Here is a 144,179-nt window from a genome sequence, read left to right as displayed (position 1 = left end):
TATGTGTCATTCTGAAGAACTTGGGCACTAAATAAAACTGATAACATTTACTCATCATCATTACGCTGTCTTCCAAAGGTTTTACAGTGTCAGCATAACTCATGATCATATTCTTGAATCTTATAATCATGTTTACATATCAATTACTCAAGGGTTTATGTGCGTATTTTGTTCCTTTTCCAAGTTGACACAAATACTTTCAATCCATTGTGAAGTTCTTTCAAAGCAACCTCAATTTACACAATGGTTTTTCATTCAGTTTGAGCCAAGTGTTTGTGAACGCCCTGAGCAAAGACCAGTTTTAGACCTGTCCTGACCTTTTTTAAAACACTGAAGCACTCATGGCTGTGATATCTATAGGTTTCCATTATGTCATCAAAATTAATTGGATAACACATACATCTATGGTAAATAGAGACATAAGAGAGACCTTGACAGTTCTCAGTTTGTTTGGATTTACAACTTATAGTTATGAGTTTAAGTAAAATGTAATATTTGTATTATTTATTGTATTTGTCTTTGTATTTTATTATAAAATTTGCATTATTTTTAACTACTAATCATATTTCTTCCCAATTTAAAATATAAATCTTATCATTTAAAGCAGTGGTTCCCAACCTTTTTTTGTCTGAGACCCCCTTTTCTCCTGAAAAATATTGTAAGGCCCCCCTCTACATTTAATAATATTATCGCTCATATAAATTTGCAGTAGGTATAACAAAAAAAAGAGTGTTTTCAAACAAACGGTGTGTTTATTACTTTATCTAGATATGCTTATGCAGAAATAATCGCCTAATGTAAAGCCAAATATCAGTAGGCCATTTGTGTTGGGTGCACCTTGCGGTATTGGGGAGTCATCTGCAAATGTCTTATTAATTTGGACAGCCTCATGCATTCATTAACAAGAGCTTTGTCGCAGATAATGCACTGTGGCTGGGTCAGGGACTTTTTGGTTCAAGAAAATAGAATAAAACCATAGTTCAGGTAACTATCTTAGTATTTCCTGCATTTTGTGTTTCCAGTTTTGCTAGTGCTGTGATCTGAAATGTTTGGAGCTTCCTCACCTGGGTCCAGTATGGTTGGGTCATTAGCTTACTATTCGCTGCTGAAGGCGAATCAGAGACTTTTTCTGTGGAGGACAAATTACAAAATTGTCTATTTTTTGTCAGCCAGGGGATGAAATAAACTAAGGCAAGATGATCGTTCTCTTAATTGCTCACTGCTAAACTTTTTTTAAATATGACGCAACCCCCCACAGAGCTCGCTGAGGCCCCCTTGTGGGCATTTTGTATTTGCATAGAATAACAAAAAAGACATTAGACATTAATATTAATTTTTAGACAACAAAAATAATCATAATTTTCAATCACATCAAATGAAAACACTTGTTATTTGTCTTTTACTGAATCTAACTTAAATACTGTATGGTTATGTGTATATAGTTGTTTTCAGCAAGAGCAAGGTTGCATAAAATTTAACACAAGTGAGAGTAAAGATTTTATATTGATACAATTAAGAAGTGCAAACATTTTTAACATTGATAATAATAATAATAATAGCGTTTCTTGATCGTCATATTATTATGATTTATGAAAGATCATGTGACACTGAAAACAGGAGTATATTAATGCAAAAAAATCTGCTTACAGGAATAGATAACAGTTTAACATATATTAAAGAGGACCTATTATGCCCTTTTTATAAGATGTAAAATAACTCTGTGGTGTCTCAAAAGTGTGTGTAAAGTTTTAGCTCAAAATACCACACAAATTATTATTTATAACTCTGAAACTGACCCTTTTAGGCTTTGATCCTAATTGTGCGGTTTTGATGACTGTCGCTTTAAATTCTAATGAGATTGTGCTCTTTTCAGAAGAGGGTGGAGCTACAAATGCCTGTGTGTCAGCATAGTGGCAGATTCAAAACAGGACTAATGTTATCCCTCTGAAAACTCTAATGGGGGATGGCTGCTTCTCACTCAGGGCTGTCTATGCTAGGGAGAGGGAGAGATGGGCTAGTGTGCGGGGCTTTCCACCTAAAAAGGGAGATTGTCAATCAAAGTGTTTCTGCAGACTGTTTTTATTAAGAAGTGATTATAAAAAAATACAATCTATCTCTATATTTCCGGCATTTAACATATGCATTTGCAGTTCAACAGATGCCGCTGACGAGCCTCATGGACGTGCCGGGCCGCATTACCTGTCCTCACTGCCTGACTGAAGTGATCACAGAGACTGAACACGTCAGCGGTTTGCTGGCCTGGTTGATCTGTGGAACCCTTGCGCTCTTCGTGTGAGTGTTTTACCAGCATTAGATCTATCATCAAGCTTACCACTGTCAATTCACTACCAATATCATCTCTCTCTTTGTTTAAATCTAAGCTTAAGAAAAACATCAGTGTGCGCATATCTAGGGAAATTATAAAGGCAGCTGCTCGAAGCCAAACACAGTCGAAAAAGTTTTAGAAAATCAACACACTGCAACTTAGCTCTCAAAAGACAAATTTAATTGGACAACATTTCAACCTACAAGGTCTTCATCAAGCCATTATGCTGACACACAGGCATTTATATAGCTCTATCTATCCATCCATCCATCCATCCATCTACATATCTGTCTGTCTGTCCGTCCGTCCGTCCGTCCGTCGATTTATCTATCTATCTATCTATCTATCTATCTATCTATCTATCTATCTATCTATCTATCTATCTATCTATCTATCTATCCGTCTATCCATCTATCCGTCCATCCATCCGTCCGTCCATCCGTCCGTCCGTCTATCCGTCTATCTATCTATCTATCTATCTATCTATCTATCTATCTATCTATCTATCTATCTATCTATCTATCTATCTATCTATCTATCTATCTATCTATCTATCTATCTATCTATCTATCTATCTATCTATCTATCTATCTATCTGTCTGTCTATCCATCTATCCATCTGTCCGTCCGTCCATCCATCCATCCATCCGTCCGTCCGTCCGTCCGTCCATCCATCCATCCATCCATCCATCCATCCATCCATCCATCCATCCATCCATCCATCCATCCATCCATCCATCCATCCATCTATCTATCTATCTATCCGTCTATCCATCTATCCGTCCATCCATCCGTCCGTCCATCCGTCTATCTATCTATCTATCTATCTATCTATCTATCTATCTATCTATCTATCTATCTATCTATCTATCTATCTATCTATCTATCTATCTGTCTGTCTATCCATCTATCCATCTATCCATCTGTCCGTCCGTCCGTCCATCCATCCATCCATCCATCCGTCCGTCTATCTATCCATCCATCCATCCATCCTTCTATCTATCTATCTATCTATCTATCTATCTATCTATCTATCTATCTATCTATCTATCTATCTGTCTGTCTATCCATCTATCCATCTATCCATCTGTCCGTCCGTCCGTCCATCCATCCATCCATCCGTCCGTCTATCTATCCATCCATCCATCCATCCTTCTATCTATCTATCTATCTATCTATCTATCTATCTATCTATCTATCTATCCATCTATCTATCCATCTATCTACCAATTTAGGGCCTTCCTTACTAAAATAAGTACACTTTAGGTTTATTTTATAAACTTAACATAAGTAATTTCAAACTTTATATAAGTATACTTCAAGTATTCAAACATTTATGTACTAGTTGTATACTTTTAAGAGTACTTCAATGCCTTTTTCTTGTGTTTTCATTTGTAAGTGTACTTAGTAAATTTTTTCACTAGGAATTTTTTGAAGAAAGTGTGCAAATTGTAGTATCCAATTTGGAATAAAATTGATAAATACGTTATATACATAAATCAAAATATTATATATGCACAACTAAATAAGTTATATACATTTATTTATATGTATTTTTGTATTATACTGTATATACAACTATATATATATATTAAAAAAAACATTTTTTAACCTAAAGGCTGTGTATTATTACATGAAAAAGATGCCACTCAATGAAAAGAGAAAAAATTAATACAAGCCAATTATACTTACAATTTGTAATTGTACTTTTAAGTGTATGTCTATAAACAAGTAGGCTTACAGGCCAAATATATCAACACTTTTTGGGCAGCATGATTCAAGTACACTTAAGTACAATTTTTAAGTATATTTCTGAAATGCATAGGTCAAGTACACTTAAGTGCATTTTTTAAGTATATTTCTCACAAGCATAGGTCAAGTACACTTAAGTGCATTTTTTAAGTATATTTCTCACAAGCATAGGTCAAGTACACTTAAGTACATTTTTTAAGTATATTTCTCACAAGCATAGGTCAAGTACACTTAAGTGCATTTTTGAAGTATATTTCTGACAAGCATAGGTCAAGTACACTTAAGTGCATTTTTTAAGTATATTTCTCACAAGCATAGGTCAAGTACACTTAAGTACATTTTTTAAGTATATTTCTCACAAGCATAGGTCAAGTACACTTAAGTGCATTTTTTAAGTATATTTCTGACAAGCATAGGTCAAGTACACTTAAGTGCATTTTTTAAGTATATTTCTCACAAGCATAGGTCAAGTACACTTAAGTACATTTTTTAAGTATATTTCTGACAAGCATAGGTCAAGTACACTTAAGTACAATTTTAGGTATATTTCTGATATGCATAAGTCATGTACGTTTAAGTGCAATTTTAAGTCTATTTCTGATATGCATAAGTCAAGTACACTTAAGTACAATTTTAGGTATATTTCTGACGAGCATAAGTCAAGTATACTTAAGTACAATTATAAGTATATTTCTGACGAGCATAAGTCAAGTACACTTAAGTGCATTTTTTAATTATATTTCTGACAAGCATAGGTCAAGTACACTTAAGTAGAATTTTAGGTATATTTCTGATATGCATAAGTCATGTACGTTTAAGTGCAATTTTAAGTCTATTTCTGATATGCATAAGTCATGTACGTTTAAGTGCAATTTTAAGTCTATTTCTGATATGCATAAGTCAAGTACACTTAAGTACAATTTTAGGTATATTTCTGACGAGCATAAGTCAAGTATACTTAAGTACAATTATAAGTATATTTCTGACGAGCATAAGTCAAGTACACTTAAGTGCATTTTTTAATTATATTTCTGACAAGCATAGGTCAAGTACACTTAAGTAGAATTTTAGGTATATTTCTGATATGCATAAGTCATGTACGTTTAAGTGCAATTTTAAGTCTATTTCTGATATGCATAAGTCAAGTACACTTAAGTACAATTTTAGGTATATTTCTGACGAGCATAAGTCAAGTATACTTAAGTACAATTATAAGTATATTTCTGACGAGCATAAGTCAAGTACACTTAAGTGCATTTTTTAAGTATATTTCTGACAAGCATAGGTCAAGTACACCTAAGTGCAATTATAAGTATATTTCTGACGAGCATAAGTCAAGTACACTTAAGTGCAATTATAAGTATATTTCTGACGAGCATAAGTCAAGTACACTTAAGTGCAATTATAAGTATATTTCTGACGAGCATAAGTCAGGTACACTTAAGTGCAATTATAAGTATATTTCTGACGAGCATAAGTCAAGTATACTTAAGTGCAATTATAAGTATATTTCTGACGAGCATAAGTCAAGTACACTTAAGTGCAATTATAAGTATATTTCTGACGAGCATAAGTCAAGTACACTTAAGTGCAATTTTAAGTATATTTCTGACGAGCTTAAGTCAAGTACACTTAAGTGCAATTATAAGTATATTTCTGACGAGCATAAGTCAAGTACACTTAAGTGCAATTATAAGTATATTTCTGACGAGCATAAGTCAAGTACACTTAAGTGCAATTATAAGTATATTTCTGACGAGCATAAGTCAAGTACACTTAAGTGCAATTTTAAGTATATTTCAGAAAAGTACATAAAGTACATTTGAGAAAAGTTATTAAAAAGTAAACTTTCTTATTTCTTAGTATCCTAAAGGCATACTTGAATATGCTTCTCTTCTGATGTAAGTTTGTTTTTTCTGCTGTGTTTTTCAGATGCTGGTTATGCTGTTGCATCCCCTTCTGCATGGACGCATGCAAAGATGTGAAGCACACCTGTCCCAACTGCAGAAACATCATTCGGATCTACAAGCGAATTCAGTGAAGAGTGATTGAACAAAAGTCTATTAATTTACCTGTCAATGCACTGCAATATCTCCATCCGTTTCTACACTCCACCGAGGAGATTGAGTTGAGCATTGTGAAGTCCTGTAAAACAGATTGATTTCATTAATTAATCAGAGACTCTCAGATGGAGAACAATCCTTTATACAAATGTTATTTATAATAAACTCGTCAATGTTCTGTTGAAATAAAGCATTGTCAATGTTGTGTTCCTGGAGATTTTAAATGATCAGTATTACATCTTATCTTCAGGCATTTCACTACTAAGGTATGAGGAATTTTTTCCAGAAACACTAGAGGGCAGAAATGTTCAGTTTAATAATAATATGAATTTATTTAGTCAAAAAGTGTTGGAGATAAAATCATCTTATAAGAATGTTTCACATTGTGCAATCACGTGACTGTGAATATATCAAAATATAGAGAATAATTAGCATATTATGCAAATAGAGGATTTATTTATAGTAATGATTAGCCAATTTAAGTCTGCTTTCCATAATATCCACATTACACTATGCATATTTACAGTTATACTGCAATAAAAATGTACTTCATCATTTATAAAACATGCTTCTAATGACTGTGCATGTAAATATGCGCTTTGAACAAAAAAAAACAATGATGTTATGCTAGCTAATAAAGTTTAGCAGCCACAGCAGCAATCATTTTCCCTTCCACTGTGTTTAATGACCACATTTTTCCATTTATGAAAACAATGTACTACACATGGAATCTACTACTAATAATAATAATTTAGACGCGGCCATGTCCTTCACGTCACTTTATGACTAGTAAATTCCTATTTACGATTCCGACATGGAGTAAACATACATATTCGTAATAACTTAATACATGGATAAATTAAAATGAAGTTACCTCATAAATACACACAAGGCCTAATTAATTAACATGTCACATTCCATGTTGTCCAGTAGCGCCGCCATCTTTAAACAGTCAACAGAGTAGAATCGGAAGTGAAGCGGAGAATATCTGAGCACTAAATAAATAGCAGTTTTTCTGTAAGGGAAGTGAAAGCTAAAAAGTTTATCTACATTCAATTGATAACCGTTTTAAGCAAGGAAGTAATTACTTAAAATGTTTAAAAGTGTTATTTACAACACTGTCAATGGCGATGTTACTGTTTATATTCATTTGTGCAGTCATGATAGTTATGATGCTGCCGAGTGTACAAGTGTACTACAATTACTTGAAAAAAAATCATGTAACAATTTCAGCAAGTCTTAGTTGACGACTGGTGGAATTACACATTCAAAGAAATAAACTAAATACAAAAAGATATGTATTTAGATATAGTGTTAGAAAGACTCAGGTGATTCACAGGGCAACCTTATGAAAAATTTGCATTGGGCAATATTGACTCAGAAAGAGAGAGAGAGAGAGAGAGAGAGAGAGAGAGAGAGAGAGAGAGAGCGAGAGAGAGAGAGAGAGAGAGAGAGAGAGAGAGAGAGAGAGAGAGAGAGAGAGAGAGAGAGAATTAGGAGATCCAGGAGGAAACCGGATCCAGATACAATATTTGTTGCACATTCTCAATAGGAATGCATAATCGGCATAACTTTGCTCAAAATGTTGCCTCGTGTTATCATAACCTTTATATTATCAAGAACATAATATATTTTGTTAATATATATTAATATACACGTAATAAATGTTTGTGTGTGTGCGTGTGCGTGCGTGTGTGTGTGTAAACAGACAGATATTCAACCCTCCACTCTCACTCTCTCTCTCTCTCTCTCTCTCTCTCTCTCTCTCTCTCTCTCTCTCTCAGTCAGTTTTTGTTTTCTGTCTCTACACAAGTGACTGACGTTTTTCCACTGCTCTCTCCAGTGAACGGGTATGTATTCTGTGTTTAGTATCTGTTAAATTGATTAATATTATCAGATGTTTTACTGTGGTTGACATGTAAACCTGAAGATCTGCACAGAAGTTTCTCTAAAATATCAAGAATGAATGTGTTGTGTCTTTGTTTCTGTTTACCATCACTTAACAATGTTGGCTGATGATCAATTGTAGAGCGATTCATAAATTAAGGGATATAAAATAACGTGTAAAGGATGCTGGCATTCTTATACATATATAAGTGTAAATATTGTCCTTAAGAGATAATTTTGTTATAAGGACAGAAATTTTCTACTTATCCGTTTAAATGCATGAAAAATTCCTGGGTGGGGCAGACCTGCTGGACAAGTCCAGCTCACTTCTTTGGTCCTTTGTCTTTAGTCACATCTTTAGTCAACATCAGATTATTTTGATGAATGGTGTGTGTACGTCAGAAATATGAAAATGCAATATTTTATATTTGTTCTGATGTTGCAGATCTTTAATAATGGAGAAAGGACCCGCTCTCCCTCCATATTCTGGTCCTCAGGTCAACCACACTCAGTTCACACCTTACCCAGTACAATACCAACCTCAGCCAGGTAAAATATTTAAAATTATTTGTTGAGTCAACTTAAAAACTTTGACTTTTATGTTGTTTTGCTGTTATCTTGACAAAAACTCTCTTGTTGAAATAACTTACCATTTTTTAAGTCGTGGGAATCAATTTGCTCAACAATTATTTCCTAGTTTAGTCAACTTAAGTCAAATTGTCAACTGGGAAAAATATTTTAACTTTAATTGACACCGAAATAATCGTTCTTTTATTTATTTAACATATTTAACAAGCAATTTGTTGTCAACACAAACAATTGAAAAAAAATACAAAGCTTTATTTACTTTTCAAAGGGTGCTGTATATTGGATGACTTTGGCAAGACCCTGAGAATAAAAGACAATTGTCTAATCCAAACCACAGAGACTTTTTCTTATATTTCATACATGAATCTGAGAGAAATGTGATGATTTTGAGTTTTCTTCATGACTTTATTTCAATCCCTCCATCTTCAGTTTATCCACCTCAACCCAAAGATGGTTTTGCTCCAGTGGTCCAGTCTTCACCAGCCCCTGTCATAGGTGAGTCTCTTTCACTTCATATCCATTACAAAGCATGCTGGTGTCAAACTATAATGGGTGAATATTAACATTTGTGCAAACACCTTAAGTCAGCAAACGCTCTGTTTACTGAAGTGACTGTAAACCAGCTGATAAACACAACACAACACTTTTAATCATGATTTTATCATAACGCCAACAACACAAGGCAAAACATTACCAGCAGAGACCCATATGTCTAAAAGAGTTTCCATTAAAACAATACAATTACATTATAAACATTATAATCAGTACATTTGAATGGGTTCTAGTGTGGTTTGAGACATAATCCATTGGGATTCATTGGATTTAACACAGCACTGATTGGAGACAAAAAATACCAGTAGATTTTCAACATTATAACCATTAAAACCAGCACATTTGAATGGTTTTTAGTGTGTTTTGAGACATACTCCATTGTGATTAAATGGTTTTAACATGGCACCAATGAGAGGCAAACAATTACCAGTGGGGTTTCATTAAAACCAATATAATATCCATTATAAGCATTATAATTAGTACATTTTAATGGTTTCTATTGAGTTTTGAGACAAACTTCATTGGAGTTCATTGGTTTTAACATGCCACCATTAAAAGGCATATAATTACCAGTCGAGTTTCCATTGAAACCAATATAATTCCCATTATAACCATTAAAACTAGCAAATTTTATTGGTTTCTGTAGTACTATTTTGACATCTACTACAATAGGATTAGCTGGATTTAACATGCCACTAACACAAGGCAAAACATTACCAGCAGGGACCCAAATGACCAATAGGGTTTCCATTAAAACCAATATAATTCCCATTATAACCATGAAAATTCAGTACATTTTAATGGTCTCTAGTGAGTTTGAAGACAAACTTCATTGCGATTCAATGGTTTTAACATGCCACCAATAAAGGTTGTACAATTGCAGTAGAGTTATAATATAATTCCCATTATAACCATTTAAAACTAATACATTTCAATGGTTTCTAGTGTTTTTGGGACATTTTGGAGCATACTACAATAGGTTAATTGAATTTAACATGCCACCAATAACACAACAACACCAATGAAAACCAATATAATTCCCATTATAACCATTAAAACTAGTACATTCTATTGGTTTCTATAGTACTATTTTGAAATCTACTACAATAGGATTAATTGGATTTAACATGCCACTAACAACACAAGGCAAAACATTACCAGCAGGGACCCAAATGACCAATAGGGTGTCCATTAAAACCAATATAATTCCCATTATAACCATTAAAATTCAGTACATTTTAATGGTCTCTAGTGAGTTTTGATACAAACTTCATTGCGATTCAATGGTTTTAACATGCCACCAATTAAGGTTATGGAATTGCGAGTAGAGTTATAATACAATTCCCATTATAACCATTTAAAAACGAATACATTTCTATGGTTTCTAGTGTTTTTGGGACATTTTGAAGCATACTACAATAAGTTAATTGAATTTAACATGCCACCAACAACACAACTACACCAATGAAAACCAATATAATTCCATTATAAACATTGAAACCAGTACATTTTAATGGTTTTGTGTGTGTTTTGGCACATACTTCATTAGTGTTTATTGGTTTAACATGACACAAATAAAAGGCAAAAAATTATCAGTTCCAATAAAACCAATATAATTCCCATTAACCATTAAATTAATTACATTGTAATGGCTTCTAGTGTTTTCGGAGAGACTCCATTGGGATTAACTGAAAGCAAATAATTACCAGAATTATCTGATTTTAATACACCATCAAGAGAAAGCAAGAAAATACCTCTAGAGTTTCCATTAAACATATTTTCAATTATAACCAAATAAAACCAGTACATTTAATGGTTTTGAGTGTGTTTTGGGACATACTCCATTAGGGTTAATTGGCAAATGCAAATAAAAAAAAACACCAATAGAGTTTCCATTAAAACCATTATAATTCCCATAATTACCATTATAATCGGTACATTTTAACTGTTTATAGAGTGTTTTCAGACATACTCCATTGGGATTAATTGATTTTAACATGCCACCAATAAAAGGCATAGAATTACCAGTAGAGTTTCCATTAAAACCAATATAATTCCCATTATAACCATTAAAATACAGTACATTTTAATGGTTTCTAGTGAGTTTTGTGACAAACGCCATTGGGATTCATTACTTTTAACATGCCACCAATAAAGGGTATGGAATTTCCAGTATAGTCCCTATTGAAACCAATATAATTCCCATTATAACCATTAAATTAATACATTTTATTAGTTTCTAGTGTGTTTTGGGACATTTTGGAACATACTACAATAGATTAATTGAATTTAACGTGCCACCAACAACACAAGGTGACACATTACCAGCAGAGACACATACGACCAATAGAGTTTCAATGAAAACCAATATAATTCCATTACAGTACATTTTAATGGTTTTGTGAGTGTGTTGGGACAAACTTCATTTGAGTTTATTTGTTTAACATGCCACCAATAAAAGGCAAAAAATTATCAGTAGAGTTCCATTAAAACCAATATAATTCCCATTATAACCATTATATTAAGAACATTTTAATGGTTTCTAGTGTGTTTTCAGACAAACTCCATTGGGATTAACTGAAAGCAAAGAATTACCAGTATAGGGTTTCATTAAAACCAACAAATGTTCAACTTTACCCATTAAAACCAGTACATTTAATGGGTTTGACTGTGTTTTGGGACATACTCCATTAGGGTAATTGGCAAATGCAAAATAAAAACACCAATAAAGTTTCCATTAAAACAGATTTTTCAGTCTGGAAGTTATTCTACTGTAAATAAAGGAATTAAGTATTAATAAAGCTAATATTCACACAACACGTCAATGTTGTTGTAGTTTATTTGAGATCATGTATTATTCTGTGCAGTCACGCAGGTGGTAATGGTGCCACCGAGTCTGAGCGATGTCCCGGGACAGATGAAATGTCCTCACTGCCAGCAGCAGATCATCACAGAGACACGACACGTCAACGGTCTGCTCACCTGGCTCATCTGCGGAGGTCTCGGCATTCTGCTGTAAGAAACAAACAACCGCAAAACATTATTACATACGCAAACACTCACACACTGTACATTTCCAAACATGTGAGCAAGGATCTTTTTAAAGGTGCTGTATGCACGTTTTTGACTCTTCAAAAGCATAAAAACACCATGTGTTTGGAGATATTTAAGAAACATGCTAAGTGAACATGCTGGTTTATCTGAAAAACAATGCTGAAGTCAGATATTCTGCTCTGAAAATGTGCATTCAGTGTCAGAATGTCTGTCTTTGTTCTCTATAACCAGCCCACTGCCAGTTTAGCCAATTATGTTTCCTTACCCTGGGTTGCCTTGGTGGAAAACACAGTGTGTTTTATTTCACTCATGAAGGCTGCCTCAGTAGATTGTTGTTACTGAAAATGTGGCCTCTGGAGGACAATAGCAGCCTCCAAAATAAAAGAGTAGTAAAAGTTCACATGAGGTATTTTTTAATTGGCAAATAATGCACATATTACAAATGTAAACATTAGCTCAGGGGTGTCCAAACTCGCTCCTGGAGGGCCGGTGTCCTGCTGAGTTTAGCTCTAACTTGCTTCAACACAGCTGCCAGGAAGTTTCTAGTATATCTAGTAATGCTGCGGTCACACTAGATTTTGAGCGCTGCGAAAAGGGGCGGGATTAAACAAGATAATTAGACATTTAAAAAGCAAGCGATTGGTGCATATAATATATTTCTGTCCAGAGAGGTCATGTTTTGATCTTTGATTGGTCTTACGCAGTCACGTGATGCGATTTCGCAGGTCAGAGTTCACCAAGCTTGAACTTTGCAATGCATCGAACTGCGAAACTTGAAGCACGAACTTGCGTTTTAGGTCTGACGCATTCACATGCAAATGAATGGAAGTCTATGGGGAGAAAAGTCCAGTTTGACCGCTTAATTAGCTGGTTCAGGTGTGTTTGATTAAGGTTGGAGCTAAACTCTCCAGGACACCAGCCCTTCAGGACCGAGTATGGACACCCCTGCATTAGCTGATCAGTTTAACAGTGTAATCTTCAGGCATTATGTCGTCAATCTGGCAACCTGCATTTACATCATGTCATTGGGAGAGGGACCAGTGAAAAAAAAGGTGAATTTGGTTTGCAATACTTAGTTCAACCACTAGATGTCAATCCTACATACTGCACCTTTAAATACACCTGAGGAAGTGGTAGAATTCAGGTCTTTACATGACTAGCTTGTTTCTTTTGATCAAGGGTACATTTCCCAAATACACTGAACTACAGTACGGTACATTGTTGGAGAAAAAAAACTAAAGAGCTATGACTGTTTCCTGAACTGTATTGCAGATACACAGTTTGATAATACCAATGTACGCTAATGTCTCCACCTTCTGAAGCAGTTGACTAAAAGGCAGTCATTAGACATATTCACAGTCTTTTCTCTTATCCTTGCCACTGGGAATGCAGTGTAGACATCCATCACGTCTATTTTTGAGTGTTGTTTGTCTAAAAATGACAAGCAAAAGCTGCACAAAATGGCATTTGAGCAACTTTTACAATAGAAGCAGGTGGGGCTCTAGAGGCGGAGCCCCCAAATTACATAATCTAAAACAATGGCAGCACCCATGGTCCAAAGTAAATCTGGATTTCTGGAATAACGTAAACATGTTGTGTGTTTAATCTCTATGTATTTCACAAAGAGGCATCATTTACCGCAGTGTTTCTCAACCATGTTTCTGTAAGAGCACCGGCTCTGCACATTCTATATCTATTTAACCAAACACACCTAATTCAGATCATCAGCTTATTAGCTGAAAGAGCTGTAATGGGTTTGACAGACAGAGACATCCAAAACAGTGTTGCAGTGTTGGTGGTTTTCCAGGAACGTGGTTGAGAAACACTGATTTATATTATTAGGGCATACTTATATAGATACTCAGGGTTCCCTTTAAAGGGGTAGTTCACCAAAGCACTTTGAGGTTTGTTTGTGTTGTTCTGTCGAGCACAAAAGAAGATATTTGGTAGAATGTTGGAAAACCTGCAACCAATGACTTCCATAGTATTTATTTTCCTACCATGGATGCCAATGGTTACAGATTTCAAAAAACATTCTTCAAAATGTCTTCTTTTGTGTTCAACAGAACAAAAATAACATCAAACTGCTTTGGAACAAATCAAGGGTGAGTAAATGATGGCAGAATGTTCGTTTTTTGGGTGAACTACTCCTGTAATGATGCACAAAACTGAACTGAACTAAACCATCACTTCTTGTACCCCAGTAAATGTGGTAAACTGACACTTGTTTTTTGTTTTTCTTTCTAGGATCTGGCCGTGTTGTCTGATTCCCTTCTGTGTGAGTTCCTGCAAGGATGTAGAGCATCGCTGTCCAAACTGCAAGCATGTCGTCTTCATGTACAAACGGATGTAGCTCGCAGGTCTGGGATGATCTTCAGACATAACACTGAACGAATGTGACAGAATTGTGTTGTATTAGTCTTTTTTCTGTGCATACAGTTGAAGGCAAAGTATTAGCCCTGCGCTGTGCAATGTTTGTTATTTTGCATTATTTCCCAAGTGCACATTTTTATACATAATAGTTTTAATAACTAATATCTATTAACTATTTCTTATTATAATAATAATAATATTGCGACTTCCTGATTTGTCCTTAAGTCGCTGGAGAGGCAGTGGGGGTCCTTTTGATTTGTGACACGCTGATGGTTGAGACAGACACGCTGACCCCAAGATTTTATTAACAAAACTTTATATATTGTTGAAACGTGACAAACAAAACATCAATTTGTGGGTTAAATACCTGTTGTCTATGGAGCTGATTATTGCGTTGTATAGAGTTGTTGCGGCTGCTGTGGCGTGTGCTGTGCCGTTGTTGCGTGTGCTGTGGCGGTCAACAAAAAATACAGCTACCCCACTCTCCTTCTCTCCTCCTAACACCTGTGTGATTGTGCACAAGCTTTATTTGGTCTAGCAGGTGCCAGGTAGGCCCACGTGACTAAAAACATTAAACGTCACTGTGAAACCCAAACTAATCAGTATACAAATAAACATTATAATTAAGTGAAAAGTAACATGGCTCCTATAAATAATAATAACAGGAAAATATTTGAAAAATAATTTAAATTTCTCAGCAGGTATTATAATTTTGCCTTCAACTGCATAAAGGACAAAGATGACACTGAACTGAAGCAATGTAAATTTAATACAGCTTTACTGTTTTCCAGGGGCGTAGCGGACATTTTAAATCTGGGGGGGAGAGGGGATTGGGGGGCAGCTGAATGAGATCCAAAATTTTATGTTCATTTATTATTAATCACCTGTTTCTAAATGGTCTGTCTCTAAAAGTGAGGGGGACATATCCCCCCCCAACCACCAACAAATCCCCCCCCCCCACCCCCGGTTGCTACGCCCCTGGAGTTTTCATTACATTATATCCACTTTCATTTTGTACTTTCTGACCATGATGCTCTATGTAAATCAGTGTAAGAATAAATTATAAGCCAAAATCTTGCAAAAAAACTGTTTTTATAGCTATTAACCTTCAAATCTATGAAAAGTTGACACTTGAACTTGTATTTTATATGTATAAAATCCCTTTTGTCAATTTATTTATCATTTTATGTGGTGGGCAAGAAAACAGCTGCCCCGTATTTTTAGTTTTTTGTAAATTGTGTTTAGATATTGCATTTAAGCAATCGTTTAATAACATTTTGCTGTCATTTTGCTGATTTATACTAATAAAAAACTTGCCATTTTAAAAAAAATGACCTTATAGACTGCTTTTTTATCAAAGATTTGCATCTGCTGCTCACAACTGGCCTAAAGTGCCTTCTCTTGTTCACCACCATTTTCATTCATTTATTCATTTTCTTTCCGGATTAGTCCCTTTATTAATCTGGGGTCGCCACAGCGGAATGAACCGCCAGCTTATCCAGCATATGTTTTACGCAGCGGATGCCCTTGCAGCTGCAACCCATCTCTGGGAAACATCCATACACACACATTCACACAGCTTCCCCATTCACCTGTACCGCATGTCTTTAGACTGTAAGGGAAACCGGAGCACCCGGAGGAAACCCACGCGAATGCAGGCAGAACATTCAAACTCCAGACCGAAACGCCAAATGACCCAGCCGAGGCTCGAACCAGCGACCTTCTTGCTGTGAGGCGAAAGCACTATCTACTGCACCACTGTGTTGCTCACCACTATTTTTTTTAGTATAAAATGTTTAGGTGGTAAATGTAAGCTAATCTTATTTAACTTTTTGCTGTTGTTTTTCTCATTAATTTGAATAAATACCTTTCAATTTAAACGTCTCATTCATTCATTTTCTTTTTGGCTTAGTCCCTTTATTAAGCAAGGGTCACCACAGCAGAATGAACCGCCAACTTATCCAGCACGTGTTTTACACAGAGGATGCCAGCTGCAGCCCATCACTGGGAAACATCCAAACACACTCATCCACAACGGACAATTTTAGCTTACCCAATTCACCAATAGCACAAGTGTTTGGACTTGTGGAGGAAACCCACGCCAACACGGGGAGAACATGCAAACTCCATAGAGACAAGCCAACTGACCCAGCCGAGGATCAAACCAGCGACCTTTTTGATGTGAGGCAACAGCGCTACCCACTGCGCCACCTCGCCGAGTCTCTACAGACGGACTTTTAAAGGTTTTATTTAGGTATTATTTCTAAATTTTTTCTCCCAAATTCATATTAATAAATTCATTCATTTATTCCCTTTTTCAAAAAAATGCCCGCGAAATTTTAAACAATAATGTGAGTAACGTCTGTTCGTATAGTGTGGTTCCCTGCTTGAACATTAGATGGCGTAACTACCTGAAACATTGAGAAACATTCTTGACTCCTCCGTGCGAAATGGTGAGGAACCACTGCTCAGTGAGGGTTGGGTTAAGGGTTTTAGTCAGGGTAGACGTTAATAAAATCTAATTGAATGGGTAATTTAATAAATAATATAAATAATACTCTGTATAATTACTGTTTTTACATTATTCTGATGGTTGGGGTAGAGGTCGACGTTAATAAAATACAATGGATAAAATGGATACTTTAATAAACACTCAATTATCGTTAACTTCTAGCTGTATCCCTTCTAGCAACAACGGAAGGCCACGTTTGTTTTGTTGTTGCTATGTACTCGCAAACATCTTAACAATTCAAAGCTCACGAAAAACTGAACATCTTTCCCTTTTGAAAACAACACAGAAATGGAGTTAATCGTTGGTTTATTTACACTCACAACATTGTTGCTGTGCTAAGCACTTTAGAAAATCTGAACGTATTTAAACAGAAGCAAAAATAGCCTCCTTGACGTGACACTGTACAGTTTCAGCACTGTAAATAAAGATGTTTTGAGGACATGTTTCTCAACCAGTACTTACGTCAAGTTTATTCGAGATATGAGGAACATCTGAATTCACTATCTGCACTCATTCATAGGATTCCAGCTCCACCTGTCTTTGCCATTTCATTGTCTTTCTTCGTCTTTGTTATCTCGTTGTCTTGAGGAACGCATCAGTTTCCACAGCTCTCAGTTGACTTCTGAAACACACAGGTAGGCATATATGTCTATATACATACATATATTGTATACATATATTATAATGTGTTTAGGTGATTTAAATGGGGATCATATTCTTTTCTTTTGGACTTTATGCTTCCATTTTACTTAGTTTCAATGAAGATAATTGTTAAAATAATGATACATTACATGTAATATGTATACGTTTAAGTCATTTAGATAAGGGATCTTATTTGTTTACTTTTAGACTATCAGAATCAGTTTTATTGTCAAGTGTGCTTCACACACAAGGAATTTGTTTTGGCTACAGAAGCTTCCAGTGTACATAAAGTGACAAGTGACAACACAAAATAAGTATGAAAAAAGACGATAAACATTAAACATATGCAGTTAGTCAAAAAATCTGGATGTTGAATTGTATGCACAGATTTGTTATAAATATACAGGTTATAAGGTGCTGTGTACAATTGCGTATGGAGAAAGTATTGCATTGTATATTGTTATAAGGTGCTGTGTACAAGTGCGTATGAGAAAGTATTGCACATGTTTATTGCACAGTAGGGGAATATTTAACTGTTCATAAGGTAGACAGCCTGAGGAAAGAAACTTTTACTGTGTCTGGCTGTTTTTGGGCTTGGTGCTCTGAAGCGCCGACCAGATGGTAACAGTTCGAACAGGTAGTGTGCTGGGTGCGAGGCGTCCAGAGTGATTTTGCGAGCCCTTTTACTCACTCTGGAAGAGTACAGTTCTTGAAGTGTAAGAAGGGTAGTGCCAGTCATTCGTTCAGCAATCCGTATACAGGCTATACGCTGTAGTCTACGGAGGTCGGTTTTGGCAGCTGAGCCGAATCACATGGTGATTGAAGTGCAGAGGATGGATTGGATGACAGCTGAGTAGAACTGTACGAGCAGCTCCTGTGGCAGGTTGAACTTCCTCAGCTGACGAAGGAAGTACAGTCTCTGCTGGGCTTTCTTCACAATAGAGTCTATGTGATGTCCCACTTCATATCCTGAGAGATGGTGGTGCCCAGGAACCTGAATGGTGAATGATGGTGAGTGCAGGGGGTTTCGCCTGGGTGCTCCGGTTTCCCCCACAGTCCAAAGACATGCGGTACAGGTGAATTGGGCTGAATTGTCCGTAGTGTATGGGTGTGTATGGATGTTTCCCGGAAATGGGTTGCAGCTCTAAGGACATCCGCTGCGTAAAAACACGTGCTGGATAAGTTGGCGGTTCATTCCGCTGTGGCGACCCCAGATTGGTGAAGGGACTAAGCCAAAAAGAAAATGAATGAATGAATGAGTTTCTCCACACACATGTTCCACCGACTCATCTGTCACCAAGAACATAAACTCCTGACAGGGGAAATGTTGTCAAACTGGCTGCTCGGGCTCTGTTGTCAGGATATCAAAACTAACTAACTAATTGTGGGACAATTACGTCTCACTGAAAAAACCCACATGAAAAAATACAATAATATTTATAGCACAGTGTTTTTTAACCATACTATAGTCAAGTGTATTATACTATAATATATATATATATATATATATATATATATATATATATATATATATATATATATATATATATATATATATATATATATAATTATTATTATTATTAATTGAATGCTCCAGCATACTGTAGTATCAGCTATAAATTTATAAACTGTAATAAATACTTTAGTATAGTTTTCACTACAGTAAACTGTGGTGTAATATAAAATGGGTGTTGGGTAAATTGTTTATATTAATATAGTTGTTGTGTTGTCTTTACTATAGTATGGCTCAAAAACACTGTAGTATTTACTAAATTCTACTATAGTATTTCTTTCATGGAAAGAAAATAGCAAAATCAATCATTGCATCTAAAATACAAATATCTTAATAAATAAAACAGACAGATACACATGTTTACTTTATAGCAAAATCATATTAAAGCAGGTTTAAATTATACATTAAAAATTAAAATGGATATATTCTGTGCTGGACTGTGATTGGTTGTTGTAAATTACTCTACAAATGTACATCTGTGACTGTCATCAGTACCGAGCCAAGGAAACATGTTGTTTTATTTGCATTATTTTGTGAATCCTTGATAATTACATGGAAGAACCATCTAATAAAACCAATAATCCACACAAAGCCATGGTTTATAGTGAATTTATGACATCTAAAGTGGTATCTTAACAAATAAATCACAGTTTAGTGGGGCTTATTGCTTTTATTTAATGTTTATTTCATTGTAACAAGGTTTCACAAAGTAATACGAAGCAATTTCATTGGCTCAGTATTGATAACAGTCACAGATGTATGTCTGTAGAGTATTTTTGAGCATTTTCTATAGTAACAGCTCTGATTATATAGTGATAAATAAGGCAATAGTGATAAACAAGGCCATTTCTTTTGTTCAGTATTGATAACAGTGACAGATGTATGCTTGTAGAGTATTTTACAGTGTTTTATAGAGTAACAGCTTTGATATATAGTGATACATAAGGCAATAGTGATAAACAAGGCCATTTCTTTGGCTCAGTTTTGATAAAAGTGACAGATGTATGCTTGTGGAGTATTTTTAGAGTATTTTACAGTGTTTTTAGAGTAACAGCTTCAAATGTATAGTGGTAAATAAGACAATAGTGATAAATAAGGCCATTTCTTTGGCTCAGTATTGATAAAAGTCACAGAAGTATGCTTGTAGATTATTTTAGAGTATTTTATAATGTTTTTTAGAGTAACAGCTTTGAATGAATAGTAATAAATAAGGCAATAGTGATAAATAAGGTAATTTCTTTGGCTCAGTATTGATAACAGTCACAGATGTTTGTTTGTTGAGTAATTTAGAGTATTTTAGAGCATTTTCTAGAGTAAAAGCTTTGAATGTTTAGTATTAAATAAGGCAATAGTGATGAATAAGGCTATTTCTTTGGCTCAGTATTGATAACAGTCACAGATGTTTGTTTGTAGAGTAATTTAGAGTATTTAAGAGCATTTTCTAGAGTAAAATCTTTGAATGTTTGGTATTAAATAAGGCAATAGTGATGAATAAGGCCATTTCTTTGGCTCATGATTGATAACAGTCATAGATGGATGTTTGTAGAGTATTTTTAGAGCGTTTTCTAGAGTAAAAGCTTTGAATGTATAGTAAAAAATAAGGCAATAGTGATGAATAAGGCAATTTCTTTGGCTCAGTATTGATAACAGTCACAGATGTTTGCTTGTAGAGTATTTTAAAGTGTTTTTTAGAGTAACAGCTCCGAATGTATAGAGATAAATAAGTCAATAGTGATAAATAAGGCCATTTCTTTAGCTCAGTATTGATAACAATCACAGAAGTGTGTTTGTAGAGTATTTTACAATGTTTGGAGTGACGGCTTTGAATGTATGGTGATATTTCTATGTAAAGCATTAACAAAACTAAATATCTCCTAAAAAACAAAATATAAGCAAGTTATTCTGTGTAGAAAGATCTGTCTAACACCTAACCAACCACCGCTTTACAACTTTCAAAGTTGTAAAATTTCACATGTGTTGAAAGTTATGATGACATTCATGTCCAGTCTCAATAGCTCAGGTTATGTGAGATGATGTATTTTTAGAGCAATAGCATGTGACTGTGACTCAGCACAGACAATAATGACTGACATCAGCATAGTGTGAATTCTTAATTATGGCAAATATCCCAATTTGTGACGTCAAAGTAGGCTTATGACAGTATCAATTTTTTTTTGTTGTGATCAATTGGTGAAGCTTTTATACAGTTTGGCAAAAGCTGCAAAAAAGGTCACTTTAAACAGGTATGATAACAAAAATATATAGTTTAATGCTTTATTTTCAGACTAAACAAATGTTTAAACTAAATTAAATAGCAAAATGGTGAGGAAATGGCAGATTTTTTACAATTAGAAAAAAATACAACTTAAGTTTATTAGCTTTTTACTCCATTTAGTAAACGAATTATGAGTTGTAATGAGATTACAACTGTCATTTTTACACATTATTAGGCGTTGACTAAAAAATTAACAGCTTCTAAGATAAATAAAACCTTTTGTGCATATAGTTTTCATTGTGAGTTTAGTTAAATTAACTATTGGAGCTTTATTGCACAGTGTTAACCTAAAATATCCTTATACACTGTAAAAAAAATACTTGTTGCCTAAATTTTTAATCTGAATCAAATTGGTTTGATTTGAACTTATATTATGTTAAAGCAGCTTAAAGCAGCTTGTGTAACTTATAAAATTAAGTTAGAAATAAATTAACTTAGCTTATAGTTACAATTAACTAAAAACATATGTTGTCATGACTAATTGATCATTTAATTTTTGACAGTGTATAAATAGTCACATCATTTTCAGCCAATATTTAGCATGCGGAAATCTTCATGTTTGAACTATTAAGCTAATTAACCAATTTAGTCTCCAAGCGTTTGGCGCTATAATGAACTCTTCAAATAAGATGTAAATATTATTAAAAATGCAGTTTAAATAATAATTAGTTATTAATGTTATTTTGAAGCGCCCATGATGTCAACGTTGTTCATGTTCATTATCACGATACATTAAATTACCAAATATCGACTCAGCCGTTTGCATTTATTATTATTTTAACATTTTAGAATAATGGTGCATTAGTTGATGTTAGTTAATGTATTTACTATCAGTAACTAAGTATGAATAATCTTGTAAAGCATTTATTAATCATAGTTTATCATTTACTAATGTATTATTAACATCCAAATTCATGCTGGTTAACATTAATGCACCATGAGTTATCATGAACTAACATTATTAAAATTTAAATAACACGAACTAACGTAAACAAAGATGTAATAAATGTATTACTAATTGTCTGTTCATGTCATTTAAGTTAAATAACGTAAGCTCATGTTAACTTACAGTGCATTAGCTAATGTAATCCAAACATTAGTAAATGTCAGTAACAGTAAATGTCGAACTGGTTAATAAATGCTTTACAATATTATTCATATAGTTCAACATTAACTAATGCATTATTAACATCCAAATTCATGCTTGTTTACATTAGTTAATTAACATGAACTAACGTTATTTAACCTTATTAACTAATGTTAATGAAGATGTAATAAATGTATTACTAATTGTTTGTTCCTGTTAGTAAATACATTAACTAATGGCCCATTATTTTAAAGTGTCATCCGGTTTGCCAGTGTTGTACTCAGAACAGTCAATAAAGCCAGTTCAATTCTCATCTGCAGTTTGCCGAACATGGAAAAAGGAATGTCACCTCCGCCATATCCTGGTCCTCCACTGGTCCAGAACAACATTACCTACCAGCAGCCGCCGGTTACTTATCAACCTCAGCCAGGTCAGCTGAACAAAGCCCTAAAATTCAGTTTATTGATTAATTGGTCATTGATTATTACAGTGCTTCCATTATAACCTTGTTGTTTTTCAGTTCCAATGGCTGCTGTGTACAATCCACAAATGGCTCAGCAGTCAATCATGTCATCCACTGTAACCCAATCATCTGGCATGGGTGAGAGCTGACGTCTTATTAAACTATAGAGTTGAACACACTTGAAGTATTATAGCATTCCCAAACCCTGTCGCCACGTTCTAAATATAGAGAATAGAAAAAAAATCTGCACTGTAATGGTGACAGGACATATTTTTGCATCGTACTGCATTGTTTGCATTGTAAAAGATGTTAGAGACAAAAGCAAGAGGGTTTTAACAAAAATATTTAGAAAAAATGTAGAAGTGGCATATTATGATAATAATTTATTGTAATTAACATTGAATTAATAACAGAAATACAAATTCCGACAAAATAAGTCAAGAGTGGGATAAAAAAGTCAGAAAAATTCCGATATAGTAGGTCGTGAGATGTCAAAATAATGACAAAACTAAACTATGAGATACGACATACTAAATTGTAATTATGAGATAAACAGACAAAATCTACGTAATCATAATAATAAGATAAAATGTCAAAGCTATGATGAAACTATACATTAAATCATGATGGAGTTAAGTAATAGATATGAGCTAAATGTCAAAAATGTACATATTAGATCATAATTATGAAACAAAATTGCAAGCATGATGAAATCATAGTTATGAGATGTCTGAACTTACATATTATAAGATAAACATTAAAGATTATAACAATTTAAAAATGATCAAATATAAGTCAAAATTGACTTTTATGTCTAAATTGTAAAATAAAAAGTCAGATATATGACACTAAATCATAATTATGACAATTGACATAACTATGAGATAATTCTAAATTACCTTATAAGTCTATTATAGAATACACAGAGATAAAATACGAAACTGATAGTCATAAATTTCAAAACTAACACATTAAGTCAGAAAAAGTTAGATATTTGACATACTAAATCATAATTATGATAACTGACAGTCATAACTATGAGATAATTCTAAATTACCTTACAAAGTATATTATAAAATACAAAGAGTTAAAATACAAAAGTGATAAAGAGTCATAAATGTCAAAACTGACACATTAAGTCAGAAAAAGTCAGATATTTGACATACTACATCATAATTATGATAACTGACAGTCATAACTATGAGATAATTCTAAATTACCTTATAAGTCTATTATAGAATACACAGAGATAAAATACGAAACTGATAAATAGTCATAAATGTCAAAACTGACACATTAAGTCAGAAAAAGTTAGATATTTGACATACTACATCATAATTATGATAACTGACAGTCATAGCTATGAGATAAGTCTAAATTACCTTACAAAGTCTATTATAAAATACAGAGATAAAATACAAAAGTGATAAACAGTCATAAATGTCAGAATTGACACATTAAGCCATAAAAAGTCAGATATATGACATATATGACGTATGATAACTGACAGTCATAACTATGAGATAATTCTAAATTAAGTCATATTTAATGACATAGCCATAATTATGAGATTATATTAACAGTTATAATTGTGAGATAACAGTCAAATTGACATAGTGTGTCTTAATGAGATACAGTTCTAAACTGAAAGTAAACATCTTAGAATGGAAATAACCTCAAGAATGATGAAAATGGTGCAAAACCAACTTAAGTTTTATAGTGAATTTGTAGAAAAGGCCTTTTTTTTACCTCATGTTGTGTCACATTTTGAGATCGTCGTCTGTTTTCCAGGTCAAATGGCACCAGTTTACCCAGGAGTAGTTTCACCAGGCATGTCTACATCCACAGTAACTCAGACAATGCAGTCTACAGCCATGCCTGGCATTGGTGAGTGCTGATAAAACCCTCTGTGTAAATAACATCCACAACGCTTCAGTGTTAGACTGCAATATTACAAGCAGAATCAAGATTTCAGTTGTGTCAAGTGTATAAAAGAGTCAAACAATATATAAAAGGAAGCAACCCAGGCTCATTCTGAACACATACCCCTATATACATTTCTGGAGAGCGCCAAATACATCACAGGAGCTAAAATGTTTTTGCAGTTTTTGTTTTCGCGAATCCACCATAGGCTGCTGTGTATGTTTTTGAGATCTAAAATTTCTCTGACGAGTGCCATTCACACCTGCTGTTCTCGTGTAAATCCACCAGAGGCCACTGTTGACTGACTGATAGACTGACCCACAATCCGCCATCCCTAAACCCAACCAATAGTGTTTTTAAAAGCATCGATTGACCAGAAATGGACAAGGCTACGTTTTCAGAATGAGACTATGTTGCGAAAGGCACATAAGAAGTCAGATTTGTGTTGTTGGTTTTCATTATGGCATTTTTCCTCTTTTGTTTTCAGCTCCGATGGCTGTGTACAGCCCACAGCCCGCCGTCATGTCGTCCTCAGTAATTCAGACGGTTCAGACCACTGCGCCTCCTGCCCAGCGTGAGCTATAAAGTCCTAGTCTATGTTTACACAACATTCATTCATTCATTTTCTTTTAGCGTAGTCCCTTATTTATCAGGGGTCACCACAGCGGAATGAACCACCAACTATTTCAGCATATGTTTTACGCGTTTATGTTTATTCAATAGGTGAATTGAATAAACTAAATTGGCCGTTGTGTATGAGTGTGTATGGGATGTTTCCTAGTACTGGGTTGCAGCTGGAAGGGCATCTGCTGTGTAAAGCGTATGCTGGAATAGTTAGCGGTTCATTCCACTGTAGTGACCCCTGGTAAATAAAGAAACTAAGCCAAAGAAAATTGAATGAATGGATTTCAATTTACGCATGGATGTTTGGATGTTATTGTGGTGCAAATGTGGTTATTATTAGAATGAATACTAAAAGTATGGCCCAACCCACACCCAGTGTTCAATTTCTGCCTTGATGTTAAATGTATTTTTCCTCAATATTTCTTCTTTTTTTCTGTATAGCCACAGTCTTGATTGTGCCCTCACGACTGGGTGAGTGTCCGGGACAGATGAGATGTCCTCACTGCCAGCAGCAGGTGGTGACCGAGATTACATATGTCAACGGACTGATGGTGTGGGGCATCTGTGCAGGTCTCGGCATTTTCGGGTAAGCAACAACATTCACCAGATTCTCACTAGTGAAACTATGGGATGCATTTATGTACATTTGTATTTACAAGTTTGTAGTCAGGGTAGGGGCTACATCTTGTGATTGAATAATGCGCAGGTTAGTGTATACTCCATTCAGCCGTTTCCCTTTCTGACGTTTCTGACGTTACTTGCAGGTTTTAATGACGTGCCTAATTACTCTAACTTGCCTAGTTAAGCCTTTAAGTGTCACTTTAAGCTGAATACTAGTATCTTGAAAAATATTTAGTCTAATTATGCTGTCATTATGGCCAGTGTTTGGGGTTTGTAATAATATTACTTTTCTAAGTAACGAGTGAGGTAAGGCATTACTTTAAAATAATAAGTAACAATATTTGAGTTACTTTTTTTGAAAATGTAATGTGAGTTACTTTTTAGTTTAATTAATTTGCTTTTCAAAATTAATTGCTGAATTAAAACGAAAATTAGTCACAATGAATCATTATCATTATTTTGAGTGCATCGAAGAAAAGAATAAGGGGATTATAGTCTCAAACTTTGCTTTAAACGTTCAGTAATCTGTATATACGGCATGTATTGCTCTGAGTTCATATAAATATCAAATATAAATTATTTAAAATAGAATTTTTTTATGTGTTTTTAAAGGTTAATTAAAGTGTAGGTTATACAGTGCGATGTTAATTACCAAACTCCTCTATTTAAAAAGTTCTGAAAGAGATCAAACCGTTACTCAAAAGTAACGTAACGCATAACTTACTATAAAAAGTAACTAACTAATGTAACTAGTTGGGGGAGTAATTCAATATTGTAATACACTACTTTCAAAAGTAACTGATCTTTCAACACTCATCATGGCAAAGATAAAAGAATTCAGTTATTAGAAATGAGTTATTAAAACTATTATGATTAGAAATGTGTTGTTAAATCTGCTCTCAGTTAAACAGAAATTACGCGGAAAAATATTTAGGGGGCTAATAATTCAGAAAGGCTAATGATTCTGACTTAAACTGTTTAAAATGATCAATTGTAACGATCATTGTTTCTGTCTAGGATTTGGCCGTGTTGTTTGATTCCCTTCTGTGTGGATTCCTGCAAAGACGTCCAGCATCGCTGTCCAAACTGCAAATCTCTTGTGTATGTTTACAAACGTAGTTAAGCTTGTTCTGGAACAAGAACGAAAGGGGGGGGAGGGGGGGATCTTTACGTGACTGTACTTTCTAATTCATTGACAAATAATGCTCTACACCTTATGGGTTTCTCTTTGTTGCAAAACAGGCTCATTCTGAAAATGTACCTCTATATACATTTCTGGAGATCGCAAATTATGTAGCTAGAGGAAAGTAAGGCTGAATTTCTTCTTTAAAACGAACGCTACAGGGTGGTATGACGCTGTTCCTTTTCGCGCTTACCCGCTGACTACTTACCTCCGTGGCTTTTCCACTGTTACCAGTTTGCCCAGGGGCTCGTCATGTTCGGTGGCGGATGTTGATGTGAAGCGGAGTTGGCTGTGACGATTAGGTTTGAGTCAGGTCAATCGGTGCTTTTGAAAACACTATCGGTTGGGTTTAGGGAAGTGGGTGGGCGGGTCAGTTGGTGCTTTTGAAAAAAATATCGGTTAGGTTTAGACAAGGTGGTGAGCGAGTCAATCAGTCCTTTTGAAAACACTATTGATTGGGTAGGGAAGTGGGTGGGCAGGTCAATTGGGTTAGGGAAGTGGGTGGGCGGGTCAGTCGGCGCTTTTGAAAACACTATCGGTTGGGTAAGGGAAGTGGGTGTGCGGGTCAATCGGTGCTTTTGAAAACACTATCGGTTGGGTTTAGGGAAGTAGGAGGTGGGGCAGTCAATCGTTCAGTCAGTCAGTCAGTCAGTCAGTCAGTCAACAGCGACCTCTGGTGGATTTACGTTAGAGCAGCAGGCGCAGATGACACTCGCGAGAGAAATTTGAGATCTGAAAAAGCATACACAGCGGCCTCTGGTGGATTTATGAAAACAAAAACTGCAAAAAAAACTTACCTCATGGGACGTAATTGGCACTCTCCAGAAATGTATATAGGGGTATGTATTCAGAACGAGCTTGGGTTGCTTTCTTTCCTTATGGATGGAATATGATTTATACTTTTCTTATTTACTGTAAACAGGGTTCTTATAGGTCATGGAGTTACTGGCTTTTTTTCAAAGACAGGAAGATTTTATATATTTTGTCCAAGTTATTGAATATCAGGGATTTTTATTTGTCACCATTCATCACAATGCAATTTTATATACCATATTTTACTATTGCGTTGTTTCACACATGTTGTTGTGGTTTGGCTATTTTTCAACTTCTTTTAATTCCTTTTATTCCAGACCTGTTAACTAAGACTAACATGTCAGGATAATATAATTTTTTTTAATTTTGGCTTCAAAATAACCAAAAAGTAAAAAGTAAACAACTGAAAAATTTAATGTAAAGTTGGTAAAACTGCTATCAAGCTACCACAGCCACACAAACAGTAAGTACCTCATGCGTAAATCATGTAAATCATGCGTTGTTCTCACAGTGGCTATTAAAGTCCTGCAAAATTATATTAAAGCTAAAACCACTTTAATATTGTGTAAACCACAACAGCTGCCTGTTTTTATTCATAATAGGTCTTGGAAATTCAGCTTTTTAGTCAGTAAAAATCAGGAAATTTAACTTAAAGTGGGAACCCTGGGTAAACTATTAAATGAACATAGCAGGATGTACTGTAATGATCATGTAAGTATTGTCGGGCAATCTAGTAAAATATAAATGTATATTTCACTCCTACACTTCACTATTTATTTATGACATGTTTATTTTAAGTGTTTGTCTGATTAAGTTGTTCTTGAAGGAATAGTTCACCCAAAACATGGAAACTTTTAAGATTTTTTTTTCAGTTGAACACGAAACAAGATATTTTGAGGAATGTTGGGGGTGAAATCGACATCTATATAGGAACAAAAAAAAACAATATAAGCCAATGGCTGTTTGTAACACGTGAAGGATCAGTATTGGTGACCGAATTTTCATTTTTGAGTGGTGAACTATCCCTTTAAATGTCTTATAAAGCCTTATTGTTTCCCAACAATTACAGATTTGCTGTATCCAATGTTGTTTATTAAAAAATATAACCTGGTATTTCAGATCTAAATAATAGACAATGTAAATGACTCTTTTAACCTGAATGCAATTATTAACAATAAAAAGTATATTTCTCAATGCTGCCTTCTCTTAAAGAAACAGTTCACCAAAATGTAAATTTACTTCTTTCAAACCTTTATGAGTTTCTTTCTTCTGCTCAAGACTAGAGAAGATAGTTTGAACGATACTGGAAAATGGTGACCATTGACTTCCATAGTATTTGTTTTTTCCACTATGGTAGTCAATGGTTACAGGTTTTCAGCTTTCTTCAGAATATCTTTGGTGTTCAAACACTAAAGTAAAAAGTAATCTATATCTTGGATGATCTTATGTTAAGTAAGTTAACCACAAAATTCCTCCTAAAGGAGAAAAAATGGCGACTTAGTCTTTTTCCCTAAACTACAGACTTTAATTATCAATCAACCAATTAATCAATCAACCAACAAACAAATCAATCAATCAGCCAACCAACTAATCAACCAATCAACAAACCAACCAATCAATCAACCATCCAATCAATCAACAAACCAACCAACCATTTAAACAGTCAATCAACCAACCAATCAATCAATCCATCCATCAACCAACCAACCAACCAACCAACCAACCAACCAACAAACCAGCCAACCAACCAATCAATCAACCCATCAACCAACCAACCAACCAACCAATCAACCAACCAACCAACAAACCAGCCAACCAACAAACCAGCCAACCAACCAATCAATCAATCCATCAACCAACCAACCAACAAACCAACCAACCAACCAACCAACCAACCAACCAACCAACCAATCAACCCATCAACCAACCAACCAATCAATCCATCCATCAACCAACCAACAAACCAGCCAACCAACCAATCAATCCATCCATCAACCAACCAATCAATCAATCAACTTACCAACCATCAAAACGATCAACCAATCAATCAATCAATCAATCAAGCAAGCAATCATTCAATCAATCAATTAACGAACCAACCAATCAACCAACCAACCAACCAACAACCAATCAATTAATCAACCGATCAATCAACCAACCAATTCAATCAAAACATCAACTAACCAATCAATTAACCTACCAACCAATCAATCAATCAATCAAGCAAGCAATCATTCAATCAATCAATTAACGAACCAACCAATCAACCAACCAACCAATCAATCAATCAAGCAAGCACGTAAGCAAGCAAGCAAGCAATCATTCAATCAATCAATTAACGAACCAACCAATCAACCAACCAACCAACCAACCAACCAACCAACTAACCAACCAACCAACCAACCAACAAGAAATCAATTAATCAACCGATCAACCAACCAATTCAATCAATCAATCCATCAACCAACCAATCAATCAACCTACCAACCAAACAACCGACCAACCAATAAACAAACCAACCAACAAACCAACCAACCAATCAACTAATCAATCAATCAACCAATCAATCAACTAATCAGTCAATTAGTCAATTAACCAAGCAATCAATCAACCAACCAACCAATTAACCAACCAACAACCAACCAATCAATCAATTAATCAACCGATCAATCAACCAACCAATCCAATCAATTAATTTAACTAATCAAACTCTATTTATAAATTAAAATACCCAAAATGCTGTGCAAAGAACCTAAAAACAGGACATAAAATACAATTACAAAATGCTTAAAAACCCATAAATCAATCCTATAAATAAGCAACATGTCAACAGGTGTCAAAGGCTGAAGAGAAAACTCGGGTTTAAAGATATGATTTAAAAGCAGACAGGTCTAGTAACCAGAGGCAAAGCATTCCTCAATTTAGCAACTGCTACAGCAAAAGACATGGTCCCCTGTGAGCTTACGCTGTGTTTCATGCACATTCAGAAACAACTGTGATCAGCTGAGAGAGCAATAATAAAGAAATGATCTCTCTCTTTATCCTGATCCATCTAAAACCAGTTACAAAGCAGCTGAACAGACCCTGAAACTTTCATATTAGCTGATCTGGTTCTGTTGGTTGTTATCATGATTTCGGATGTCGTTCCACCCATACATTAGTATTAGAATGACTTTAGCCACTGCCCTACTTATACTCAATATAAACTATTGTCCTTAAAACGTGCTAGAGACCAAGTATGCTAAGTCTAAATATGTTTACATAAAGATTCATGCATCATTGAACACACTGAAAGCCGTCGTCAACCATTTTAAATTTGATCCATTATCTAGTTTCATTGTCCTTACTGTTCATGCACATTCATTTGTTATAGTTCAGTAACACATTCAGGAACAATTGTGATCAGCCGAGAGAACATTACAAAAAAAACAAGCACATTACAAGCTGAAACTAAAACTTCTTTCTCAAATATGGGGTTTCATCCTGGAATTATGGCATTTATCCTGGGTTTTTGTTTTTGTATACGCATACACTCTTGCTAGTGTGCTCATGTCAGGCATTTTTGCTAATATGAAGGTCTGAAGTCTGATTAAAAATGAATAAGTTGACCGATGTAAGTTTGTATGGTGGGACAATGAAAATCTAGGTGCTTTAAATAACAAGACCTCAGTTTTTATTCGTGCGAAATAAGAGGATGTTCTGAGTCCTCATTTGACATTAGCGATCATACTAGTATTTCCAGTTTCACCCTTATCATGTTAGTTTCGTTTCACTATAGAGTTTTTATTTGATACACTTCATTAACCCCTTTTACCTTTTAATAACTGAAGTTATTTTGTATATTTTTACATGGGCAAATCCTTTTTATAGCTAAGCCCTAAGTCGTTTTTGTTGTCAATTTTTTTAATTAACATTTTGCGCAGATATTACATCATTTAAAAATAAGTAAAACACTGCTTGGCTTCTTTATCCCCCCAAATAAGGGTGATTAATAAAAATAATAATAATAAATAATATAATAAATAAATTTGCAATTTCTTTAATGAAAAGTTCTACTGCAGAGTCTTTTGTTGAATTATATGTTGCTTGTTTTGAATGCATCGACTTCCTCTATTAAATAAGACTTACAGTAAGTGTTTAAAGGTCATCTGATGATCTGCTGGTAACTGAGCAGCCAGTTGGACAACACTTGGAGTAACAGATGAGTCAGTGAACATGTGTGGAAAAAGTGAAAGGACGTGTCATTTTTGGAACTTGGACATTCAAGTTTCCACAGTTTCCATGGTAACAATTACAGACATGCATTACATACTGAATCAAATTGGCCCACATTTGATATCTGACAACTGATGCTAAGACTAACCCACATTATCGGATAATAAACGAAACCTACATGTAAAAATCACACCTCAAACATGTTTTAGGTTTAGTTCATGTCTCAATTATTCACATTAAAACATCACAGTGTATATGTCACGATCGCCAGGAGAACAACACATGCGCCTCTCATATAAACTTCAACTCCCTGTAGTCTTTGCACTCATCACTCCTGCCACAGCTGATAATCATTCAGACACTGACAAACACAAATACACAGCTGAAGCTCATCATTGACACATTACTTGGACTATTTATACGTCTCACATTCTCACACACACGTTGCTGAGTCTTTATTGACTACGATCTTGGATTTTCTTTATGCTCCTGTTTGCTGCCTGTTTGACCGTTGCCTGCCTGACTACTCCTTTTAATAAACCGCACCCCTGTTGACCCTTACAGTATACACAAAAAAAAGACTTTATGTAGATTTATGTATTTAAATTGTAATCAAATGTTCAAATCTATTTGGATTACGTTGTTTTTACGCCAAAAATTTCCATCGCAACGCCAGAAATAAGGTTTTTGCACTCAAATAAATTCATAAATAAAACATAGAGAGTTATGTTGTATAGTTTATTAACAATTTTACTTAACCCATCTTGTTTTAAGATGCATCTATTTACGTAGTAAAGCTGTTCATTTTCAAAACAATTATTATTGCAGTTTTGATTAATGCGTTACTCACAAATATGCATCACAATACCAGTTCATATTAAAACTTACATATTATATGTAAAGCTCCACACAGGCTCATTCTGAAAATGTAGCTCTATATACATTTCTGGAGATTGGGAATTATGTAGCCAGAGGTACATATGGCTGCATATCATCTTTAAAACGAAAGCTATGGGGCAGTGTGTCACCATTCCTTTTTCGTGCTTACCACCTGACCAATTACCCCTGTATGGACAGCTTTCCCAATATTACCTGTTTGTTTACTGGCTCGCCTCGTATATCGACAGACTTGTGGCATAAAGCGGAGTTGACCGCAAAGACGGGGTTCGAGTCCATTGAAGAATGGTTCCCAAAAGCAGGTAAGACAAAAACAAAAGCCAAAACATAAAGTAACAAGTAAATAACAGGGTGAGAATGTGGTAAAATCTGAAAATGTGGTAAAAAATCAGGCTGCAGCAAGGGTTTTACTTTTTTTGGATTGATTTTGAGAACACTGTCGTTGGGTTTAAGGAAGGAGGAGGGTGTGTCAGTCGATCGGTCAGTCAATCGGTCAGTCAGTCAACAGCAGCCTCTCTTTGATTTACACGAGAACAGCAGGTGCGAATGACACTCGTGAGAGAAATGTGAGATCAGAAAAAAACTCACACAACGGCCTCTGCTGGATTTACGCGAGAACAGCTGGAGCAAATGGCCCTCATGAGAGAAATTTGAGATCTGAAAAAGTGTACAGAGCGGCCAACATTCCTCATGAAAACAAAAACTGCAAAAATATGTAACGCCTGGGACGTATTTGGCACTCTCCAGAAATGTATACATGGGTACATTTACAGAATGAGCTTGGGTTATTTTTTACTTCTGCCTTTTCTTTATGGAAATGCACAATCCAAATGTAGAAAAATATACTTTAAAATCTAAAACATCCAAACAATTGTAATGTGATGGCAGTCAGAGCTGTGAAAACTAAATGTTTTATTAGCAGGTTAAAGGGATAGTTCACAAAAAAATCAGAAAGATATTTTGCTAAATGTTGTAAACCTGTAGCCATTAAAAACTGTCGGTTCTCAAAACAATTGACTGCCATAGTATTTATTTCAGGATGTCAATTTCTACCAGTTGTTTCAAAATATCTTCTTTTGTGTTCAACATAAACTCATAAAGGTTAAGGTTCATTTCAGTCTGAGTAAATGGTGAGAATAGTTAAATTTGCACTTACTATGCCTTTAAGTACTTATTGTCTAAAATAAATCACTGCTTTGATTTCCACATTTATAAAAGAGCCTCTTAATAAGTGTTTAACGTCATCAGCTCACATGATCAATAGCTAATGCCATGTAACTCATCTCTGAATCAAATGACAACAGTTAGTAAGACTGTTACAGTATTTTGCTTTGCCATTGTTTTGTGTAGAACTGTCAATCCATCAAAGAACTTATGTTTTTCTTAAATGCATTTTTTAAATTAATATATAAATTTTAATAAATAATATTAATAATATTAATAATAATAATAATTGTTATTATTATTATTATTGTTATTATTGTTATTATTATTATATATTTAATAAAGAAATGTTTCCTCCATAGGACATCATTTGGTCTAAAATAATGTGTTTGTTACTACCAGATTTCGCAAGTCACCTAAACAAGCCTAACCAGAAATATTAATCATTCATTCTCCAGCAGAGTTTTTATTGTGATCATGTTGTGTCGAGACTGTGTGGTGTTGAAGGAAAATGGATTCATTCAGCATTCCAAAATGTTACAGGAAAGTTCTACAGCATTCCAAACCTGCTGCCACATTCTAAATGGACAAGGGGAACTATAATCTATGATGACATGACATACTTTTGTTGTTGTTGTTGTTGAAGGTACATAATAGGAAGGTTATAGGAAAATTTACTCCCCCAGAGTGAACTGTCTCTTTAAGGCAAGAAAGTAATATAAACAAATGACCCTAAACTGCCGTTTTCAATAACTAATACACCAAAGGATAATACAGTATTTATTACAGTTTATCAGTTAGCTGTATAGCATTCGTTAACAAAGCGATGTAAATATATTATACATGTGTTGTACAGTGTCAGTGTGGTTTAAAAATAACGTGGTATTAACTATAAAGTACTAGTATTTCGGTAAACACCTAATAGGAATTATTAAACTACACTTTTCGTAAACATACGTTATAGTACAACTGGTTGTAGATCAGGTATAACTTTAGCATCGGATTCATGGGTTCAGTGTGCCCTGTTTACTAAAATCGTTATTACTTTCAATTTGATATGAAATTTCAACCAAACTCATTCAAAACAATTAGCCAGGTCAAGAAATTACTCGAAAGCGATTTCACAAACAAGCACATAGATATCTAACTGTGCTTGCTTCACAATAATAACTTTTAATTTGACTTATTATTAGCCTAATTTCACAAGTGTCAAACTTCGAAAGTATAATTTGTCTAGTGTAAGTCAATGGTGTGCTACGAGTTGTCAACAAAATAATGACTCACGCAATCACAATCAATGCTAGCGTCGAAGTCAAGACTGAAAACTGAACATAAATTAAAGAGATAGTTCTATGGAATAAAATCACTGTCATTAATATTTCGTGCGTAAATAAAATTCACGCATCCGTAATTATAAAATCATAAAGGAAAACGGAGCGTACTCGTAATTTTACGAGGCTACAATTTCAAAATCTGCGATTAGAACAGACACAGATACGACATTTTGTTTTTCTGTTTGTTTATGACTGATACATTTACGATGGGTGTACTTTACAAACACGAATTACAGTTTCTCCACGGACACGAAGTCCTGATTACGAGTACGAATCAAACAGCGAGACTTCACTGTCAAAATTACGTCACCGCTGTCACAGGCATTAATAAACAAGCGAGAGTCATCGATCATAACGGCGCGCCTGCTGGACGTTCGAGCTTACACACACCGTCTCAGATAAGATTTCTGTTATTCCCTCTTTGAGAAATGTCCGTCATGAGCTGTAATAAAGGTTGAGACTCAATGAGGTCCTATTTCGCTGTGTTTTTTGGACATTTTACTGAATCAAAATTAAGAACGGGCAGAGGATAGAGAACTAGCATAATGTCAGTTAACGTTACAGGCAGCGAGCGCAGAGTTTCTCAGTGAATCACTGAACGGTGTTCAACTATAACAGGACATCTGTTGATTAAGTCACCTTTTTTAAAGCCAGATCGAATATTGATCTATTATGTAATGAAGATATCAGCAAAAGGCAGTTTAAATATTTGAGGGTTTGTGCTCACCAGAAGTTTGTAATGTTAAACATTTATGAGACTATGAATCAAAATAAATAAATGTTAAATATGTGACCCCGGACCACAAAACCAGACATGAGGGGCAATCATCTGAAACAGACCTGTATGTCATCTGAAAGCTGAATAATTAAGCCCCTCATTGATGAATGGAGAGGAGATGATATGATCAGATATATATATATATATATATATATATATATATATATATATATATATATATATATATATATATATATATTATCTTTAAATTTGTACAAAGTAAGGTATTAGTAACTATTGATATAAATGTTTGTTATGTTATTTGTTATTATCTGTTTGTTATATTACTTGATTAAACTATTAGTTACATTATATTGTATTACTATAATTAATAAACTATTACCATAAACATTTATATTACCATTTAGCCGTATACTATTCGTTGTGTTTCTCTCTTTCTGTGTGTGTTTGTTCTATATTGGTGATTGTTTAATTACCACATTATATTTAGCTTATTCTGGTTTATTTAAAGTTAATTAATTGATAAGAGTAAAACTTTTCTTTGTTTTATCTACTGGATAAATCTGTCTAATTTAATTTGTGTTCTCTGGTGATCTTAGAGTATTTGAGAGTTATTTAAACAGTTAAAATAGGTGACTTAATCAACATATGTCATGTTATAGTTAATGATTCACTGAGAAACTCTGCGCTCGCTGCCTGTAACGTTAACTGACATTATGCTAGCTCTCTATCCTCTGCCCGTTCTTAATTTTGATTCAGTAAAATGTCCAAGAAACACAGCGAAATTGGACCTCATTGAGTCTCAACCTTTATTACAGCTCATGACGGACATTTCTCAAAGAGGGAATAACAGAAATCTTATCTGAGACGGTGTGTGTAAGCTCGAACGTCCAGCAGGCGCGCCGTTGTGATCGATGACTCTCGCTTGTTTATTAATGCCTGTGGAAGCGGTGACGTAATTTTGACAGTGAAGTCTCGCTGTTTGATTCGTACTCGTAATCAGGACTTCGTGTCCGTAGAGAAACTGTAATTCGTGTTTGTAAAGTACACCCATCGTAAATGTATCAGTCATAAACAAACAGAAAAACAAAATGTCGTATCTGTGTCTGTTCTAATCGCAGATTTTGAAATTGTAGCCTCGTAAAATTACGAGTACGCTTCGTTTTCCTTTACGATTTTATAATTACGGATGCGTGAATTTTATTTACGCACGAAATATTAATGACAGTGATTTTATTCCATATAGTTCGCCCTAAATTTTCTCATCCTCAAGTGGTTACACACCTATGAGTTTCTGGTCACACTTTATTTAATGTACAATTCATTGCTATAAATAAACTATTAACTAAGACTTTTAACCCCAAATACACTATTAATTAGCTGCTTATTAATAGTTAGTAAGGTAGTTTGGTTTAGGTATTAAGCAGGATTAAAATTAAGATCATACTTTATAAATACTAATAAACAGTTAATATAAGAATATTCAGGTAAAAAGCCACTGGTAAATGGTGTGAATTGTTAATTAAACTTAAGTGTTACCGAGTTTCTTTCCTCTGTTGAACACAAAAGAAAACATACTAAAGAAAGCTGAAAACCTGTAACCGTTTATTTGCATATAGGAAAACAAAATACTATAGAAGTCAACGATTACAGTTTCCCAGCATTCTTCTTTTGCATTTAACAGAAGAAAGAATCTGATAAAGGTTTCAAATAACTAAAGAGGGAGAGTAAATGATGACAGAATTTTCATTTTTGGGTGAACTGTGCCTTTAAATGAGTGAGTGGAACAACCAGAGACAAAGCCAAAAATCAATGATAATTCTAAATAGTACTAGGACGCTCTCTGGTGGCTAACAAACAAAACAGCAACAAGTAAAATAATATTAAAAACTGTTTAGTACTAAGTAGACTAAGGATAAAATCTAAAAAAATCTGCTCATCTCATTGTCTATATCACAGGTGTCAAATCCTGTTCCTGGAGGGCCGCAGCTCTGCACAGTTCCAACTCTGCTTCAACACTTACTTTACACTTACCTGTAGGTTTCAACAGGGGCGTAGTGGACATTTTAAAGTAGAGGGTTTGGGGGAAGGAGGGGTGGGGTGGGGATGGAGCTGTATGAAATCCAAAAGTTTACATTCTTAATTACCTGCTTCTAAATAGTCTGTCTCTAAAAGTGAGGGGAACATATCCCCCCGTCCCCCCAGTTGCTACGCCTCTGGGTTTCAAACAAGCCTGAAGAACTTCATTAGTTTGATCAGGTGTGTTTAATTACGTTTGAAGCTAAACTGTGCAGAGCTGCGGCCCTCCAGGAACTGGATTTGATACCTGAATGATTTAGGAACAGCCTTGCAATGCTCTTAGCACTTGTATTTTTTAAAGGGGACCTATTAAAGAAGAATAACTGTTTTGAGGGTTCTGTGAATTCAGTCTGTGAATATAAGCAGCTTCTAATGGTAAAAAATTATTAATTTTATTTTTTATAATCACTCTTTATTAAAACCGTCTGCAGAAACACTTTGAATGACATTCTCCCTTTGTACGTGTCATCAGAGGGGGAAAGCCCCACCCACTAGTGACCATCTCTCCCTCATTAACATAGGACAGTAGTCTTGCTTTTGAATCTGCCACTATGCTGACACATAGGCATTTGTAGCTCCGCCTACTTTTAAAAAGAGCACAATTTCATTTGCATTTAAAGTGACAGTGACAAAAACAGCACAATTAGGATCAAAGACCAAAAGGGTCAGTTTCAGAGAGTTATTAAACATTATCTGTGTGCTATTTTGAGCTGGAACTTCACATACACACTCCAGGGACATCAGAGACGTCATTGAAATCTTGCAAAAGGGGGCATAATAGGTCACCTTTAATTTCAGATTCATATCTTTCCAACTGGTGATGTGTGTTTGTGTGTGTGTGTGTGTGTGTGTGTGTGTGTGTGTGTGTGTGTGTGTGTGTGTGTGTGTGTGTGTGTGTGTGTGTGTGTGTGTGTGTGTGTGCAGTGGAGCGCTCGGTCACAACACTGCTCAGTCAGAGCCTCAGGGCTGCTCACTGACTCTACATCAGAATAAAAACTCTACATCAGTCCATTTTCAGCTGTGCTGGAGAATGACGCATCTAGAGCTTGACTTGACTGGACCTGACAGGACATTTACTGAGAGAGAACAAATCAAATGAAAATGTTTTAGAGTTTTCTGACTTGCATTATGTATGTATATATCACTGTGGCAATATAACTTACATTACGGACCATTTTGAAAGATGTAAACGATAACAATCGACATATTTCCTGAGTTACATTTTTCATTTCTATAGCTTCCGGGAATCCAAAAAGGGCCACATATTGCTAAATAATGTTATGACAGCTGCTTTAATGTTAATTTATCATTAAATTGCTTCTTGCTACGGTTATAAAATAGTTTGACAACAAGCATGTTCATAGGCCAATCCAATGACATGACTGCATTGAAATGGTCTCTATATATATTCAGATCAGAAGCCATGGCTTCCGTGTCCTAATAACCCCTGAGGTATGAAGGACAGCAGTGAGGATAATCCGTAAGGTTAAGTCAGTACAGGCTTTACCTGCTCAGCATCTCCACTGCTGCATTCATGCGAAGCGCCAACGCTAATTCCGAACAGCCTAAAAAAGAACATTTCAACAAAACTTTAAACACACACACACACACACGCACACACACACACACACACACACACACACACACACACACACACACACACACGTTATGTATAAGTAATTATTTAGTGCAAATATTTCTATAAGTGAAGTTTTACAAAGTAATTTCGAGAGGAGCACATGATATGATTGACTGATTGATTGATTAATTGATTAATTGATTGATTGATTGATTGCTGGTCTCTCATCTATATTCATTAGTTAGCCAATCAGATTAATCCAAACTCACTATAAGTAGCCTGGCTAAAACTACTCCCTTATCTTCGTTTTCTGAAGAAACCCTCCATCCACCCCATTTCCTCCTTTACTATGGGGAGCTCTCGAGAACTATCTGATCTTGTACTCCCCTGACATGCTCATTGACCAGGCAAGAGCCCTGGGCTCAATTATCTCTGAGCTCTGGGTTCTCTCCCGGGCAGCATGCCAAACCTGCTATATTATCAAGCAATATCTAAGTGCCAACTCTTGAATATCATTAAAGATCACAATTAACTTTCTGGTACTCTTACTGGAACGATTAAACTTTATAAAAAAATACCATAATAACACACCGGGTGCTACTCCTGTCAGCTAGGAACAGGAAACTGGGGCTAAAATTTGCAAAGGCTGTCCAAAATTGGACAATAGAAGATTGGAAAAACGTTGCCTGGTCTGATGAGTCTCCATTTCTGCTGCGACGTTCAGATGATAGGGTCAGAATTTGGAATCAACACCATGAAAGCATGTATCCATCCTGCCTTGTATCATGTACTTTGGGTCCATTAGTACCAATTGAGCATCATTTCAACGCCACAGCCTACCTGAGTATTGTTGCTGATCATGTCCATTCCTTTATGACCACAGTGTGCACATCTTCTGATGGCTACTTCCAGCAGGATAACACACCATGTCATAAAGCACGAATCATCTCAGACTGGTTTCTTGAACATGACAATGAGTACACTGCACTCAAATGGCCTCCAGCCACCATATCTCAATCCAACAGAGCACCTGTGGGATGTGGTGGAACGGGAGATTCGCATCGTGGATGTGCCAAAATATTGAGGAATATTTCCAGTACCTTGTAGAATCTATACCACGAAGGATTAAGGCAGTTATGAAAGCAAAAGGGGGTCCATCCTGGTACTAGTAAGGTGTAGTGGCCTTAACTTTCACCCTATTAAAAAGTTTAGATTGTGCTGCATGAAATAATACCATAGTAACATAGAGTAAATACTACAGGGTTGGTGGTTGAGAAGAAGCATTTTAAGTCCTTAGAAAAGCACTAAAGATATTTTAATTAATTTTATATTAACTGTACCATAGTAAAGTGTATTATACTGTGTATACTGTATTATAGTATTTCCAACTGTTTGTTAATTAATGCTACAGCATATAGTAGTATTGACTTCTATAATATATACTGTGATTTAATTTAGTTTTTACTACAGTAACCTGTGGTGCATTACAGTAGTATACATTTGTTTGTATTCCCTACTGAAAAAAACAGCTAAAACCAGCTTGACCAGCCAAGACAGGCTGGGAGCCCAGCCAAAACCAGCTATGTCCAGCTTAAACCAGGCTGGTTAAGCTGGTTTTAGATGGTTTTAGCTGGTCATTTTCCAGCCAGACCAGCTAAAACCAGGCTGGAAATGGCTGGAAACCAGCCTGGAAATGGCCCAAACCTCTCTAAAACTAGGCTGGTCAACCAGCTAAAACCAGCCAACCAGCCTAGGCTGGTTTAAGCTGGATTTTTCAGCAGGGTTACTATAGTTGTTGTGTTACCATTGAACAATAGATCAATAGATTTACTACATCAGATTTAAAAACACTACAGTATTTACTATAAGTTACTATAGTATTGTCTTAATGTGGGATGAGCGCAATTTAGCAAGTCATCTGAATGCAGCTTAACCTAATCGTCAACAAGCACTAATCTGGACAGTCCTATGTTCCTGTGTGCTGACGCATATCTCTCTCTGTGTGTGTGTGTGTGTGTGTGTGTGTGTGTGTGTGTGTGTGTGTGTGTGTGTGTGTGTGTGTGTGTGCGTGCGTGTGTGTGTGCGTGCGTGTGCGTGTGTGTGCGTGTGTGTGTGTGTGTGTGTGTGTGTGTGTGTGTGTGTGGTTTCAAGACAATATAGTTTTTTATTTTTATTTTTATTTTCTTATGTACGTCAATGTTATGTACAAAATTCTCCTCTCAGCTTCCAACTGATAACCACTGGTAACTGTTTAGCTTAGCTAACCAAAATAGCACCACAAAACAATAACGAAAGGAAAGACTCTGATGGCTCACTGCACCACTGGACAGGATTATCTGAAGGCTACTTAAAGCGACACGATCACACACACACACACACACACACACACACACTAGGCTACTCTAATGTGTATGACCTGAAGCACTGGTGTCTTTATTACATAAGACTCCTTCAAGACAACGCACGTGGACACACACACACCTGGCTCTTTGTACATTGTCAGTTGTCAATGGAAACTAATTAGAAATCTTCAACCAGAAGTGTGTTTGAGTGTGTGCTTGTGTTTGTATGCTGCTGATAATGACGAGAGAGTGTGCGGCATGATCGCCAGTGAGTTTTGCTGTGGTTTATTTATAGTGTGTGTGCATCAGCAGCGGTCACAATGCTGCAAATGAAGCCCTTCAGAGAGAGAGATGCGTGTGACGGCTGAGGATGGACGACACTGCGCTTCACATCCACTCAGACGGAGATTTCACCCTCGACTGCACCATGATCTGTGGAGGAAAGTAAACCAGCATCTCTCATCCTCAAAAGGAGCTTTAACACTCTTAAAAGGACGTTTAAAGAAAGAAGAGTCGAATTAAAGACAGATATATACGCTCGGCTGCAGATGCTGTGTGTAGGTGTGAATCTGTCTGTCGCACAGTTTCCGGATTTTCTGTCACTGATTTTCGATTACTGACTGACTGGAGGAGAGGGAGAGGGGGAAAGCGCGATGCAAGAGCTCGAGTTTGTGTTTTTCAGGATAATTCCCACTCGTTAAGAAGAGATTTGAGCTGTGGGAATGTGTAGAAACTCTCCTGTACTACATAAACACACATCAACATAACTATCGAGGTGTATTTTCAACTCTTTAAGGTGAGTAACGGCTATTGTCGTCGCGTTTATGTAACTGTTTTTTGTCTGCTAATCCATTTTGGCTCCTCGTGATTCTGTTGGTAATCAACTCAAGTCAAATTCAATCTTGAAGTTGTGTGTGTCTGAACGTGTGTGTGTGTTTGTGTGTGTGTGTGTGTGTGTGTTTCTTTTATATAAATTGATGTGCGACTCCATCTAGGCCAGCCCACGCGCGCCGCTGGTTGCCATGGCAACTGTCGGGGTTTTAAAAAGGGTTGAGGATGCGAGACAAAGTGAACGCGCATCTTTAGTTTACAATGATGAGCAAAAGTTAGCAGCCTATCTATTATTTAAACCAGTGTTTCCCAACCCTGTTCCTTAAGGCACACCAACAGTACACATTTTCAACCTCTCCCTAATCAAACACACCTGAATCAACTTATCATAACATCAGAAGAGACTCCAACACCTGAAGTTAATGGGTCAGAAAAGGGAGACATCCAAAATATGTACTGTTGGTGTGCCTCCAGGAACAGGGTTGGGAAACACTGATTTAAACAAGCAAATACCTGGTTAAAAGCAGCTCCTAAACAAAAGTGACAAGCAGCAATCTTAACAGTTAACTGAAATTAGCAAAAGTGACTATGGACATCAGTTGTGACTATTGTGACGCTCCAGGAACAGACGAGTCTTTGCTGAGGCCAACTTCCAGCCTGAATTGAATTGAATATGACCATAAGTGGCAAATGTTTGCATTTGTGGCATAATAAATACATTTTCCATTGTTAAAACATGACTATTTTTGGCTGAGATACAACAGTTTGAATATCTGGAATCTGAGGGTTCAGAAAAAGGTAAATATTGAGAAAATCACATTTACAGTTGTGCAAATTAAGCGCTTAGAGATGCACAATACTAATCAAAAATAAAGTTTTGACATATTTACAGAAGGATATTTATCGTTTTTAATTTGTCTTCATGGAAGATAGATAATCATTACTTAATATTCTAATGATTTTTGGCTATTGAGTTGCAACATAGGTTCATTATGAAAATGTAGCCCTAGATACATTTCTGGAGATCGTGAATTATGTAGCCTGAAGTAAATATGGCTGCATTTCATCTTTAAAACGAATGCTACAGAGCAGTATGACACCGTTCCTTTTTACGCTTACCAGCTGACCGCTTACCTCCATATGAATGGCTTTCCCGCTGTTACCAGTTTGTCCAGTAGTTCACCATGTATGTCAGCAGACTTGAGACGCAGAGAGGAGTTGACAAAGATGATGGAGTTTGAGTGCAGCAAAGATCGGTTCCAGAAAGCGGGTAAAACAAAAGCCAGAAAAAAATAAACAAGTAAATAAAAGAGTGAGAATGTGGTAAAATCTGAAAACGTGGTAAAAATCAGGGGGCCTTTCTTTTTCTGGATTGCTTTTTAAAACTTTTTAGAGAAGGGAAGTTGGTAGGGGTCAATCTGTGCTTTTGATCCAACCCAGGCTCTTTCTGAATACATACCCCTATATAAATTTCTGGAGAGCACCAAATATGTCCCAGGGGCTACTTTTTTGCAGTTTTTGTTTTCGCGAATCGACCAGAGGCTGCTGTGTATGCTTTTTAAGATCTCAAATTTCTATTTTGAGTGCCATTTGTTCCTGCTCTTCTCATGTAAATACACCAGAGGCCGCTGTCGACTGACTGACTGACCGATCGACTGACCCACCCTCCTCCTTCGCTAAACCCAACCAATTGGATTGATTGACACACCCACCCACTATCCTAAACCCACCCAACAATTTTCAAAAGCAATTCAGAAAAAGAAAAGTCCTCGCCTGATTTGTATCATGTTTTCAGATTTTACCACATTCTCACCCTGATATTTACTTGTTTATTTTATTTTTTGGATTCTGTGTTTGCATTCTGGAACCATTCTTCTCCAGACTCAAAGCCTGTTGTAGTGGTCAACTACGTCTCAAGCCCGCCGAGCTAACGGGACAAACTGGTAACAGCGGGAAAGCCGTTCATATGGAGGCAAGCGGTCAGCTGATAAGCATGAAAAGGAAAGGCGTCATACCGCCTTGTATCGTTCATTTAAAAAAATGAAATGCACCTATATGTACTTCTGCGATCTCCATAAACGTGTACAGGGCTACATTTTTAGAATGAGACTACTGTATGTTGACACTATCGGTTGGATTTAGGGAAGGGGGTGGGTGGGTAAGTCGATCGGTCAGTCAGACAGTCGACTACAGCCTCTGGTGGATTTACATGAGAAGAACAGGTACGAATGGCACTCATGAAAGAAATTTGAGATCTCAAAAACATACACAGCGGCCTCAAGTGGATTCGCGAAAACAAAAACTGCAAAAAAAATATCTCCTGGGACTTATTTGGCGCTCTCCAGGAATGTATATAGGGGTATGTGTTCAGAGTGAGTCTGGGTTGCAAAAATATACTTGTGCAAGACAAAACTGCTTTTGTGGTCCAGGGTCACAAATGGAAAAACACATTTTATATGATCTGCTTTAGTGCATAAAATGCAGTATTAAAATAAAATTAATTCCATTAATTTTTAAAAATAATTTTGCATTTAAAAGGCAAATTCCCAGGGAAGATTTACACTGCCCTCAATGCAGAGAGGCTGCTGTTTCTATGGGAATAGAGATTACAAAGATGAGCTCTCTTCCTGTTCACTTTACTGCTGTACTCATTTGTAAAATAGACTTAAACCGTTTTATATGCTACTAATATTCAGTGGCAGCAATTTTATGTGGTTTACTGCATTTTGAAAATTAGTGTGCAATGCTTTATACCGTGATTAGTTTCCTCCATGCAAAATACAAAAAAAATGTATATATATATATATATATATATATATATATATATATATATATATATATATATATATATATTATAAATATATTATAATAATAAATGTATATATATATATATTACGTAAATGCCATTTTCTATATTGGATAATCATTAATCAGTGTGAAAATGTAATCAATTTGGATTTCATAGTGAATTTCATAGTGCATTTGTGAGTCAACTCGGAGATAGTTTATGCTGATTCACAAAAATGAATGTAAGAAATACCCACAGTTATACTCTTTTTTTGGTCACTTTTTATTTTAAGGTACAATTATCACTATTAGTAAGCCATTAACTATGAATTTTGGCTCACTAAACGCCTAATTTGCTGCTTATTAAAGAGGACCTATTCTGCTAAAATCACCTTTATAAGGTGTTTAAACTAGTTGTGTGGCAATAGTGTGTGAATATAGCCAACCTCTTATGGTAAAAATTTATTAATTCAATTTTTTATAATCACTCTTTATTAAAACAGTCTGCAGAAACACTTTGATTGACATTCCCCCTTTGTACGTGTCATCAGAGAAGGAAGGCCCTGCCCACTATTGACCATCTCTCCCTCATTAGCATAAGCAGCCCTGAGTGAGATCAGTCATTTTGAATCTGCTGCTATGTTAACGCATTGGCATTTGTAGCTCCGCCCTCTTTTGAAAAGGGCACAATCTCATTAGAATTTAAAGCGACAGTCACCAAAATGGCACAATTAAGATCAAAGCTTAAAAGGGTCCTTTTCAGAGTTATAAATCATTATTTATGTGGTAATTTTAGCTGAAACTTCACACACACTCTAGGCACATTATTTTGCATCTTGTAATAGGGGCATAATAGGTTCCTCTTAATAGTCGTTAAGGAAATTGTTGGGTTTAAAATAAGATTAAGCATTATAAACACTAATAAACCACCAATATATTAATAATAATCAGGTAATAAGCCACTAATTAATAGTGAGTATTGGTACTTAAACTACAGTGTTTCCTCTTTCTCTTACAGCTATGGCTGTGAGGCCCACCCTCATCTTCATTCTCTCTCTGATTGGCTGCTGTGCTCTTGAAGACCCGCCCCAGGCCTCAGCCCCACCCCCTCCTCGTGGGTGTGGCACCGCGGTGGACCCGCCGTACAGAGTTCTGTGTGACCTGGAGTCAGTGTGGGGCATCGTGCTGGAGGCCATAGCATGTGGCGGCACCGTATCCGCACTGATTCTGGCCATCATTCTTCTGGCTAAGCTAAAAACGGTGACAGAACCAGAAAAAAGATGCGGCGTTGGTCCGCTCCTCCTGCTATTGGCTGGAACGATGGGTCTGTTCAGCCTATCGCTGGTGTTTATGGTGGGGCGTGGCGAGGTGCTCTGCATGGTGCGCCGCGGGCTCTGGGGGGCGCTGTTTGCTATGTGTTTCTCCTGTTTGCTGGTACAGGGAGTGCGACTGAAGAAGCTAGCCGGAGGGAGGCGGAGCCCTGCAGGAAGTTCTCTCGCCGGATTGGCTGTCGCACTCACTGTCGTTCAAGGCATTATCGCTGGTGAGTGGCTGCTGCTTACGGTGGTCCGTGAGGGACATGCCGCCTGTGAATACCTGCCTTTGGACTTTGTGCTGGTCTGCAGCTATGCTCTAGCATTGTTGCTAGCTGCCAGCGTGTTGTCGCTAGCTGTGGTGTTGTGCGGCGGGAATAACAGAGAGGAGTCCAGCAGAAAGAGGATGAAGTGGAGGTGTAACGCCGTCTGGCTTTTCCTCTCATGTCTTTCATCACTTCTCCTATGGGTCGCCTGGCTTGGGCTTTACCTCTATGGTGATGTCGGCATCTCAACTGTGGCGAAGGATTGGGATGAGCCGGCGTTGGCGGTTGCCTTGGTGACCGAGGGTTGGGTGCTGTTGTTGTTTCACGCTATCCCAGAAACACACCTCTGTTTGCGTCCGTCCAGTCAGAGGAGCACAGATACCGCACAGAACTACTACGACACCCCTCAGCCTCCGGCTGCACAGGGTTACCATGACGATGAGCGGCCGACCAATCCCAGAGCTCCATTCACTGAGAGTCAGGCGTACACTGTAGAGGAGCACAGCGCAGGTGGGTTGCCAGTTAGATAAAAAGCACGCAGCTTTCTGGATATGTTTGTTTATGGTGATTAAATATAATAATAATCATGAGAGAAATTAAAAATGGGCTAACATATTGTATAGAAATGGTCTAGTGGGGCGGGGGGGCTCTGTTAAAGCAAAGATAATTTGTCTCTGTTTTGACCAAAATGTTAATAAAAAGATCTGAAAAATAATAATAATAATAATCATTACAGAATGATCCTAAATGTATTTAAAACTAACCTTTAAAGTCTGGATGAACCCGAAACTGCGACCGTTTTTTTTTTCTGTATTGTAACGCAGTTATTGAAACAGATTATTAAATAAGAAAACAGGGGGCGTGGCTTGTTTTTTCTACTGCAAGCTGATTGGATGTAATAAGGTATGCATTTTATTCAGAAAGATGGGGAAAGGGGTTTGGGGAGAGTTAATACCATCAGGTTGATCTAAACCCATGGTTTGGGCTCTAACTTACAGATATCCAGAAGTTAGTTATTAAGGGTGTGAACCTACACTGGTCTCACGGTTCGGTTCGGTTACGATTTTCAGGCCATCGATTCAGTTCAATTCGATATCTCGGTGCATCACGGTGCATTGACGATGCTTTCCATACACAATTATATAATATTTTCTCCACAACATTAGAATTTTTTTAAATTCAAATCTATAATTATATTAATATTTATAGATTATTTGTTATACACTTTTGTCCTTTAATACAAGCAGTCCGATATATGAACTGTATCTTTAACTTTACCTGCTCAAAGAAAACACTCTTTTTGAATGTTTTAAACAAAACTCAAATACATGCATAAAAGACAACATGAGCATTTATAGCAAATAAACTAATGTAAAAATTATTCTGCTTGTTTTTTGAGCGCTGTCAAGCGAGTTCTTACACCCCTATGATTGGTCATTGTGTTCACATGCTCAATAGAAAGGGCTGCGAATGACTCTAAAACATCTTTCATTTGATCCTTAGTTGTGAAATAGTGGCTCGTGTGCTGTACCACCTTCAGTGTCAGTGAAAGACTGTCCAGCAAAGACTCCAAAAAAAAAAAGTAGTAGGGGTGTTTTATTTACTCGCCCTCACCTCCTTCGCCATAGTATTTTACTGCGACTTGGCGCATATGAAATAAATGACGTCAGTACGTAATAACCTGTTATGATCTATTACTGAACCGATATCGAATTGTCTACGTCTGCATCACGGTGCATTGAAGACACAATTAATTTTGACACCCCTATAGTTATCCAGAAAAACTGTCCCTTCATATTTTATAAATATTTTTGTGTAATTCCCTTTTGGATGTGCTGTGAAAATAGCCTTAATCTGCTAGTTAAATTGTGATGTACGAAATATTGTTTTCAGGTCCGAGCCGCTAGTCATTTGAATTGAGAAAATATTTGTTTATAGCCACTTTTTAGTCATGTCACACATTAAAGCGAATTTCATATAAAAGCATGGTGTACATGACAGTCTCTGGACTTGCTGCATCACAGAGACCAATATTTGAACAATTTATAAAGAATTAATGCCTTTCTGGCCATCGGATATTAGTCATGGATATACAGTTGAAGTCAGAGTTATTAGCCCCCCTTTGAATTTTTTATCTTTTTTAAATATTTCCTAAATTATGTTTAACAGAGCAAGGAAACTTTCACAGTATGTCTGGTAATATTATTTCTTCTGGAGAAAGTCTTATTTGTTTTATTTCGGCTAGAATAAAAGCAGATTTTAATTTTTTAATCCATTTTAAGGTCAATATTATTAGCCCCTTTAAGCTTTATTTTTTTCAATAGTCTACAGAACAAACCATCGTAATACAATAACTTGCCTAATTACCCTAACCTGCCTAGTTAACCTAATTAACCTAGTTAAGCCTTTAAATGTCACTTTAAGCTGTATAGAAGTGTCTTGAAAAATATCAAGGCAAATATTATTTACTGTCATCATGGCAAAGAGAAAATAAATCAGTTATTAGAAATGAGTTATTAAAGCTATTATGATTAGAAATGTGTTGAAGAAATCTGCTCTCCGTTAAACAGAAATTGGGGAAAAAATAAACAAGGGGGGGTAATAATTCAGTGAGGCTTCAACTGTATATACTTATTGAGATCGTGATTTTCGAAAGTATCACATCGCTTTGTAAACGTTTATTATTACCATTTGTTGAGTTTCCCCATACAGTTCTATAGAGCACTTGGAAACCGGAAGCCGCTTCGCATGTTGTCACACTTAACAAGCAGAAAGTATGTTCTGTATAGTTTATTTATGTTGTTAAAAAAACTTCCTGTAACATTATGATAATGCCAGTGTTCTGTGAAGGTTAGATTTAGGTTATAACATAAAGCTAAAAAGTGTTTCTAAAGCATTATTATTGGGTTTCCAAAAAATGTGCAAAATCAAACATCTGAGTCTGTTCATAATGATGTCATATTTTACATATTTTAATTCTTCTTTATTCTATAAAACCCAATTATGTTTTGCTATTTCGGTTTCCTGACATTCTATCCTACCCATCAGATTATGCTACCAACACTGTTATTTGAATGGATCTGAGGTCGGAGTTAGGGATTAGGTGGGTTAGGGCGATATTACAGCCTCATACCACAGTAAAATTTACACTGGTAGCAAAATCTGATGGGTACCATATTGTGTCATCAAAATGTGCTACCTACTTTTTGAATGGGAGGTAGGACAATCTGACAAAGGTTAGATTTTGGTTATAACATATTATTATTCGGTTTCCAAAAAATGTGCAAAATCAAACATCTGAGTCTGTTCACAATGATGTCATATTTTACATATTTGTAATTCTTCTTTATTCTATAAAGCCCAATTATGTTTTGCTATTTCATATGTTCCTCTTCATTTGTTTTATATCATATAATATATATATATATATATATATATATATATATATATATATATATATATATATATATATATATATATATATATATATATATATATATATATATATATATATATATATATATATATATTATGTCTTTTTTTAGCAGTTCTGCAGGCTGGAGGTTACCATAACGGATTAATACGACCCGCTCTGCCTTTCCGGAGTCACGTTTACCAGCCTACTGAAATGGCTCTGCTCATGAATGCAGGACCGGTAACATCATAATAACATTATTTCTACACTCAAAAAATGACTTTTGCTGCTTGTTCAAACTACTTATGTAAAATGAGTTGAAATGACACAATTAAAGTATTTTTGGGGGGGACAACTTAACTGTTTTATGTTCAATCCACTTAAATTTGTTAAAGCTTTTTTAATTGTGAATGTAAATACTGGATATATCTCAGCTCAGTCTCTGTGTTTCAGATCCCCACAGCTCCTCCAAACTTCACAGGCAGGCATCTGTGGTGAGAGCAATAACATCCTCGTCTGCCCCGGGACGGCTCACAGGGTCAAACGGCACTTTATTACAGTTCCATAATAATCATTTGGAAATGCTCCTCTAATTAAAGTCCACAAGTCGAAGCTAAATGCACACTTTTAACACAGGAGCCAGCTAATTTTGCACAAGTTCTCGAATAAGTGCTTACTTTAAAGTACAGGACGCATATTTGATATCGCCATGGTGATGTTTAGATGATGCGATTGGACAAATCACGCAGATGAAGACCTGCGATAATTTACATAAACAGAGATGTGTGAAGGAGAAAGCAGAGGGAGTGTTAAAGTCAACACGAAATGCTGCTCACAGACTCATTTACTTGCATAATATCAGTGTTTAAGAATTATTTTAGGGCTTGATTAAAATTTTATCAAAAATTCAGGTTATTTTGGAAACCTGATTACAATGAATTTATGAGGGAAACATTCTCTCAGTGTTCTGGTAACGTTCTTTCAAAGTTATGAACAAACATTTATCATAGTGACTATTAAAATGGTCGTTCAAAGTCTGATCTTCAATAATGTTAGCATAAAAACATTACCTTCATGAAATTATTGTTTACATTTTTTTTTATGTTACTTCATGTTTTAGAATGTTTCGAGAACATTGAAAAGTAATGTTCCTATCATGTTCGAGGTAATTAAATCAAGGTAATTAAAATGGAATATTCTCTTAACGTTCATATTACCAAGAAAAACATAAAAAAACATTTAGGAAACGTTCTGACAACACTTTAAGCATTGTTTCGTTTGCTGAGAACATTCATTTATTCATTTTCCTTCGGCTTAGTCCCTTTATTAATCAGGGGACGTCACAGCGGAATGAACCGCCAACTTATGCAGCACATGTTTTACGCAGCGGATGCCCTTCCAGCCACAACCCAACACTGGGAAACACCCATAAACTCTCATTCACACATGTACACTACGCCCAATTTAGCTTAAACATTCAACTGTATGAGTGTGAACTGTGGGGGAAACTAAAGCCGGTGTCCTGACATTTTATCCTACCCATCAGATTATGCTACCAACACTGTATTTGAATGGATGTGAGGTCGGGGTTAGGAACTAGGTGGCTTAGGGCGATATTACAGCCTCATATCACAGTAAAATTTACACTGGTCTGATGGGTACCATATTGTGTCATCAAAATGTGCTACCTACATTTTGAATGGGAGGTAGGACAATCTGACAAAGTAGGACAGAAAAAGGTATCGACAGAACACCAGGCCTCGAACCAGTGACGTTGTGAGGCAACAGCGCTAACCACTGAGCCACCGTGTCACCCCAGCTGAGAACATAAACTCATTAATTATTCCAAATGTAAGCAGAAATCTGTTTAAAGTTCCCTGCTGAAAAAACAGCTTAAACCAGCCTAAGCTGGTTGGTTGGCTTTAGCTGGTCTACCAGCCTGGTTTTAGAGGGGTTTGTCCATTTCCAGGCTGGTTTCCAGCCATTACCAGCCTGGTCTGGAAAATGACCAGTCTAAACCAACTAAAACAAGCTGGTTTTGGCTCAGCTGGCTCATCGCCCAGCCTGACCAGCTAAAACCAGGCTGGAAATGGCTGAAAACCAGCCTGGAATGGCCAAAACCCATCTAAAACCAGCCAATCTGCATAGGCTGGTTTAAACTGCTTTTTTTCAGCAGGGTTGGCTTTGGTTTCGTGTTGACTTTAAAGGATTGATCGTGTGAGAGGGATTACTTCGTTATTTTTCTTGCCTTAGCAAATCTTCTCCCTGCATTCCACTTTAAATATCCAATCAAAACTCTTTTAAATTGATTAAAACATATTTAATTTATTTAAAATGTTTTGTATTCTATTGTTAAATCAGTATCCTGTTTTTAAACCTTTCTCTCTTTTTTAAATAACTCATTTGTTTTGATATCACGTTCGATGTTATTTTTCCAAACTTTGCACGCTTGATTGTCAGTCTTCATGATGCAGTCGATGGTAAACATTTATAAATGTTCTGCCGTGTTTGGTATCTTGTAAGGCAATACTGTGTGTTTGTTTGGTGAAATGAATGTGACGGTGCTGCGAACTCACAAAATGAGACACTCTCAACAGGGTCGTACAAGGCTCTTTACTTTGCTCGTGATGTTCAGATCTATTGCACAGAACTGTGGTATTTTCCCTATATTTGATGTCTATATTTGAAATAAATTATAATAAACATTCCTACAGTGTTTTCAAAGCATCTCTTGTCGGTGTTTTGTTTACGGCGTCACGCACATGCGCACACTGACGCTAGCGGACATGTTGAGTGAATAACTGTTGACAAGGGCGCTTGGAGACGTTACCAAGGAAGTAGACGAGCGATTTCTTCCGGATTCAAGACTAAAGGAAAGCTTTTCCACGTGTGGCAAATAAGTAAGTAGTAAAACACACATAAATAACTCAAATAATACGTTTTAAACGCCAAATATAAACCCGCTATAGTGAAGAGCGTGTGTATGTAACGTTACTTATGCATGTGTTAAGTTACATGTAAATGTGTGTTTCATCAACCCAATTTGTTTGAACAATATTGTTTTGACAAAATGTCAAATGAGACAAAGACGAAAATATGTTTAAGCATTAAGAAGAATAAATGCATTTACCTACACTACTAAATGACCTATATATGTTTATTTGCCGTTTGTTTACCGTGTACATTTTAGTACGATAAACAAAAGATAGTAACCAAAATATAATTCGGTGTAACGATGGTTTATATAGCCAAAAATAAACATTGGTTGTGTTTTAAAACCTATTTTAATGCTTGTTCTAACATTAGGTTTAGCAAATTTCCCTGCTAGACTTTTTTAAACACTTAGAAATGTGATTAAATATCATATGACCACCACTTATGTTATTGTTTTAGTACTAATCTAAAACCGTATGTTGTGTATTTTTACAAATAATATATCTGTTACAGTCAAAAGATTTTGACAATAGGTATCAGTTTAACCCATAATTTGTCATTTTGTTTATATAAAGCTTATTTTAAATGTTAAAGGAGTCTATTAACATGCATTTATTGTGCTTATATGCATATAAAAGGTATTATGAGTTTAATTTGATTATAAAAAATAAGTAGGTAATAAAACAATCACATTTGACTTAATATGATTTAAATGCCAAATATAAACCCGCTGCAGTGAAGCGCGTGTGTATGTAATGTTACATGTAAATGTGTGTTTTATCAACCCAGGTTGTTTGAACAATATTGTTTTGATAAAATGTCAAATGAGAGAAAAACGATCGTATGTTTAAGCATTAGGACAATAAGCATTGTTTTAGTACTAATCTAAAATCATATGTTGTGTATTTTTACAAATAATATATCTGTTACAGTCAAAAGATATTGACAATAGGCATCAGTTTAACCCATAAATTGCCATTTTGTTTATATTAAGCTTATTTTAAATGATAAAGGAGTCTATTTACCTGCATTTATTGTGCTTTTATGTGTATAAAAGGTATTATTAAATTAATTTGATAATAAATAAGTAGGTAAAAAAAACATACACGTTTGACTGAAAGAATACCATTTAAAAGCCAAGTTACATGTGAATGTGTGTTATATTGTTTTGATAAAATGTCAAACTAGACAAAGACGAACATATGTTTAAGCATTAAGAAGAATAAATGTATTTACCTACATTAGAACCTGACCTGTATATGTTTATTTATTGTAACTTATTTTAGTAAGATAAACAAAAGGTAGCAACCAAAATGTAGTTCGGTGTAACGATGGTTTATATAGCCGATAAACAGATAGGATAAGATAAACATTGGTTGTGTTTTAAAACTATTTTAATGCTTTTTCTAACTCTAAAATTTGCTTGCAAGACGTTTTTAACCACTTAAAATGTAATTTAATATGTCGATGCGATAGCCTAGTGGTTAGCGCACCGACATATGGTGCAGTAGCACGTCAGGGTATCCCGAGTTCGAATCCCGGCTCGAGGACATTTCCCTACCATACCCCCCCATTCTCTCTCTCTCTCTCTCCAACTTTGCTTCCTGTCTCAATACTGTCCGATCTAATAAAGGCAAAAAAGCCAAAAATAAATCTTTAAAAAAAAGTAATTAAATATAAATATGATCACTTATTGTTATAATTTCTGATCTGAAATTGTATGTTGTTCATTTTTACAAATAATATATCTGTTACAGTCAGTAGGTATTGACAGTAGGTGCCAATGTAACCCATAATTTGACATTGTTCATATAAAGCTTACTTGAGATTATAAAGGAGTCTGTTTACCTGCCTTTATTGTGCTTTTATTTGTGTATAAAAGGTTTTCTGAAATTAATTTGAGCAAATACGATGTCTCCTATTTGGATCCAAATGCATATGTGTGTTTAAAAAAAGTCCAAAATGCCCTTAAACCAGCTTATTTTGTATTAACTTATCTTTTAGAAATAACAATGCACTTCTGTGTTTTTCAGATGGTGAAGAAATGATTAAAGAAAACCAATGAAAAGGATGATAAAAGCAAAAAGGACAATGACAAGATCGTCAGATTGCTTTTGATTGACAGTTTAATTTAATTTAATTCAGAAGAACATGGCAGTCGGTAGGTTGACTAAAGAGAAGAAGAAAATAAGGGTGAAGGAAGAAGAAGAAGAAAACACAGATGCTATAAAGTGTCATGATGTTTCCGTCCAGACTGCTATCAAACAGGAGCCGCTCAATGTAAACGAGAAGAAGAAGAAAAAGAAGAAGAAATTAAAAGAAGAGTTGGATACAAACAATCCTGCGGTGGAGAGTTGCGACGCATCCGTTCAGACGACTGTAAAAACAGAACAAATAGACACTAATAATACTGACGCTCCTGAAAAGACTAAGAGGAAGAAAAAGAAGATAAAGGAGGAGGAACAGATCCAAGAGGAAGATCATTTAGTGTCCAAGAAGAAGAAGAAGAAGAAAGTAAAAAAAGACGAGGGAGTGGAAGGTAAGCTTATTTAGTTTCTGTTTTCAGTTTAAATATTGAAGCTTTTATCACTGTATTTTATCAAGATATTCACCTAACTGCAAAATAAAGATGACTTTTATCGGTATAATAACCAAAAAAATACTTGTAATGGAAGGTGTAATGGGACAAAATAAACAAATGTTTAACAAATGAACAAACAAACAAATAAAATTTGCAATTATAAATTACAGTACAGAACATTTTACAATGAAGTCTCATTAGTGAACACTGGTTAGTGCATTAAAATCGACAGTAAAAAATAGACACATTTTTTAATTTGCTAAATTTAGTAAAAAAAAAAAACCAACAATGTTTACGTAATATAAAATTAATAAAACAGTTATTATTTTTGATCTTAGTGCCTGTTATGGTTATGTGTACCATAACATTTGGTTATGTGATGAACAATCACTAATACAACAATCTGAATATTCTTTAAAAAACACTCCAGAAGTTTAAATATTAAATAATTATTCACAGTATTTTGAAGTGGATTGTTGTGGCTTTTTATTATCACTTTATATTGAATTAATAAATATCACCTATGTCTTGTGAAAGGTATAAAAAAGAAGAAGAAAAGGGAGACTGAGGTGAAAGAAGAAGAAGACTTTGATTTAGCAGTAGCTGTGGAGACTGTAAACAACAAAAAGAAGAAAAAGAAGAGAAAACTAGAGGAGGACATCAAAAAACAAGAACTAAACGCAGATGTGGAGGATGGAGTGATTAAGAAAAAGAAAAGGAAGAAAGAAGCAAATGAATGTGTAGAGGTTGAGCAAAAGGTGAAGAAAAAGAAGAAGAAAAAGTCTGTAGAAGAAGAAGAGCCGGAAAACATCAGCTCTAATGAAAAGCCTGAGAAAAAAAAGAAAAAGAAGAAGAAACTAGACAGAGAGAGTCTTCCTCATGCCAATGGAGATAACTCATCGGATAAAAAGATGAAGAAGAAGAAGAAGAAAAATAAAGGCAAGACAGAGGCTGGTGATGTTGAGGAGAAACCGGAGAGGACAGACAACAATAACAAGAGCACAGGGAAAAATACAAATAAAATTCTTAAAGCAGATCCTGAGGAATACTTCAGGAAAACCGCAAGCAGAGCGGTGAGTTTTCTTCTGATGGAGAGAAAGCGAGGCGTCTGATTGGCCCTTGAGAGTGTGACATCACTGTGATGATGATTAATTTGAGTGTCAATGTCGATATTTGAGTTCGTCACATTATTAGTGTCATTTTCAGATTTTATTCCAATTAAATTCAGGTTTTAATAATATTTTTATGTGCATGTAGTTTCAGTCATTTTTAGTTCTTTATAATTCAATATTTTAACCTTTATACAGTGCAAAATCGAAGAGTTATTCAACAGAAAACCTTTTGGCATTATTTAACAAGCTGCTGAATGTGATAAATTTTTTTGTATGTGAGGCGTAAATTAAGTTTAAATAAGTTTCTTATATAAAATATGCATTATTTTGAATATTGTTTTTCTGTATCTATTTTTTTATTGTGACATGTTTAAGGTTGTCTAAATGAATTAGCAAAAAAGGGATTCTAAGCTTTGTAAATACCATATATACGATGTAAAAATGATATGATAGAAAGTCATGACAACAAATGCTTAAAATACTTTACTTTATTTAATAAGTTAATCAGGTTTTAACTAATTTTTTTAGCTAAACAAACTTAACGTAAACTAACGTAATATTTTTATTTATTATTTTTATTTTTGTTTAGATGACAAGAAAAGTTAATTTGATTCAAATATAAAAATATGCAGTGCAAGAATTTTATTTTTACAGCGAAGGGCTATTGGCTGCTGATTTTGACTGTTTGGTGCCATCTTGTGACTGAATAATATGTAGGTTCAAGAGTTCACACTTAGATAATGCTCGACTATGATAGCAGGTTTGGCATGCTGTCCCGGGAGAGAACCATGAGCTCGGAGATAGATGAGCCCAAGGTTCCCGCCTGGTCAGTGAGCATTAGGAGGGATACGAGATCAGGAGTTTCTCGAATGCCCCCCCTTGCTATGTATTAGTTAAGTGCTTGTGACTGTATCACGATTCACTTATGTACATGTTTTTAGACTGTGGGAGGAAACCGGAGGACCCGGAGAAAACCCACGCAAACACAGAACATGCAAACTCCACGCAGGGAGTGCCGACTGGCTCAATTAGAACTTGAACCTGTGGCCTTCTTACTGCGAGGCAGCAGTGCTAACCACTGAGCCACTGTGTTGCCCGATCATGAAAGAGGAGGAGCGAGAAGGGAAGGATGGGGGGGGGTTTCCAAAAACGAAGATAAGGAATGAAGTTTAGGCAGGATATTTATAGTAGTTTTAGAATGATCTGATAGGCTAGCTAATGATTAGCAATGAGGATCAGCTGTGGTCAATCATATCACGTGCTCCTCTCGAAATTAATTTGTGAAACTTCACTTAGTGTATGCTCCATTTTCATTTCTTTCAGCTTTGGGCTTAATTAATTAAAGAGTTAATAAACTATTACAGCTCAGAACAGTATTTGTGTGCAATTCTTCGCCTGTAATAAGCGGGATAAAGTACATCCAAGCAGTTGCTTTCATAGAATAAACCCTTCAGCTGCTGTTAAACCTGTCTGACTTTATTCTGCACTTAGATTTACTTTAATTAATGGAAGCTTATTGTAAAGTGTGTCAGTATTCACTAGTAGTTTGTTTGACGTTAAAAATGTACCACATGTTTATTTTGCTGTGTTTTTTGTCTCTGTGCTCAGAATGATGTTGTGTTTCTTTCTGCCAAACCTGGCAACCAGGACGAGATTTCTATTGACCAGGTAAAGCACCAGATAAATGATGATTATTTTACAGAAACAAGACATGCAATGACAGGACTCTTTTACTCCACAGGCTCGTCGTCTCGCTCTTCAGAAGGAAATAGACCAAGAGTCGCAACCTAAACCGGTCAGTTTACACATTTGCTTTGAGTATATTGTGGTCTTAAAGGAAGAGTTCACCCAAAAATGAACATTTCCTGTTCATTTAGTCACCCTCAGGTCATTTAAAATAAAGGTGACATTTTTTTCTTCAGTTAAACATTAAAGCGGAGCTTATTATGCAAAAATCACTTTTTAAAAGGAGTGTAAGAACAGTTGTGTGGCAGCAGTGTGTGAAAATAACCAACTTTTAATGATAAAAATGTATTAATAATATTATTTTATAGTCACATTTGATAAAAACCGTCTGCAGAAACACTTTGATTGACATTCTCTCTTTGTATGCGTCATCAGAGGGGGAAAGCCCCACCCACTAGTGACCATCTCTCCCTCATTAGCATAGGATGCTAGTCTTGTTTTTGAATCTGCCACAATGCTGACACACAGGCATTTGTAGCTCCGCCCTCTTTTGAAAAGAGCACAATCTCATTTGAATTTAAAGCGACAGTCACCAAAACAGCACAATTAGGATCAAAGCCTATAAGGGTCAGTTTCAGAGAGTTATTAAACATTATTTGTGTGGGATTTTGAGCTGAAACACTCTAGGGACATCAGAGACTTATTTTACATCTTGTAAAAAGGGGAATAATAACAAAGTTCAATTTAGCAAGTTTGAAACAGCTCAGCAAAGCGAACTTTTGGTCCGTTTTGGTTAAGGATTATAATCTAATTAACACATAATAAACCTCTTTAACATTATTAATAGGCTACTGAGTGGCTGATGTTGAGTCACAGTTCAGACTTTCATTCTCAAACTGTCTGCTAGTTATTTTATGAAAGATCTGAGGCTGCTGCAATCAGTAGTATGGCAGCAAATGTCATGTAAAATGGTATTTAAACTCACATTGGGAGCATTTAGCACTGAATAAAGCACGAGGTTTACCTGTGGTGATCATTGTTTATAGTAGTGTATGCTATTGATCTGTCACCGGAAATAAAAAGCATTTCTATGGACAAAAACTTCTTTTAACATGGAAAAGATGTTAGTTTAGTTTTTGCAGGATGGGAGGTCTATATATATATATTCAAGTTGACTTTAATGATGGTTTATTAGTTCAAATTGTAGACTAACTTGTAGTCTATTTGTCACGTTGGTTGGCTCATTTTTCTTCTATTTTGTCCTTGATTTGTGCTTGTATGTATGTGTTTATTTGTAATGTTTCCACCCATATTTTCAGCCAAAGATGCAAATTATTCATTGGAATATCGCGAATAAAGCAGCGATTCTGTTAAATGAGTGAAAAAGTACAAAATCGTTACTTCCTGATAGACTGACGCCAAAATCCAATACAAAAATGAGAAAATGAGCTTAACAATGTGACAAATAAACTACAAATCAGTCCACAATTTGCCACTGTGGGCCTTTTTCTGATATAGTAAATGAGTTGCACCTCAGAAGATGAAATGTAATGAACATGCTGTGGCTTTTGGAGGCGCGAGAAGCTCTTTAAGAGCGCAGACAGATGCTCAAGACAGTTCTTGAGGGAGTAATAACAATACTGAATTTTGATTTTGGAAATGAGCAAAGCAACATTTCAGATGTTTTACAATGAGCTGGGAACGCTGGTTTGTCACTTAATACTGTCCAAAACACCAATTTTTATCATCACTTGATCTCTTATAACAAAATGACATGACTTTTCTTAATGTGCATACTGTAATTTATTCAGTAAATGTGTTGCTATGTCCATTGTGCGCATTCTTTCTTATCGAATAAAAGTTTATCCTACTCAGTTATGCGCATACATTATTTTATGTACATTCTTTAAAATTTATACTCTTGCCATTTCCATTAAGCATTTTTTTTAATGTGATAATCTAAAATGAGCATAACAATAGATGGATGGAAACACAGCTATTGACTAGCATTACACCAAACACCACAAGTTCAGCTAAAAAAATGTAACTGCAAAGGTTAAACTTTATGTAATTCATTTAGATGTCAATTTTCCATCCAATTCAATCACTTAAATTCAATGTAAAAATTAACATTAGTTTAAGCTTAAACTTGGCTAGTTTAAACTCCTTTATGTTCAGTTTACATGAATGAATTAAATACATTTTATACTCTTTACTGCAAAATGTCGCTCTTTAATGCAACAAATTCGGTATAGTTTATATAATTTGATCAGGTTTGTTTCGAGTCCAGTAAATTCCTGTTTAGACAGTATAATTCGTAACAATAATACTTATTTGATCAAATATCCGTCAAATATTCGTCCCACAGCAGTCCCTCAGGAGTCGCGGGCTTCTTCAGCGGCAAGAGAAACTGTACAGCGTAAATACGGTAATGTTAGGCCATGTGATGAATTCGTATAGTATACTGTATTCGGTCTTGTGTGGTAATGTAACGATTCACCGTGAGCCGATTGAAAATGTATTAAATTATGTGACGTTTCAAACCGGTTAAATGAATCGCGATACATGTTTTGAACAGAGGGGGCGCTGTGATTACAGTTTCAGATTACAGTGATACAGTTTCTCTTGCCGCTGAAGAAGCCCGCGACTCCTGAGGGACTGCTGTGGGACGAATATTTGACGGTTGTGTTTCCTGTGTCCGTCGTTCCTCCTGCTGTTCCAATGCAGCAGCTGCTTCTCTTAAAAGCTGGCTTACCGTTTTTTCCATTTTATTCCTTTTAATAAACGTAACAGTAACGTTAGTAACTCTCGCTGTCAAAACCCGGCTTTGCGGCTTCTCCCCTCGAGCTGTGGAAACACTCGACGTCACTTAAATACGCCCCTCCCACTAATTACCATAGGCTTTGCATACTGGTTGATGTTGAAAATGAAATCGTAAATGAAAACTGAAATGAAAAAGTGTCAATAAAAGGAAAGCTTAAATTTACATTTTAATTAGAATTTTGTGACTATTATAGCGTGAACATTAATAACATGCTTTGTAAAAATTGTGTTTGCATTTTATTTTTCAGTTTGGCTTTTCGTTTTAATATTAGCAGTCTTGACGCCGAAATGCAGTGAAAATTAAATCTTAAATTGGAAACTTTATTTTAATAATCAATTTGACAGGGACGATGTGTTGTCAAAGTGAAAATGAAAATTAAATAATTTCATTTCGATTTCAATTTTGGCAGATATTTTGCGAACAGTGTTTTAAAATGAAATTGTTAATCTGATTTTCATTTTCATTTCAAATGTTTATTTGATTTATTTAAAATTGGCAGGATTTACCTTCCATAATTTTATACGTTTTAAACAAAGTTTATTTAAATAGTTTGCTTTATTTGAATTACAGGCATGAATAATTTTTTTTGAGTGTACTCAATAGTACATCTTGTATAACCTGATGGTGAACAAAGTAACTGCAAATTGTCATTTTGGGGCTAAACTATCCCTTTAATGTGACTGAATGAGTGTTAATCTAATCTAATCGCTGTTTGAAGGCTTTTGGCCAGTGGGGAACGGCAAACTTCGACAGCTCGGACAGACAAGCCAAGTTCCTGCGCTTGATGGGAGGCTTTAAGAAGAGCACTCAGACAGGGGTCGAGTCCGCCGGCCGCCTCAACATGGCCATGGGCAAAGAAGGACAGCAGACGTTACAGCAAGGCCTTCTGGGAGAGTTTGAGCGCGCACAAAACCGCCACATGGACTTCAGGAATAAAGGAGCCGGGTTGGGCTTCAGTGCGCCATCCAATAAGAAGTTTGCGATTGATACTAATGCACGAAACTCCATACGATTTGATGACTGAATAATAAATTATTCACAAACCCAAATTATTTTTAAGGACTCATTTAAAGGGAGAGTTCACCCAAAAATACAAATTCTGTCATCATTTGCTCGTCTTTAACTTGGTTCAAACCTTTATGAGTGTCTTTCTTCTGTTGGACACAAATGAAGATATTTTGAAGAATGTTGGAATCTGTAACCTTTGACTTCCATTTGTTTTTCCTACTATAGAAGTCAATGGTTACAGGTTTTCAGCTTTCTTCAAAATAGACATATGATAATATTTTAATAAGTCAATATATTATGATAATGAATATGAACAATATTAATATAAAATACTGTGAATAAGTATTAATTATTTAAACTTTTAGAGTGTTTTGTAGGAATATTCAGATTGTGCAGTGGTGTTCTTTACGCTTTGAGATTAGGCGTTGGCCGGTGTAAGATTCTGACAGTATGATAACCTTGGATAAAAATATCACTGTTTTGTGATTACTGCTCTAAAATATATATTTTTAACTGTCTGGGTAAAAAACAACCTTTTTCCTCTTTTTAAACACAATATATTTTATATTATGAAACATTTATAATATTTTGGAGCAGTAAACATGTCAGGCTGGTTAATTCAAATGAATGTTTGACTTCTGCTGTCTTCATTAGTTTCACAAACAGATATTTTTTTACAATTAAAAACGGCATCTTTAGATATATTTTCTGCTGGCGCTACTGTTGTCCTAAAAAAAAAAAAAAGTCAATAAAAAAATCGTGCACATACCATAGGAACGGTTCTGCAAAAAATTTTGATTGCTTTAAAACCTTGACTTTTCCAAACCGCAGTATACCTTGAAAACAGTTATCATCCCATGCCTATTGGAGATTTAATTGGTTAATTAGCTTAATAGTTTAAACATGAATATATCCGCATGTTAATCTGGCCTAATACAAGCTGACATTGATTTAAACTTTGGTAACTGATTGGTCGGTGCCAATAACCTAGTGTTTAAGTGTGCCAACATCTAAGTTCCACTCTTGTCTTGAGGTCCTTTGCCGACCCTTCCCCTTTTTCTGCTCCCAATACTTTGCTGTCTGTAACCTCCACTGTCCTATCCAATTTAAAGGTGAAAAACCCTGAAAAAACAGTTATATAAAATTCTGTGACCGTTTATAGGGCTGTTGTAGATTAACACCATAATCCGGCTCCAATAGTAAACAAGTAAGTTGAACTAAACTGATGGAAACTATAAAAACTTTATTAATATTAGCTGATGTTAAGGCCGACAGCGGCTCAGTGGTTAGCACTGTCGCCTCACAGCAAGACGGTTGCTGGTTCGAGTCCCAGCTAGGCTAGTTGGCATTTCTGTGTGGAGTTTGCATGTTCTGCCCGTGTTGCTGTGGGTTTCCTCTGGGTGCTCCAGTTTTCCCCACAGTCCAAACACATGCGCTATAGGGGAACTGGATAAACTAAATTGGCTGTAGTGTGTGTGAATGTGTATGGATGTTTCCCAGTACTGGGTTGCAGCTGGAAGGGCATCTGCGTAAAACAGATGCTGGATATGTTGGTGGTTCATTCTACTGTGGCAAATAAAGTAAATAAGCTAAAAGAAAATGAATGAATGAGCTGATTTTAATGCTTTATAACGCATTAAAATCAAAGTTGTAATCTGATTACAAGTTGTAAACACTTTATTAAATGCAGTTAATAACTAAACTAATACATTTCAGTTGATTTTAATCCATTATCTAATATTAACTACTGAGAGTTTATCATGAAGTGTTACCTGTGGTGCTTTATAATGCTTTTACAATTGAAACATTTGTTTACTCTGAACATACATCAATACACTAAATATTGTTGGGTTATTATACATGCTATAGTAACCCATTTTTTTGTATTTAAGGTCAATATTGTGATAGTACTGTATATCATGATAAAAGCTAAAAATAATGACGCCATCAAGAGCCTGTATTAAAATGTCTTCTTTTGTGTTTTCAGCAGAAGAAAGAAAGGTTTATAACCACTTCAGAGAGAGTAAATGGCACAGTTAGATTTTTGGGTGAACTATCCCTTTTAGGGCACATCTGTTAAGCGCCAAAAAGGCAACAAAAGTTGACAAAAAAAGTAGATTTTAAGGAGATCAGTTTCTTTTTAATGCTTAAATGGGTTTTTGAAATACTGGTGTATATTTTTGAGGAATCTGAATCAGTATCATTTTTTGGGGTTTTGTTTTCCTCAGGGATGTTGTACAGAAAATGTCTGAAATGTTTCAATTATTCATGAATTTTCCAAATGAAACAAAAGAGGAGGCTACGAAACTGAACAGGCTGAATAAAGACACTGAATTAAGAGTCTATGTGGGTTATACCTGTAATTGTTGTATTAATTGAATGTTTTGCTAGTCGAGATTATAATTTGCTCAGACTTTACAATAAGGTTTTATTAGTTAAAGGGCACCTATGGTAAAAAATCTACTTTTCAAGCTGTTTGGACAGACATTTGTGCATGTATGGTGTATAGACCGTCATATTGGGGTGATATAAGCACACCCAGTGCTTTTTTTTTTCAATTTAACAACATAAAACCGGTGGACCAATTGGAGCTGTTTTCAGACCGACCGCAACTTTACGTAGGAGAGCGGTCCCCCCACCCACCAATATTGATTGACAGGCGCGTCATCATATCCTCAGTTTGTTGATTCACGTCCGCCATTTTCAGCGTGAGTCGAAGCGATATCACTAAAGGAACACGCTAGCTCTATTTTTAGATGTAGGGCTCATTGAGCTCAACACAAGATCAATATTCTCCACATTATCGCTCTAATCAGAATTATTGGTTGTATCTTTAGGTCAGTTTGCAAACATGTGTACTTCTCATTGAGTCTACCTTATACTTCAGCCGTTTGCATTTCTCGCGATCCCAGAAGCTCCCTGTGATCTTAACTAGGTGCTGCTGTACCTGATGCAACGCCATGCGTTTTAGAATTCTAAACATAGGTTTCTATCAGGGTACACACAACAGCACTTCAAGTCGACGGCTGGGCGCCGCGGACCGCTGCCGACTTGAAGCGCTGTTGTGTGTACCCTGATAGAAACCTATGTTTAGAATTCTAAAATGCGTGGGGGGACGATTCGGGACACTTCATGTTTCTGCCGCGCCACAGAGAGTGTCTGGTGTGCCGTGTCGCAGCTTCGAGCGGGGCATCCGGTGCCTCAGTCAAAGTTAATTCAGTGTGCGTGGTTATTAGTTTCTGTGTTCAAGCTCGGCACTTGAAACTAGCACACAGTTGGCTGTAAAACTGTACAAAGACACAAATGATTTTGTACTCTCTGCTTGGTCTGTGTCAGAGTCGTACATGTACGACTGAATGGTGATCCTCTCACTCCTCTCCGTCTGCCTGTCAGACTCTGTTACAAACACAGAGTGGGTGAGCTCATGGCTCCGCCCCCTTGTTACGTTGGGCGGGAAGCCGAAACTAATTTAAATGTGAAGCAACACACCCCTAAATCAGCGAGCTGTGGACACGCCCCCAACATGACACTTTTTAACATATTAAAATAAAAAAATCTGAATTGTGTTTTAAACTGAACCTAAACTGGCACACTCAGAAGAACCATAATATTAATATTACATCATAAAAAAAGAGGTAAACTATGTGCCCTTTAATGTATTAACTAACATGACCTAATAATGAACAAAACTTGTGAAGCATTTATTAATCATCATTTAACACTAAAGCCGCCTTTCCATTGCACATGACAAGCGACAGACTGAAAGTCATTCATTTTCAATGAAGAGTAGTCCACGAGCTGCGTGGAGTACCGATCATCTCTGTATGCGGAAAATTCGGATCCGTAAAAGTATTTGAACTCATACGACTAGACCGTATTTGACCCGATGTGATGTATTGACCTTATTCTTCAATGCGGAAGTGCGCTCATTTTTGCGATTGTTTTAGAACTTCCGATTCAGCTGTCTATGGGAGAAATGAATAGGAATAATAAACGGCAGAAAACAGTCAAACTACTTACTCTACAAACAAGTGTTTGCATGACAATACAGACAAAGTAGAATAATATAATAAGAAAATATCACTTTGCAGCATCAAGCAGCAAAACAAGCTGTTTTTAACGTCTAAAATTGAATGGAAGCGAATGAGACCGGAAGTCTCAAGCCAAAATGATTCAAATGGCTGCGCCCGCTCGTACGCGGAGAATAAGGTGAATTCCAGTGTTGTCCAAGCGCACAAGATGAAAAATACCTTTTTTTTTTTATTAAGAAAGAAAGTCTTTATTAAAAAAATATTTCTATTCATAAATGAGTAGTAAAATATATTTTAATGTTGTCTCCATATTCCCTCCGAAAGTTTTAGCTATCATTGAGTTTCTAGTATTCATTGATTCAATGATGGTGAACGCACGGAGAATAAAGGCTCTTGCTTTTGGCCCTCCTTTATTTCGGACACCGCGAGAATCCATCTTCTCTCCCATGGAGCACAACACAAAATTCCGTGCGGCTGCCACAAGGGGGCGTACTCCGACAGTTGTATACGAATGTCGTGTGCAGTGGAAAGGCGGCTACACTGCTGCACTATTAAAACCCAAATTTATTCGTTAACATTAGTTAAAGGGGACCTATTATGCAAAAATCACTTACATAAGGGATTCAAGCAGTTTTATGGCAGCAGTGTGCGAATATAAGCAGCTTCTAATAGTAAAAAGTGATTAATTTTATTATTTATAATCACACTTTGATTGACATTCAACCATTGTATGTGTCAGCAGAAGGGGAAAGCCCCACCCACTAGTGACCATCTCTCCCTTATTAGCATACAAAGTTAGTTTTGTTTTTGAATGTGCCACTATGCAGACACACAGGCATCTGTAGCTCCGCCCTCTTTTAAAAAGAGCACAATCTCATTTGCATTTAAAGCGACAGTCGCCAAAACGACACATCCTAAAAGGATCAGTTTCAAAGAGTTAAAGGGCCACAATAGGTCTCCTTTAAGAACACACAAACAAAACTTGCGTTAATAAACACTTTATTTTTACTCTCGTAAACACATGACCTCTCAAAACAGTTACAGACACAAGGACAGAATGAGGAAAAGATATCAACGTAAGACATATTTCCAAAAGTTCTGAATAAAAGCAGCAAGAGGTAAACAAATTCATCTCTTAAGTGACTATTTGTGCGGATCATGTGCTTTAAAGAGTTAGAAAACTGCGCCGCCGGATGTTATTGCTCTATACACTTCAAATCCCGTGACAAAAACTGCACAAAAGTCTACCAGTTGGCTTCTTAAGCTCCGTTTACGTACATCTTTATCAAATGCAGACTATAATACACGAGTCAATCTCACGAAAGCTTGTCGGTATGTCATATTTCACTCATTTGCATATTTAATGATATTTTCAAGCACATTTTATAACCCAATTCTCCTGTAATTTAGTACTAGTGCTTACTGTATACCTACAAGCATGTAGTACTTCAACTATATCATTCATCAGTGAGAATAATATATATATGACTGCAAAAGCAACCCTTTGTGGTGCATTACAGTGCTGAGAATTTAAGGTTATATACTGTAGATGCTTTACTGAAACGATCACAATGCAAACTGGCTCCATGCTAATCATTTTAGATGTGTGTGATGAAATGTGACCTGGTAGCAAGCTTTCTCAAGGATTCACTCTCATTTTGTTCGAACTCAAAGCTCTTGAACGTTCCCTCAGGGGGTCTGTGTACATGACATTGTTTCCGAGCTTGTAATGGCATTGAAAGTGTGTGATCTTACAGTCTCAGGCGTGTCAGAGCATCTGAATACTGCTTAGTAATGCGACTACATTCAGATCGTGGTCATGTGATGCTCTGACTGTGTGTAGTGTGCATTCATGGGCAGCGTGGAATGTGACGGGAAGATCCAGATTTACACCTTGAATTCCAATGGGTGTGGTCAGGGGTGTGTCTTTTGAATATGTGCATTCAAGTGGGTGTGGTCAGGGGTGTGTCTTTTGAATGTGCCTTCAAGTGGGTGTGGTCAGGGGTGTCTGAAGTTTTGTAAATCAATGGGTGTGGTCAGGGGCATTTTTTAAGCTGTATATTTCAATGGGCATGTCTTTGAAGTTCTGTTGCAGTGGGTGTGGTTAGGGGGCATGTCTTTGAAGCTGTGCATTCAAGTGGGTGTGGTCAGGGGTGTGTCTAACATTTTATGATCCAGTGGGTGTGGTCAGGGGTATGTCTTTGAAGCTGTGCATTCAAGTGGGTGTGGTCAGGGGCATGTCTTTGAAGCTGTGCATTCAAGTGGGTGTGGTCAGGGGTGTGTCTGATATGTTATGATCCAGTGGGTGTGGTCAGGGGCATGTCTTTGAAGCTGTGCATTCAAGTGGGTGTGGTCAGGGGTGTGTCTGACATTTTACAATCCAGTGGGTGTGGTCAGGGGCATGTTTTTGAAGCTGTGCATTCAAGTGTGTGCGGTTAGGGGTGTGTCTTTGACATTCTATGATCCAGTGGGTGTGGTCAGGGGCATGTCTTTGAAGCAGTGCATTCAAGTGGGTGTGGACAGGGGTGCGTCTTTGATGTTTTATGTTCCGGAGGGTGTGGTCAGGGGCATGTCTTTAAAGCTTTATATTCCAATGGACAGGTCTATAAAGTTTTGTGTTGCAGTGGGTGTGGTCAGGGGTGTGTCTGAAGGTTTGTGTTACAGTGGGTGTGGTCAGGGGCATTTTTTAAGCTGTATATTTCAATGGGCATGTCTTTGAAGTTCTGTTGCAGTGGGTGTGGTGAGGGGCATGTCTTGGAAGCCGTGCATTCAAGTGGGTGTGGTCAGGGGCGTGTCTTTGAAGCTGCGCATTGAAGTGAATGTGGTCAGGGGCGTGTCTTTGGCATTTTATGTTCCAGTGGGTGTTGACAGGGGCATGTCTTTGAAGCTGTGCATTCAAGTGGGTGTGGTCAGAGGTGTTCCTTTGAAGTTTTGTTCCAGTGGGTTTGGTCAGGAGCATGTCTTTGAAGTGTAATGTTCCACTAGGTGTGGTCAGGGTCGTGTCTTTGAAGTTACGTCTTCCAATGGGCGTGTCCTTGAAGCTGCATGTTCCAGTGGGTGTGTCTTTAAAGCTGCGCATTGAAGTGGGTGTGGTCAGGGGCATGTTTTTGACGTTTTGGATTGAATTGGCATTTTTTTTAGCTGTGGTCAGAGGCATCTTTGAAGCTGTGCATTCCAATGGGCATGCCTTTGATGCTGCGCATTGAAGTGGGTGTGGTCAGGGCCATGTCGGAAGTTTTTTGTTTGGGTAGGTGTGGTCAGGGGTGTGTCTTACGTTTTGCATTCCATTGGCTGTGGCAAGGGGCTTGTCTTTGAAGTTGTGCATTCCACTTGGCGTGGCTTTTTAAGATTTATCTTCCTGTGGGTGTGGTTAGTGGCGCGTCTTTGAGATTTTTTTTCCCAGTGGGTCAGGTTTGGGTCGTTTCTTTGAAGCTGTTCATTCTAATAAGCATGTCTGTTGCTGTATATTCCAATGGGCATTTCTTTGAAGCTGTGGACCCCCCCAGTGGGTGTGGTCAGGGGTGTGTCTTTGAAGCCGTGCATTCCAATAGGCATGTCTTTGAAGCTTTATATTCGAATGGGCGTGTCTTCGAAGCTGTGTGTTCCAGTGGGTGAGGTCAGGGGCGTGGTCAGGCCTGCAGGTACTCCGGCTGTACCCGTGCAACTTTGCGAAACTCTTTGGAGTGTGTGCGAGGACACTGCATCTCACACCAGCTGACGGGCACCATCTGTGCGCCTGCGGGTACACATTTCAGAGCATGTTAGTGGTACGAGCAACAGTTATTACACTGTTCTACTATTTCATCCCATTAAGTGCCTTGGAATGCATAGCTTTGTTCAACGTGCGACATATATTTAATTTAAACATAAATACAGGGCTGGACATTGAGTAGCTCCTCCCCTTTTTAAAAATGAGCCATTCTGTTTATTTGACAGATCTGCAAGAGTCTCTTTCATGACAGCAACAGCCTATAATAGTGATCTTTTTTCTGTCTACACGTTTCTCCTCTTTAAAATGCAGTATTCATTTTGAACTTCATATGGGTTTGATATGTTTTGTGGTAAGAGCAAACTAACATGTGTGTGTGTGTGTGTGTGCTGCTCATTCGCCTCAATGGAAAGCATATGTACACTGTTTGAATGATTTATCCAGAAAACTGTAACTGTGTAGAACTGGCTGTGTGTGTGTGTGTGTGTTTGTGCAATGCATGAGTTTCTGCTTTTTAGGATTCCTCAATGTTACTATTTTCATATATATGCCAGTTATTTTCTTATATACACAAGTGTTTACGTAAACACTCAGTAATACTTGTTTACAATTAAATAAGTGACTGATTTTACCCTGGTTTTGAAGGGGGCATGACTTCAGATAATATAGAGCAGTGTTTCTCAACCGCGTTCCTGGAGGACCACCAGCCCTGCACATTTTCCATATCTCCTTCACCAAACACACCTGATTCAGATCATCAGCTCATTAGCAGAGACTGAGAGACCTGTAATGGGTGTGACGGACAAAGGAGACATCCTTGTAGTGTTGGTGGTCCTCCAGAAACGTGGTTGAGAAACACTGCTAAAGAACATCTGATCAGAAAATCTGATGTGAAGCCAAAGTGTTAAAAAACATCATTGATCCATATTGAGAAAAGTAATTAACTGCATGTTCTGAATGTATATTTTTGGAGCACACAGACTAACACACTGATGCTAACAACCAAAAACACTGCGATTTTGATTTCAGCTCTCTCACCGGCCTCGCTGTGAGCCACGACGACACCCAGCTCGTTCTCCGCTGTGGTCAGCAGGTAATTCGACTGCACATCACCCAAAGAGATCTGACAGCCGAGGTCAAGGGTCATGAACAACACAACAGAGTCTACAACAGGAGAAACTGCTCATACAGTGTAAAGGATACCACTTTTGCAAGGACAATGTCACCAGGCCTGAAGCTTTTGTACGTCTCCACCTGAGAACAACAACACATTTTCAGAAACACAATACATTGCAATACATATGGGTCAAAAAAATTATGATTATGATACATTTTTAGCATGACTTAAAGAGGAGACCTAGTATAATGAGTAACAACAGTTTCTATGCCGACAATCTAGAAGGTTCTATCAAAAAAAAAGACCATTACATTTTTATAGTCTTAATATATATTTTTAACAATTCTTTTCCATTATCCTTCAAACCACTGGATATAAAAATATAACAATAAATCAAACTAAATATTTCGCTAATATTTAAAACCCTTTTTTTCCTTGTAAATTTAATTTAATGCAGACACCAGAATATGTTTCGTCTTTGACCCATATCTTTTTTTTTGACTACTCATATTGAGGAATACTTTATATTTAAATATAAATAAAAAAACATTTATATTTTCCAGGAACTCACCTTATCCTTCTCAGTCGCTCTCACATCTTCTCTTCTACAGAATTTAAACATTAGCAGATCTGACTTCGTATATTTACACAAGAAGTTATTGAAGACAAATTTCATATACAGTGGTCCCTCGCCATAAAGCGGTTTACTTTTTGCTGTCTCGCAGGTTTCACCGATTTTTTTAAATGCAATTTGACATGCTTTATTTATAGTGCATTGTGTTCTGCGTCCTGATTGGCTGTAGACCACTGTCAATCAATCTTCTCCCTGCCGTGTCACCTGTACAGTACAGAATGCGTTCATCATGCCAAATTTACATAAATATTTGATCGCTAGCAGTGTGACTATGTTTGCAAATTTTCTTCCCACAATGTCGACGAAGCATTTTGCATCGTCAAAGGCATCTGGCAAAAGGCAGAGGAAGATGCTAACCATCGCGCAAAAAGTAGAACATTTGAACATGCTAAAGTATGGTAGAAGTTACGAGAATGTTTAAACGAGAGTAAAGTGTGAAAATGCTAATGCATATCTGAGAAAAAGAGTGTTGTGGGGGGGGGGGCCTTAAAACATCTATAATTTATTTATTTATCATTTATTGCCACATCAGCAACTTTTGGCTATTTCGTGGCAAAATGGATATACATAAAATATTACATGATAAAAATAAATTTGTATTACAATAAAAAACATCTATAATAGATAGTAATACAATAATAATACTACTTCACAGATTTTTAGAACGTAACTCCAGCGATTAAGGAGGGACCACTGTATATTATAATAGCAGATTTACTGATATGCAAACATCTGTACCTGATTGTGCCTCTAAACCTGTCTTTTAGCGGTGTCGACCCCACATATAAGATGTGCACTTTAGCAAACCTTGGGTTGATACTCGTCACCTGGAAAGGGTGAGGAAAACCATGCATATTCAATATACATTTAATACATAACACATTCAGTAGAAACCTTAACGTAACACTCCGCTTATTTTTTAAAGGCTCATTTTACAGCTCTCTGAGAGTTAAACAGATAAGTTTTACCATTTTTGAATCCATTCAGTTGATCTTTGGGTCTGGCGGAAGCACTTTTAGCTTAGCTTAGCATAGATCATTGAATCGGATTGGACCATTAGCATCTCATGCAAATCCGAGTAAGGTGTTTTGATAATTCTCCTATTCAAAGCTTGATTCTTTTATAATTATATCCTGTACTAAAACCAAAGAAAAATGAAAAGTTGCTACTTTCTAGGCTGATTTGGTTATAGGAACTATACTTTCATTCTTGCGTAATAATCAAGGAACTTTGCTGCTGTACCAATGGCTAAAGCAGGAGCTATGATAATGAAAAGCACCTAAAAACAACACCAGCTAGGTCACAGCACTGCGTAATATCACTGCTCCAGCTGCATCCATGGTGCAAGAAAGTTCCTTGATATATACGCCAGAATGAGAGTAAAGTTCCTATAACCAAATCAGCCTAAAAATGACCAAAATTTCATTTTCTTTCAGTCTTATTACACAATGTAACAGCAGAAGAGTCTAGCTTTAAATTGGGAAAATCATAGAAGCGTTTTTTAAATTATCTTTAGAACAAGATGCTAACGGTCTAATCCGATTCAGTGATTTATGCTAAGCTAAGCTAAAAGTGCTCCAGCCAGACCTGAAGATCAGCTGAATGGATTAAAAAATGGTAAAACTCAACTGTTTAACTCTAGGAGAGCTGTAAAATGAGCTTATTGCCAAAATATTGTGCTTCTTCAACTTCCGTAATAATCTGTAAATGGCTAACAAAGAAACAGGTGACAGATTAAGATGCATCAAAACCGATATACCTTACAGGTGACGATCGCACCGATGTCAGGCAAAAGTTGCGCTTCTGTCTCTCTAACAACTGAAATCACCGGCAACTAGAAATCAAGATAGAAAAAAAATAGTATTAGATTATAAATAAACATGGATTTTTAAACTGAAATTATATGTCCATGAACTGACCTCCTCTCCTTCATTCTTCCTCAGCACGTATCCCGCTAGCGAAGCGAAGATGTAGCCATGCCGCAGATACGTGCCTGTACCAGGAATACAGTCCTCTGTGCTGCAAAGCCTTTCGCCTGCAGGACAAACACACACACACGTGAGGTATGCTTCAGAAATATGCATAAATCATGTACAGTACTGCTGTCATAATAGAAAGTCTATTAAGCATGATTAACACAAACTGACATGTTAAAATTAGTCTAGTAACTTAATAATGTTTATATAAAACTTCTAACAAAGCAACTTTATGATAAGGACATGAGATACGGTCTGTTAACTATTAAAGATTATTTTGGCCAAGAAATAAATGATAAAGGTACAGTATTTCCCAGATCATGTTTAATAGACCAATGACATTTTCAAAGTATTTCCTTTAATATGTTTTCTTCTGTAGAATTTGTCTGTGTGTATGTGTATTATATATGCATCTATTATGTACATGTGAAACATAACTATACAAAACAGTTTTTAACATAGATATTAAAATGTATATACAATTTGTAACATACACATATACACAATATACACAGTACATACACTTAAAATATGTCGATATGTGAAAATAATGTCAAATATTTTACAGTCAATAAATACATTACTACAAAATAGTCGATTAACAAAAATAATCGTGTTTACATTTCAACTACAACAAAACCTTTATTACACACAACCACTAGCTAGTGTATGTAAGTGTATATACAGTGAATATGCAACTAGCTAGTATATATGTAAGTGAATACGAGACTTTCCACTCCAAACTAAACGAAGATCCGAAATTATTCAGTCCAAATATAGATTAATCACAAAAATCTGGATTTCTTAAAGCAAATAATGTCTAAAGTGATGAAAGCAGCTGGCGTCAGTGGTTCGTGTAGAGGCAGAAGAGCGAGTGTTTGAGGGCAGGTATGCATGACAGCCCCGGGCGGTGGGCAGGGCTCGCCAAACGAGTCTTTAAACCCCACAAACACCTCCACAAACGCGATTACTTACAGTGTGCCTGCAATCAGCTAAACCAGCATCATTATTGACACATGTTGACTGAAGTCGAAGACATGATACATGTTTACAGCGTCATAACACTCGCGCGTGCTGGCGATTCAGCCCTACAGCAGTACACGTGAACGCTCCGAGACATAAAACTATCCTTAACTTACATCAAAGTTCATAAAATGTCACTATGTTCATAGAGAATCAAAATATAGCCAAGATCTGTCACCAATAAGACGTCAAACACAAAAGTAATCCCCAAAAAACATGTGAATAACAGCGACCCACCTGGAACACACAGCTTCATGGGCGACATGTTTTCAAGAAGCGAGATGAGCGTTTTGATTGGATATTAGTCGGAGAGGGGCTCGTGCTCTGATTGGTCACTTCAGCATCTGTGGGTTAAACAAACCGCCATATTTGTTGTGGCAGTACATTTTGTTTTATTTTTTATTAACATTAAATACATAAAACATGACTACAAATGAGTACATATTCGTTGTGCATCTTAGTTTCTAATACACAAATGTACCAAAAGATAAAAAGAATTACGAGAGTATTGTGGCAGAAGGCTAAATGTAAACGTCATTATTATTTGGAGAGAATACACTCACTTTATTTCCCCGTCCCCCCACTTTATTAGATACACCTTACTAGTACCGAGTTGGACCCCCTTTTGCCTTCAGGACAGCCTTAATCCTTTGTGGCATAGATTCAACAAGGTACTGGAAATATTCCTCATGGAGATTTTGCTCCATATTGACATGATAGCATCACACAGATTTGTCGGCTGCACATCCATGATGCGAATCTCCCGTTTCACCACATCCCAAAGGTGCTCTATTGGATTGAGATCTGGGGACTGTGCTTGCCATTTGAGTGCAGTGAACTCATTGTCATGTTCAAGAAACCAGTCTGAGATGATTCACGCTTTATGACACGGCGTGTTATACTGCTGTAGGAAGCCATCAGAAGATGAGTACACTGTGGTCATAAAGGGATAGACATGGTCAGCAACAATACTCAGGTAGGCTGTGGCGTTGACACAATGCTCAATTGGTACTAATGGGCCCAAAGTGTGAAAAAAAAATCCCCCACACTATTACACCACCACCAGCCTGAATTATTGATACAAGGCAGGATGGATCCATACTTTCATGTTATTGGCACCAAATTCTGAACCTACCATCCAAATATCGCAGCAGAAATCAACACTCATCAGACCAGGCAATGTTTCTCCAATCTACTGTTGTCCAGTTTTGGTGAGCCTGTGTGAATTGTAGCCTCAGTTTCCTGTTCTTAGCTGACAGGAGTGGCACCCGGTGTGGTTTTCTGCTGCTGTAGCCCATCCGCCTCAAGGTTGGATGTGTTGTGTGTTCAGAGATGCTCTTCTGCAGACCTGGGTTGTAACAAGTGTTTATTTGAGTTACTGTTGCCTTTCTATGAGCTGGAACCAGTCTGGCCATTCTCCTCTGACCTCTGGCATCAACAAGGCATTTGAGCCCACAAAACTGCCGCTCACTGGATATTTTTTCTTTTTCGGACCCTAGTCCTTGTGCTTGAAAATCCCAGTTGATGAGCAGTTTCTTAAATACTCAGACCAGCTCGTTTGGCACCAACAACCATGCCATGTTGAAAGTCACTTAAATCCCCTTTCTTCCCCATTCTGATGCTCGGTTTGAACTGCAGCAGATCGTCTTTACTATGTTTACATGCCTAAATGCATTGAGCTGCTGCCATGTGATTGGCTGATTAGAAATTTGCGTTAATGAGCAGTGGGATAGGTGTACCTAATAAAGTGGCCGGTGAGTGTATTAAAGCTGAATAAAAACAGTTTGAACGTTGACATTAAATAATTTTTTCTATTTACATAACGGTGACAGTCACTATTGAAAATCAAGTTTTAATCATTATAGAAAGACATACATTTGTAGTGGTAATAAGGCCTTCTACAATATGTTTTTATTTATTTTATAATAGGAGATATGACTAACATGGCAATATTAAATTATTCATTCATTTTCCTTCGACTTAGTCCCTTTATTAATCAAGAGTCACCACAGCGGAATGAACCACCAACTTATCCAGCATATGTTTTTCGCAGCGGATGCCCTTCCCGCTGCAATCCATTGCAGGGAAACACCCATACACTCTCATTCACACATACACTACGGACAATTTAGTTTACCCAATTCACCTATAGCGCATGTCTTTGGACTTGTGGGGGAAACCGGAGCACCCAGAATAAACCCACGTGAACACGGGGAGAACATGCAAACTCCACACAGAAACACCAACTGACAGCGCTACCCACTGCGCTACCACACCACCCATATTAACTTATTATTTTTGAAAATTAACCATAGCTTTTGTACAAATAACAAAAATAATCACTTCAAGTCTGCATCAAATCAAAATTTACAATGTTTACTTTGCTTGCGCACACCGCTATTCTTTGGGAGAACACTTGTTTATATTAATCTGCTGAAAAAAGTTTGTTTTGGTCATCTTCAATTAAGTCTGAGCATCTGCTTCTGCATTTGGATTGCCTTTCTCTAATGACATCAGTTTGATACTTCAGCCACAGTATTCTTAGCCACACCCCTCTTACAGTTAATTCGCTATGAGGGAGTGATGAAAAAGCCCTGCCCCCTGCTTAATATTTCGTTTCAGTTGGAAGTACATTAACATACAGAAATAAAAGTCTCAGCAACTTTCGCTTCACAGACTTTAAATGCAACAAAAATTTAAGTTTTTATTATTATTATTATAACAAGTCATTATATTTATACTTATACTGATATATGTTTGATTTATATGATGATTATCTATAAAATTCATGATTAACAAATCCAAAAAAATCACATTAACACCACATCTCTGCTCGCGTTAGCCAATAATATTTATTAGGGATTGCACATTATAACACACAACTCTCGTCTTTCAGTCAAGCAATATAACTTACAAGCGAAAAATACTAAAGGAACAAACAAAAAACAGTGTTCATTTATATTCTGGGGCACAATATTCAATATTGACTTATTAAAGTGAACATCCGCAGGATCAAAATGCATTATTATAATCACACAAACGACAGCAGGACTTCGACATACAGTGACAGTAACCACATAATCAGTGACAAAACATTCTAATACACAATCACCAAGCAAAACTCACTTCTTGACTCTAGATGTGGGAGAATTATGGGATATTTCCAGATCATCTCTGTGGGTGTTATGGAGAAGCAGCACAAAAAAAACATGAATCACCGAAGATGGGGGAAAAAAGCAGCCCACTTGATCATTAATATATGTCGTTGCCTGGCAACAGTCGCCACCGCAGACAAACACAAGTGCCATCTTCTGAAATGTGCAGTGGTGGATTACTGGGACTAAATAAAGCTAAAATAAATATAAACATAATTTCAGCTCGCCGCATTCACACTCACACTTCAAGCGGTTTGAATTGTATTAGGATGGTCCCGATTAAAGGGATAGTTCACTCAAAAATGAAAATTTACTCACTATTTACACACTCAAGTGGTTTGAGTTTCTTCCATTTCTTCTATTCTATTTCTTCTAGTTAATGGTTACAGGTTTTTAGCATTCTTCAAAATATCTTCTTTTGTGTTCAATAAAAGAAACTCAGGCTTCTTTTATTGAACATAAAAAAGATAGTTTGAAGAATGCTGAAAACCTGTAACCATTGATTTCCATAGTAGGAAACAGAAATATGGAAGTCGATGGTTGGAGGTTTCCAACATTCTTCAAAATATCTTATTTTGTGTTCAATAGAAGAAACTCAGGCTTCTTCTATTGATCTTAAAAGAAGATATTTTGAAGAATGCTGAAAAGCTGTAACCATTGACTTCCATACTAGGAAAAACACATACTATGGAAGTCAATGGTTACAGGTCCCCAACATTTTTCAAAACATCTTTTCTGTTCAATAGAAGGAACTTAGGTTTTGAACAAGTACATTGATGACAGAATTGTATTTTTTGCGTGAACTGTCTCTTTAAGAGTGTTTTGTAAATGTTTGGTCATTGGTTTGGCTCATGTTAAAACACTGATTGTGTTTCTGAGGAGGGTTTTGTGAAATCCGGCCCTACTTCTTGGCTTTTCCCTGCGCAGCGACGGCCTCCATGGCCTTGCGGACGGTCTCTTCATCCCCCAGAAACTGCATGGGCTTCACAGGCTTTAGGTTCTTGTCCAGCTCATACAGGATGGGGATCCCCGTGGGCAGATTGAGCTCCATAATCGCCTCCTCCGACATTCCTGGAGGAAACAAACGGGATAATCCACACCGCAGCATTATATAAGATATAATGTATCATCATGTATCATGTAGGGCAGTGTTTCCCAACCCTGTTCCTGAAGGCACACCAACAGTACACATTTTCAACCTCTCCCTAATCAAACACACCTGAATCAACTCAGCAGAACATTAGAAAAGTCCCCAAAACCTGAAGTTAATGGGTTAGATAAGGGAGACATACAAAATATGTACTGTTGGTGTGCCTCCAGGAACAGGGTTGGAAACACTGATGTAGGGCACAGGGATTTCAGTGTTAAAATTTAAACTAAAAAATAACTTGTTTAATTAAGCTAAACATTTAATTCACAGTATAATTAGGAATGTTCAGGGCTTTTACACCTTTCGTAAAGTCAGATTTACAGGTCCATTTTCAACATTTAGCATAGTAAAATACATATTTACATGCATAAGAGACATTTTTGAGTGAACTAATTTGATCTGCTCAAAGCATGTAGAGGCACAGAAGACGACAGGAGCATTTGGAGCTAATGCATAAATGTAAATAATAATCCCGCTTGCTTTTTAAACGCCTATGATTGGTCATTGTATTCACACCCTTAACAGAATGAGCTGTGATTGGCTCTAATGGTCATCGCCGTTGACTGAGAAGTGACGTGGACACTGAAGAATAGCCACTGCTATCACAGCTGATCTAGTTGGAGCATTTTAATTACTTGTGCTCACCTCCATCAATATAATAAGCTACCGCGATATTGCGCATATAGCTGACTCCCTAATTTCTGGCGATTCCGCGATCACTGAAAGTCGCAAATTGTAGCAACCCAGCAAAATTCTTAATTTAAACGCAAAATAATCACAAAACATGTAAATAATCTCATAAAACATCTAATTCCAAACCATATAATCAAATTAGACTTATTTCAGTTTGCAATAAATTGTTTTACATGACTTACAGATGTGATGTATTTGAGTGTCTCTCGAAAAATGACGGCTCACCTGCGCCGTCACAAGCATTACATTACATGGAAGGGTGGGAGAGTGGGGGAATTGTTTTGGAGCCTGCGCAGTAAGCAGACGCAGATGAAGCGCGAGTGATTTACACGTGAAGTCAATGCAAAGATGTGATTAGACATCCTGTAGTGCGAATCGGCCGTTTTGTGGGTGACACGCTTCAGACTGCAAAAGAAAGTGGGAAACATCTAACAAATGGAGCAATGGAATAGGCAGAAAAGCAAGCAGCTCACAATGATGGAGATTAACTCAAGGATGACAGCTACTGGATGTGACCGAACTTGTCACTGTGCTTTACATGTATGGCTGGTATTATGATGTCTGTAAAATCGATAAATGTTTTCGTTTAACTCTTCCCTGTCATTAACGAGTTTTACGGCAATATGTGTTTTATGTGTATTAAGGTAGGGGTTGGCTTAACGCATGTTCTGAGTGAGGTACAGGATGTCAGATGCTCTGGGGAGTGATATCTGAGAGAAAGAAATTAAGATCGTGGATGAAAATAAGAGTTATACCTTCCTTTGGCTTAATCCCTAACGTTTTAGATCTGTTTTAGATCTAAACAAGCTACTTAGGCTACATACATACATACATATACACACATATATATACATACATATACATACCCATACACACACACACACACACCCACACACACATTTTGTTTTTAATCGCAAAATTGTCGGCAAATTTATTACCACTACAAATTTCGTCATTTTTAAAATCGCGGAAAAAAAATAATCCCCCCAAAAAATCGTGAATAATTAGGGGGTCTGATATGGGATAAATGACGTCAGTATGTAATAACCGGTTACTGAACCAATAACGTCTGGATCAACGGTGCATCAAAGAATCAATTAATTTTGACACCCCTAGTATATATATATATGATGATGAATCATGTAATATCTACGCCAAAATACAAGTCTTAATGTTTTCTCTCACCCTCCAGGTGTTTGACGATTCCTCTCAGGCTGTTCCCATGGGCTGCGATGAGGACCCTCTTGCCCTCCTTGATCTGCGGGACGATCTCCTCGTTCCAGAATGGCAGTGCTCGAGCAATGGTGTCCTTTAGGCTCTCGCAGGAGGGCAGCTGATCCTCCGTCAGGTCCCCGTAACGCCGGTCCTGCACAGACAAACACAGAATTAAACTCCAACATCTAATTGACCTTATTCTTGATGTACGAGAGGGCGCAGCCATTAGAATCCTTTGGGGTGGAGACTTTCATTCACTTCCACTGATTTTGGACTTCAAAAACAGCTTTTTGATCTTTTCGTATTATACTATTTCAGTCTTTTTATGTATACTCTTGAACACACTTGTTTGTAGAGCAAGTAGTTTGAGCGTTTTCTGCCGTTTATTATTCCTAGTCATTTCTACCATTGGAAACTGAATCAGAAGTTCTAAAACAATCGTAAAAAGGAGAAACGCACTTCCACATCACAGAATAAGGTCAATAAATTGCACCAAAAATACTTCAAAAGTGTCACACGAACCTTCAGAAATCAGTCAAACATGCTGATTTGCTGCTCAGGAATCATGTTTTAGTCCCTCCAAGACTTTGGGACTGCAGAATTTAATGCAATATCGTCTACTGCACGTCACAAAATTCAGCTGGATGCATAATAGTGTTATTGAACATTGCTGAAATTTTCTGAAACCTGCGTTGAATCAGTCACTTACCGCTGCAAACCAAATCTGGACTTAAAACATGCCAGAAAAAAGTATTCAGATTCTCTATTACTGCAGGTGATACATCAAGATTTAATGATCCATATGATATATTTGCCCATTAGGTTTTTTTTTTATTTGGGGGGGGGGGGGGATTTGTTTTGTACCCATACATTTAAAAAAGAACATATTTTAGAGCAGTAATCACAATGCCATGATACTGTGATATTTTAATCCAAGGTTATCACACAGTAATAATCTTATACCAGCCTATGCCAATACTTCTGCATTGAGCAGGGGTGTAACGCATCACGATTGAGCCATAATCCATACGGATCACAACCCACAGTTCGGAACGCACGTGACCCGCTGATTAATAACTTTTTTGAATTCGTAGGTTAATCCAACATTTATAACAATTGCAATAACAAGATGTCCTCACGCATCACTCAAATCACGTGTATTAAAGCATTTTGGCTTCCCTGTAAAATATAATGATGACAGAAAAAGTTGTGGTGGGACCTAAATGCTTTCTTAGGCTGTTAATTTAAGGTGTTTTCTGTCACTGTTTGTTTAGCCTGCATTAATGCATTCAGTGTAAAGCTGCACAATTAAACATTAAAACGTCATAATCTCAATTCAAACCCGCGCAACATAAGAAATGATAATAATGATTTGCATACGTTTATTAATCCTTCGAGCGCTGCATTTAAATCTGCGTGTGATCGAGAGAGATTCAGTTTTTACACTTTTTCAGTGAGTTACAAACAATTAACTAACACAGAGGAACTGAGAGAACAGTTTATTGTTCAGATATAAACACTGATGTTTATGGCAAAGATTAAAATCACCATTTAATTGGACTTGACGCTTACATTGTTTAACCAACAGGTGGCGACAAACAACCATCAAAATGATGTCACTGAATAGGTTTTTTAAAGATGATCCACCTATAATGAAGTTTTATGTGTGAATTGGTGAATCAATAATTCAAAATAAATATGATGTACAAGATGTTACATTTCTATATTTAGCATTATCAACAACAGTAGCAAAGATCATTTTTCGTATTGAGCATTTTCAGCTGGTTATTTATAGATTTTTATTTCGATTATAATTACAGGTTCTGGGTTGTTCGTTAAAACCAATGGTTTTTGCAGTAATATTTCTGTAGAAATGGAAAGTAAATTAAATTTGTCTCCTCCCTTTGTTGCTGATGCAAAAAATGGTTTGATCCACGACTCAAAAACCGTAGTGTGATCCAAACCGTAAGATTTGTAATCAGTTACGACACTAGCATCGAGTGATCAGCATGACCCTCGGCGCCTGCCTTACGTGTAGTCGTGCATTTACACTTCTGCGTGTTGTTTGGAGTAACACTTCTGAAACACTAGTGGGCACACTAGGGAAACACTAGGTTTTTATGTTCCTCTGTGTCGAGTTTCTTCACTGGTGTTTTGTTTTTTCTGAATGCTACCTTAATGTACAAGTAGCTAAAACTCGCTCATTAAGAGGCGGGAGCTAGCAGACATCCAACAACATTAATCAAAAGGTAAACACAAAACAGAAGTTTCCATCTGAAGCTCCTTCACTGCATTCCACACTTGTAAACACTCGCTACATTGGGTTTGAGGCTCTCAGCACTACCCACACTCATCACCGATGCCAAGCTGACCAATCACAGAGATTGAGCTATGCGACGTTGTGACGTGTAGTTAAATTTTTTTAGAGGTGCGCAGTGTTGGCGAGGGCTATGACAGACGTGTAAATCAGCCTTAACCCGGAGTCTGTTTTCTGACCTTGCTGATGGCGGTGTAGAAGTCATGCTCAGGGTCCATGGGTGGAGGAGGAATGTCATAGGAGCGCCTCCAGATCTTGACCTGCGCCTCTCCGTGTTTGGCAGCAGTTTCGGCTTTATTGAGGCCCGTCAGGCCGCCGTAGTGCCGCTCGTTCAGACGCCAGGTGCGGTGAACCGGCAGCCACATCTGATCAATGCCGTCCAGCACCAGCCACAGAGTCCTGATCGCTCGCTTCAGCACAGAGGTGTAGCAGATGTCGAACTCATAACCCGCATCTGCAGGACAAATCAGACAGCATCTTTAGTGTCAGGTTATTTTAACAGATACACATCAGAAAAATTGAACGAGGGAAAATATTTTAAGGAGGACCTATTATGAGACTTTTTACAAGATGTAAAATAAACATCTGGTGTCCCTGGAGAGTGTGTGTGTGAAGTTTCAACTCAAAATACCACACGAATAATGTTTAGAACTGTTTGAACCTGACCCTTGAATACAAATTGTGGTGTTTTGTTGACTGTCGCTTTAAATTCAAATGAGATTGTGCTCTTTTCAAAGAAGGGCGGAGCTACAAATGCCTGTGTGTCAGCATAGTGGCAGATTCAAACAGGACTAATGTTATATCTGTGAAAACCTGAAAATGTAAATATAAGTGTGTCAGAATGCATCGGTCTATGGAGACTAGTGTTTATTTATGCATCCTAAATCTCCACATTAATAATCCTCTTAGTCTCTGACATTATCTTCAGCAGCTCAAAATTCTAATGGCGGACAGCTGCTTCTCACTCAGGGCTGTTTATGCTAATGAGGGAGAGATCATCACAAATGCAGGGATACTTTTTAAAAACTTTAGGTTGACTCCAAACTAATAAACAAACATTAGCACACACCCATAACCACCAATCAACGCATTGGCAACCACAAAGTATTGCTGCAATTAAGTGAGATCCGAGACGTGACTCGCCACAGATAATATGTTGCAGGGGGTTAAAGTCCCTGGCGTCTGGCTGATATCAAGACCTTTTATTTTATTTGGCTAACTAAAACGATCTTCTCCCTGGAGGGGGTAGAAATCAGGGGCCGTGCGATTTACTTCCAGAAGAAAGTTGAAATTGGGGGAGACGTAATTAGAGCTGTAAAGCTCAACTTATCGATTGTAGGTAAAAAAATAGAATCTGTTGGAGACGTCCAATAGATTAATAGGTACGGAAAAAGTCCACAGAGAGGGGGGGGGGGTGATCACCAGAATGGGGAAGTCCCAGAGTAAAATGAGAAAATATGATAGACCGGTGTCTTGGAATATGGAAAAACTGTCTTTACACTGTTTTCATCTGTTTTTTATTTTATTTATTTTATTTTATTTATTCTTGTCTCTTTTATTCCTGTTTATGTAAAGCACTTTGAATTGCCACTGTAAGCACATTTGTGAGCATTTATATAGCACATATGAAATAATAATAATAATAATAATAATAATAATAAAAAACTTGCCTTGCTAGATATATGTAACGCAGAGGAACTGAGAGAACAGTTTATAGTTCAGATATAAACACTGATGTTTATGGCAAAGATTAAAATCACCATTTAATTGGACTTGACGCTTACATTGTTTAACCAACAGGTGGCGACAAACAACCATCAAAATGATGTCACTGAATAGGTTTTTTAAAGATGATCCACCTATAATGAAGTTTTATGTGTGAACTGGTGAATCAATAATTGAAAATAAATATGATGTACAAGATGTTACATTTCTATATTTAGCATTATCAACAACAGTAGCAAAGATCATTTTTCGTATTGAGCATTTTCAGCTGGTTATTTATTGATTTTTATTTCGATTATAATTACAGGTTCTGGGTTGTTTGTTAAAACCAATGGTTTTTGCAGTAATATTTCTGTAGAAATGGAAAGTAAATTAAATTTGTCTCCTCCCTTTTTTGCTGATCCAAAAAATGGTTTGATCCGTGACTCAAAAACCGTAGTGTGATCCAAACCGCGAGATTTGTAATCGGTTACATCACTAGCATCGAGTGATCAGTGTGACCCTCGGCGCCTGCAGAGGGGTGATCACCAGAATGGGGAAGTCCCAGAGTAAAATGAGAAAATATGATAGACCGGTGTTTTGGAATATGGAAAAACTGTCTTTACACTGTTTTCAATTGTTTTTATATTATTTATACTCGTCTCTTTTATTCTTGTTTATGTAAAGCACTTTGAATTGCCACCGTAAGCATTTATATAGAACATAATAATAATAATAATAGAAATAATAATAGAAATAATAATAATAATAATAAACTTGCCTTGCTGAATATATGTTACCAAAAATAAATAAGGAAGAACAGCACAATGTGGACAGTACTATTTTTTACTATGTGGAAGTGCAATAATTAAACGTTTCAACATCATACATTATATAAATGATAAATTATTCGATTTTTATTAATTATTGTAAATTTTATTCCAGTATGATGACTTATTTCCAACTGAAATGCAAAATTGAAAAGGGGGCGGTGCTTTCATTTAGTGCTCCTCCTCTCATCTTTCACTTGCAACAAACTAATGCTGCGGTCACACTGCACTTTTTCTACGCACGCGAATGCGTCAGACTGGAAACGCAAGCTCGTTCGTCATGTTTCACAGTTCGCTGCGGTGCAAAGTTCAAAGTTGGTGATCTCTGACCTGCGAAATCTTATCACTTGAGTGCGTGAGACCAATCGAGGATCAAAACATGACCTCTCTGGACAGAAATTTTTAATTTAAATGTCGAATCATCTTGATTAATCCCGCCCCTTTTCGAAGCGCCGTACGACAGAAGCTCAACCTTTAGTGTGACCACAGCTTAAAGCTTCATTCACACGTCAAATATGCTTCATTCACATGTTCACTTATTAATAGACATGGATTTGCATCATGGCCAGGGCTTCTGTCTGCCCGGTGACTCTAGCTTCGTTGCTAAATGGCTAACATGGATTTTATTGAGAGAATAGTTGTGTTCATGTGCTTTAGGAAGGCTGAAAAACAACGTCGATTCGTTCGGCATCATGTCTACAGAGTCCACTAGATCCTTTCAGAGGTACACCAGCTCTGTGAGTTCATCAGCTTCTCCAGAAACTATACCTGGATGATAGAGGCTTTCAGCAACACTTCAGACTGAGCTGAGCCGAACTGTTGTCCGATGTTAGCAGGAGGATTTTCCCCTGGGACACCAACAACAGGCGCATTTGGTTAACACAGCGCGAATGTCTGCTGACGTTCAGATTTTCCAACACAAGCAATTTGTGCGTTAAGTGCGGTAATCGCACAAATGCTGAACTCACGCCGATTCATTCGCACAAATAGCGTGATTTATGCCGACTCATTCAAGCGTATTGCGCCGCAGGATGTCTATTCGCGTCTTTACATTGACTTAACATGTAAATCACTCGCAATTGACGCTTTATTCGCATCTGGTGTGAACATAGCATAACCTCTAAGTGGGCGTGGCTAAGCAAATTCCACCCAAGCCGTCAAACTGACATCATCAGAAAGTCTAACATTACAAAGTGAAGAGGCAAATGGTCAGATTTTGATTAAAAATTACCAAAACAGCATTGGATTCAGGGATTAAGTGTTCGCTTAAAGTCTAACAATGTGCGCTACGAAATAAACATTGTAAATTTTGATTTCATGCTAACTTTAACATTAGGCTGACGTGAAAACGACCAGACACAATACAGTCGCTTAAGAGTTAATGAGAACGAACATATTGTACGAAGTTTGTAGCAACAATAATAATAATACTCCAGCCTCATGAGGTGTGTGTGTGTGTGTGTGTGTGTGTGTGTGTGTGTGTGTGCGTGTGTGTGTGTGTGTCTCTGCAGGCCTGTGATGCGGCAGTACATTGATGTCTGCAGGAGATCAGTCTAACACACAAGGACACCGGATCACCTTTCAGGGCCTGTCCACCTCTCTTGGCCTCCGCCTCTCCGGTGTCGCTCAGATCGGCGTCGAACCATCCGCAGAACCTGTTCTCCTGGTTCCAGACGCTCTCTCCGTGGCGGATCAGCACCAGCTTATAGGCGGCCATAATGGCAGATCTGCAGGCGGACGCTCTCGGGATGTTCGCGGGTGAAGGAGACAGCGGCAGATGACAGATGGTGACGCGGTGAACGGATATATCGCACCGGTGAGTCTGGAGGTCGTCGGTCGGTTGTGAATGTGGAAAGCGAGAGGAGGAAAGACGCTTCCTGGTGCGCGCGACCTATCAGGAGGAAGAGCGCGCGCGTGCACACACGTCACTACGCGACCTTCAGTCTCCGCTTATCAGCATCTTTTTTGATTATACATGGTTTAGATCTATCGATGAAAGGTGTATTTCTATACTTTCTCGGGTAGTGACCATACTATATATCTTATTGTTAATTTTTTGTGTTACGTTGTAATTTTTATACACAAAAATAAGTTTTAAAAACAATAGATTTAATATTTTATTACATTTTTATTAAATCATTCTATAATCTCGTAAATTTATTATTAATAATAGCATAGGAACAATAAATATTTCTAAAGCTTTTGATTTTTTTTTATTAATGATTGTGGTGTAGTTCTTTCTCCTACCTTGTGTTACTGTGTTTTAGGTTATTTCAACACAGTGATGTTTCATATTATATTTCTTGCATACAATTTATCAATAGGTTGACCTTTTTGAATTCTCGGAAGCTACGGAAATTAAAAATGCAAAACAGGAAATACATTAGGACCGTTGTTATTGTTTACATGCCTCAAAAAGGTCTATATCATTTACATCAGATTAGGATTTGCATTTACTTTGGCCAATATGACACTTATAGATAAGGTACAGGTGAACATAGTCATCAAGAGTGTTCTTGGAGCTTTGTATGATTACACTTGAACAACATGGAATATTTTGACAATGTTCTTGGTCCCTGTCTAGGCTTCAAACATCCCGGCATCCCCGCCGTCCATGGAGGACGAGAGAGCCCCAGGCCAGGACCTCATCCAAAATATCCCAATTTGTTTTTCGAAGGCGAACGAAGAGCTCAGGGGATTGGAACTACATGGGTGTGAGTAATTAGTTGGAACTACATGGCTCTGAGTTTTCATTTTTGGGTGAACTAAAATTGGCAAAAAAAGTTTGCTCTTTTATATGCAACTATCATCTTGCATACAATAATATTTATCTTTTATTATCATAATTCCGTGTTGCGCATCAAAATATTTGCACTGATTTGTAGTTTAAAGTATAAAAAATTTAGGAAGAGTTTTGGGAGGAACTGCATTGATTAGTATTTCAACTGAGAATGTAATGAAAATAATTATTAATGAAATTAATAATTAATGAAAATAATCATTATTGTCTTCAAAGCATTTTTTATTCATATGATTTAAAAATAATAATATAGTGCAGAGAATTTAGATTCTTCTGGATCCCCCAAAAATTATATTCTTGCGTAGGCCCCTGTCTTAAAATGTATAGCAAGGTACTTTTATGTATATTTATTTACCATATTTTTATGTTACGATTTTATTTTCTACTGACAAATACTGTAAATATTTGGTGTAAAATTAGAACATTTGTGGTTTCTTATAATGTTGCATTGTGTTTTTCTAGTCATGCGAGTACTGTGCTGTTGTTAGGCATATTTAAACCAATTCTGAAAGATTTATTTAGCATGTAGATGAAAAATATTACGTAGCAAGTAAATTTGTACAGTTTATGAGTGAGTTATATAACAATTAAAAAACTAAATAAAAAAAAATGATATACTTAAATATTAGAGGCGACATGGTGGCTCAGTGATTAGCAATGTCACCTCACAGCAAGAAGGTTGCTGGTTCGAGTCCCAGCTGGGCTTGGCATTTCTGTGTGGAGTATGCATGTTCTTCCTGTGTTGGCGTGGGTTTCCTCCGGGTGCTCCGGTTTCCCCCACAGTCCAAACACATGCGCTATAGGTGAATTGAATAAGCTAAATTGTCCATAGTGTATGTGTGTGAATGAGTGTGTATGGATGTTTCCCAGTGCTGGATTGCAGCTGGAAGGGCATCCGCTGTGTAAAACATATGCTGGATAAGTTGGCGGTTCATTCCGCTGTGGCGACCCCTGATGAATAAAGATACTAAGCCGAAGGAAAATTAATGATTTACTTAAATATTACAAATATTTAATAACATGCAATGTTACACATTTTTAAGTGAAGCAACCTCCCTTTTAAAACCCAATAAAGCAGAGTTTGTGTTTTTAATAGTTTATTCAGGTTTTATTCAGATTTTATTTAGTTTTATTCAGTTTTTATTCAGATTTTATTTAGTTTTATTCAGATTTTATTTAGTTTTATTCAGTTTTTATTCTTCCCAATGTAACAAGTTCCTCATAAACTGATGTTAAATAAACTTGCGGTGTCATAAAAAGCAAAGATTTTACTAATGTCCCCTAAAACACGCAGAAAGGCACTGATAGTACATTTCTCAGTCTGAGATTTTGCCTTTTATACCTTAAAATATATAATTAATTATTAAATTCTGAAAAAAAAGGCTAATAAATAATATTCTCTTCATTTCAACAAGGTTTTCTATAGTAAGCTATAAAAAGAAAACACATTACTCAAATGAACATGCTTAACTCATTGACTAACTCATGATTTTTAAAATAAATTTATGTTATTAAATATATTAACATTGACTAATATAAATAACATCCTTTTAGACTCACATGCACTTGCCACAATCAAAAAGCATCTCTATGTAATCACTTCCACCTTAAAAGATGCAGTTTTGTCATCATAAAATGAATGGCACATGCTATATTTACACAGAACAAACATGATGCCCTGCTTGTCCTCTTCTGAGTGGCAAGGTTAATATCAGTATGTTTAATGTTTTGTTCTTTGATGTCTTCTGATTGGCCGTCGTCTGCGCTGTCGTGTTTGTCTTCTCCTGAGGAAGCTGTTCAGTTGTTCCCTGTATTCACGCTGGCGCATGGACACGTACCCGCATGGGTCACACAGATCCTGAACACAAAAACACACACACACATTAGAGACAGACTCTACACACAGACCTTCAGATATTCGATATTTAAAACAAATTGCTGACAGGCCATTGAATTATTATTTAAAGTATAACTCAAAGCAGAGTGGCCATTATACCTCAGGTGTGCATTATTTTCTAATAATACTATGGACTGGAGTGCTTTATTCTGCGTATTCTATGATTACCACAGCTAAAACAGCAGTTCAGATGTTGTATTTCAGATATTTGTCAGGTTTTTGTCCTCAAACTACTGCAGTGTGTAGCACTGGTCTCTTACACACCTCATCTAAAGCCTTCTGTTTTGATGTGATTGTTGAAATCATTCAGCGTAGTGTTATGGAGCTGTAATGCGCTCAAAGCCTGCCGGAACTACTTTAGCTGTAAGTTTATCTGGAAATAAGGGCACACATTCACTCAGCCAATCAGAATCAAGCATTCATATTACAGGCATTCTGCATATTTTACATATCGCTCTTATTTTACACAGCTAATTTAGATAACCAGCTCTATTGTGACTCACACGTTCCCTATGTAGTGTGCACTATATTCCTCAGAGATGTCGGTCCATATTGACAAGATAGCATCACACAGCTGCTGCAGATTTGTCGGCTGCAAATCCATGATGCAAATCCCCCGTTCCACCACATCCCAAAAGTGCTCTATTGGATTGAGATCTGGTGACTGAGGAGGCCATTTGAGTACAGTGAACTCATTGTCATGTTTAAGTAAACAGTCTGAGATGATTTATGACATGGCGCGTTATCCTGCTGGAAGTAGCCATCATAAGATTGGACGTGTTGTGCGTTCAAAGATGCTCTTCTGCAGACCTACTTTCTATCAGCTGAAACCAGACTGGCCATTCTCCTCTGACCTCTGGCATCAACTAGGCATTTGCGCCCACAGAACTGCCGCTCACTGGATATTATCTTATTTTCAGACCCTTCTCTGTAAACCCTAAAGATGGTTGTGCATGAAAATCCCAGTAGATCAGCAGTTTCTAAAATACTCAGAGCAGCCCGTCTGGCACCAACAACCATGCCACGTTCAAAGTCACTTAAATCACATTTCTTCCCCATTCTGATGCTCGGTTTGAACTGCAGCAGATCGTCTTGACCAGGGATGGGCAAACTCGATCCTGGAGGGCCAGTGTCCCTGCATAGTTTTGCTCCAACCCTAATCAAACACACCTGCTTGTAGCTTTGTAGTGATCTTGAAGACACTAATTAGGGTGTTCAGGTGTGTTTGATTAGTGTTGGAGCAAAACTCTGCAGGGACACCGGCCCTCCAGGATCGAGTTTGCCCATGCCTGGTCTTGACCATGTGTACATGCCTAAATGCATTGAGCTGCTGCCATGTGATTGGCTGATTAGAAATTTGCGTTAATGAGCAGTTAGACCTAATAAAATAGCTGGTGAGTGTATATGCACCCTTCAAGATGAAATCATGGCAGTATCCTGAGGAGTCCACTTTGCAGGGCACTTGTTGTCAAATTAGAATAAACGTCTGACGTGAATAGAGAAACATAGGAAATGTGCAGAGTTGTGGGGCACAAGGAACGGGATTGAAAAACGCTGTACCATTGATAGTTTTCACATGCCGTCACATCATGCCGTCATAGTAGAAGTGAGTAAATAGATTTTCCCTACCAGTAAATATTAATCTAACCATCAAATGTCACCAAATATAAAAGCAAACACTTACGAGCTATAATGCAGTCACTCATGACTAAATCACTGAGGAATATCCACAAGATAAATGTAAACATTACTGAATTGGAGCTCCGACAGGAACATGAGGGTTTAAAGTGACTAAATAATTGATCATATATGGATCGCTAGTGCCCATTATTTACAGTTTGTGATCATATCTCCGTTTTATTCTTGTGAAATGTGATTAAAATGTTCGTAGCTTGAAACAGATGGAAAATGTACCAGTTTGTGCTGAGTTTCTGTGTAGCTGTTATTACAGCCCATTGTTAATTTGGACACAGGTCACATGACTGAAAAATATCATCAGGTTTTTTAATGCTTGATTCTGATTGGCTGATGCTCATTTAGTATAATAGATGATACTTTACCGGATAAGAGGCGTGGAAGTGTTTGTAACCCCCCAGCAGCAGGTAGAGCTCAGGATAATGCAGATTCGGGTACACGTTAACACATCTGTCCAGCCTCCTCAGATACTGACACCTGGCCAATGGGAAAGAAGATCACACGTCTTGATTTTGCCAAGTACGATGCAATCCTGGATTAGCATCTATGTTGATCCTGGAACATCATTTGTGTTGGAAAATGTAATCCATACCTATTCCCTACCCCTAAACTCAACCATAAAGGTAAATTATTCCCTAAATCAGAGGGGAATAATAGTTAACAATCATGTAGAAGTGCATAAGCCTAACCGTAAGCCTAAATTAAACATAAAATAATAAACAGTAAACATATCCCTTAATTCTGATTGGCTGATTGGAATGTTGTTCCAGGATCAACATAGATGTTAATTCAGGAATATGTCCTACTTGGGGAAATCAGGTTGGTGAAAGAAGACCACAGGTGATCATTTCTGGACACTTTTGGAGAGACTATTTTAGGATATCACAGATCCAGTGTGAGAAATGTCCAGGTTTATACAGTCTTGGTGGCCCTCAGCCTTACTAAAAACACTAAATCACTGTCAAATCAGAGTTGTATCCTTCTAGGCCAACGGGTGCTTGTGAAAAAATGGAAATCTTCCGAAATACCTGTGATTTTTGTGTGGCAGCTTGTGAAAAATGTTTCTATTTCTATGAAAATACTGAAAAAGCAGCATGTGTGTTCATAATAATAGTGTGTTTCTCACAGATGAGGTCCTCTTTCTGATGAGAACTCGCAGTGGAATATGATCAGTTTTCGTGACGGCGACTCCTCGTCCTCTAGAAGTGAATCAGATGCAGATCGTCCACACGGCCTGCAGGTGGAGACGGACACCTGAGCTCCTGCTGAGGCCTGATGGAGCACCTGCTGGATCTGATGCTCTGTGTACAGGTTTACTGCACCCTGAATCAGAGGAGGATAGTTTAAAAAGACAGTTTACACTAAAAAATGACAGATTAATTACCATTTACTCCAGTGGTTTATAAATTACTCAAACATTTATGAATTAATGGGCATCCGCTGCATAAAACATATGCCAGAGTAATTAGCGGTTCATTCCATTGCAGCGAGCTCTGATAAATTAGGGACTAGGCTAAAGGAAAATGAACGAATGAATTAATGTTAAAGGGATAGTTCACAGAAAAATGTAACTGATGTCATCATTTATTCATTCTACACTTGTTACAAACCTTTTTGAGTTTTATCTGTTGAACATTAAAGAAGATATTTTGAAATATGTTGGAAACCTGTAACCATTGACTGACATAGTAGGAAAAATAAATATTATGGAAGTGAATGGTTACAGGTTTCCAACATTCTTCAAAATATCTTCTTTAGTGTTCAACTGAAGAAAGAAACTCATAAAGGTTTGGAAACACTTTACAATAAGTAAAATAGTGAGTAAATTTTTTTTTTTTTTGGTGAACTATCCCTTTAAAGTGTTAATGTTTAAGATTAAAATCAAACATCATTACTGTTTTATATAATGCAGCTAATAAAGTTTTAACATAATAACTTGATGGTAAAATCAATGCTATATCTCATTAATCAGCCAAAGCCAATATTTGTGACCCTTTTTTAGCATTATTTGCTTTAATACATGTGCTTTGCTGTGACACCCCACTAATGTCTTATAAAAATATACTTTTATTAATCTCAGGAACCACTGGAATCCTGGAGAGACGGATTAATGGATTAAAGTGAACGGAAGTCAACTTTAAAGGGCTAGTTCACCCAAAAATTAAAAATGACTCACTATTTATTCTCTCTTAAGTGGTTCTAAACCTTTATGCATTTCTATTTTCAGTTGAACACAAAAGAAGATATTTTGAAATATGTTGGAAACCTGTAACCATTGACTGACATAGTAGGAAAAACAAACATTATGGAAGTCAATGGTTACAGGTTTCCAACATTCTTCAAAATATCTTATTTTGTGTTCAACTGAAGAAAGAAACTCATAAAGGTTTGCAAACACTTTACGATAAGTAAAATAGTGAATACATTTGTAATTTTTTAGGTGAACTATCCCTTTAAAGTGTTAATGTTTAAGATTAAAATCAAACATCATTACTGTTTTATATAATGCAGCTAATAAAGTTTTAACATAATAACTTGATGGAAAAATCAATGCTATATCTCATTAATCAGTCCCAAAGCCAATATTTGTGGCCCTTTTTTAGCATTATTTGCTTTAATACATGTGCTTTGCTGTGAAACCCCACAAATGTCTTGTAAAAATATACTTTTATTAATCTCAGGAACCATTGGAATCCTGGAGAGACGGATTAATGGATTAAAGTCAATAGAAGCCACTTTAAAGGGCTAGTTCACCCAAAAATTTAAAATGACGCACTATTTATTCTCTATCAAGTGGTTCTAAACCTTTATGCATTTCTTTCTTCAGTTGAACACAAAAGAAGATATTTTGAAATATGTTGGAAACCTGTTACCATTGACTTCCACTGAAGGATAAACAATTACCGTGGAAGTCAATGATTACAGGCTTTCAACATTCTTCAAAATATCTTCTTTTGTGTTCAACTGAAGAAAGTAACTTATAAAGATTCGTAAACACTTTAGGATGAGTAAACAGTGAGTATTTTTTCCTTTTTTATGTTATAATGTTTAGGAACTCATTAAAATCAAAAGTCATTACTGTTTTAAATAATGAAGATACAAATTTAATAAAGATCAGTTGTATTTTGGTTTTAAACTAATATTAACGTAATAACTTGATGAAAAAAAAATTACTGGTATATGTCATTATTCTGTCCCAAAGCCCAATATTTGGGGCCTAAAATGACTGATTTTGGGACATTTTTTAGCATTATTTACTTTAATTGTTGTGTTTTGTAGTGAATCCCCACAATTATCATATAAAAATATACAGTTTTTAATCTCAGGAACCGCTGGACTCACTAAATCCCGGATGGACTGATTTATGGATTAAGTAATATAAATTATAAAATGGATTAAGTAACATTAACTAATGATACCTTATTGTAAAGTGTTATAATCCTTTCGCAATTTAATTAGTTTGTAAACATTTCTGTTCATATAAAATAAAGCAATGCACAAAAATATACAGTTGTTTTTAATTATATCTGTTAAAGTACCATTTGCAGCTTATGTCAATATCATTACAATACTATATATCATGATAAAATCTTCAGAAATACATCAAATGTCTAATGCATTATATTTTAAATACCTTAATGTGTCCTCCCTGGTACTCGTACGGGTAACGACAGTCGACAATGAGAAAATCCTCCACCGCTGGACCAAACTGACCTCTGATCAGAGATGCCACCTTCAGGTCATACACATATAGACACACATTAAAATATGCATGATGAATGGTTAATTCAAACACTGTATATAAATGCACTAATCAGATCTGATCCTCATTATTTTAGACCATATTAAGGATTCCTTACGGTTTGCGCGCTGACGCAGTGATGCTCCCGATGGCCTGCGCCCTCAACAGGAAGCAGGTGTTGCTATGGAAACAATTGTGTCATGACTAAATGCATGAATAGATAATAATTTCATATCAGCTCTTAATGTGATTATGCAATCCTCTTAACTGCGAATGAACAGCTTTCTGACAGCCTTTGAAGGCAAAAAAAATCAGGAATCAATAAGACTTTACTATCATTTTGAAGTAAATTTCTTCTACTTATTATTATCAATTATTTATAAATACAGTAAAAATTGTGAATGCAGTAAAACAAAGTGCATCATAACAACAGTCATCACATGACAGTTTCTAATTATTAGCAATGCAAATTATTCCAATATGCAAATTTGCAGCTCAAAAAACATTTCTTACAATGTTGACCATTTTATTGTTGTGCCGCTTCACATTCTTCGTCGAAATTCATTCAATACATAGTTCAAAAGAACAGAACTTATTTTTTCAATGGAAATATTTGGACATAATCAATGCCAGTTTTAATCAATATATCTAACCTTGCTGAAATATGATCTTATTTTCTTTTATAAACGTCTTGCTGACCCCGTAACTTTAAACTGTATGTATTAAATAAAGTGAAAAATGCAAAGTCTGACGTTTTCTAAATAGCTGAAACTGTGTAAAAATACAAGTGACACTGACAAAATACTAAAATACAATAAAGAACAAGAAAATAAATATACATATATATAATAAAACAAAGCAAAAAAGAAAAGAAAAGAGCGGGAAAAAAAAGGAAGCAAGTCGACACACGCTTGACTTTTATGCTTAAAGGGCACATAGTTTACCTCTTTTTTATGATTTAATATTAATATTATGGTTGTTCTGAGTGTGCCAGTTTAGGTTCAGTTTAAAACACAATTCAGATTTTTTTATTATAATGTGTTAAAAAGTGTCATGTTGGGGGCGTGTCCACAGCTCGCTGATTTATGGGTGTGTTGCTTCACATGTAAATTAGTTTCGGCTTCCCGCCCAACGTAACAAGGGGGTGGAGCCATGAGCTCACCCGCTCTGCGTTTGCAACAGAGTCTGACAGGCAGACTGAGAGGAGAAGGAGTGAGAGGATCCGCATTCAGTCGTACATGTACGACTCGGACACAGACCAAGCAGAGAGTACAAAATCATTTGTGTCTTTGTACAGTTTTACAGCCAACTGTGTGCTAGTTTCAAGTGCCGAGCTTGTACACAGAAACTAATAACCACGCACACTGAATTAACTTTGACTGAGGCACCGGATGTGCCGCTCGAAGCCGCGACACGGCACACCAGACACTCTGTGGCGCTGCAGAGACATGAAGTGTCCTGAATCGTCGCGCCACGCATTTTTGAATTCTAAACATAGGTTTCTGCAGCGGTCCGCGGCGCCCAGCCGTCGACTTGAGTGTACCCTGATAGAAACCTATATTTAGCATTCTAAAACGCATGCTAGTTAAGATCACAGGGAGCTTCTGGGATCACGAGAAATGCAAACGGCTGAAGTATAAGGTAGACTCAATGAGAAGTACACATGTTTGCAAACCTACCTAAAGATACAACCAATAATTCCGATTAGAGCGATAATGTGCAGAATATTGATCTTGTGTTGAGCCCAATGAGCCTTGCATCTAAAAATAGAGCTAGCGTGTTCCTTTAGTTATATCGCTTCGACTCACGCTGAAAATGGCGGACGTGAATCAACAAACTGAGGATATGATGACGCGCCAGTCAATCAATATTGGTGGGCGGGGGGACCGCACTCCTACGTAAAGTTGAGGTCGGTTTGAAAACAGCTCCAATCGGTCCACCGTTTTTTATGTTGTTAAATTGAAAAAAAAAGCACTGGGTGTGTTTATATCACCCCAATATGACGCTCTATACACCATACATGCACATATGTCTGCCCAAACAGCTTGAAAAGTAGATTTTTTACCATAGGTGCCCTTTAAATCAATTTCCTATAGATGAACCTAATTTATGTCTTGTGTAATTACTATCTTACTTTTGAAATAAGCATATAATAACATATGATACCATAGGCGGAGGGTGAACAAACTCCAGGGTAAAGCTAATATTTGCGCTGCCCTTTAATGCATTTAAAAAGATTTGTGACCAACCAAGAAGAGGTTTTAACAAAAGCCCCGCCCATCAACAAATGTCTATTATATTCAACACGCACATTAAATTATTTTATTAAACTCACCCATTTGATCTACACAGTTTCAAAAGTTTAGCGTCAGTTTATCTATTTTTTATAATTATTACTTTTAAAAATCTAATTAATATTCTGTTCATCAAGACGGCATTTATTAAATATTAAAAAATTGTTAAATACTTATTAATAAATATTTATATATTACTTACTGTATGCAGTTTCAAATGAAATTATTACTCCTTGTTGCTTTTATTACTAATAATAATAATAATAATAATAATAATAATAATAATAATAATAATAATAATAATTAATATTAGAGAGGACACAGCCCTCACTATTCTACCGCCCTAGGTCACCTCTGGATGCGCCAACCGGCCCTGAGAATACGAAATCATTCTCTTTTTCACGAGGCCAATTGAAAACTGAACTTGTAATTCAGCAATAAATATTTGACCTGTAAAATGTAAAACTCGATTGCCTAAACAAGATTACTACACTATAGGCTAGACCAGTGTTTCCCAACCCTGTTCCTGGAGGCACACCAACAGTACATATTTTGGATGTCTCCCTTTTCTGACCCATTAACTTCAGGTGTTGGAGTCTCTTCTGATGTTATGATAAGTTGATTCAGGTGTGTTTGATTAGGGAGAGGTTGAAAATGTGTACTGTTGGTGTGCCCTAAGGAACAGGGTTGGGAAACACTGGGCTAGACTACGTTACAATGAAATTACTAATTTCAGTTAATACTGAAAACAAGTTAATCCAGTGTATATATCATTATAATATTTTATAATATATTATTATTATAATACTCATTTGTCGTTTTATTACTAATGTCCTTGACCAGCAAATCAGAATAGTCCGCTGTCCAGCACTTTTGGTTTGGCTTTCAGAGCTGCTGCGAACTCCAGTAATAAACAGCGCTCATCAGTGCAACATGCGGGGTTGGACAGTTCCATTTTTGTGCGGAGGGGGACTTGAAATTTCATTGACGAACTTACAATAGCTAAATTGTTGTTTAAATCATCAACATTAAATTACATTCAAATTACGCCTTACACCTGTTACATGTTTTTAATGCAATTTTTTTTCTTTGCTGCCATCTCTGTGGTCTCTGGCCAGGGGGAGGCTAAGCCTTCCCCAGCCTTACACATGCTCTGCCTATAAATGATACATTATATTGTTTTGATTTTACAGAACCAACCTTACTGAAGTCTCCTATGAGCGTGAGGTCAGCAACTGCGTCCTGAGTGACAGGTGTGGGCGGGGCTTGCAGCTGTGACATCAGCTGACGGAATCTCACAGCGGCCTGCAAAATGATTGACAGGTAGAGAATGTTTATGATTGGATAAGAAAGTGGTTATTTGGGGGTCCTAAGCAATTCCAGCCATGGGTTCCAACAGTCCTGATATGCACCCGTATATTTATTTATAATAAATATTGCCGGCAGCTAGCTCTCTGCAACTCTCACATGGTCACCCACTGAAGCTAAGCAGCGCTGAGGCCAGTTAGTACCTGGATAAGAGAAAGCTAGGTTGCTGCTGGAAGTGGTGTTAGAGAGGCCAGCAGGGGGCGCTCAACTTGTGGTCTGTGGGGTCCTAACGCCCCAGTATAGTGAAAGGGACTTTATACTTCTCAGTGAGCAGTCTTTCAGATGAGACGTTAAACCGAGGTTCTGACTCTCTGTGGTCGTTAAAAATCCCACGATGTGCTTCGAAAAAGAGTAGAGGTTTAACCACTGGCCTCTGTCCATCATGGCCACCTAACCATCCCCATAAATAAATGCGTAAAATACTTCGCGTGTCCAGAAAATCGCAATTTAAAAGTAGAGATGTTACGTTTTTAAAGATGGTGAGTAAAGGGGAAGGAGAGTAACATTAATTTTGGGTGAAACACATAAGCAAACACACAATATCAACAAGTGAGGAACAAAATACCAAGACTAACTAAATGCAATAAGGTGAGTTTATTTACAAAGATAGTGATAATAATAAATGCAAAAATATGTATTTAGAAAGAACATTAAATATTTACAAGAATACATTGAAACTACAGACAACAAATGGGACACAAGATGTTTGAACAGATAGATGGGAGAGTTGGAGAGATGAGACGCGGGCGGCGACCAAACAATAGAAATAAATAAAACCTATTGAATCTATTGGCCCAACATCTACCCTATCTATCCAAAAGAAAAAAATACAGTGGATATCGAAAAGAAATCTTCGCGTTTACTAACTTATTTATTTATTTATGATCATTTTAGATCATAGATTTTATTCTGTAACTTAAGATCATTTAATCTTCTTTTCTATACATGTATTTTTATCTTAATGCGATTTCCACATTTTAAATTATTTGTCTTCTTAAAATGAATTCACAACTAAGAATAATAAATAAACTATTTTATTTTTAAAACTAAATCATCATCTGAGTCTATTGAGTCTACTGGACTGATCCATAATTTGGCGTGGGGTAACACATATTCGCACGGATGTAATAATTAGCTTCAGTTTTGATTTGTTAGACCTTCACTATACAAAATATTATAAAAAACTGTGTTATATATAATTTATAGACATTACTAGGTATTTATTGGCCAATCTCTTACTTTGACTATTTATTTATTTGTTTAATTATTTATATATTTATGTATTTATTTTTATTGTATAAACTATCAGGATACAACACAGTATAAAAGATATATATATATATAAATTAAATTAAATACACAAAGTAAAGTGTACAACATTTCTACATCCAATGATTTTAAGAATTGACAGGGGAATCAAAATGTGTTATAATAATTGATACATATCTCAGATTTTTTTTTGCTTTTCAACAATTTCACAGTAGAAATAAAGACGTCAAACTCGATATAAAAACTGTTAATGTGGGAGGTGATTTAGCAATTTTCTGTTTGTGTATGTAAAATTTAGCCAGTAAAATAAAGATATTAACAATATATTCAAGACTTTTGTTGGATTTGTTTTCATAATAAAAATAACATATTTTAATGTAAAATTATAACTAAGTTTTGTCCTTTTCAAAATATATTTCGCTAGATCCTTCCAGAAATTGTTTTACAGCGTTGCAACACCTGTGGTGAATATTCAATATATAATTTACAATCATAACTGTATCTTATCTGTATCTTATGAATCATTCATTTTACAAAGAAACATACAAATAACAATAACACCGATAAAAAGTCGAGTTGTTTCAATTTGATCAATGATAATTACACTAAAACTCTTGCATGAAATCAAATAAAGCCTCACCATTGGATCCACCGCCTCTGTTTCTCGTGAGTGAGTGGCGTCCTCTTCTGGATCACTGCGGTATTGTCTCCTGTTTCTGCCCGCGGTTTCAGTTTCATTAGATAAGGAGAATCTACTGGACAGACGCACGCGCAGTCGCTTCTGTTGGACAAACGTATCTGTCGTCAGTTTGAATGAAGGTGAGACTGCAAGAAAACACTTCCTATATATGAAGGTATGTACAGCATTTCTACATCTATTGATTTTAAGAATTGACAGGGGAATCAAAAATGTGTTATAATAATTGATTCATATCTCCGATTTTTTTGCTTTTCAACAATTTCACTGCAGAAATAAAGACGTCAAACTCGATATAAAAACTGTTAATGTGGGAAATGATTTAGCAAATTTTCTGTTTGTGTATGTAAAATTTTGCCAGTAAAATAAAGAGATTAACAATATATTCAAGACTTTTGTTTGATTTGTTTTCCTAATAAAATAACATATTTTAATGTAAAATTATAACTAAGTTTTGTCCTTTTAAAAATATAGTTGGCTAGATCCTTCCAGAAATTGTTTTACAGCGTTGGAACACGTGTAGTGAATATTCAATATAGAATTTACAATCATAACGGTGTCATAATCATTCATTTTACACAGAAACATACAAATAACAACAACACCGATAAAAAGTCGAGTTGTTTCAATTTGATCAATGATAATTACACTAAAACTCTTGCATGAAATCAAATAAAGCCTCACCATTGGATCCACCGCCTCTGTTTCTCGTGAGTGAGTGGTGTCCTCTTCTGGATCACTGCGGTATTGTCTCCTGTTTCTGCCCGCGGTTTCAGTTTCATTAGATGAGGAGAATCTACTGGACAGACGCACGCGCAGTCGCTTCTGTTGGACAAACGTATCTGTCGTCAGTTTGAATGAAGGTGAGACTGCAAGAAAACACTTCCTATATATGAGCAAGGATTGGTTTACCACAACAATAAAGTGCGAAGTACAATGCCAAAGTCATGTCAACATGATAGAAATGAACTGAGTGCTTTTGTTTCGCTCGAGACCGGAGGCCTCACACATGGAAATGACCTCCAAAGCGAATGTTTTAACTTTTATCACCATTTTACTGTCAAACTATGAATATCTTGATGAAACAAAAAATTAGACCTTACACAACTTCTCAGTTAGTCAAGAAAAGGGCTGTAGATAGATCTTTTTAAACGTGAAAGGCTTGGGACGTTTGAATGGTTAAGTCTATATGAGATACAGCTGAGGATACTCACAGCAATATAGCATGACTTTTGTGACACTGTACAACAATAATTCATATTTTTACATTACTGTGAGGGTTGGGTATGAGTAGACGTTAATAAAACACGATTTAATGTGTAATTAAATAAATAATATGAATAATGCTCTGTATAGTTACTGTAATGGTTGGGTTTAGGGTTGGGGTACGGGTAGATGTTAATAATATACAGTAAATAGATCATTTAGGTGGTTCATTCCACTGTGGCGACCCAAGATTAATAAAGGGACTAAGCTGAAAATAAAATAAATGAATGATAATAGATAATTTAATAAATAATTCTTGTTAACTGTCAGCCACAGCTGTATCCCTTCTAGGAACAATCCTCAGATAATGTGCTATATTAGAGCAAGTGTTTTTCAGCCACAGATTAATTTCCAATTACTGTTAATGCGACTATTTCAATTTCATAAGGTTCGTTTTACAGCATCAATAATGTAATTTAATTTAAATATAATCAGTTAAACAGACTTAAACATTTATTAAGTTGTTTAAGCGTAAAACAAGATGAAACACAAGTTTGAACACAAGCCCCATCAAGAGCAGCAGACGATCGCAGAAACTCCATGGAAATACTGAGGTAAAATAAATGTATATATTTGAAGACATGGTGCAAAACAATGTCATTTAATTCAGTGTTTCTCGTGTGGTCTAAGAACAACTTTATATTATATATCTATCAGGCAGTGAAGATTTGAAAGAAGCCATGGGTGATTTTATAATGGCATGACAGTTCACAGAAAGTGCTTCAGCTGGCTTACTGAAGATTAAAAGTCCTTGTGTATACCTAATTTAATACATGCTACATTTCAAATAGCATTATGTCTACAAAAATAATGTGTGGGTTAATGAAAGAGGTCAATGAGAATATTACTAACAATGGCTCGCTCATTCTCCTTATTGGCAGGAAAGTCCTGATTGTTCCTCCACGGACGCCTGGGCTGATGGTAAAGTGCAGACACATGATTACATTTTAAACATCTTGATAAAATGTGAAATAAATTAATTGACAATTTATTAATGGTTACTGTGTGTGCGGTACCGTGTTTGAAGTGGATTCAGGAGACAGGCTTCTGCTAAGACAAATACAGAGCTGTTCACTATTCACATTTAGATTGTACATTTATTAATTCAGCAGACATTATGGAAATGACTGATTCTGATTATTAGTTAAGTGTATTTATATGAGGTCATCCATGCTTGTTTTATAATACCTTGCTCGTCGTCTTCTCACTGTAAAAAAATTAGGAGAAATTTAAATTTAGAGTAAATGAAGCGCAAAATCATGATGAACTTCAAAACGTTTAGAAAGGTTACTGAACAAATCTGATGTGGACATTTGTTGATCTGACCTACACATCCTGATCATGTCACGTGTGTCAGCTAATAATGAAGCTACTAAATCAACAATCATAGGCTTAGTCCCTTTATTAATCCGGGGTTGCCACAGTGGAATGAACCGCCAACTTATCCAGCATATGTTTTACACAGCGGATGTCCTTCCAGCTGCAACCCATCACTGGTAAACATCCACACACACTCATTCACTTACATACAATGCGGACAATTTAGCATGCCCAATTCACCTGTACCACATGTTTTTGGACTTGTGGGGGAAACCAGAGCACCCGGAGGAAACACAAGCCAACACAGGGAGAACATGCAAACTCCACACAGAAATGCCAACTGACCCAGCCGAGGCTGGAACCAGCGACCTTCATGCTGTGAGATGAACATGCTACCCACTGCGCCACCGTGCTGCCACTGAATCAAAATATTCTATGCATAATAATAACAATCATGTTTTATTTTATAATAATATAGATAAATAGATAATATCTATATACAGAGCTCAGCTTAAATGAGTACACCCCATTAAAAAAATGAATATTTTATCCATTTCTCAGTGAATATAGGTAATAATACTGGGTCCATTTGAACAAAAGAGATTTATTAAACACTTATATTTATTAAAATTATATTTTTGTCACCAAACGTGTAGAAATAGAGAGATAATGCATTCAAATGCATGCAAATTATTGCAAATAAAAATACAAGCTACAAAATTTCAACAGAATGTTTTATAAATTTGTTTTTTATCTTGATTTTTCCTTTCTTTTTTAAACATTTTTATTTAATATTTTTCCCTAACATATAGTTAGTATTGAGTTCGTATAGTCATTCATTTATTTTCTTTTCGGCTTAGTACCTTTATTAATCTGGGGTTGCCACACCGGAATATATATATATATATATATTAGTATTGAGTTTGTTAGTATTGAGTATAAGACAAACTTTTGGTCCGCTATTCTAAGTTATTTTCTTAGATTACCTCCATTTTTGGTTTCAGTACTGACTAATCTAACGTATATGCACAAATATAATATTGTAAAGCTTCCTATATATAGAAAATATGAATTTAAAATTTGTAAAGGGTGTACTCAAATATGCTGAGCACTATATAAAACAAGCTCATTTCTAAGAAGCAAAATGCAAGTTTAAACAATCATGTCTCATGTCTGCATGCATAAATTATGCTAATGTTATTTTTCTATCAGAATTATTAAATAGTTTCAAAAGTACCTGGGTATAAAGCAGAAACACTTCATCTTCAAACATAGGTTACGATAAAATGAATGAGTCAAATGAGTCACATGTGCAAACACAGGCAACCTGAAGAGTCCCTGTAGGAGATTTAATTAAGCTGTGTGTGTGCGTGCGTGTGTGTGTGTGTGTGTGTGTGTGTGAGGCTCTTGTCAGGACCTGTTGGCGTCTCTTTCTCCCTGGAGAGGGTATTGAGTGATGAACCGATGCATTCAGGTGTCAAAACAAGCTTTCTGGGGGTCGAGCGCTTTGGACTCAGACTAGATGAAAATATGCATCAGATATTAGTTATAACATAAACCCAAATTAAGTAATTCATAATAAATGTATCCCAGTACACTCTATATTGATGCAAATGGTCATTTAATGCTTGATTAATAGTTTATCTTGTATTTATAATGACCAAATATTGATATAAGATGCAAATGCAGATGCAAAAACCTGGAATTTTCTTCTACAATGAGCATTTTTTCTCAGCTTCTAATATTTATGTTCAGTTATTTCATGTTAAAAGCAATGAAAATAACCTATTCTTTGCCATAAAAGTGAAATTACTGAATCAAGATATAGGAGCCTGGGAAAATACTAATTTTAGAGAATATTTCAGATGGCATTTAGAGGTTTTAACATCTAAACCCTTTAAATATATGTCTTTTTGTGTTTAAGAAGAAAGTAAATCAATGGTAGGAGTTACAAATATAAATGAGAGAATTTTTGGAGGATGTATTCAGTTTTATTTAGTTTCTATTTCATTTATTTATGCACATTTGTACATATTTTACAAGTTATCACACATTTTTACAAGTGTCATTAACATTTACATATATTTTACTGTATTTTTGTTGCATTATCACTATTATTGTCATTTGGAAACCAATGATTGATCAATATTTGTGGATGGTTTTAAATAAATGTGACTTTCTTGTTCCAGAAAGGGAAAAAAGTTAGATATAAATAGTGGTTTAATGTAATTTTTTCGCTGAACAATTCAAATATAACAATATTTTGTTTTAAAATGATCTGATCTTGTATCATATGTGCTATAATTTATAAATCCTATGTGAAATAGTTGATTATGCAAAAATAATGACACATTCGATCACTTAATATTTAATTGAAATTATAATAGATTAAAATAAAAGATTGAATAATAATTTTTTATTTTTATTTATTTTAGTATATATTAATTACACTTTTTACTATACATTTGCTTTATGTTTTTATTTTTCATTTTATTGTGAATAATTTGATTAATATTATTAATATAAGCAATATAATATAATATATTTTATTTATATAAATTAACAGTATAGTTAACTATATTTAAAATAATAATATATTTTTAAAAATAATTTAAAAAATAAAACATTTGCAATTATCCTTGACAAAGCCACATCATTTAAAATATAAGAAGATCGTTTTATTGCATTATCTCCTTTAAATAAGAAGGATGCTTCCTCTCACCCGTCCTGACACTGGAGGTTCTGCAGGCTGAAGGAGAGCTCGTTGACCGGGGAAGAGTCTTCAGCTGTCAGATCACAAACCTCCAGCGCATCACCGGCCATTGGGCTGAATCAGAGTTGCAAACTGACCCAAACACTGTCAAAAATCATATGAGGTGTGCATCACTGAGTGTCATCATGTCTCTGCTCTGCTTGCCTTGGAAACTCCTGTTGCTACAACAAGCGCATATGATCGGCGGCGCGCGGCGCGTCCCCGCCCGTAGTACCGCTCTGTCATCGCTGTATGATCATCATAACAAAGCCAACACTTGCTAATGAACAACCAATTGTGTTATCGCTTCAGAAAGGCTGATCGTGACGGTTATATATTACTTCCGAACAACACGTCATCGAAAACGAAACAGAATGAATTCTTAAAAGAACATGCATTCTAAAAATTTGAATTTAGGAATCTGTGCGTGACGTTGCAGTTCTTTTTATGATTTCTTATCCAATAGTATCTGAATGCAGCCTTTATTATGCAAGCTGAGATCATGGCTGGCATTTCTCAGCGATGCACTGTGCGGGGTAGGGTTAGGTGTGGGTGAGCGCATTAAAAAGCATTGCATGCAGCTCAGATTACTTCTGCACCTTCATGAAACAATATTGCTGTTTTAAAATGCTTAACTCGATATTGTATCATGATGGATTCTGACTGGCTGACAGTCCCATGTAAAAAATACTATAGTAATATATGAAGCATAGTATGGTAAAGTGTATTATACACTGCATATATTATTTAGCAAACAACACTTTGTTAGTGAATGTTACAGCTGTATTAATAATACTGTTATCTGTTAATAAAACTGTTATCTACCTATATTATCTATAGGTAACTGATAAACTGTTATTCATTCTATACTTTTTACTATTTACTAAAGTAAACTAGTGTATTGGAGTATAATTGCATAGTATTGTACTGCATAGTATAGCATAGTATAGTATAGTATAGTATAGTATAGTATAGTAATTTATTATTTGTAATTTATTAATTTAACAGGGACAATGCTCATTAATAAACAGTGAGACTGTAATAAATAAGTGTAAATAAGCCAGAGTTAGCCACGGGGACTAATTTCCATCTTTTGCCCCCTGCCAGATTTTAAAAGGCAACCTAAAATCAAAAAACACATGATCACACATACAGAAACAGTAAAATTACAAATGACAACAGGATAAAACGTGTAATAAGAATTTCTTAAAATGTTAGACAGAAGAATTACACATGATTACAAACTTGATTTGCTTTTAGCCATTTCTTTAACTTATATTTAAAAGTTGAATAATTTGTAACACCCCTTAGTTTAGTTTAGTTTAGTATGGCATAGCTTAGCTTAGTTTAGCATAGTTCAGTATAGTATAGTATAGCATAGCATAGTATAGTATAGCATAGCATAGCATAGCATAGTATAGTATAGTATAGTATAGTATAGTATAGTATAGTATAGTATAGTATAGTATAGTATAGTATAGTATAGTTTGGTGTAATTTAGTAAAGTTTAGTATAGTTTAGTATTGTTTAGTGTAGTATAGTATAGTATAGTATAGTATAGTATAGTATAGTATAGTATAGTATAGTATAGTATAGTATAGTTTGGTGTAATTTAGTAAAGTTTAGTATAGTTTAGTATAGTTTAGTATTGTTTAGTGTAGTATAGTATAGTATAGTATAGTATAGTATAGTATAGTATAGTATAGTATAGTATAGTATAGTTTGGTGTAATTTAGTATTGTTTAGTATAGTATAGTATAGTATAGTATAGTATAGTATAGTTTGGTGTAATTTAGTAAAGTTTAGTATAGTTTAGTATAGTATAGTATAGTATAGTATAGTATAGTATAGTATAGTATAGTATAGTATAGTATAGTTTGGTGTAGTGTAGTTTAGTATAGTTTAGTATAGTGTAGTGTAGTATAGTATAGTACAGTACAGTACAGTACAGTACAGTGCAGTATAGTATAGTATAGTATAGTATAGTATAGTATAGTATAGTATAGTATAGTTTGGTGTAGTGTAGTTTAGTATAGTTTAGTATAGTGTAGTATAGTATAGTATAGTATAGTATAGTATAGTATAGTATAGTATAGTATAGTATAGTATAGTATAGTATAGTATAGTATAGTACAGTACAGTGCAGTGCAGTGCAGTGCAGTATAGTATAGTATAGTATAGTATAGTATAGTATAGTATAGTATAGTGAAGTGTAGTATAGTGTAGTGTAGTATAGTTTATTTGTAGAAAACTACAACAGAATAATTTAAATATTTAGGCAAGGCAAGTTTATTTCTATAGCACATTTCATACACAGTGGCAATTCAAAGTGCTTTACATAAACAGGAATAAAAGAGAGAAGTATAAGAAAATAAAAATAAATAATAAAAGTGATTAAAAACTGATTAAAATGTGTTAAAACGGGTTATAAAAGAATGATAAAGAAAAGAAGACACAATATTTACACACGTGTGGTTAACAAGGTTCAAAAACACTACAGTATTTATTATAAATTATTTTTATTGATGTTTTTATTGTTTGTTATTGTTGATTTTACTGTTTGCAATTGTGTTTCCAATTAAACGCTCTGTTTTGTTCATTTGTTTAATTCAAAATGAATGTTTAATATTGAAATTAAGACTATAAAAATGTGAACTAAATAAAAACATGGAAATATGAAGTTGGGTTTGAATTGGGTAAGCTGTAAATCGTGTTGGGTTGCAGGTGGAACGACGTCCGCTGTGTAAGACATATGCTGGATAAGTTGGCGGTTCATTCTGCTGTGGTGATCTCAGATTAGTAATGGGACTAAGTTGAAAAGAAAATGAATGAATGAATGAATGAATGAATGAATGAAATATGAAGTTTATCATTTACAAAACTCACTTTCATAGTGTTTTCAGTCTTTGATTCATTTCAAGTATTCAAAGCATGATTTCTGAGATTATTATATTATATATTATGGGTGACGCGGTGTCGCAGTAGCTAGTGCTGTCGCCTCACAGCAAGAAGGTCACTGGTTCGAGCCTCGGCTGGGTCAGTTGGCATTTCTGTGTGGAGTTTGCATGTTCTCCCAGTGTTGGTGTGGGTTTCCTCCAGGTGCTTCGCGTTTCCTCATAGTACAAACACATGTGCTATAAAAGGGTAAATTGGCCGTAGTGTATGAGTGTGTGTGTGTGTGTGTGTGTGTATGTATGAAGGAGAGTATATGAGTGTTTCCCAGTACTTAGTTGCAGGGGGAAGGGCATTCGCTGCATAAAACATGCTGAAATAGTTGGTGGTTCATTCCACATTAGATTATGTACTGTATTTTTTCATGTGGGATGTTTTTATTGTTTGCAATTGTTTATTATTTCATTTTAAAAGAGTGATTCCAATGAAATTGTTCATTTTGTTAAATGTAATGTCTAAGATTAAAAATAAGTGTATAGAAATACAAAATTCTTTCCTCTAGTACTCATTTCAGTCTTGCACAGTAATTCAAGTGTTCAGAGAGCATGATTTCTGCAGTTATGATCTGTGTTTAAATGCCTTTATTTTCTGTCGCGGCGCATTATAACTCGAGTGATGTTGTGCTTTGTCACACGCTCGCTATGGGTGGTGCAATTCCAGCCAATCGCTGCGCACATATGTAAAAACAGGCTCGTCCTTGAGCGCTGATTGGCCAGTGGCATTGAGATCACCCACTGGCCCCGCCTCCATCCGGAAGCAGGACTCTGTCATGTGATTGTTTGTTGGCGATCTGCTGTAAAGAGCCGCATCATTTCATTACGGCAACAAACAGACGCTTGTCCCGGGTAAATTCCCCCTTTACCCACTCTCTCCCTACTCCGCCATGGACGAAACGAGCCCGCTGGTCTCGCCGCTCCGCGATTCCAACGATTTTAACTACGGGCCCGCCGAGCCGACCAGTCCCCGGGGTGGATTTGGAAGCACGCCGGGTTCAGTAGTGCGTCTTCCGGCAGGAAGTCCCGGACGCAGCCGCGAGAGACAGCCGCTGCTAGACCGAGATCGAGGCGCGTCTCCCCGGGATCCGCATAGGAACGAGTTCCCGGAGGACCCGGAGTTTCGGGAGATCATCCGGAAGGCGGAGCGGGCCATCGAGGAGGGCATTTACCCGGAGCGCATCTACCAGGGCTCCAGCGGCAGCTACTTCGTCAAAGATTCAGCAGGGGTGAGAGTTCATCAAAGCTCCATCAGCCAGGCCTAAATTACACAACCCTGGAGAATCAGTTTTAAGTCCCTTTAAGGAATTGTATTGTGTATAATGTGGTCTTTGTTTTTTTGAAAATCTTCCTTAGTTGTGTATTGAGTAATCAGTTACTGCTGTGTCATATTGAGGTCTGTTTTATATTTGCACATTCAGACTTTAATCTTCTTAATATAATTTAAGAAAAGGCATTCGTTGAGGTAAAGTATAAATATAATTTCAGGAAAGTCTTCCTTGCAAATTCCGAATGCGGGAAATCAAATTAGCCTATTAAAGATAGTGGTGTAAAGTAACATTACAAATAACTCAAACTACTGTAATTGACTAGTTTTTTTTAGGAATTGTAATTCACTAAGTAGTTTTAAAGATGTTTACATTTACTTTCCCTTGAGTACATATTTAGTGCTTTATTTGTACTTTTACTCTACTATTTTCCTTCAACTTGCAGTCACAATTTTTTAATTGTCAAAAATCAGTGTTCAGTTCAACACCCTGCTTGTGTCAAAATTGGTGTTTGGCAAAAATCGTCCCTGTAGTTCCTGTCCAGTCCAATCTAATCGCACGCACATAGAAATAAATCGCTTCGTACTGAACTACCTCAACACATGGACGCTTTATAAATGCGACAAACCATTTGGAAGCATTAAAAGTGTCCAAGAAAATCTTAACACAGAATGACTCCAAGACGGTTTAGACTACTTGTCACTAATGAGAAGATGAAGGATCCCTACTGTATGATGACTGAAATACTAAAATAGTCTTAAACGATAACTAAATGCACTACAGAATGTAATGAGGAATGCCAAAGTCTGATTGTGCGAATATAAAACAGGCTTAACCTCAATTCATCAACTCCACCAGCGAGACCATACACCAGTGTTTCCCAACCCTGTTCCTGGAGGCACACCAACAGTACATATTTTGGATGTCTCCGTTATCTGACCCATTAACTTCAGGTTTTGAAGTCTCTTCTGATGTTATGATGAGTTGATTCAGGTGTGTTTGATTAGGGAGAGGTTGAAAATGTGCACTGTTGATGTGCCTTCAGGAACAGGGTTGGGAAACATCCAATACACAATGGAGAATCCATTTTTTATGTGCATCTTTTTTAGGGTTGTCTGTTGAGGAATAACACTTGCTGCTGAAGTTGGTTTTATTTCCACACATTCGTTTATTATTGAACTTGTGACTCTGTCTCTATATTGTTTACCACAGTACTTTGAGTATTGGGTCTGAAATAGCATGTTAGTATGACTTCAAAACAACATTAGCACTGTTTAACTGTGAATTATGTTGCACTTTGATAGTCGACTTTGATTTCTGTATTTAGAATTTGCAACTAATACATTTCTGAAGCTATATTAATAAAGAGAGTCTGAATGTGTGAATATAAAACCAACTTCAATACAGTTACAGCTGTGTCATCAGATCAGGTCTTAAGTTATGCAGAGCACTCATGAGTTTGTTTTATTTACATATTTCTATGTATTATAACTATGTGAGAGTGACATTGAAAGTATTACTTTAACATAGTTATTCATTTTGCTGAGTTATAACTACAGGGCGGGCCATTTATATGGATACACCTTAATAAAATGGGAATGGTTGGTGATATTAACGTCCTGTTTGTGGCACATTAGTATATGTGAGGGGGCTCATGAAAGAATAAAGCTACGTTAAAAACAAGCACACCATTGTTTTTCTTGTAAAAATCCCAATAAGTTTGGTGTGTCACATGACCCTCTTCCTATTGGAAAAAAACAAAAGTTGGATCCAAGATGGCGACTTCAAAATGGCCACCATGGTCACCACCCATCTTGAAAAGTTTGCCCCCTCACATATACTAATGTGCCACAAACAGGACGTTATTATCACCAACCATTCCCATTTTATTAAGGTGTATCCATATAAATGCCTTACCCTGTTTGTTAGGTGTATATATTTCGGTTTTCAGACTCGCAGGTTATTTTTATGTATTTTATTTTAACATGGTTTTTAATTTTGCCAAATTATAACTACGTCAGGTGTACATATTTAGTTTTTACAGGTGAGCAAGGGGTTATTATTTAGAGTAATTAATATGTGAAGAAAATCTGCTAAATCTGACTTGTTGATATTGCTTTGTCATTGTTCACAGCTATTAGAGAGCAGTCTTTATCAGAGCTGCATTGTAGATAACAACCGAGATAGCATCTTTGGGCTCGATGCTTAGGTAGGCAGCTTATTAGGTCTTTGATCGATAAACAAGAGCCTTACTGGCACTTTCTAAAGTGAGTATAGAGATGTGTGTTTATCTTGTTATTGTGGTCATATTCATACACATTAGTATACACAGACAGCAGATACACCATATGAAACCTTAAAGAGAAGGGATAGTTCACACAAAATTGAATATTCTGCCATTTCCCCATCCTCTACTTGGTCTAAACCAGTTTGAGTTTTTTTCTTTTGTTGAACATAAAGAAAGATAAACTGAAGAATGTTTCTAAAAAACTTTGATTGTACTTTTAGTTACTATTATGGATGTCAAAGGCTGCTTCCCCCCTCACGTTCTTCAGGATATCTTGTTTTGCGTTCAGCAGATCACTCATAAAACTTTACAACCACTTGAGTGTGAGTAAATGAGGACATTTTTAGTTTTAAGTGAACTGACCCTTCATAAAAGGCTCATTAAAGGTATAGTTTGACTTGATCAGGATGAATTATTACACTGTTGACCTTATGGTAATGTTTAATTTGTTAATATTAATATACAATTCGTTATTGTAGGGTGGTACAGTGGCTCAGTGGTTAGCACTGTCGCCTCGCAGCAAGAAGGTTGCTGATTCGAGTCCAGGACTGGGTCATTTGGCATTTCTGTGTGGAGTTTGCATGTTCTCCCAGTGTTGGTGTGGGTTTCCTTCAGGTGCTCCGGTTTACCCCACAGTTTCCTAGTACTGTCCCAGAAGGGCATAAGCTGTGTAAAACATATGCCAGAATAGTTGGTGGTTCATTCCGCTGTGGCGGCCCCTGATAAATAAGGGACTAAGCTGAAGGGAAATGAATGAATTAATGAAGTTGATGTAGTAATAATAGTTATTGTTGCCTGTCAAATCTTCCCAAATGCAGAAATAAGATGTGTCATGTTAAGCCCTGCTCACACTGAGATTTCAGCCATGATTTTGTCATCCGAGACAAGTTTGGGAAATCCTAAAAGATGCCTGAAATCCTAGGCTAAAATGGGTGATCTTTGATCGTTGGTTTGACATGTTCACAGATGGCCGCTTAATGCCCGTTGCGATCAGATTTTTCCTCCGATGAAGTTCTGGATTTCAGACACTTTCCTGCAGTGCGATTCAGCTGCGATCAGCGTCAATCCAAGAGCCAATAGGAGCTCCGAACTTGATGACGCGATCCATGCGACAAATCAAATGATCACAGGGAAATGTCAAAACAGTTTTCGTCTTCCTGGTTTTATTACTGGGACATGCCGTGTTGCCGCTACAGATTGTTTATGTTTGCTGTGAGGAATCATTTCAGAATGTGGCATAGTGAAAGTGTCACGGGTGGATGATGTCAAACTCTGGGGGCGTTTTCTGTCGTGTTTGGCGCGTCTTCATTGTCATTCAGTCTGATGTAAAAGCTGAGATCTAACAGTATGACATGTGAGCCATGTTCATGCAGTCTGACAAGCCACAATCGTTCAGGATTTTAAAAAAATCGCACATTGTGAGCCAGCCTTAAGGCTACCAAAAATATTTATATACTATTGTAGTATTTATTTATTTACTATTTTTGTAATTAATTTTCGCCTTTTTTCAGATTTATTTTTATTAAAGAGAACATTTCACATTTTTTACTTTTTATTTTTTAAATTCAAAGTTTCAGTCAATACAAATAATTTCCAGCAGCTTTAGTTAACAACAAAACAAACATCCAATTTTAGAAGCTGTTTACAAGACAAACTACAGCAGAAAAGTGGAAGATTATTTTCAAAACTGTCTATATTTAAAGAAACTTTCATCTTTAGCATTTGAACTTCTACTATAACAAGCTTTAGTGGGATTTGACAATACTTTCTGTGTCTGTGTATGTCTGAGAAACTGCATTATCAAAGCTAGTTTTCTATTCATCTTTATTTGTATAGCGCTTTTACATTGTAGATTGTGTCAAAGCAGCTTCACATTGAAGTTGTAGTAAATGTAAACTGTGTCAGTCCAGTTTTCAGAGATGAAGTTCAGTTCAGTGTGGTTTAATATTCACTGCTCAAAGTCCAAACACTGAAGAGTAGTTTTACACCCAAAACCCAATCAGAAGCCTATCTAGACTAGACATGGGCCGGTATAAGGTTTTGAGTGTATGATAACCTTGGATAAAAATATCACGGTATCGCTGTATTATGATTACTGCACTAAAATACGTTCTTATTAAATGTCTGGGTAAAAAAACTAAAACTTTTTACCCTTTTGAACACGATATATTTTATGTTGAGAAACATTTAAAATATTTTAGAAGAGTAAACATGTCAGGCTAAATTAATTATTGACTTCTGCTGTCTTCATTTGTTTCAAAAACAGATTATTTGCTATTTAAAATGGCATCTTTAGATATATTTTCTGCTGGAGATTCTGTTGTCCTCAAAAACAAAACAAAAAATGTAAATTAAAAATCATGCACATATCTTAGGAACGATATTGCAGAAAGTTTTGACTGTTTTAAAACCTTGACCTTTTGAAACCTGATCTAGACGGAATATTAATCACTTTTGGGCTGTTTGTTCATTGATAGGCAGCTCACTCTATCAGCTTTAAGACTAACGTCATCATCATTGATCATCATACAGAGTAACTGATGTTTGCAGTTTGTTAAAATACAGAAGCACCGCAGTGTTATGTAGTAATAGTGGTCATTTCTCCAGCACACACTGATAATGCAATCCTGGAAAAGCCATGAGAGTCACAGTCTGTGATGCTTTAAGTTCTGTCACATGCATTAAGCGGCCTAATTCTGCCATATGACTTCAGTGATTATGTCTGTGTCGTGTGTGACGAGTACTTTTGGCTTTCTTTCATTGAGCAGACCACAGTATCTCTAGGTTTAAACTCTAAAGGACTTCGAAACTGCAGATCTGGAGATAATTTTAGTAGTTGAGCACTCAGAGGTTGAATTGATTGCTTTTCTCACAGACTAGACTGATTGTTTTCCAGTGCCTCTTCAGCAGAATTGAGTAAATCTGCCATTTCATGACTTTGACAATTATGTTTATGGAAAAAAAGATGGCGTTATCAGACTCTTTATTGTCATTGTACAAAATAAAAAAGAAATTTATGTTTGCCCTTCCTTTCAGTGCAGTCATATTTGTCCAAAACAGTAGTCACAGGAAATTTAAAAGGTAAAAAGACAACAGGTGGCATGGTGGTTCAGTGGTTAGTATTGTCCGCTCACAACAAGAATGTTGCTGGTTTGAGTCCCCGCTGGGTCAATTGCGTTTCTGTGTGGAGTTTGCATATTCTCCCCGTGTTGGCGTGGGTTTCTTCCGGGTGCTCCAGTTTCCCCCACAGTCCAAAGACATGCGGTATAGGTGAATTGGGTAGGCTAAATTGGCTGTAGTGTATGAGTGTGTGTGTGAATGAGTGTGTATGGGTGTTTCCCAGTATTGGGTTGCAGCTGGAAGCACATCTGCTGTGTAAAACATATGCTGGATAAGTTCATTCCACTGTGGTAACCCCTGATATATCAGAGACTAAGCCAAAGGAAAATATGAATTTAAAAGACAAAAATAAAGTTAAAATAATAATAATAATAAATAAATAAATAAAAATAATACCTGTGCGTTAGGGGTGAGCGGTACACCGGTGTCATAGTCATCACCGGTGTGACATTGCGCCACGACATGGATTTTCTAATACCGTCAATACCGTAATAAATCAATTATGCGCCTTGAACAGCTGCATTTACATCAATAATAGCTAATTCTAAATAATAAGGCATTCAATTTTCTTCAAACGTTCAATTGTGGTCTGAATACATGTCCTTATACTACAGGGCTCGAAATTGCAACCATTTTGGTCGCATGAGCGCCCGAAATTTTATCTATGCGCCCTCATAATATATTTGGGAGCATTTGTGTGTCTGAATATAATGGTTGTAGTGCAATCTGATTTGATTTTCTCTAAAAACTTGCTGAATCGCTCTACCCTGCTGCTGTATTGGTTCATATTAGCTGTCAGTCACTCAACGCTTCCCGCTGTCAGATAACAGGGAGCTTTTGTTACTGCAGGAAATACAAACGGCTGAAGAGTGAAAAGTGCTCAGGTTTGCAAACCTCACCTAAAGTTATAATAATAATAATGGCGCAGATGACAGCGATCATGACATGAGGTAAATGTTGATCCGCCAGCTGAGATCAATCGAGTGTTTTCGGAGAAGGTGCCCGAATCTCGATGCGTTGCATTCACCGCGTGTTCAGCGCAAATGTCCGCTAAATATAAAGTCTAATACTGTACACGTCATCGCCAAAGAAACTCGCCTTTACTAAGTTTACACTGAAACTACGGCTCATAACAAAGAGCGGAATTGCGCTGGTGGTCATCGCGAGAATCCTGCTCTGTCTGCTCATAAATTGGTGCGGCTGACTCGCCTGCTTTATTCCACCAACACCAATAATGAGACTGAGCATTTACAATGACCCAAACCAAAACTTTTAAAGAGTGATAGAAGTGAGACTTTCTTTTGTCCGTTCTTCCTTGAGATGTATATTATTTTGCTATTGAAAGTAATACCGTGATATTATACCGTCACCGTTCAAAAGATTAAAAATACCGTGATATTAATTTTAGGTCATATCGCCCACCCCTACTGTGCATAGAAAGTGGCAAGTGCATTCTTAGCAGCTTTCAAGTTAAAAAGTGAGTGAAATGTTGGCCAGAAAGACACAGTATGTTATTTTAGCCACTAGAGGGCGTGTATTCACAACAAACAAAGGCCTATTTAGATGACGATACGTGTTGAATCATGGGAGTTGTAGTCTTTATTGTCTCACAAGACTCCTGCAGATATGTTGATGAGTGAAGTATTCAACACTTAATATCGTGAAGCAGAGTAAAGCTTCAGAGCACAAAAGCAGCAGAGCTTTTATTATTCCACAGTCCACTGCTTCCTGTTCTTCAGCTCGTGCAGCTTGCTTGTGTGCATTTTAGGTTACTGTTAAAATGCTGCTCTGTGCAGTCGAGGAAAACACACAACATTAAAGCTTCGCTGCTGGTTCCTTGTTTTCTAAAAAAACTAACTAGAAGTCGACACACACACACACACACACACACACACTTCGAACACTAGTTAAAATTGCTTGTTTTTCTGGATTTGATCCTTCTTACAAACATTTGGGATCATGTAAATATACAAGTTAGCAGAATATATAGCACAGTTCTATTGTTTTTTGGATATTTTAATGATGAACATAACATATTGTGCCCTAAAACCAACAGTTTCACTCCATCCAGATGAAGAGGAACTCTGATTACTACATATGTTTCAAGTTTATTTTGTCTCTCCTACTCATTAGAGGTCAGCACACTGTGTGGTGGTTAATCATAGTGTATTTTAAGAGAGGAGTGATTAATTTGACTAAATCTTTCAGAAATTACTAAACTCCGCAATTTCTCTCGGCATACAAGCTGAAAAAGAGCCTATTTTTGATGTACAAATAAGTTATTCTGGTTAGTTGGGCAAAAGTCTGCTTGTCTTAATCCTTTACCACATGATTATTTGTCAGTGATTTGCGTGATATAATTTTGCTGCACAGTTCATCCTATAGGAGGCGGATCTGATCTAATCTGAGGGTTAGGGTTAGGCTTATGGGGTTTATTGTGTTATTCAATTGATTTAGTTCATCCATCTGGTCTTCAACGGTTTGCAAGCTCTTGATATTGAGCATGCTGTAAGCTGTTCACTAGTGAGGCGACTCACATGAGTCATTAGGCACATGACCGCATGTATGGTCAGGTGGTGTGCTGAGCCAGTTTCTCATTCGCATCAAAAATCAGATCAGCGATGAGTCACAGAGACCCAATGAGGACTCTGTTAAAGGTCACGTTTAGATGGGGAAAGCACTAAATGTGTCTAACAAAAATAATTTGGTAACTTTATTGGGTGTCCAAAATTGTTGGGCTGCTTAAAATATTTCTTAATGCTTTTGAAAGGATGTCTGCTCACCAAGCCTCCAGTTGTTTGATCAAAAATAAAGTGAAAACGGTAAATATTATTACAGTTCAAAATGAAAAAATATTATAGTTTTCAAATTGATCTTCTGAGATCAAAGCTGAGTAATACTAATAATATGAAAATATGATATAAATATATTTAGAAATTATTCTTATTATGCGGATTTGCCTAAGAAACATTTATTGTTATTATTAGTAGTAGTATTAATATTAGTAGTAGTAGTTAATAGTAATAGTCGTAATAATAGTAAAAGTAATAGTAGTAATAATAATAGTAATAGAAATAGTAGTAATAGTCATAATAGTAATAGTAGTACTAGTCGTAATAATAGTAATAGTAGTAATAGTAACAATAGTAAAAGTAGTAATAGTAGTAATAGAAAAAGTAATAATAAGCGGAATAGTAATAGTCGGAATAGTACTAGGATTAGTAGTAATAGTAATAGCTGTAATAGTAGTAATAGAAATGGCAGTAATAGTAGTAATACTAATTGTCAAAGTAGTAAAAGTAATAAAAGTAGTAATATTAATATTCGTAATAGTTATAATAGTCATAGTCGTAATAGTAGTAATAGTAATAGAAATAGTAGTAATAGTCTTAATAGTAATAATAGTCATAATATTAGTAATAGTAATGATAGTAATAGTCGTAATAGTAATAATAGTAATAGTCGTAATAGTAATGGTCGTAATAGTAATAATAGTAATAATAATAGTTGGAATAGTATTAATACTAATAGTCGTAATAGTAATAATAATAGTAATAGTCGTAATTGTAGTAATAGTAGTAATAATTAAAAAAAAAATGTTTGGTAAAACATTGTACATTTTCACCAGGACTTAAAACGAACAGAAATAAAAATGTCAAAGGTTAACTTTTATAAATGTTTTTTCACTCTTACATAAAGTATTTTATTCATGTAAATATTTTTAAACTAAATGAATATTCATCAAAATAATATTAAAATATTCCCCTAACTTTTGATCGATCGCGATCAAGTGGTTTAAAAATAAAATTAAAAACGTCACTGTTTAAACTGGCATTTCCCATATAGTTTGTGATGTATTCTGGGATTGAACTGTTCATTAAATTGTAGATTTAATCATTTGCCAAACTCTATAAAACGGCATTAAAAATGACAACAATAGAAGTAATCAAAGCAACAAAATTGTATGTAAATAATATTCTAATCCTAACTAGTGTAGTGCAGTTTATTCACAATCTCTACTGAAGGATTTACAAAGTGCAGAAAACACATGGTGTGATGTTTGGTCTGAAATGTGAGATATTTCGATTTCACTTTATTTATTTCACAACATTCCTCAAGGACGTAAATCGACCCAAATTAGCCCAAATATGTAACCTGTATGACACTGAAGGGACAATGGACTTGATTTGCTAGTCAAAATAATGAAATTTTTTTAAAGCAGTCTTATGGTAATTAGAAATCTTTTAAAATCTTTTTACTCCAACAGAAGATCATTGGAGTCTTCAAACCAAAGAATGAGGAGCCGTATGGCCAGCTGAACCCCAAATGGACCAAATGGCTTCAGAAGCTGTGCTGTCCGTGCTGCTTCGGCCGCGACTGTCTGGTTCTGAATCAAGGCTACCTGTCGGAAGCCGGAGCCAGTTTAGTGGACCAGAAACTAGAACTCAACATTGTGCCGCGCACCAAGGTATGAGAGCAACATCTGGTGTGAAACCAAAACCAAGACGAATGAGGACGTGAGAGAGTTTTGTATGTGTTAGTCAACCTGTTTCCTGTTATTAAAACGATTGAAAACAAGCTAGTCAACTGCAAATGTTTACTGCATCACTATTGCTTGCTACTGAGAGATGTATGAAGTGTTCTCTGTGCTCTCTTTCCATCAGGTGGTGTATTTAGCAAGTGAAACCTTTAATTACAGTGCCATTGATCGAGTAAAGTCTCGAGGAAAAAGGTTAGCGCTGGAAAAAGTGCCCAAAGTGGGCCAACGTTTCCACCGGATCGGCCTGCCACCTAAGGTAAGGTCTATCACAGTGCCACCTATCTGCCTGGAGGAATTATTAAACTGATTTATTTGGATGTTACACACAGTAATTTTGTCATTATGATACTATTTTATCAATATATTTAATTGGTTTTATTAATTTATGTTTTTAGATATTAGCTTTAAGTTTGATTAACTATTATAAATCTGGGTTTATACGCTTTTATGAATGTATATCATAAAAAATGTGTTTTAATTGGTTTTTGAGGGCTAATTTCTGTTGGCTAGTGCAGGATTGCAAGTTCATTTATGTTGGCTAACACGGGATTGCGAGCCTGTTTCTATTGGCTAACACGGTATTGCAAACTCATTGCTATTGACTGATGTGTGTTTTCAAACTGATTTCTATTGACTGCTGTTGGTTTCTCTTGGCTGTTGCTGGATTCTATTGGCTGTTGTTGGTATCTATATGGCTGCCGTTGGATTTAAATGGCTGTCGTTGGTTTCTATCACTTGACATTTGTTACTTTTGGCTGTTGTAGGTTTGCAAACTCTTTTCTATTGGCTTTCGTTGGATTCTATTGGCTGTCATTGGATTCAATTGGCTGCCGTTGGTTTCTATTAACTATCTTTGCTTTCTATTGGCTGTCATTGGTTTCTACCAGTTGTTGTTGGCTTCTATTGGCTGTCGTTGTTTTCTTTTTGTTGCCGTTGGTTTCTATCTGCTGTTGTTTCTATTGGCTCTTGTAGGATTCTCTTAGCTGTCGTTGGTTTCTAACAGCTGTCATTGGTTTCTATTTGCTGTCGTTGTTTTCTTTTTGCTGCCGTTGGTTTCTATTGGCTGTTGTAGGTTTGCAAACTAATCTCTGTTGGTTGTTGTAGGTTCCTATTGGCTGACGTTGGTTTCTATAGGTTGTTGTAGGTTTGCAAACACATTTCTATTGGCTGTTGTTGGTTTCTATTGGCTGTTGTAAGTTTCTATTGGCAGTCGTTGGTTTCTATTCGCTGACGTTGGTTTCTATAGGTTGTTGTAGGTTTGCAAACGCATTTCTATTGGCTGTTGGTGGTTTCTATTGGCTATTGGTGGTTTCTATTGGCTGTTCTGGGTTTGCAAACTTATTTCTCTTGGCTGTTGTAGGTTTTTATTGGCTATTGTGGGTTTTCATTGCCTGTTGTAGGCTTGCACACTCGTTTATATTGGCTGTTGTAGCATTCTATTGGTTGTTGTTGGTTTGCAAACTCATTTCTATTGGTTGTTGTTGGTTTCTGTTGCCTGTTGTAGGCTTGCATACTCGTTTATGTTGGCTTTTGTAGCACTCTATTGGCTGTTGTTGGTTTGCAAACTCATTTCTATTGGTTGTTGTTGGTTTCTATTGGTTGTTGTTGGTTTCTATTGGCTGTTGGTGGTTTCTATTGGCTGTTGGTGGTTTCTATTGGCTGTTGGTGGTTTCTATTGGCTGTTGGTGGTTTCTATTGGCTGTTGTTGGTTTCTATTGGCTGTTGTTGGTTTCTATTGGCTGTTGTTGGTTTCTATTGGCTGTTGTTGGTTTCTATTGGCTGTTGTTGGTTTCTATTGGCTGTTGTTGGTTTCTATTGGCTGTTGTTGGTTTTTATTGGCTATTGTTGGTTTTCATTTCCATTTTGTAGGCTTGCATACTCGTTTATATTGGCTGTTGTAGCATTCTAATGGCTGTTGTTGGTTTACAAACTCATTTCTATTGGTTGTTGTTGGTTTCTATTAGCTGTTGTAGGTTTGCAAAATAATTTCTATTGCCATTCTATTGCCTGTTGTAAGTTTTTATCAGCTGTCGTTGGTTTCTATTGACTGTTGTTTGTAAAATGTTTTTCTTTTGTCTGTTGTAGGTGGGTTCATTCCAGATTTTCGTAGAAGGTTATAAAGATGCAGATTTCTGGCTGCGGCGGTTCGAGGCAGAGCCTTTACCAGAAAACACTAATCGTCAACTTCAGCTACAGTTCGAGAGACTGGTGGTGCTGGATTACATCATCAGAAACACAGGTAACCACAAAAACCACTTGCTAACTGAGTAAAGGTCATATCAAATTGGCACAAATACATTTAACCCATAGTCTATGACACTGTATCTAATGCTTGGATATATTTTTCTGGTCTGGTTCTCATTTTAAACCATGTTATTTGTGTATGTGTTTCTGTAGATCGAGGAAATGACAACTGGCTCATAAAATATGATTATCCGATGGATACCTCAAGCAACAGGGTGAGTGACCGGCTGCTGCATTGAGAGATTTTTGATTTAATTTTTCTGTTTGTGCTTGATAATATATTGAGTTCTTCATGCAGGACAGTGATTGGGTGTTAGTGAAGGACCCTATCATTAAACTGGCAGCCATCGACAATGGTCTGGCCTTCCCTCTCAAACACCCAGACTCATGGAGAGCCTGTAAGCCAATCAACATCCACCTCACAAACACATGATCCATCACATTCTAATATTGAGTGCCATAATGTGAAATACATGATTCATAATTGCATTCATTTATCATAAGGTTTAGTTTGTTGCAGTTTTTAATTGTTTTGTTGTTGTTGAATATTTCCTGTAGACCCGTTTTACTGGGCCTGGCTTCCACAGGCTAAAGTTGTGTTTTCCCAAGAGATCCGAGATTTAGTTCTGCCTAAATTAGCAGACCCGAACTTCATCAAAGACCTCGAAGAAGATCTGTATGAACTTTTTAAGGCAAGTCATGGAGATCAGAATGAAATTCAATGTTTTATTATTTGTATGTGAATACTCAGTATTGATTTATATATATTTACATTGACAGAAAGATCCAGGTTTCGACAGAGGACAGTTCAAGAAGCAGGTCTCAGTAATGAGGGGTCAGGTGAGTCATAAATGTATCTGTTTAAACACTCTGAAAGCATTCGTCTTAGATTTTTTTAACAACAGGGATGGACTTTAAAGAAATTTTAATATCTGTTAAACTAAATTAAATATATTGTCGCCAGTGTTTCACTTGTGAAAAGCTCCCATCAAATGCACACTGATAAATTATTATAAAAATAGATGAATCAATGAATAAACAATGAAGTTTCACTTATTAGTCAGTAAATTAGCCAGATATTTAATTGTCATTTAAAGTCAAATGTAGTTGTTATTAATTAAGGGATGTTAGGGCATAACTATTTTACATTGATATCTTTTCATTTATATTTTAATTTCCAGTTTTTGGTTTTCATCATCTGAGATGTAGTACCTTATTTTACAAAGAGAATGATGCAATGTTTTGCTATAGAGGCTGTATTGCTTTATAATAGGATTGTGATTTCTGTGGGAGTTAGGACTGGGCAATCAATCGAAAAGTAATCGAAATTGACGTTCAGAAGCTATAATCAATCAAATTTTTACAGGTCAATCTTTTCAATTACTTACCCTACTGCGTGTGGAGTCACATGACCCCGTTTTGTTAAGGCTGATTTATACTTCTGCTTATAATGCACAGATATGGTCTGGTGCAGCCTTCATGCGGTCGCATACTCGTGCACCTCTCAAAAAATGTATTTACACGTCACAAGTTTGCACTACATTGACTATGATTGGAAGCTGTGCCAGAGCCAGAGTTTCCATTACAATAAAATTATTATTTTCATTAAAATATTTGTTAACAGACGGTACAAGAAATGCAGTTGAAAATATTGTATTTAGAAGAGATACTGCTTATTTTTTACTTTTAATTAAAAAAATTAACATTGAAAATAATTAATTTGGTTTCCAAAAGTGCAAGTTATTTATTTATTTATTATTTGACTGCTGGTTTTAGGCAGTGTGTGTTTTAATTTCAGTGGTTCAACATTGATGTTCAATAAATAATCATAGTTAGTAGATAGTGTGTGTCTCCTTTTCCCTCCAATTATTTTAAAATCATTAATGCACCCTTCATTCAAACATCTCTCACTTGTAATATGAGCATATTTACGGTTCAAAACTTGTTAAATAAATAAATAAAATAATCGCTGGTTAATCTTATTCAAGTTAAAATGTTCAGTTAATTTAGATTTTAGACCAAACAGCCCAGCCCTAGTGGGAGTTTTGTTCCACTTATAAGATTTAGAATGTTTGCAGATTGGCCACTCTTCTTTGATCGTCATGGAAACTGAAATGGAATAAATTCTAAAGTTCTAAAGCTGTTAAAAAAACTCACTCCAAAACTTATTCCAGGGAGACAGCTCTAAACTTACCAATGAAAAGGTGAAGTCCAACAACACACTCTCCTTATCTTGTTTGTTTTGTTATGAATGTTTGTTTTGTGCACTGCTCCAGGGGAGTGTATTTACAGAGTTCAGGTTTCCATACTTGGCCACATGTCACTTTCACTTTCACTTTAGAATCATTGTTGTATTTTCTTTTGATTTGCATTAGAAAAGGTCAGTTGAATGCTGCTATGAATTCATTTTATCAGACTCCATTTGAGCATGAGGTCTAACACACATGAAATGCATTTCCTTTCACTTATGTCCGTCTGTTCACATCAAAATGGATTCAGGTTTCCAAAACTGTTTCACAATTAGACCAAACTATATACAACCTAATTTGCAACACAGGACTGTAATGAATGACCATGATCACTTGTAGCTGAATAAACATCCATAGGATTTCTCAACCCTGATGACTCTTACAATACACACAGAGAAACTTCTTACATCTTCTCTTTCTGAGATGTTACTTTCACTTTTGCTAAACTGCTTTCACTGCACACACACACAGACACAGTGTTCCTATATCTCTGTGGGGGCTCTCATAGACATAATGATGGTTCTATTATGTCAGTCTTATATCTCCCTACCCCTAAACACAACCCTCACTGCATTTTTACATTTTCAAAATACATCATTCTGTGTGATTTATAACCATGTTTACCCATGGGGACCTCAATTTTGGCCCCCATAAGTTTGTGTGCATTCAGGTTTTAAGTCTGCATGAACCGGAAGCTGTGACCATTTTATTTTTACTTATTGTGACGCAGTTTCTAGAGAAACAGATAATTAAATGAGAAAGCAGTGGGCGTGGCTTGTTTTTTTTCCTACTGCGAGCTGATTGGATGGAGTAACGTAGGCATTTCATTCAGAAAGATGAGGGAAAGGGTTTGGGGAGAGTTATTACAACCTAACAGACTCCTCCTCCTCACCATTTCTGTTTGTTATCAAAACTGACAGCTGGAGGGGCGTGGTTATGTATGTTAGCCACACCCAATACCTCAGACAGACCTTATCTGACTCGAATCTGTACCTCAAGTCCCCACTGGGATATAAAAACAAGTGCACACACACACATGCACAATTAATTAATAATAGAGAGCAGGGATGTCCACTTAAAACCAGCCAGTGAGATGTTTGTCCTGCGCTCCTCCAGATCCTGAACCTCAGTCAGGCGATGCGGGACGGAAAGACGCCGCTCCAGCTGGTGCAGATGCCGCCGGTGATCGTGGAGACGGCCCGAGTGCCACAGCGCGCCAACAGCGAATCCTACACGCAGAGCTTCCAGAGCAGAAGACCCTTCTTCACATGGTGGTGATGCAGCCTTTTACTTGCGTCTGCAGCCTGGTTTTAGTCACGTTTTTGATGGGAGTTTGGGAACAAATGAATGAAGGACAAACACATTATCCTGAAGGAGGAGCATCGCCTTGTTGACTGTTACACTGTATGGACACGTTCAAAATGACTTGCATGTCAATAAGATGATGAAGGAGAAGCTTTTCTGCTGTAGTAAAACATCAATGCTTGATGGCTGCTTTCCCAGCACTGGATCTCCTGGAACTGCTCACTCGTGCTTTACTTTCACTTTCCTGCAATCGTTTGAAAAAAGCCACACACACACACACTTCTGTTCTCTGCTTTCCTTATATTTTTCTACTTTTGTACAATGCACGTGACTGATGCCGTAACCTGAAGCTCGACTGAGCATGTGCGGAAACACTGGAAGGTGTCTCTGTGACATCATTCTGTTTTGTTTTTTTTATTGCTGGGCAGTGATTAATTTCATCCAAAACTATAGTTTGGACGCCAACTATATGTAGATATATATATATATATATAAATATATATATATAAATATATATATATATATATATATATATATATATATATATATATATATATATATATATATATATATACACACACACACACATACATAAAACAAATCTATACAAATGAGTAATATTTACTAGAGGTGTGGCAGAAATATTTACTAGAGCTGTGAAATTCAAGAAATGAATGGTGCTGTATGCTTTATAAACTAGAGTGCCGTCTCCTGTTCAAAACTAGCCTAGAGCGCCATCTGGTGTTCAAAACTAACCATGAGCATCTCAAAACTAGCCTAGAGCGGCATCTGGTGTTCAAAACTAGCCTAGAGCGGCATCTGGTGTTCAAAACTAGCCTAGAGCGGCATCTGGTGTTCAAAACTAGCCTAGAGCATCTATAAACTAGCCTAGAGCATCCTCTGGTGTTTAAAACTAGCCTAGAGCACCATCTTGTGTTCAAAACTTGCCTAGAGCGTCTATAAACTAGCCTAGAGCACCATCTGGTGTTCAAAACTAGCCTAGAGCGGCATCTGGTGTTCAAAACTAGATTAGAGCGCCATCTGGTGTTCAAAACTAGCCTAAAGCATCTCAAAACTAGCCTACAGCCTCATCTGGTGTTCAAAACTAGCCTAGAGCATCTCAAAACTAGCCTAGAGCATCATCTGCTGTTTAAAACTAGCCTAGGGCACCATCTAGTGTTCAAAACTAGCCCAGGGCATCACAAAACTAGCGTAGAGCGCCATCTGCTGTTCAAAACTAGTCTTAGAGCATCTCAAAACTAGCCTAGAGCACCATCTGGTGTTAAAAACTAGCCTAGAGCATCTCAAAACTAGCCTACAGCCTCATCTGCTGTTCAAAACTAGTCTAGAGCACCATCTGATGTTCCAAACTAGGCTAGAGTGTCTCAAAACTAACCTAGAGCAGCATCTGCTGTTCAAATTTAGCCTAGAGCGACATCTGTTGTTCAAAACTAGCCCAGAGCGCCATCTGGTGTTCAAAACTAGCATAGAGCATCTCAAAACAAGCCTATAGCATCATCTGCTGTTCAAAACTAGCCTCGGGCATCATCTGATGTTCAAAACTAGCCTAGAGCATCTCAAGACTAGCCTATAGCCCCATCTGCTGTTCAAAACTAGCCTAGAGCGCCATCTGGTATTCCAAACTAGTGTAGAGCGCCATCTGCTGCTCTAAACTAGCCTAGAGCGCCGCCATCTGTGGTTCTAAACTAGCTTAGAGCACTGTCTAAACTAGCCTAGAGCACCTTCTGCTGTTCAAAAATAGACCAGAGTGCCATCTGGTGTTCAAAACGGGCCAGGAGAATCATCTGCCGTTCTAAACTAGCCTAGAGCGCCGTGTGCAGTTCCAAACTAGCCCAGAATGCCATCTGCTGTTCAGAACTTGCCTAGAGCGCCATTTGCTGTTAAAAATTAGCCTAGAGCGCCATCTGCTGTTAAAAACTAGTCCAGAGCGCCATCTGCTGTTAAAAACTAGTCCAGAGCGCCATCTGCTGTTAAAAACTAGTCTAGAGCGCCATCTGCTGTTAAAAACTAGTCCAGAGCGCCATCTGCTGTTAAAAACTAGTCCAGAGCGCCATCTGCTGTTAAAACTAGTCCAGAGCGCCATCTGCTGTTAAAAACTAGTCCAGAGCGCCATCTGCTGTTAAAAACTAGTCTAGAGCGCCATCTGCTGTTAAAAACTAGTCTAGAGCGTCATCTGCTGTTAAAAACTAGTCTAGAGCGCCATCTGGTGTTCAAATCTAGCCAAGAGCGCCTTCTGCTGTTCTGAATTAGCCTAGAGCGATGTCTGCTGTAGTAAACTAGCCTAGAGCACCATCTTGTTCAAAACTACCCCAGAGCACCATCAGCTGTTCAAAACTAGCCTACAGCACCACCTACTGTTAAAAACTAAGCTCAATACAGATTCATAGAAGAAAATGGTGCATTTTACAAATTCAGATTTGAACGTTCGCGACTGCTCTAATATTTACAGATATTTAAATGTAGGATTTGTACATGTGTATATATATATATATATAAATAATTTCTTGAATGCGATTAATCGTTGCCCAGCACTTGTTTTTTGTTTTGTTTTTGTTCAATTTAATTTGAAAAGCAGATTTTTTTAACAATGTGTTCACAAGTGTCAATGAAACTGACCTTAAACCATGACAATGGACTGTATAATTTGTATGTAATGTATTTAATGAAAGACGCTAAAAACTATAATGGTACTCAATAAAAGAACAGACTTGAGTTTTATTTCAAAAAACACTTTTTAATCGCAACTTCCAGCTTAAATGACAAGAAAAACACCTCGTTCCTGTGCATGTGGTAGTGTTTGTTAAATTCGGCTACATGTTGTTGTTTTTCTTCATTCGTATTGCTTCTGAACGTCTGTCAGAGTGACAGAAGAAGACATGAAATAATCAACACCAATAGTGTGCAGCTTCTACAGACTACTAGTATCTAAAACAGCACTACTGATTGAGGAGAACTGTACTAATACAGTCAATGCAAATACATTCGTTAATATATACATATATATTTAGATACTGAACATTAAACACCATTGGAAGGCAGAACGCTCCGCAAAGAGGAGGACTACAGTGAAGCTATAGTGTTTCAAGACAAAAATAAACAAGCGCATATCATTAAATAAAAGCAAACCAATACTCTTCGGCCCCGTACATTCATAGTAATGGAAAAGAAATGCTGATGGGGGCTCTGGAAGCTTCAGTGAGAGAAATAAATAACTGTGTTTAAAGAGACAGTGCACCACAAATGAAGATCTTGTCATTTACTCGCCCACATGTTGTTCCCAGACTGTTTTTGTTTTGTTCTTCCAGTATAAAATAACTACAGTGAGCACAAATGCAGTAACGGCGAACAGCCACAGACAAAAGATGGTTCTAAAGAGTCTGTATGTCTCATGCAGTATATCATAAATCATCTGATGCTACATTTATTATAGTTTATTGTTTATAATAGACATACTCTTAAGTGTATCTGTTAGGGTGAATCCTACAAATTCAATTCTCATTTAATTTATCCCAGAAAGACACTCATAAATGTTTGTAAAGAATGCTGAAAACCGGTAACTATTGACTTCCATTGTAGGAAAAGCAAATACTATGGAAGTCAATGGTTACCGGTTTTCAGCATTCTTTAAAATATCTTCTGTGTTTAACAGTGGAAAGAAAATCATAAATGTTTGTGAAGGAAGCTGAAAACTGGTAACCATTGACTTCCTTCGTATTTGCTTTTTCTACCATGTTATTTAATGGTTACCGGTTTTGATCATTCTTTAAAATATCTTCTGTGTTTAACAGTGGAAAGGACATCATAAAGAATGCTGAAAATCGGTAACCATTGACTTCCATAGTATTTGCTTTTCCTACAGTGTTATTCAATGGTTACCAGTTTTGATCATTCTTCAAAATATCTTCATTTGTGATCAATAGTAGAAAAAAACTCGTAAATGTTTGTAAAGAATGCTGAAAACTGGTAACCATTGACTTCCATAGTATTTGCTTTTCCGACAATGTTATTTAATGGTTACCGGTTTTGATCATTCTTCAAAATATCTTCTGTGTTCAACAGTGGAAAGAAAATCATAAATGTTTGTGAAGAAAGCTGAAAACCGGTAACCATTGACTTCCATAGTATTTGTTTCAAACATCTAATTCAAAAGAAAAAGGTTTAGTTTTTGGGGTAATTAGTGATTTCTTTTGTCAAAATTTCAGCAAATTTACACCCAATATTTAAATTCTCATTCTCCAGACAGATTCTCAACCACAGAGATGCATTATAACACAACATTTCTACTTATTTATAATAAGAAATGCAATACTGTGGGTATATTCTGTATTTTAGAGTCAAAACAAATACCACAATTATGAATAATATTTAATGAAATACTCATTTGAATTGAATTCTTACTAAATATGAATATAATAGATCATTTGAATAGAATAAATTTGCTGATATGAATATATTAACTGCATTAATGTCTTTTGTTTTACAATAAACAAAAATAATCCTTATTTATCACAAAATAATGCATAATTATTATTTAAATTGCACTGAGCAGTTGTTTAATTTAAAATTCGTTTAATTTACTCCAATATATTTTATCTTTATTTATTTACTTCTCTTTTTTATTTTTGCAGATCTTGCAGGACTCACCCTAAATAAAAATAAATAAATAAATAAAAATCAGGATTATAGTGCATGAGTAGTATTTTTACAATAGCGTTGTGAAAATGCTGTCATTTTCTCTCCTTTAATGACCTCATTTCACTCGCATTATAGAAAAAGAGCACCATGAAGATCTCAGTGAAGGAGTCTGACATGACACGAGGGCGAGTAAATAAAGACAGATTTTATGTTTTAAAGCGACAGTTCACCCAAAACTGAAAATACTGTCTCATTTACTCATCCTTTACCTGTTTTAAACCCCAATGAGTCTCTTTCCTTTATCAAACATAAAAGAATAGATTTTGAATAATGCTGAAAACCGGTAACCATTGACTTCCATTGTAGGAAAAACAAATACTATGGAAGTGAATGGTTACTGGTTTTTATCATTCTTCAAAATATCTTTATTTGTGTTTAACAGTAGAAAAAACCTCATAAATGTTTGTAAAGAAAGATGAAAACCGGTAACTATTGACTTCCATTGTAGGAAAAGCAAATACTATGGAAGTCAATGGTTACTGGTTTTCATCATTCTTCAAAATATCTTCATTTGTGTTCAACAGTAGAAAAAAAACTCATAAATGTTTGTAAAGAATGCTGAAAACCGGTAACTATTGACTTCCATTGTATTTGTTTATGCAATGGAAGTCAATGGTTACTGGTTTTCGTCATTCTTCAAAGTGACTTCATTTGTGTTCAAGAGAAAAAAATTATAAATGCTTTTAACCATGCGAGAAAGTGAGTAAATTTACATTTTAGGGGGTTTGTAACCACTTGAGAAAGAGTAAAGCATGAGTAAATGTTCAATTTTGGGTGAACTATCCCTTTAAGTGCACCATGCCTCAAATATTGTTAAAGAGACAGTTCCCCTAAAACTGAAAATGATGTATCATTTACTCACCCATTATTTGCTTTAAACCCTAATGAGTCTCTTTCCTCTGTCAAACACCAAAGAATATATTTTGAATAATGCTAAAAACTGGTAACCATTGATTCCATAGTATTTATTTTTGCTAAAATGGAAGTCAATGGTTACCGTTTTTCATCATTCTTCTAAATATCTTTATTTGTGTTCAACAGAAGAAAGAAACTCATTAAGGTTTGTAACTTCATGAGAAAAAGTAAACAGTGAGTAAATGTTCTTTCCTCTGTCAAACACCAAAAAATATATTTTGAATAACGATAAATAAAACTGGTAACCATTGACTTCCATTGTGGTTGTTTTTCTAATGGGTCACCAGTTTTAAAATTTCTTTAAAATATCTTCATTTTGGATTCACCAGTACAATGAAAGTCATAAATGTTTGTAAAGAATGCTGAAAACCGGTAACCATTGACTTCCATTGTAGGAAAAGCGAATACTATGGAAGTCAATGGTTACTGGTTTTCAGCATTCTTCAAAATATCTTAATTTGTGTTTAGCAGTAGAAAGAAACTCAAATGTTTGTAATGAATACTGAAAATGGGAAACAATTGACTTCAATAATATTTGTTTTTCCTACAATGGAAGTCAATGGCTACCGGTTTTCATCAGTCTTCAAAATATCTTCATTTGTGTTCAACAGTAGAAAGAAACTCGTAAATGTTTTTAAAGAATGCTAAAAACCGGTAATCAGTTCAATACTATTTGTTTTTCTTACAATGGAAGTCAATGGTTACCGTTTTTTATCATTCTTTAAAATATCTCCATTTGTGTTCAACAGTAGAAAGAAACTCATAAATGTTTGTAATGAATACTAAAAACCAGTAACCATTGACTTCCACTGTAGGAAAAGCGAATACTATGGAAGTCAATGGTTACTGGTTTTCAGCATTCTTCAAAATATCTCCATTTGTGTTCAACATTAGAAATAAACTCAAATGTGTGTAATGAATACTAAAAACCGGTAACCATTGACTTCCATGGTATTTGCTTTTCCTACAATAGAAGTCAATGGTTACCGGTTTTCATCGGTCTTTAAAATATCTTCATTTGTGTTCAACAGTAGAAAAAAACTCATAAATGTTTTTAAAGAATGCTAAAAACCGGTAATCACTGACTTCAATACTATTTGTTTTTCTTACAATGGAAGTCAATGGTTACCGGTTTTCATCATTCTTCAAAATATCTTCATTTGTGTTCAACAGTAGAAAGAAACTCATAAATGTTTGTAACCACTTGTGAAAGAGTGAGTAAATGTTCATTTCTAGGTGAACTGCCCCTTTAAGTGCACCATCCCTCAACTAGTGTTTGAGACTGCGACGTGAGAATGGCACGAAACCCGTAAACAACTTAAGGTAGAACAGCACATGCTGCGGGTGAGTGTTTACGTGCTGTAGTGTTGATCATCGCTCCTTTAAGACTAGCGTTTGATTGAGGCTTCAAGTAAATCTACGGAGTCTCTCAGGCTGTAATCCCATGATGCTTTGCTGCTGCATCAGTGTCGGATGCGGTGCAGGTATCGCTCTGGATCCTTCTCCTGAACCGCGTTCCAGCTCCACCTGGGGCCGGGGCCCTGAGTCTCTTCCTCCGTGGATAGGAAGTCGCCCTGGTCATGTGATGAGCCTTCAAAAGAGCTCTGGCCTCCAGCTGCAGACGATTCTTCCTCATCCTCATTGGCTTCTTCACCTTCTGCAGGCGTGACTTCAGTCGTTGGGTTCAGTGAGCCCTCGTTTATTCTGAAGAGATGATTAGAGGAAAGAGTGTGTATATATTAGATGGTGTTTTCATGCATGTGTTCACAGGTGTGTGTGTGGATTTTCTGGTCTGCTCAGTGTTTTTAGAGTGCTGAGTGTGTGTCTGATCTCATGACCTACATTAGTTCAGATTAGCAGTTTCCATTCACACACACACAGCGGTAGTGGAAGAGTGTTAAGCTGGCACAATGATGACTGAGTAAATCTACACTGTGAAAAATATGCATAAATTAGCAGTTTTACATGTTTTGAGCTTCATGTTTTTATTTTTCTGCATTTATTTCTGCTGCTGAGTTGCATTATGGGATCTTGATCTTTCTTCCAACAACTTTTAACCTTGAAAAGTTGGAACAAGTGACTTTCATTAACATTTTTAATAGTTTAAAGCAGGGCTATTCAATTGGCGGCCCACATGTGGCCCAGAATCAACCTCCGAGCGGCCCAGCCTGTGGTTCCGCCCATAGATAATAAATAAATTATTATTATTGAATATAATTTTACATATTATATTAATACAAATATAAAGTATTTATTATGTCTGTGGTCTTGCCAAAAACGCTAATTCCTACGTAAATCACGTAGCCTGCAACACGCATACAATGCAGAGTGTGCCAGATTGGAAAAGGTGTGCCTGAGCACGGTTCACTGAGCCTGAAACTGAATCAGAATCAGAAAGAGCTTTATTGCCAGGTATGTTCACACATACGAGCAATTTGTTTTGGTGACAGAGCTTCTACAGTGCAACAGGATTACAGAGACAGGACAAAAAACAGATAATAAATATATTTAAAAAATAGAAGTAAGTAGTGAATGCAAATATACAAATTGACAAGTGTGTGTACATGTTTATTACTATATACAATGTTATATGTGCAGCTGTTATGTGCAAATTGGCATGTAGAGTGTGTTGTTAAATAAGTGTATATGTGTATAAAAGTGTATGGCATGTAGTGATGTTGGTTCTACAGTTATTATCATCAAGTGTTCATGAGATGGATTGCCTGAGGGAAGAAACTGTTTCTGTGTCGGGCTGTTCTGGTGCGCAGTGCTCTGTAGCGTCGACCAGAAGGTAAAAGTTCAAAGAGGCAGTGTGCTGGGTGTGAGGGGTCCAGAGTGATTTTGGCAGCCCTTCTGCTCGCTCTGGATAAGTACAGTTCTTGGGGAGTAGGAAGGGTTGTACCAGTGATTCCCTCAGCAGTCCGAACTATTCGACGTAGTCTTTGGAGGTCGTATTTAGTAGCTGAGCTAAACCAGACAGTTATTGATGTGCAGATGACTGATTCAATGATGGAGGTGTAGAACGTGTAGAGACGTGACTTTTAAGGGCCTGTTTCATATGAATTTATTAATAATTCTTACTGTTTAATGAACGTGAACTGTCGTCGATTATTAAAGATGCAAACCCCTCACTGCACCACAGCTGCACCTTTAGCAAACCTCCTAATCCCGGCAGTATGAGGATTTTATGAATGTTTTTGAGCGTCCAAAGTGGCTGATCTGTTCTGCGAAATATTTGACTGCGTGTCACTGCATCTCAAACAACTAAAACGATATAAGAAATCTAGACTGTGCTGAGTGAGAGCGCTTATTAAACTGAACAGCGCATCATCGATGACGTAAGAGTCCTCAGGCCCGAATGCAATGTGAGTGCGGGCCATCGGGGGAGACGGAAGGGGGGACAAGCGTGCTTCAGCCTGGTTCAAGGCAACTGTACATAGTGTGAGTACGCCCTCAGATTCTGTTAATTCAGCTCTTTTTGTAAGCACCTTTTGCTCTGCAAACTGACCAAAGTTGAAAGAAACAACGAATAAACCTTATGTTTTTCAATAAATTTGTTTGTGTTGGTTTTAAAATGTCATTACGAGCTGCTTTGCCGCTAAAATGACTGGCCCAGCTAACCTTGGTTTGACAATCTGGCCTAACTGAATTTGTAATTGAATTGCCCTGGTTTAAAGTGATATAATGTCTGTTTTGGTGTTGTACATTACGCTACAAAACCTTATACCTCTATATATGGTTTCTTATACATTATATCATTATTTTAAATGACAAAAATGTCAATAAAAGTCACTTTGTTGAACTGTAGAGTTGAATTTTCAACATTAAAAGTCAACAGAGCAGAGATCAACATCCCATAATGCAAATCATAACCGTAAACAAACGCTTCAGAATCACAAAATACACAATCTGCTAATTACCAGATATTTTTTACAGTGTAAAACACATGAAACTCAAACTAAATCAGCTCAAAAGTCACATTTCAGCACCAAATCAATTATATTTGAATTAAAATTGTACTTAATTTTTATTATTATTGATATTTTTTGTGATTCCCGCTACTGAAAGTTTACGCTGTTGTCATTTTTACTCTCACAAGACTATATTTTGCACATGAAATGTATTTCTCTTTATTATAGCACGAACAATTGTATTGCAAAACAATGAAGACAGTAAACATAATCCATAAATGCCACATTCATAATTGACAAATATTAAAATGAGTCTTTTTTGTATTGCAGATAATGAGAAAAAGGGGTGGCATGGTGGCTTAGTGGTTAGCACTGTTGACTCACAGAAAGAAGGTCGCTGGTTCAAGCCTTGGCTGGGTCAGTTGGCATTTCTGTGTGGAGTTTGCATGTTCTCCTCCAGGTGCTCTGGTTTCCCCCACAAGTCCAAATAAACGTGATATAAGTGAATTTAATAAGCTAAAATTGTCCGTAGTGTGTGTGTGTATGGGTGTTTCCCAGTGATGGGTTGCAGCTGGAAGGGCATCTGCAGTGTAAAACATATGCTGGAATAGTTGGCGGTTCGTTCCACAGTGGCAACCCCCCAATGAATAAAAAGACTAAGCCAAAGGAAAATTATTGAAGGAATGAGAAAAATATTCAAGTAATTAAAGTAGTATTTTATTTTAATGTAATGCTTTAGATTTAAAATAGCTGTTAAAATGCAAATAATCTACTGTCATTTATTTATTTAAATAATTAATCTAGAATAAAAACATCATCAAAATCATTAGAACTTGTTTTTAAAAAAATATTACATCATTTACAAACTGCTTAATGTAAATTAAATCTGTTGTTTTTGTTTTGATGTTTGTTTTTTGTGGGGCGTCACTGGCTCGAGCCTCGGCTGGGTCAGTTGGCATTTCTGTGTGGAGTTTGCATGTTCTCCTCCGGGTGCTCCGGTTTCCCCCGCAAGTCCAAAGACGTGGTACTGGTGAATTAGGAAAGCTAAATTGACCGTAGTGTATGAGTGTGTATGGGTGTTTCCCAGTGATGGGTAAAACATATGCTGGATAAGTTGGCGGTTCATTGCGCTGTGGCGACCCCAGATTAATAAAGGGACTAAGCTGAAAACAATTCGAATGATTGAATGTTTGTTTTTGTCCTGAAGTAGGCTTCAGTTGCTTTGGGACTTTTGGATATGTTGTGACTTGGACATGTTGTAAACCGGTTTTGCAAGATTAACCTAAAAAAAAAAATGCTGCCATTCACAGTTTCGGTTAAAAAACGTAGTTGCATTTCAGTATGTGGCAAACAAAACTAAATTCATGTTCGTGAAGGAATTGCACTTCTGTGTTTTAAAACTAAAGTGATGTTAGTGACATTTTGAGAGAGAAAAAGTGTCAAAAAGTTATCGTTTTAGTTTGAGTTTATACATTAAAATGAATTAGCAAAAGTTTAATGGTAACAAGGAGCACTATATAAATACAGCACCGATATATTAATGCTTTAATAATGCTCACATTGTATTTTAAGGTGCAATTCTAACTATTAGTAAACCAATAACTAAGACTTTTAGCTCAATTATATGTGTTGCTTATAAAAGTTATTCTCTTCCACAGAACAAAAAACTAAATATTATGGAAGTCAATGGTTACAGGTTTCAAACATTTTTCAAACTATCTACGTTTGTGTTCAACAGAAGAAACAAAGAAAAGGTTTGAAATGAGTAATGGATGAAAAAATGATGACAGAATGTTTTACTTTTGGGTGAAGCATCACTTTAATACGCTGGTAATAAGCTAGTAGTTAATAATGGGAATAAGTAATTCCATAACTGCTTTAATTATGCTCTCATTAGTCACTATATTAATTTAAGATACAATTTTCACTATTATTAAACCATTAACTAAGGCTTTTAGCTCAATTAAATGTGTTGCTTATAATAATTATTAAGGTAGTAGTCGGGTTTAGGTATTGGCTAGGATTGGATATGTAGAATAAGATAATACTTTATAAGTAGTAATAAATAGCCAATATCATCTTATAGTTCACTCAAAAATGTACATTTACCCACTATTTACTCTCCCTCAAGTGGTTTCAAACCATTATGAGGTTCTTTCTTCTGTTAAACACAAAAGAAGATATTTTGAAGAAAGCCAAAAACCGGTAACCATTGACTTCCACTGTAGAACAAACAAATACTATGAAAGTGAATGGTTACAGGTTTCCAACATTTTTCAAAATATCTTCTCTTGTGTTCAACAGAAGAAAGAACCTCATAATGGTTTGAAATGAGTAAATAATGACTTATTTTCAAGTGAACTATCCCTTTAATAGCCTGTTAATAAGCCAGTTCTTAATAGTGTAAATTGGCTCTTAAAGGTCCCGTGAAATTAAAGGCTTTTTTAAGATATTAGTATCAGTGTGTTTGTTTTAAGATATCTATAAGCTAATGTGCAACAGTGACAAAGTACGCATTTAGAAGATATAAACCTGATATAAACATTTAAAGCTTGTAGTTTGTCACCTCCGCCTAAAAGGATCAATGATTATTTTTTCACATCACCTCATACTTCAGTTTCTCATCAAATCTTCTGACCAATCAAATGCTCTCTAGAGTCTGACATGCCCCGCCCTCTTCAAGACTCTTCTCATTTGCTTTTCATTTAATGCAATTGAGCTCAGCTACTCTCACTGGCAGAGTTGTGTTGAGACAAAATGCTATTGGTTGTTTTGTTTTAAGGAGGAGGGGCTACTCTAAGCCCCACCTTCTTTTCGTGTTCCAGTTGAGGTTATGTCAAACACTTATGTCATGCGAGATTGGGATAAGCTGCTAAAATGAGTCTCACCTGAGATGACCGAAGGCTCTGACCCATCTCTGACCGCTCGTGTCTTTATGCTGCTCCACCCTGAGTCCGCTTCTGTTCCTGGCTCGCACTCGGAGCCCCACCAGCGCCTGTGCCAGCCCCGTCTCCACCTCTGCCGCCCCGCTATCCTCATCCTGCTCTGCGTCCGCTCCTCCATCCTCTCCACCCGCCGCCCTCCGCCGGCCCCAAACCATCCGTGCCCTCTGCTCCGCATCTGGGTCTCCTGCTGCCTGGAAGAGCCGCCGCAGCTGTCGCAGGTTCACGCCCTGGAAGATGTTCGCGGTGCCAGACTTGCGGTTTCGGCGCTCTGAGGGCCGGGAGAACGTGGGCTGAGACGGGCCTGCGAGAACTGGGGCCACGTCCTCCATCTGTGGAGCAAAGAGCGGAAGGTTTTATAGGGCATGTGGATTATTTTAATACGCAAAATGTATTATTATTATAGAAAGACGTTATATCCATAATTTAAAGGGTAGTTATTATGGAAACATCACTTTTATAAAGGCTTTAAACAAGATTGTGTGGCAGCAGTGTGTGAATATAACCAGCTTCTATGCCTGTGTGTCACTATACTGACACACAGGCATTTGTAGCTCTGCCCTCTTTTGAAAACAGCACAATCTCATTTGAATTTAAAGCAACAGTCAGCAAAACAGCACAATTTGGATCAAATCCTAAAAGCTGCAGTTTCATAGAGTTATAAAACATCATTAGTGTGGTATTTTCAGCTGAAATCGTATGTATACACACTAGGGACATCACAGACTTATTCTACACCCTGTAAAACGCGACATATTGGTCTCCTTTAAGGCTAGTAAGGATTTAAAGAAAGACGCTACTGGCAAAATCTGGTCATTTCTGAGACTGGGGTACTCTCAGGGTAACATCTCATTTGCATAGCACATATATTTCTTAATTGTACTGTGATTTATCAACTCTGTAAGTGCTTTAACTCCCTATTTAATTGTGATGTCTTGCATTGTTACGTCAACGGAAAAAGAGTCTTAAAAAAAGCACTGCAGGTTCAGACATTAGCCTACTGACCTCTATACTCAAAGGCTATTAGTTGTCCTTAAGTCACCAACAGCCATTATTACTACAGTAGCATGAGCAGTGCAAAACAAGGCTATGCCACTTCTAAGAGCCCCCAAAACCCTGCTCATTAGTAAAACATCTATTATAATTTATTTATTGATATTTAAATTAAACTTTTTTTTTATTTGACAGTTTTAGTCACACATTTAATTATGTCTATTCAAAGTGGGGGGAATGCTAATCTGGCTAGCCAACTTTAGACTCATTGTACACATTGGAAACTATTTAAAAAAGCAATAAGTAAATCAGTATGCAGAAATTAACATATAAATAGGCATTCTCATTAAAAAATTAAGAAATAAATCTTAAAAACTAGCGTTTATCACTTTATAGTCACGGGAAATGCAAGGTAACTGTGCCCACTGCATTGTGTGATGCTAAATAGGTAGCTTTAACGACTTATTGTATTTACAGAAAATGTTAAAAGTATGAGTATGCTATTAACATAAGTGCTTTACATAAGACGGTATTACTCAATGATAATCACGAATGACTGGTTAGCTTAGCTTGCTAACACTTGCTATTAACAGTAATGAACGTAATCGCGGTTTGTTGATGCTTAATGATGGCAGTACGTCAACTGACGTCAATGAAAAGATAAAATAAGTAACGTTACACCTAATTTAAAAATAACACAATGCGCATTTATACAAGTAAACATTGTATGCCATCACTGGTTTCGTTTATAAAATTCCAAAATAACGTAACTGATACAGAAATAACTTCAGGCAAATGGTTTGTTTATTTAGCTTCCGTAAATATGTTTTTACTTCCAAAAATTATCTTTTCATGACTGAATTTGTCACGAAACCTACAGAAGTTTGTAGCACAATGAGTCACGTGACAACGTGACAGTGACGCACGAACATCCGCAGTGACAGCTGCCTGCGCGAGGACACTGCAAAAAACAGCCATTTCAGACACATCTACTGAGATTAGAGCAAATAAAAGAAGATTTAAAGCATATAGTCAATGTAAATGCTCGGGTGTGAACGACTCGTTTACCGCATTTGAGTTCGGTTCCGCGTTGCTGCTCTCTAGGAAAAACAACAACGATACAATTATGCAAATGTCTACCCACCTTTTCTGTCTGAACTACTGTCTTTGTGTCATTTGCATGCTAGATCGTCGGAGTTGCTCTCGGTAAAGCGGTGTAATAGTGTAGTAAACAGGCTGGCTGCTGGTCTCCGTCTGGGTACAGCGAGCGAAATGGACAGAGAAGTTCAACCCTCTCTAGACTCGTCGCCTACTGTACCCGCTCTGACCAATCAGAAGACAGGAATGAATGATTGAGCCCGCCTCCAATTCTCTTTCAGCCAATCACATCAATGCTTCATCTGCGTCTTGTCGTGTGCATTGTACAGTATGTGTGTGCGTGTGTGTGGTGTGGTGTGAAACTGAGAAATGTGTAATCCTTCATTGACGTCATTGCTGCGCACACGTGCCAATATGTGAAACCGCCTCTAGAAAAAGAAACTGTCACTTTATACTTGATGTTATCACAAAATATCTTTAAAATGCATCTTATAAATGTGGTTCTAGAATTAAAATTATGTGTTAAAAATTTTAAAAGCCTTCAGGTAATATTTAAGGAGACACCTACATCTTTAAAAATGTGTTTTTCTATTTATGTATAATTTTAATATCTATCTATCTATCTATCTATCTATCTATCTATCTATCTATCTATCTATCTATCTATCTATCTATCTATCTATCTATCTATCTATCTATCTATCTATCTATCTATCTATCTATCTATCTATCTCCATAAACTCACCGGCCACTTTACACCTTAATAGGTTGGACCGCCTTTTGCTTTCATAAATGCCTTAATCCTTTGTGTCATAGATTCAACAAGGTACTGGAAATATTCCTCAGAGATTTTGCTCCATATTGACATGATAGCATCACACAGTTGCTGCAGATTTGTCGGCTGCACATCCATCATGCCAATCTCCTGTTCCACCACACCCCAAAGGTGCTCTATTGAGCTCTGGTGACTGTGGAGGCCATTTGAGTACAGTGAACTCATTGTCATGTTCAAGAAATCAGATGATTAGCACTTTATGACATGGCATATATCCTGCTGGAAGTAGCCATCAGAAGACTGGATTGTCTCAAGGTTGGATGTGTTGTGTTCAGAGATGCTCTTCTGCAGACCTTGGTTGTAACGAGTGCTTATTAGAGTTACTGTTTTAGAAATTTACATTAACAATCAGTTGGACAGTTGGACAGGTGTACCTAATAAAGTATTTGTATAAGTATGTGACATTTTATCTTATTATTTATATACTTATTTAGTGATTAATGGTGTTTTTCTAATACGTTCTTGTTTGGTGAATTTAACTAGTGTGTGGTTTTATAGTGTTTGTGTATGTGAATTTGTATATATATTGTTTATATTGTATTTACAGGGGTATTTTAATTCTGTTTGAACTAAAGTGAACCCAATAAGGCAAACATATTAAATGAAATTTAAAAATAAGTCAATAAAAGACAACATTTTGTTTCTGTTACAAAGTTCTGTTTTTTCATTTTTTTACTTAACACAAAGATTTTATTATTTTATATTTATAAGCTCTCTAAAACCTTCATTTTCTTTTTAGATTAGTCCCTTTAATAATCTGAGGTCGCCACAGTGGAATGAACCCAGCCAAGGTTCGAACC

General features: G+C 36.3%; 10 protein-coding genes across 11 annotated transcripts in view; 6 read left to right on the top strand and 4 right to left on the bottom strand.

Annotated features, from left to right (window-relative positions):
- The window catches only part of si:ch211-202h22.9 (uncharacterized protein LOC559480 homolog), a 13,032-nt gene extending 6,686 nt beyond the window's left edge, over positions 1–6,346 (top strand). The window contains exons 4-5 of the mRNA XM_056461735.1: positions 2,151–2,292; positions 6,011–6,346. Of these exons, the coding sequence (XP_056317710.1) occupies positions 2,151–2,292; positions 6,011–6,119 (251 nt within the window). The 3' untranslated portion in view covers positions 6,120–6,346. The remainder of the gene's footprint in view (positions 1–2,150; positions 2,293–6,010) is intronic.
- A 1,549-nt stretch (positions 6,347–7,895) lies between these two features.
- Positions 7,896–15,431, top strand: si:ch211-202h22.8 (Lipopolysaccharide-induced tumor necrosis factor-alpha factor homolog-like). Its single transcript, XM_056461601.1, has 5 exons — positions 7,896–7,991; positions 8,474–8,577; positions 9,046–9,111; positions 12,036–12,183; positions 14,470–15,431. Exons 2-5 carry the CDS (start codon positions 8,484–8,486, stop codon positions 14,573–14,575), a joined length of 414 nt encoding a protein of 137 aa, XP_056317576.1. The 5' UTR covers positions 7,896–7,991; positions 8,474–8,483; the 3' UTR covers positions 14,576–15,431.
- Positions 15,432–17,643: 2,212 nt separating this feature from the next.
- si:ch211-202h22.7 (lipopolysaccharide-induced tumor necrosis factor-alpha factor homolog) lies at positions 17,644–27,394 on the top strand. The gene is made up of 7 exons (XM_056461473.1): positions 17,644–17,742; positions 22,945–23,054; positions 23,145–23,225; positions 24,879–24,974; positions 25,498–25,584; positions 26,076–26,220; positions 27,273–27,394. The coding sequence occupies exons 2-7, from the start codon at positions 22,955–22,957 to the stop codon at positions 27,376–27,378; spliced, it is 615 nt and encodes a 204-aa protein (XP_056317448.1). The 5' UTR covers positions 17,644–17,742; positions 22,945–22,954; the 3' UTR covers positions 27,379–27,394.
- A 15,377-nt stretch (positions 27,395–42,771) lies between these two features.
- gprc5bb (G protein-coupled receptor, class C, group 5, member Bb) lies at positions 42,772–52,276 on the top strand. 2 transcript variants are annotated; one of them, XM_056461340.1, is made up of 4 exons: positions 42,772–43,396; positions 47,237–48,307; positions 51,346–51,452; positions 51,666–52,276. In XM_056461340.1, the coding sequence occupies exons 2-4, from the start codon at positions 47,239–47,241 to the stop codon at positions 51,708–51,710; spliced, it is 1,221 nt and encodes a 406-aa protein (XP_056317315.1). In that variant the 5' UTR covers positions 42,772–43,396; positions 47,237–47,238; the 3' UTR covers positions 51,711–52,276. The 2 variants fall into 2 exon arrangements, with proteins under 2 accessions (XP_056317315.1, XP_056317230.1); XM_056461255.1 differs by having other exon boundaries at positions 51,343–51,452.
- A 1,745-nt stretch (positions 52,277–54,021) lies between these two features.
- knop1 (lysine-rich nucleolar protein 1) lies at positions 54,022–65,700 on the top strand. Its single transcript, XM_056456416.1, has 6 exons — positions 54,022–54,112; positions 56,180–56,685; positions 57,265–57,800; positions 59,448–59,507; positions 59,581–59,634; positions 63,068–65,700. The coding sequence occupies exons 2-6, from the start codon at positions 56,298–56,300 to the stop codon at positions 63,371–63,373; spliced, it is 1,344 nt and encodes a 447-aa protein (XP_056312391.1). The 5' UTR covers positions 54,022–54,112; positions 56,180–56,297; the 3' UTR covers positions 63,374–65,700.
- A 2,670-nt stretch (positions 65,701–68,370) lies between these two features.
- On the bottom strand, positions 68,371–76,136 carry exosc1 (exosome component 1). Its single transcript, XM_056456415.1, has 8 exons — positions 76,085–76,136; positions 74,768–74,883; positions 74,608–74,682; positions 73,587–73,675; positions 72,786–72,819; positions 72,301–72,351; positions 72,136–72,220; positions 68,371–71,124 (listed from the first exon to the last, which is right to left on the bottom strand). The coding sequence occupies exons 1-8, from the start codon at positions 76,110–76,112 to the stop codon at positions 71,018–71,020; spliced, it is 585 nt and encodes a 194-aa protein (XP_056312390.1). The 5' UTR covers positions 76,113–76,136; the 3' UTR covers positions 68,371–71,017.
- A 2,541-nt stretch (positions 76,137–78,677) lies between these two features.
- On the bottom strand, positions 78,678–88,813 carry pgam1b (phosphoglycerate mutase 1b). Its single transcript, XM_056456414.1, has 4 exons — positions 88,490–88,813; positions 84,557–84,831; positions 82,031–82,211; positions 78,678–80,073 (listed from the first exon to the last, which is right to left on the bottom strand). The coding sequence occupies exons 1-4, from the start codon at positions 88,626–88,628 to the stop codon at positions 79,904–79,906; spliced, it is 765 nt and encodes a 254-aa protein (XP_056312389.1). The 5' UTR covers positions 88,629–88,813; the 3' UTR covers positions 78,678–79,903.
- A 1,998-nt stretch (positions 88,814–90,811) lies between these two features.
- Positions 90,812–108,101, bottom strand: cdc25d (cell division cycle 25 homolog d). Its single transcript, XM_056461134.1, has 13 exons — positions 107,982–108,101; positions 106,677–106,777; positions 105,128–105,146; positions 104,956–104,986; positions 104,792–104,854; positions 103,358–103,498; positions 102,617–102,757; positions 100,540–100,644; positions 97,164–97,226; positions 96,938–97,036; positions 94,430–94,626; positions 93,669–93,780; positions 90,812–91,569 (listed from the first exon to the last, which is right to left on the bottom strand). Exons 1-13 carry the CDS (start codon positions 108,080–108,082, stop codon positions 91,432–91,434), a joined length of 1,311 nt encoding a protein of 436 aa, XP_056317109.1. The 5' UTR covers positions 108,083–108,101; the 3' UTR covers positions 90,812–91,431.
- A 3,618-nt stretch (positions 108,102–111,719) lies between these two features.
- Positions 111,720–128,453, top strand: pi4k2a (phosphatidylinositol 4-kinase type 2 alpha). The gene is made up of 9 exons (XM_056461021.1): positions 111,720–112,185; positions 121,899–122,099; positions 122,296–122,427; positions 124,257–124,410; positions 124,569–124,630; positions 124,714–124,813; positions 124,974–125,107; positions 125,196–125,255; positions 127,781–128,453. The coding sequence occupies exons 1-9, from the start codon at positions 111,847–111,849 to the stop codon at positions 127,940–127,942; spliced, it is 1,344 nt and encodes a 447-aa protein (XP_056316996.1). The 5' UTR covers positions 111,720–111,846; the 3' UTR covers positions 127,943–128,453.
- Positions 128,454–133,894: 5,441 nt separating this feature from the next.
- avpi1 (arginine vasopressin induced 1) lies at positions 133,895–142,746 on the bottom strand. Its single transcript, XM_056456413.1, has 3 exons — positions 142,591–142,746; positions 140,400–140,785; positions 133,895–135,304 (listed from the first exon to the last, which is right to left on the bottom strand). The coding sequence occupies exons 2-3, from the start codon at positions 140,783–140,785 to the stop codon at positions 135,064–135,066; spliced, it is 627 nt and encodes a 208-aa protein (XP_056312388.1). The 5' UTR covers positions 142,591–142,746; the 3' UTR covers positions 133,895–135,063.
- Positions 142,747–144,179: the final 1,433 nt, after the last annotated feature.

Source organism: Danio aesculapii, chromosome 1 (assembly GCF_903798145.1).
Source record: "Danio aesculapii chromosome 1, fDanAes4.1, whole genome shotgun sequence".
Taxonomy (NCBI): Eukaryota; Metazoa; Chordata; class Actinopteri; order Cypriniformes; family Danionidae; genus Danio; species Danio aesculapii.
This window is presented reverse-complemented; position numbering and strand designations above follow the sequence as displayed.

Excerpts from the sequence above, each read along its gene's own strand:
- cdc25d (XM_056461134.1), bottom strand. The coding sequence starts at position 108,082 with ATGGCCGGTGATGCGCTGGAGGTTTGTGATCTGACAGCTGAAGACTCT. Across the intron at positions 104,855-104,955 it reads CTGAATCCACTTCAAACACG|CCCAGGCGTCCGTGGAGGAA; the intron begins GTACCGCACACA and ends CTTTACCATCAG. Across the intron at positions 102,758-103,357 it reads CAGAGGCGGTGGATCCAATG|AAGCGACTGCGCGTGCGTCT; the intron begins GTGAGGCTTTAT and ends TTTGTCCAACAG.
- pgam1b (XM_056456414.1), bottom strand. The coding sequence starts at position 88,628 with ATGGCCGCCTATAAGCTGGTGCTGATCCGCCACGGAGAGAGCGTCTGG. Across the intron at positions 82,212-84,556 it reads TCTACACCGCCATCAGCAAG|GACCGGCGTTACGGGGACCT; the intron begins GTCAGAAAACAG and ends TTGTCTGTGCAG. Across the intron at positions 80,074-82,030 it reads AATCGTCAAACACCTGGAGG|GAATGTCGGAGGAGGCGATT; the intron begins GTGAGAGAAAAC and ends TGTTTCCTCCAG.
- knop1 (XM_056456416.1), top strand. The coding sequence starts at position 56,298 with ATGGCAGTCGGTAGGTTGACTAAAGAGAAGAAGAAAATAAGGGTGAAG. Across the intron at positions 56,686-57,264 it reads AAAAGACGAGGGAGTGGAAG|GTATAAAAAAGAAGAAGAAA; the intron begins GTAAGCTTATTT and ends GTCTTGTGAAAG. Across the intron at positions 59,635-63,067 it reads AAGAGTCGCAACCTAAACCG|GCTTTTGGCCAGTGGGGAAC; the intron begins GTCAGTTTACAC and ends CGCTGTTTGAAG.
- si:ch211-202h22.8 (XM_056461601.1), top strand. The coding sequence starts at position 8,484 with ATGGAGAAAGGACCCGCTCTCCCTCCATATTCTGGTCCTCAGGTCAAC. Across the intron at positions 8,578-9,045 it reads ACAATACCAACCTCAGCCAG|TTTATCCACCTCAACCCAAA; the intron begins GTAAAATATTTA and ends CTCCATCTTCAG. Across the intron at positions 9,112-12,035 it reads TTCACCAGCCCCTGTCATAG|TCACGCAGGTGGTAATGGTG; the intron begins GTGAGTCTCTTT and ends TATTCTGTGCAG.
- pi4k2a (XM_056461021.1), top strand. The coding sequence starts at position 111,847 with ATGGACGAAACGAGCCCGCTGGTCTCGCCGCTCCGCGATTCCAACGAT. Across the intron at positions 124,814-124,973 it reads CCCAGACTCATGGAGAGCCT|ACCCGTTTTACTGGGCCTGG; the intron begins GTAAGCCAATCA and ends TATTTCCTGTAG. Across the intron at positions 125,108-125,195 it reads ATCTGTATGAACTTTTTAAG|AAAGATCCAGGTTTCGACAG; the intron begins GCAAGTCATGGA and ends TTACATTGACAG.
- avpi1 (XM_056456413.1), bottom strand. The coding sequence starts at position 140,785 with ATGGAGGACGTGGCCCCAGTTCTCGCAGGCCCGTCTCAGCCCACGTTC. Across the intron at positions 135,305-140,399 it reads AGAGCCTTCGGTCATCTCAG|AATAAACGAGGGCTCACTGA; the intron begins GTGAGACTCATT and ends TCATCTCTTCAG.
- gprc5bb (XM_056461255.1), top strand. The coding sequence starts at position 47,239 with ATGGCTGTGAGGCCCACCCTCATCTTCATTCTCTCTCTGATTGGCTGC. Across the intron at positions 48,308-51,342 it reads TGTAGAGGAGCACAGCGCAG|CAGTTCTGCAGGCTGGAGGT; the intron begins GTGGGTTGCCAG and ends GTCTTTTTTTAG. Across the intron at positions 51,453-51,665 it reads TGCTCATGAATGCAGGACCG|ATCCCCACAGCTCCTCCAAA; the intron begins GTAACATCATAA and ends TCTGTGTTTCAG.
- si:ch211-202h22.7 (XM_056461473.1), top strand. The coding sequence starts at position 22,955 with ATGGAAAAAGGAATGTCACCTCCGCCATATCCTGGTCCTCCACTGGTC. Across the intron at positions 23,226-24,878 it reads AACCCAATCATCTGGCATGG|GTCAAATGGCACCAGTTTAC; the intron begins GTGAGAGCTGAC and ends TCTGTTTTCCAG. Across the intron at positions 25,585-26,075 it reads CACTGCGCCTCCTGCCCAGC|CCACAGTCTTGATTGTGCCC; the intron begins GTGAGCTATAAA and ends TTTTCTGTATAG.
- exosc1 (XM_056456415.1), bottom strand. The coding sequence starts at position 76,112 with ATGTCGCCCATGAAGCTGTGTGTTCCAG. Across the intron at positions 74,884-76,084 it reads CATGAAGCTGTGTGTTCCAG|GCGAAAGGCTTTGCAGCACA; the intron begins GTGGGTCGCTGT and ends TTTGTCCTGCAG. Across the intron at positions 72,221-72,300 it reads ACATTGTCCTTGCAAAAGTG|ATCTCTTTGGGTGATGTGCA; the intron begins GTATCCTTTACA and ends CTCGGCTGTCAG.